Consider the following 144,179-nt stretch of genomic DNA (forward strand, 5'->3'; position numbering starts at 1 on the left):
GAACTCTAGGGTTGTTTATCTCATATTGATAGTTGCTCACAATTATCCAAAATTGATCACGTTTGAGTTGTAATATAACATCCTAATTGAGTATGATTTTTTGAATAAAATTCTTATTTTTAATCAACATTAAATTTTTTTCCAAAGCATTAGGTTTGTTTTTTTTAAGAAATCCAATTTTTTTGAATATGATAGTGAATATTTTATGAATTTTATTATATCAAAGTATTTTGTAATTCATTTTCTAAAATTTGGTGGTCTATTAGAATTATATATATATATATATATATATAAAGTTAAAATTATTATATTATATAAATATAAGTAATTACTTTTATAAATAAAATGTGTATGATGGATGGACCATGTGATTGAAATAAAAGTTATTATTGTTTTTATTATTATTATTTTATTCAAAATAATTGGAGAACCACAAATTGGAGATATTTTTTTGTATGTCTCGGTTTTAAGGCAATGCTAAGGGATAGCATACCTAATTTAAGGTTAAGAAACACAAACCTTAGCAAATTCTAACCTCTCCTTCATGGCAATGATGGAATTCATGTATAAGGGGACCCCCCCAAAGCACTAGCTATATAACTAAGGTCTTTCATTGAGTATAATTTCAATGGTACATTGCAAAGTTGCACCTACACTGTCATTCTAGCTAGATCAAAATCAAGTAGTTTTAGATTAGGCTCCCATTTCCTCAACACCAACGGTTTATGTTGGATGTGCCATGGATTATTTTCTAGAACTCAATCTTTGTTAGCTCCATTTACAAAAGAAAAAACATAGAGATTAGGTCCAGCAAGACTCACCCTAACCATCGATGATTTTTAAAGAATTTTGTTCAATAAAACTTTTCCATTTTTAATGTAAACTTTTGACATTTTTATCTTCTTTTTTAATATTGTTCTGTCTTTTTTAGGATTAAATTTGACTTTATTTTTTATTAACATTTTATTTGGTTATCTTGTTAATATACTCATGATTTGAACTCTCGGGTTGTTTATCTCATATTGATAGTTGCTCACAATCATCCAAAATTGATCACGTTTGAGTTGTAATATAGCATCCTAATTGAGTATGATTTTTTGAATAAAATTCTTATTTTTAATCAACATTAAATTATTTTCCAAAGTATTAAGTTTGTTTTTTTAAGAAATCCAATTTTTTGAATATGATAATGTATATTTTATGAATTTTATTATATCAAAGTATTTTGTAATTCATTTTCTAAAATTTGGTGGTCTATTAGAATTATATATATAAAGTTAAAATTATTATATTATATAAATATAAGTAATTACTTTTATAAATAAAATGTGTATGATGGATGGGCCATGTGATTGAAATAAAAGTTATTATTGTTTTTATTATTATTATTTTATTCAAAATAATTGGAGAACCACAAATTGGAGATATTTTTGTGTATGTCTCGGTTTTAAGGCAATGCTAAGGATAACATGCCTAATTTAAGGTTAAGAAACAATACAAAATGGGCGCAATTGAAAATGTTATAAAAGATATAATATTTTTGGTTGGACACATATTAAAATGATAACTTATTCTCAATATTTTTCGGTTCCGCATTTTCTTCGTACCATTTTTAGTTGTCAATTGAAAATGTTACATTCTTCATAACATTTTCGATTCAACCAAAAATGTTAAAAAATTAACATTCTAGGTTGTGCTCAAAAAAAATGTTATGCTTTTTATGACATTTTCTGTTGTGTTCATTCCATGTCGTTCCTTAACCTTAAATTAGGTCATCGTACAATAGAACTTCTCCAGTTTTAAAACCGAGAGTTTAAGGAAATGATAACAATATCTTTAAATCAATCCAAATCTTAAAGCAACCCGAATTAATTTATCGACCCAAACCCATACCCAACTTTATCGTTGATAGCAACCCACGACGATAGACAACATCACATGCTCTCCTCATGAATGACATGGTCTTGATCTGCAACTAAGCCATCCAAATCAAACAAAAAAAGAATAAAGAGAAAATAAAAAAGAAACCAATAATAGAATAAAGGGAACTTCGACGAGGTAAGAAGACGAGTGTTTCTCGACGATGGAGATGTCAGTTGGAAGATCCCAACGATGAATAGTTTTTCTTTGACGGTGGGAGCAACATATCTCGAAATCAGCCCCATCAAACATTCATCTCCAATTAGCGTAAGTGTTTTGCTTAGAGGAAACATAGTGATTTTTGTGTAGATTTACGACAATCTGCAACGATTCTCGTTGATTTAAACATCGAAAATAATTTAACATTAACTAAAAAAAAGAAATTTATTTATAAAAAAAACATAATCATATTCGAGTTTTTGAGATTCCGAATTTTATATGATAAGGTCAGTTATCAATGTGTGTTTTCATTATATTCATTTTTATGTTACCAGTGATAATCATCTTTAATTATTAACATTGATGTTTGTTAGTATCTTTTATATTTGTGCATTGTTCGATTGAATTTTTTTAACTCTTATCTTATATGATTTTATTTTTATTATTTAGTACACAGTTTGTGGTCTTTGATAGATTTTAAAAAATGTGACTTTTTTGTTGTTGTTGAGAATGTGATTTTAGTAGATTTTTCTTTCTTTCTTTAATAAAATCAATTATATTTTCTAGTTTAAATACTAAATACATTAATAATTTGTATTATGTAGATTTGCAAAATTTCGCTTTTTTTTTCATATTTTAATTATTCAGCTGTATCTTTGCCTACTTCATAATTCAATTTTAAATTTTATAATTTTTTATACTATTTATAATTATTTAATTAAACAATAATAGCACGAACCAACTTACTTCAGTGATTAAAGGAATTGTTGCTCTTTCTAGAGGTCATGGGTTTGAGCACCAACGATTGTAACATGTTGATTCAGAATTCATTGTCAAATAGATGAGAGTATTTTGAAAAGATACTATTTATAATCATCTTAGCTTAATAAAAAAAATTCATCAACAAATTTTTTAACAAAACCTTCAAATCTGGTAATTTATAAAGTTATTTTTATATGCAAATAAACTTTTTATAATTTTATTAATTTTATAACTTATAAAGAAAATCCAAATTCCAAAAGGCTAGAACACAAAAAATGAACTCGAGATTGACCAAAACCAGAAATTAATATTAAAAAATAAATAGTATATATAAAAAATTTAATTACAGAACTTATTCTAATAAATCATATATTTTATTTGTGTTGAAATAATAATTTTTAAGTGAGACTGCCACTATCACACTTGAACACAAAAACTCTTTGGTATTGGTACCTAATACTTCAGTTCTTAACTTTTTTGGCATTCCCTTGCTGTCGCATTTTTTTTAGTTTTTGATTCCTTTAATATAAATTTACATCTATATGCATAATCTGAAAGAGAATTTTGAGAAGATGACTTTTGAATCTTACTGCCAGAAAATTCATTCTCCTGAATGGATAGTGCATGTAAAACGAGAAGGGAAACAAACAATGATTCCCTAATTTATATTACAAACACTAAGCATGTACATGAAATCTTTTATGTGGACGGTCATCTAAGACAGGAAAGTCGGAGTATGTCTAACTAGCATGTACCATGTATAGCAGAAAATTTACTATAGACAGTCATTACACAAATATTAGCTACCCTACTCCCAGCATTTTGAGATCAGCGATTTAACACATGTATGTAAATAGAGAAATTTATGTGTACTGCATGCACATTAAAACCAGTGTTACACAATTCTGAACGTTCAGGCAAATAAAACATGGATGGACATTTTCATGGATACTAAGATACTCGGATAATATGATAAGAAAAATGTGGTTGAGGAACTTACTTGTTTCATAAGAGATTGAGACCTACTCAAAAGAGCAGCAATCGACAAATTGAGGCATTGAACTACGAATGGCTATGAATTCATGACCGCAACACCGCCAGTTGAGAAAGACACCAAAAGAGAATGATGAACTAAATGTTTTTGCCCTTAATTTCTAACAGAACTTAGATATAAGAGGCTTCAGGTAAGTCACCCTAAGGTAAGCCGTGGCCTCTTCCTGTAATCAGCATCTCTAGATCTAGAGCGATGCCCATCTTCCTGTGGTAATCGGAACTTGCTGTGTGTCCTTGACGACCGCCCCTGGTCCCTATCATCATCATGCTCTGGCTCACGGTCCCTGTACCTACGATTATCTGCATATCTGTCTCGGTCTTCCCTATATCTATCCCTCTCCCGATCACGTTCCCTATCACGATCACGGTCACGATCTCGAGATCGCTCCCTATCATGTTCTCGACCAATGTCTCTATCATCCCGGTGCCTTCTTTCAGGCCAATCATGACCATGGCCCATTTCCTTCTCCCTAGGTACGTCCCTATCATATCCTGGTTCTTTATCATCACGCTGCCTTCTTTCGGATGAACCAGACCACTCTCTTTCTGATGTTCTATCTTTTTCTTTAGCTGGATTTTTCCAAACTCCTTTGTCATGACTAACCTCACTATATTGATGATCAGACGTAGCTTCCTCCCCATAGCTTGACTCTCCAGCTCTCCCAACACCATGCTCAGCACCACCCCATCCTCCCACGCTAGGATCTGACCACATTCCCATATTAGGCCCATCTACACAACCTGAGGGCATCATCCCCATACCATTCATGGGCATACCTCTTCCAAAAAATGCAGGGTTAACATGAGGAGCCACTCCAGGAAAACCAACTCCTCCAGCAGGAGGGAATGAAGGTAAAATCCCTGAAAACGGAGGCACTGGACAACCAGGATAGCCTCCATAACTGCCCATTCTTCCCATGGGGCCACCAAAAGCAGGATCAAAACCTTGACCCATCATTGACTGCGGGTGCATGAGAGGAGGTGTCCCACCCATTCCCTGCCCGAATCCATTTCCACCATTTCCCATGATACCTCTACCACCCCTGTTCCTCATAGGACCACCTGGCCCTCTACCTCCCAATCCCTGTGCATAGCTTCTTCCCCAATTCCCTCTACCATAACCTTTATTATTATCCCCACCTTGGAAATTCCCACCAGATTGAATATTATTGACACCAGTCTTACCAGCCACATCATTAGGACCCCTCTTTGCTTGCAAGAGAGCAGACTGTGCCATCTGCTGATTCCTATTTAACTGAGCCTCTCCCATTTTCTTAACAGTAAAGGGAGATGCAAAGGCAACAACACAAGGCCTTCCGTTAAACATGTGCCCATTCATTCCCTCCTTACAAGCTGTGGCTGCGGATGGATCATAAAACTCAACCTGACAATACCCTTTCGACTTCCCACTTGCTTTCTCGTCGAAAAGCTTTACTTCCTTGATGGGCCCGTACTTGCACAACTCGGACTCTAATTCAGCATCTGTTGTCCACCAATGCAAATCTCCAACAAACAATATTGTCCCACCACCTCCACCTGCACCACCATTTGCTCCAACTCCAGGGCCAGCACCAGCAACACCCAAATTTCCACCTCCATTCGCAATTATAGGACCACCACCACTGCCACCAAGGCCATTCACACCAGCACCTCCTACTACTCCTTGTCTCACCAAATCTTCATTCTCAACACCCCCCACATTCCCTACACCATATCCCTGATGTCCCATACCACCTACACTACCTAAACCACTATTCTTATTCCCACTCTGCTCCACAGCAACCTCATTCAATTTACTCGGAGCCTGAGCTAATTCAACCCTAAGCCCACCCCCACCAATGCCCGGACTAGGTCCTTTGACATCATCAACAGCACCAACACCCCTAAACCCTTGACTCTCATAAGAAACTCTGGAATCCCCACTATCACCACCACCTGCAACCCCCGGAAGTGAAACACCAGATTCTGGAGCACCTATTGGTGATCCACTAACTTTCCCACCACTGTTAATATTAGAACTATTCTTAGTTTCTTCATTTCTAAACCCTACATTGTCGTTTCTTCTCAAAGATTGAAGAAACCCTTCACCAACATTAACATCATTGTAAAGGTCTTCAAAATCTTCGTCGTCTTCACCTAAAAAACTCACATCAGCAACAGCCGAGATTGCTTCATTCGTATGGAACTGATCCCCTTCTTTCTCTTCATCCATCTTTTCCCCTCAAAAATTCAAAAATACAAAAAGTACCCCCAAACTAATTTCAAAACTTCGAGCTTTTTCTGCTTCCTGGAAATTACAAAAAAAATACATTTAATAAAATGAAAACATATATTAATTGAAATTAGAGAACGAATTCGGGGATTAAATCTTACCAGGCAGCTTAAGTGAGATATCAAAAAGAGAAACGTGAGAGAAATACGCAAAACCCTAATCCTCAAAGACCATGGGATTCTTCTTTCTTTTTCTGGGAATTTAACGAGCACCGCCGTGAAAGAGCCTAAACCACCAAAAAATAAATTCCGAAGGTTGATTCCTAACTAAGAAAGCATTGAATTTGATTACAGAGCAAAGAATGTAAACTCACCATGAGACAAAGAGAGGGAGATAGTAAGTGATAAAACCCAAAGTTAACCCAACAACAACGAGAAAAAAAGCCACAAGCGAATCAAAACCTTTCTTTTAGGCCTTTTAGCAAGCACAAAGCAGTACTATTTTACGAATGCTCGATGTTCTGGCTGTTTGCTGGAAAACGGCGTCGAAGCTCGAAGATGATATGAGATTAATCACCAAAAGCCTATTAAATTTTCTTTCGTCTATTCCCCAAAAAAAAAATCTTTCGTAAAAGAAAACAAGGCCCTTCCACCATTTTACAGGCTTATATAAACCTAAGCAGATGCGAAAAAAAGTGCTATACTTGGGTTCTAAAGTCCATTATGGAAATACCCGCTTATGTACATGTTAATTTTTTATATATTTTAAAGGTTTAAATTTTTTTATTAATCAACATTTATACATTGAACGCTCACACCCTTTGTATCTATAATATTTGAACATGGATCCTTAAAGAATAAAATTTAAAATTATTAGAGAAAATTCTATAACGCTCGACGAGTATTACTAATGATAAGCATCATTAATTTAATTTATAAAACTTTAAAATTATAAAGTACTCAACAAGTAATCACAAATTAGTTAAAAATCTAAAAGTAAATTATTTAAAATAAAATATTAATTACAATATTTTTATAATCTTATTATAAATAATAATTAGTTCAAATATTAATCTTTAAATTAAAAATTATTTGTTTCTTTCTTTGACGCGACGGCAACGACAACGACAATGGTAATAGCAGTGACAATGGTGGAAATAGCGGCGACGGTAGCAGCAGTGGTGACGACAATAGCAACAGTGACAATGATGATGATAGCAACGATGGCGACGATAGCAGCAACGACGATGACTTCAAAGAAAAAAAAAATAAGGGTTTTTTTAATTTAGGGTTAATATTTGATCTAGTTATTGTTTAAAATAAGATTATAAAAATAATTTAATTAATATTTTATTTTAAATAATTTATGTTTAGATTTTTAATTAATTTATAATTACACGTTGAGTATTTTATAAGTTTAAAATTTTATAAATTAAATTAATGGTACTTATCGGTGCTCGTCAAGCATGATAGAATCATCCAATTATTAGTAATAAATATTATTTAAAATTATTTTAAGTTATATATATAAATATATTAATTATGTATAATTGCTTTTAAATATTATTTAACATATTTTTTTGTGAAATAAAGGTAAAAAAACTAGCACGTAGATCTCTACTTCTAAATTACAAGCAGTAGACTTCTCTTGTAGTAAATTAAAAACCTCCAGCGGTGGACTGTAGAATATTGTATGGGCATCTCGTCGTCTAGCAGCAATCCTTGCCAACTTGTCGGCTACCTTATTTGCCTCCCGATTTATATGACTCAAAGTAACATTCTATTCTCGGTTTAATAATTCAAACACTCGGTTTAGAAGAGATAAGAAAGAACCTTTCTGTAGCATCCGAATGACCTCCAAGCTATCGGCTTCTACCATGACTTGTCGTTCATCAAGGTTCCATGTAGGGGCGTAAACGAGCCGAGTCGAGCTCGAGTATTGCTAAGCTCGACTCGACTCGAAAACTCTGAAATGAAGCTCGACTCGACTTGAAAACTCGCGAGCTTAAAATTTTTAAGCTCGACTCGAACTCGAAATCCTGAACTGAAGCTCGTAAGCAGCTCGAAAAGACTCAATGAAAAAAAATCTTAAACTTAACTAGATTGAAGCCTTAAACTCGAACCTGAATCTTAAAATACATAAAAGTTTTATTGTATTTTAAAAAAAATCAACACATAAATGTTAATATTATTAATAATTTATTTTTAAAAAAAAATAAAATCTTAATATATTATATTTTCGAGCTGCTAACGAGCTTTTCGAGTCGAGTATCAAGCAGCTCGTTTCGTCTCGATAAGATTTCGAGTCGAGTTCATTCGATCCGAGTATTTATCGAGTCTTGACCGAGTCGATCTCGAGTAGCTCACGATCTGTCTCGTCTCATTTACAGCCCTAGTTTCATGCATGAGAGAGACCTTCATAAATACCCCATAGCTCCTCTTTAACGATAGAGCATATTCCTATTACCTTAGAGAAGCCAAAAATCCAATATCTATTCGAGGATCGGAGAGCACCTCACATGTAGCAAATATGTTTCCTGTTTTACGGAAACTATCTATATTAATCTTACACCAATTTGGAGGAGGCAGGGACCAAAGAACGGTCCTAGTAAACTGCCAATGGAAAGATTGGCTCCTCGACATAGAAGAATCAAGTGCATGGTTAGCTTCGAAACAAAGACGCTTGCCTTATTTCAAAACAGACTTTGTTCAATATAATCCAGATAAAAAATTCTCTTATTACGATTCTTCTATATCAGCCAAAGGATCGAACCAAATAAAAAATCTCAATCTCATTCATCGCGTTCATAAAATCCCGGAGAGACGATATTAATTTGCAACCAACTCCTTGATAGAAAATCGTGTGACTTACCACCTTTAACTAGCGAAGGCCAGATTCCCATAGCTAAAAAGTAGTGGAGAAAAAAAAGATGATCTGTCGTTTCCCCCGGCTGCCCACAACCTCCACAGTGGTTGCTTGTAGTAAATATTATTTAACATATTAGTTATAAGTTAAAGGTAAAGTTTATTAAGCTTTACATATCTCCATAACTTTTTTTATAATTGATATCTAATGGTTTTTTAAAATAAAATAAAAAATTAGATATTTTTTTAATTTATTATTCATTTAATATACATAACCTATATGAATATAACATATAATTTAACGGTTAAATTACTAACATTTTAATATTAAAAAGACTTATAAAAATTTGCAATTTTCACTTAAATTTACATAGATGAAGTATATAAATGGTCCCTGATTATATGGTTTTACTTTGTTAAGTCATTCAACTATCAAAAGTTATAAAACGGTCCTTTAACCATATGATGTTACTTTATTGGGGCCCTTGACTATTAAAAATTACAAATTTGTCGCCCAACTATTTATTATATTCCAAATTCGTTATTTTTCATTAAAAAATTGATGAAATTCTGAGCTAGATGTTAATATGTTATCTAAGATATGATAAAATCTTATCCAAAAATCTCAAATGACTATCATATCTCATACACTAGATTAACAACCAGCTCAGAACATTGTTAATTTTTTAACAGATGAATAGTTGAGTGACTATTTGCTAACTTTTAATAGTTAAGAGAGTTAAAAAACAACTTTTTATAGTCGGATGACCATTTTGTAACTTTTTATAGTCGGATGACCATTTTGTAACTTTTAATAGTAATGGACTCAACTACAATGAGTGTCGTATAATCGGGGGACAATTTTTGTACCTTACCCAGTTTACATTATATTTTTTTATTAAGGTGATTACAAAGTAGTATATGTAGGGGTGTGCAAAAAATTCGATCCGACCGATCCGATCCAATCTGGAAATTCGGATATCTGATACGCTCTTTAATTTTTAAATAATTCAGATTGAATATCCAAGAAAAAATCGAACAATCGAACCAGATACGGATCAATGAAATTTCAATTTCGGATTATTCGGGAAAAATTGAGCCTTTAGATGATTTTATTCAGGCCTAATCATTCCAGTCCCAGCCCAGCAGGCCAGTAGCCCTCAGCCCCCAGCAGGCCAACACTTCCCCCCAACCCAGCGCCTCTGCAGTCTGCTCCGGACAGTTTATTATTTTTTTATTTTCTTTTCAACTTTTAAATTATTTAAACTTTAAATTATTTATTTTTAAGCCTATAAAAGAGATTTTAAGTAGTTAGTTTAAAATTATTCAAATATATTTTAATAAATATATATTAGAAATATAAAATATAAATAAATTAGCTAACTCTTATTCTCATATGTAATGGGGTAAGGGGAGGTAGGATAGTAGCCTGCCCCCAATGTCAGGTTGAGAGCAGCTTCCGTGAGAGACCTCCAAATTATGAATTGCCCACTCGATCCCACGACCTCCAATCCGAAAATGCACACCTAAGTATATGTTTTAAATACTCTCAACTATTTGACATTAAACATTTAATCACCCTACTATAGCAACATTCAATCAACCTATTATAGCAGCTAGTGTTCGAACCAGCAATATTTAGAAACAACAATGATTCGTTTAACCATTGAGGTATATTAGTTTGTGTTACCCAATTTACGTTAGAATAAGTTACTCAAATTATATATATATATATATATATATATATATATATATATATATATATATATATATATATATATCATTTTTGTTTATTATAGTTGAACTAGTTGAAACTGAGTCAAATATTAAGTAGTTTGTTGAGAGTTTAACAATTAGATAAGTCTAATCTAGTGAAAATTGAACATCTCTATTATTCGATTTTTAAAAAAAATTATACACCTTTGATATTTATATAAAAAAATTACTATAAAATATATAATTTGATTATATATTTTTTAGTATATTAAATTATCAACGCCTCTAAATGTGGGTAACATAAACTGTTATTAAAGCAAAGATTTTGACACAACACAATTTTATGCTCCAATGGCCCAACGCAAACCTCGCGATTTGTTCTTTTATAATCTAATCTCCTTTAACCTACTCGTCTTCTTCTTCCTTTCAACCATCAATACACGATAACCCTAAAAACACCACATTAACATAGATATTACAACTTAGCACATTTATGTTCTTCCATTCTTACATGTTTCAAACCAACGACAGCCCTTTTGCATGTCCGTCTCGTTAACGATTTTCTTAAATCTTTTTGTTTGTTTCGTTTCAAATTAATTCTTTTATTGGTTTTGTTTTTATTCTCACCCTATCCCCGCCGCCGCCGCCGCCACCGTCGGAACCTTATCAAACGCCGACTTGTGGCCGTTGTTTTGAACAATGGGGGTAGATCATCATAGGCAGACAAGGGCTGTTTATGTCTCCTCCCTTTTGTTCTGTCTTCTTTTGTTGAAAGAAAGCTTTGTTTCGGCCCAATGTCTCGATGCTCCTGCGGCGGCACCGACGGCTTCTCCGATTTCTTCCCCGGGTTTGTATCAACCTTCAGATAGTTATCTCATCAACTGCGGTTCGAGCGAGGTGAAGCTGGACGACGGACGGATATTCAAATCGGATACGGAAACAAGTAGTTATTTATCGACCGATGAAGATGTTCAAACGAAAACCGATTCGATGCCGGAGAGTGCCTTCACGAATTCCACCACTTCATCCTTGATGAATCTTTATAAAGCGGCGAGGATTTTCACGTCGTATTCTAAGTATTTGTTCTCCGTTTCCGTTTCCGGAAAACATTGGGTTCGTCTCTACTTTTACTCGCTCCGCCACGAGAAATACGATCTCAAGACGGTGGTTTTCACCGTTCAAACAGACAAGTAAGTCCTCTTGCAAGATTTCTCCATGGATGATTCCAAGGTGGTTCTCAAGGAGTATCTTGTTAATGCTACTTGTAGACACACATTTTCGTACATATTTATAAATATATTTATATATAGAAAATATATCATATATATTTATAGTTTTATCGTATAGTATATATTTTTATATAGGACATATGATATTAGACTATATAGTCTAATACATATTTTATACTATAAGATATTAAAACTTTTTTCTTTTGTTCCGTCTTGTGCTAGGATCCAATTGATCAGTCCAACTCAGCTCACTCACTAGAACCTGCCTCACGGGATTGGTGCAAAACTAAGGCTAGTTTTACGTCAAACTTCGAATCAATGGCAGCCTCGAAAATTCTGGCGCAATCTCAGCTCTCTTCGCTCACCTCTCCCCCACGTATCTCAACCATTTCAAACACCCTCGAGAATTCGGCTAGAATCCCTGAATATCTGGCAGCTGCAACCTTCCAACGTCTATATCTGTGCTTATATAAATCATAAGCAAGGTTCAACAAGGGGGGGAAGCATTCGGTGAAAGCAAAAGCAAATAATAGAAGGGGTGAAAAACCATCCGAACAGGAACATTCGAACCAGCAAAAAATATATCGAAAAAGGAGAGATACACAAGATTGTTCGGGGGGAAAATTAGCGAGAAAAGGGAAATTACAGAGGAAAAACGGGGTGAGGGAGAGTTCTTCGAAACTGGAAAAGAGGATAAGAAGAAGCTGCCAGAAGACAAGAAAGAAAACCAGAAAGCAGACAACGCCTCTTTAATAAAGTCCATCGAGGGGGTCTCGGATTTGAAAGCCTACCTTGCGGCAAGATTTTCCTTGAAGTCTGGCATGAAGCCTCATGAATTTGCCTTCTAGAAGTAACTTGCTTTTAGCTTAGCTGTTTTACTTTGCTGTTCTTTGTCTTCGAGTATTAGTGGCCATACAAAATCATCTTTTGTTTTTTTATTCTAGCTTATGATATGCCAAAACCCCAAATTTCCTTTTTTATGTTTTGTGCTACTCTGATTGGAGCTTGTTCTGATTATCTTTTCAAAAGAAACCCATTAAAATTATACATATATGCATAGGATTCATGGATTTAAAATAAAATATTATATATATATGCATAGGATCAGGGGTTTAAAATAAGATATTATATATATATGCATAGGATCCATGAGTTTATAATAAAATATTATATATATGCATAGGATCCAAGTGTTTAGAAAAAAAAATCATTTATTTGATTCATGTAACCCACGTGGGTATGAGGTTATAAAGTGCTAATCCTTAGTGTGATCATTCAATCTTTGAATATCATGCATTTTGGTCCGGTTTTTTTGTGTTGTTATTGCTTTTAATTTTAATATGTTTTTTTAGTTTTTTATTTATTCTTTTCTTTTAAAAAAACATTGTTTCATATGCATATATTTTTTACATTCTTTTATTTTATTATTTTCAAGACCGAACATTTTCTACTTTTTTATTTTTTATTTTAGGTTTTCTTAACATTTTGTTGTTGTTATTTTCTCAATTTATTTATTATTTATTTTTTCTCACTCTTTGATTTATTTAAGTTTATCTTTCAATCTAACATTTTTGACTTTTTAGGATCAATTTTAATCAATCAAAGGTAAGTAACTTGAATCGAACGTTTTAAATTTCAATTTCAATTTTAATTTTTGCAATTAAGACAACTGAAAAATTAATTGGTACCGAAAGGGCGGTTCAAGGGTGCTAATCCTTCCTTGACCGTAACTGACTCCCGAACCCGACACGTTTCTGGTACAATGCAGATCAGGTAAGATGGTGTCCGACCCACCTAAATTCGTTTTAAAATGGTCGGTGGCGACTCCAATTCGTTTAATCCAAGTTGAAGCCCAATTCCGGGCCCAACCGAAAGACGGTTACGACAGCTTGGCGACTCCGCTGGGGACAGGTAAGTGAGTCAGGCCGAAATTAATTTTCGGTTGTCTTTTTATGCGAAAATGGTAAATTTAAATTTAAATTTATTTATTCGATTCTAGTTATTCACCTTTGATTATTTTTCAAATAAATAGTTGTATTAATATTTTTTTTAATGATTTCAAATTTTTTAAAGTTTTCATCTCAGGCTCTATACCCGAGCTCCGAACCCTTTTAAGTGGGGGCGAAAGCGACGCCTTCGTGTGAATTTATTCACCGTATGGGCCTAGCAAGTAACCTTCGGGATTCATATACCTTATGCCTTCGTGTGAATTTATTCTCCGTATGGGCATAAGGGAATGTTTCCTCTCGAGTTTAACTTAGTCCACACAAGCCTGTGATGGGTTTAGGACTAAGGGTCTGGCAAGCCCAAGAAGGGCACCAGCAAGGAGAACTCGAGTACCTTTTTAAAACCTAAACCGGGAGATTACAGGGAATTAGAGCCCACCCCAAAACCTCATTCCAAACCCTAGGCTGTTTTTATTTCCTACTTTATTTTCTGTTCAAAGCATGCGAACTAGACAAATATGCGGTTAAGATTTGTTTGAAATTAGCATGCGGGATAGAAATCATGTCCGGGTAGGAATATTAAGCATGTTCGGGTAGATATCATGTGGGGTAGGACTTTCATTTTTCATGATTATTTTTTATTATTTTTACCTCACTAACTCTTTTTTTCTCTTTCATTTTATTTTCATCAATTGCATCATTTAAATGAGGTATTGATCCCCCAAAAATGTGTTTGTTAAAACATGAATAATCTGTATTAATGGACAAAGGGGTTGTAATACAAAGAGATAAAAAGCTCAGAAGTCCAGTCGTGGTCAAAGAATACCCAGAGGCAAAGGTTGCAGCGGCAAGACGAGGAAAAGGTTATTGACTCGGACGCTCCTTGCGAAAACTACGAGAACAAGATGGTGAAACCCTAGCTGAGCTGAATGTCATTGCTGACGAATTCAAGAAGAAAACTTCGATAGAGGGCTCCCATGGTGTTGCTGCTAGGGAACAGACTCAGCAGAGAGTGGAAGCCAGAGGTGCAGTCCTTCAAGACTCTTTTTGGGGCAAACAACTCATCATCTGCATAAGTCGGAGCGGTTCGACAGGTTATCCAACCGGTGACAGACGAACGCAGAAGACTAGTCAACATGTCAGAAGTTGTCAGAATATTCTTGTCTCTTAAAAGATAAAACACTTTTGTCCCCAATAAGGATTATTTTTAATAACAGATACATTTTTGGATTGATTCCTCGATCATTTCATGCATCATGCACTTAGACATTTTGCATTTTGTTATTTTCTTTGCATTTTGTTATTTTCTTTGCATTCACATTAACTAACATATACATGTCTCATCAAAAAGAGTAAATACTGGATACACCGGCTCAAGCGTTGGACACACCCTATCCACATAACACTCGTTTGAAGAAGAAGAGGATGGAAGCCAGAATTATACAAATCGAGGAGAATATGTTGAAACTACAGAAAGAGCTAGAAGATAAGATAAACCAGAACAGTCGAAATACTCTGGAAACAATCACAAAGAACCAAGAGTCCTTGGTGGATCAGATCGTTGCCAAGTTAGTTGGCCTGCAACAGACCAGTGCGCTCGGGGTAGGTTCATCGGAAGGGGTAACCATGCCACTTACCCCGCAAGTGGTTGTCTCACCCAGAATCTTACCAGGACTTGAAGATAATTCGGATAATTATCGCATTCCGAAATTTGAAGAAGAGGTCAAAACAAAGAGGGTAGAAATTACCATTAACCCAGGAGGTAGAACGGGTGGAAAGCCTCCCCTGAAGAAGAAGGAAAGAGAGATCATCAACATTTCAAATTCGTTTCCAGTCGTACCCTTTTGTAGGCAAAAACCGAGGAAGGAAAAAGAGCATTTTGATCCCATTCCCATGACATATAAGGAGCTCTACCAACAACTGTTTGACGCACATGTGGTGTCACCCTATCCCGAGACACCTCTAAAGCCCCCATACCCCAGGTGGTATGACAAAAATGCGCACTGTGAATATCATGGCAGTGTTCCGGGGCATGCTATCGAAAATTGCCTCCCCTTTAAGAGGGTTATCCAAAGAATGCGCAACAGGGGTTGGATTCATTTTAATAATTCAGAATCACTCCACGTTGCACAGAACCCCCAACCAAATCATGAAGAGAATAAGGAAAGTGCAGTCACCGAGGAAAAAGGTAAAAAGGCCAAAACCAGAGTTTCCGAAGTGAAGTTACCTCTTGCTTGGGTATGGAGGCAAATGATAAATGAGGGGTTTCTTGCACCACATCTTGGCACATCATATTCCAAAAGTGACAGTTATTGTTGTTATCACAATGAAGATGGACATGATGTACAAGAATGTACAGAATTTAGAGCCTTGGTCCAACTAATGATGGACAAGAAAGAGCTGGAATTTTACGATGAAAGCAATGACACTCCTAAAGCAGAAAGAGTCATGGCAAGTGGGGCATCCTGATGAGGCCTTATTCAATTTTGAGACATGTTGTTTGAATTTGTTTTTGATTTTTTTTCCTCATGTTTGGGACTTGTTTTTGAACTTTCTTTGGATATTTGAATAAATTTATGCTACTTTAAAGATTGTAAGCAATGAATCACATTTGCAAACTCGCAATTCTTTGAATATCATCTGAATTAAGAAACTCTGTAAATGGTTCAAAGTTACAGATCTTTGACGAAGTAACATGATTTAAAAACAAGGACTTTGACCTTACCCATAATATACTCTCAAACACCATACCCTACTCTTGCAATTAACCAATATACCCTTTTCCTTTCACAAGGTGCGGACAACGTGGGGCATCATTTGCATATGACATTACTATATTTTTTATTTAAGACGTTCAATGACGATGATGATCTTTACAAATGAAAGAGTCAAGTAGGTGAATCCAGTTTAGGTCAGTTGCTTGAAAATTGAACTATAAAGATGAGATTCCTTGACTTTCAAAAACACCTAGACTATGACAGGTTCTTCTTGACAATCTTAAGAAATTAAATCCGTAAAAACTGAGCTATTCCGCTAAGGCAATTGGTTATAGAGGAAACTTGAAAGCCCTGGCCTTATGAGTAGATTACGTTCAAACCATGACATTGCTCGGACACTTGGCAATTCGGTGTTTGCTCCACTGCTCTTGTCAGGCTGAAGACTCTGTGATGAGATGAACCCTTCAGTTAACTTGATAAGAGTGATTATAATATTAAGTTGTCCCTCTAAGGCAATTGGTTAAATGCCCCGGCTTTATGGATTCAGCTAGCCAGATAATGACAAGTTAAATCAAATTTATCTAAGCAAGAAATTTTCGGTAAAATGGACTAAGGGAGTTAAGGAACACCTGTTATAGTCAACTACACACGAGCACTCAAGAATTTCATTTTTAGACCGATGTTTCTGCACTACCTTTGTTAGAGGAGCCTACAAAACTTGAACAAATGAAAGATTTCGGAGAACCGAAATAGAAGGCCTAGTAATTGATTAAGTTAGTTGCATCATTTTGTCTGCGCCTAATCGAAATGCCAAAGCATGGTTCGATATTTCAAAAAAAGACATTTTTTTTTACCAAAACCTTAGAAAGGAGGCCAGACTGAAGCCAACCCATCCATTTGAACATTTGTCAAAGAGCTGTAACTCTGAAAACGTTAAGAGAGCTATTGATTCCTTTGATATTTTTTGAACTCACGTTTATAATTTGATTCAATTGCGAATAATATTTTACAGCATTTTTATCATTTTCTCTCCTGAAACAAGAAAAATGAGAAAAACATTTTCAAACAGAACAATCTCAGATATGAAATGTCTGTAAAGCCCAAGCTCGAGAAGCAAATGGGGCACGATCGATTCCATGGACCAGATTGGCAGACAAAGCACGATACTCCATCCAAGAAATAACACATAATTTATTCAGGTTGCATGCATCTTAGACATACTTAGGTGCATCACATCCATCATTTTAGCATGCATAATTTTGCAGCTTTCAGAGTCAAGCTTCGACTTCAGGATGAAGGCTACTCGACTTGTAAGCACCTTTAAAGAACGATGGTGTAACTCAGCAGCAAGAAGCTACACCTCAACCGACTTTACATATCTACAGATCTCAGAACCAATTTCAGATGGGTTCGAGAACCAATTCAGATCAAATTCAGTTCAGCTCAACTCAACAATGAGCAACACGTTTCCAGTTTATGTCTTCAAGCCAGATTTCAATTCCACAACGGAAGATATTTGGTTGTCAGAATTCATCAACGGGCTTTCCCATAAAATGGGAGTTATCCAAAGATTGTCTTACTTGGTTCTCGCTCAGAGGAATCACCTGAAGAATCATGACCGGCTTTGACTCGTTAAGGGAAGCCATTTTTTTCAAACAAACTATTTGCAGCATAACTTAAGTCGAGAAGGGTTATCTGCCAACCAAAGACCTTCGAGTTCGACTACGCTCAGCTCCAAGGCATATCATTTGCAGCACAACTTAAGTCTAGAAGGGTTGTCTGCCAACAAAAGACCTTTGAGTTCGACTACGCTCAGCTCAACAACACATCATTTACAGTATAGCTTAAGTCGAGAAGGGCTATCTGCCAAAGACCCCCGAGTTCTGAAGATACTATTTTTTATCCATTTTATTATTATTATTATTAATATTAATATTATTATTATCATTATTAATATTATTATTATTATTATTATTATTATTAGTATTATTATTATTATTAGCATTATTATTATTATTATTATTATTATTAGTATTTATTATTATTATTAATATTATTATTATTATTATTATTTAATAAATAATTACAACTGGACCGGCCCAGTTACAAGCCAACTAGAACCGGTCCAGCCAACCAGAAACCCTAAACAATTAGTAAGGTTTCAGCTAGGGTTTCTAAACCCTAGCCACACCCAGCCGCCTCTGATGCTTCCAGATCCCAGCCGCCGCCTCACTGCCAAGTGGTCCAATGGCCCACTGCCGACGCCTCCGCCGCTGCCACGTCCCGAATGAAGGCTCCAGAAGATCAACGCCGGCCGTCCACGCCAAGGCTACGGGGTGAGTCACCACTGGTAGTCCGGTGACTCACCAAAGCCCTCTCTTCGGACCGGTCCGATGACCGCACCGGTGGTGGCTATAAAAGCCACCACCCACCTGCGAGACAGACCAGAGAGACAGAACGAGACACAGAAACAAAAAAAAAAAAGGAAGAACCGAGACAGCCAACAACAAAAAAAAAAAACAGAGGGAGAAATACAACAACAACGAATAGCAACCACAGCAGCAAACCAAAGGAAAAGAGAAGAAGAAGACTTACCCTTGAAGCCTTGGTGGCCCTCGGAAGCCAAACGTTGCCAAACCGCCGTTTAATAAGGTAGAACCTTTCGGTTTTGTTTAGATCTACTCCGATCCAGAGCTTTTTAGGGCAAACCAAGGCCAGATTCGGCTTTGGGAGGTTCGGGTCTTTATTTTAGGTCTTTAGGAAAAATCCGGCCACCGCATATGGTAGCCGGCGGTGGAGATCAACACCGTAGTACGGTGTCCGTCGACGGCCGGAAATTCTCTCGGCTAGAGAGAAGGAAGAGAGAGCTTCTTCTCTCGTTTTTGAGAGAAGAAGAAGAAGAAAGAAATGAGCTGCTGGCCCTTCGGGCCAGCTATGAATGGACTTAAATAGCCCTCCCCAAACGACGCCGTTTTGGGGAGGGATCTGTTTGTAATTTCACAAAGGTTAAATCCCGTCCGCCGTCCTCCTAATTTGTAAACATTACATTTTAGTCACTAAATCGATTTTATAATATTTTTAATTCAGTCTTCGAATTTCAATTTGATTCATTTTAGTCCTTTATATTAAAATAATATATTTAGGATAAATGACAGATTCAATCCCTTAATTTTAATAAATAATTTTTTAATCCCTAGTTCATATTTTTAATTTATTCTATTATAAAATTTGAATTTTAAATAATTTCCTTTTGGTCACTAAATTATTAAATTAGAAAATAAAATATTTAAACCCTATAATTTCAATTAATTAGTAATTAGTTTTATTTTTATAATTTAGTTATTCATTTTATATGTCTTCATTTATTTTATTGTTTTAAATATATTGTTTTAGTAATATTTTTATTTTATTATATTGTTAAACATTTTTTATATATTCATAAATATATAATAAATAATAATTTTTAAATATTTATTTTTAATATCGAAGAAAAGGACAGTCTTAATACAACTGGATGTCCTATTCTGATATTTTAAAATTAAAAAGTAAACAATATTATTTAAATTAATATTTATCAATATCAAAGAAAAGAGCTGTCTTAAGGTACCTAGAAGTTCTTTTCTGATATTTTTAAATAAATAAATATTTTTTTATAATTTTGAAATAATAGAATAATAAATTAAATATATTTTTGATTTTTTTAAATTTTAATAATAGAGACAATTTATAATTAAAAAGTACCAATTTTGGGCGTTGTAGGGGTGCTAATCCTTCCCTAAACGTAACCGACCACGAACCCCTTTTTATTATTAAAAAGAACAAATTTTTGGTTATAAAACGTAGATCAGTTCATCTTTTAAATATGGTTTTCTTAAAAACTATTTTAAAAGAAAATTTTTAGGTATTCGACCTACCTGATCCAAAAGGTCGATGGCGACTCACAAATTATTTTCAAAATTATTTATTAATATTAATTTCCCCGCCAAATTTTAATATTTTGTGCCCGGACGAAAAACGGTCACGACAGCTTGGCGACTCTGCTGGGGATGGTCAAACTTTTAAAAATCAATTATGAATTGTCTCTATAAATTAAAAATTAAAAATTCATATATTTAATTTTTAATTTTATTTTTTCAAAATTTTTATATTTACTTATTATTTTCATAATATTTATCTGTTTTATTTTATTTGTAATTATTTTATTTCATTATTTATTTTACTGTCAAAGGTTTGAGCATTTCTCCTCACACACAACACTTGCATTGCATAACATAAAGCTCTATAATTGAGTTGTCCCTTTTAAGTGGAAGTGAAAGCGACGTCTTCGTGAGAATTTATTCTCCGTGTCAGACCTAGCAAGTAACTTCCGGGGTTCATATGCTCTCTGTCTTCGTGAGAATTTATTCTCTGTGTCAGGCATAGAGAAATGTATCCCCTCGAATTGAACTCGATCCACTTTAGTCTGTGATGGACTAGGATTGAGGGTTAGCAACCCAAGGGGGCACTAACAAAGACAATTCGGGTACCTTTATTCCTAGATCTGAAACCTTGCATATAAAAAACCTTAGAAACTCTTCCGATCAGAAGTCATGCCGAAATTTTGTCCAAAATAGGTGTACACACAGGAGAAATGAATTCTGTCTTTCCTGTTAATCTATTTATTGTTTAAATTACATGTTTATTTAAATTATTTAAATTTAGAGAAGCATGTTTAAATTAAATAAATGTTATTATTGAATTTTTTATGTAAACTAATTTATTTTCTTTTTTGTGTTCTTTATTTTTCTGTTTGCATAGCATCATACAGGATAAAAGACATTGATCCTTGTGTTAATAGTCTCATTGGAAAACCTTCATCTATGGATAAAAAGTGTTCAAGTCAAGTAATTCTAAACTCAGAAGTAAGACAGTGGGCTGAAGATTTACAAAGACAAGAAGGAGACAGTCTGCAGGATGATTATGTATCTGACTTGGCCAGTTATGCTCCAGTTTCATTAAAAAGAAATGATATGCAAGATTTGCGAAGCATTTGGGAAAGTTGGGATTCAAACAAAAAATTGCAGTTTTATCAGACTTACGGAGACATTCCATATCTGCTCTATGTAGAAGTTGATGATGAATTACTCAGAGCCCTAATTCAATTCTGGAATCCAGGGTACAATTGCTTCACTTTCAATAAGGAGGACTTGGTCCCTACTATTGAAGAATATACAACTTTGTTACATCTTGAAGGTGCTTTGGAGAGTCGAATATATTCAAAGTCAATTAAAACTCAGCCCTTTCGAGTTAAATTAGCAAAGATTGCTGGGGTACGAGAAGAATGGGTAGCATCCCGTACAAAACAAAAGGCGAAAGCGAAGGCATTGCTTGGACCAACATCAGAGAGCTTATTCAGAGTCATCCAGACGCTAAAGTACGATTCGATCTATTTGCTCTGGGTATATATGGTATGGTCATCTTCCCAAAAGCATTGGGATATATTGAAGCTGCAGTAGTAGACTTGTTTGAACAACTGCCAAAGAAGATTAATCCTGTTTCTGCCATCCTAGCAGAGACCTTCAGATCATTAAATGCTTGCAGAAGGTTAGGAGGTGGACGATTCTCAGGGTGTACTCAGTTGTTATATGTTTGGATCCGTAGTCATTTCTGGAAAACGGAAAAGGTTTCATACCGACGTTTCAATACGGATTATTCACCATTAAAGGAATTTCTGGAGCAGGAATGGCCGAAAGAAATTAAGAAGGATATGTGGATTAATGCCTTTAGAAATCTGCAAAGCAATAACGTTGTTTGGCGAGCCCCGTGGCAAATACAAAGGGAGTTCCTTTACAGGTGTGGTGATTACAACTGGGTAATGCTGCTCGGATTATGGGGAGGAATTGGATATGCACCACTTCTGGTCATAAGACAGTATGAAGGTCGTCAATTTATACCTGTCACTGCTGGACTACAGTCATCTGAGTTCGCATTCCACAGCAAAAATTATAAAAGAAATATCATGGAAGCCGTTACAGCTTGGAAAACAACTTTTTGTATTCGAGCTAAAGCAGCAAAAGAAATGCTAACTCCTGATTATGAAGAATGGAGATCTGTCAGAAAAAACGAAAATATTCCTCTACCAGATCAAAATGAGGATATTCCTATGGAAGATCACATTAAGGTGGTTCCATCAGAGATTGAAATCCTGAGAGCTGAGTTTGAAGCAGAAAGAGAAGGTTGGTCGAAAGAGTTAGATCAAATGAGACAAGATAAAGCTATGTTGGGGGTTGACATTGACTTTCATTCGTCACAATGTGCAATGTTGAGAAAAGATAAAGAAAAAGGTGAGGATGAGTACAGAGCCTTACAGAAAGATTATCAGGAGTTATATAAATCCCGAAAAACATCAGGACCTAGCCAATCGACGGTACAGATGACCAGAGAATTGAACATCGAGAAAAGACGAGTTGAAGATCTGAAAGAAAAGAATAGCCGTCTACTCAAAAGCCTGGAAAAAGGAAAGCAAAAAATGGAAGATTTTGAGGTCGACAGACGAGAGCGAATTATAAAGCACAAGGCTGAGCACCGCGAGATCATGAATGAAATACAAAGAGAAAGGGATCGAGCCAAAGATTTAGAAGAGATGAAGAATGACATCTTTGATAAATTTGAAGGCGAGAAAAATATCATGTTCAAGGGATTTGAATCTGAAATGAACCAGTTGATTGCTGAACTTGAAGTCAGAGGCCAAAAGATGGAAGAATCCAATGTTGAAAAAGAAAAATGGGAGTTAGAAAGAAAAAATTTCAATACCAGACTTGAGGTAGAGCAAGAGGTGGCTAGCAATTGGATGCAAAGATGCAGAAACAAAGATGTTCAAATCCAGAAGCTTAATCAAAGAACGCAAGAAGCACGAACAAAACTTGAAGAGGATTTGGATCAGTCTAGAAATAAAAACTCAGAGTTTAATGCTTACATTTTGCAACTGGAAGAATCATTGTTTCAAGAAAAGGTTCGTCTAGGACCTAATGATCTCAAAGAAAGTAATGAGGAAAATGCTTCACTGCGAAGACGCATTAGAGATCTTGAAAAAATTCTGCACAATTGTCAAGTCAGAATCACTGAGTTAGAGCAAACTCTTGAAGGAACAACTGAACGATGGCAAAAGTCAACTGAGTTCTATGTCGAAAGAAGTGAAGAAAGAAGCAATATGGTGTTTGAGGCCATGGTTCAAATGAGCGAGGTTGCCAGATATATTGGAGAACTAGCTGTTGAAGCCGAAATAATTGAGCATCAAGTTGATCCAGTTTCTAAATATGGAAAGAAGGTGTCATGGTTAATGAAAGAAATTATAGAGCTTAATAGGAAAGCTATGCCTTATCTGTAGTTCTGAAATATTATAAAGAAACTTTTGTATGCCGATGAAAGTTGTTCTATGACAGTTAACTTTTTGGGATCAATATCTTTTTTGCATACATACATTTTGCATACATTCATCATTCATTTCATAATTTTCGCTATGAATTATTTTATTTATTAAGTTAAAATTCATTAATTAAAATTTGAAAAAATAATATAAAAGATTTTTCAATCGCAGTTACTCTGGCCAAAAGAGAAATACTACATCACTACGGTACTAGACAAGCCACTAAGAGAATTATGGAGGATAAAATACAGCGTATTGAGGAACAACATCATAAAGAACAAGAGGAAATGAGAATGAAGCTGGAAAAAATTGAAGCCAGCATTGCAAATTCACAAGATAGTATGATGAAGAAGATAGAGGATATGTTTAAAAGGCAGGCTATCAGTGGAAAAATGCAGGAAAATCCTGTATCTTTTGACCAAGAACCCATATACCCTCTAGGTTTTCCACCAGAATCAATTTATCACTCTGGTACTACCCCTATACAAATCAATGCTCGTACATCTGCGTTACAAGAAGTCAAACCACATGAGGAACAACAAGTGGATCCTGCATCTTCAAGCAAAAATCTGCTTATGTCCGATGTGAAAATAGGGGACCTTAATACTGAGCATTTGATCCCAGATTTAAATGAGCTGAATGAGAAACAAAAAGTAAATGAAGAACTGACCAGACAGATCAAGAGCTTAGAAGAGCGAATGAAATCCGTGGAAATAACTGAATCATTCTATGGATTTGATGCTAGTGAGCTGAGTTTGGTTCCAGACTTAATCCTCCCTATCAAGTTCAAAGCTCCCGAATTTGATAAATATAACGGTACTACATGCCCTTCATCCCACATTACTATGTTTTGTCGAAGAATGGCAGGATATGTGAAAGACGAGAAATTGTTAATTCACTGCTTCCAGGATAGTTTGACAGGACCGGCTTTAAAATGGTATACTCAATTGACTAAAGCCAACATTAGATCCTGGAAAGATTTGGCTAAAGCATTTTTAGAGCAGTACCGCCATGTGACAGACATGGTCCCTGATAGATGGACTCTACAGAATTTGGAGAAAAAGAATAATGAAACATTCAGACAGTATGCCCAGAGATGGCGTGACACTGCGGCCCAAGTTCAACCACCTTTGTCAGAAAAAGAGGCCACAGTGATGTTTGTTCATACATTGAAGGCTCCTTATTTAAACCATTTAATGGGGAATGCAACAAGAAATTTTGCAGATTTGGTCATTTCTGGAGAATTAATTGAAAATGTCTTAAAAAGTGGCAAGATTGAATCAAATGATGGGTCTAGTTCCAAAAGACCTACATACCGGAAAAAGGAGAATGAGGTCAACAATGCCAATTCTTACAGCAAAGATTCATCGAAAAGTGTTACAATAACCCAGCCAAGGGTTAAGAAAGAGGAAACAAACACTAATCGAGCAGAGTCCAGAGGATCTCGAAAGGAAAATGAAAGGTTGTCTTTTACACCTTTACCAGTACCATATGCAGAGATCTATGATTCGCTGTTAAAAGCAGATGTTATAAGGCCCTATCCTTTGGTTCCCATGCAACCACCATTCCCTCCTTGGTATGATACAAAGGCACACTGTGTTTACCATGAAGGAATTACAGGACATTCTATTGAAAACTGTCTAGCATTCAAAAGAGTGGTTCAAAATTTGATCAACACTGGGAAGTTGGAATTCAATACACCATCCGCATCAAGTCATCCATTGCCAAATCATGGAGATAAAAACGTGAATGCAATTCAGGAAGAGAACAGAAAGAAAGCAAAGACTGACATTTCTGAAATTAAATCTCCGTTTGTTTGGATTTTCCAACAACTTTCTTTAGCCGGTATAATTCCACAACAATTCAGGCCAGAGCAGAATGAAGGCAAGAATTATTGTAAATATCATCAGGAGAAAGGGCATAAAATTCAACTATGTCCTGAGTTTAGAAACTTGGTGCAAAAATTGATGAACACCAGAGAAATAGAATTCTTTGAAAAAGAACCCGGGAAAAAAGAAGATGATGTTTGCTCATCAGAGGATTCTAAACCAAATCAAAGAACAAATGATCCTGTGATCATTAATGTGAAATCATCCACGGTGATTCCGGCACCAATAAGGCCAAAAGTAGTTATTACCACTCCTCTACCATTTCCATACAAAGATACCCGTAGGGTACCTTGGAATTATACTACCAATGTTTCAATGGTAGGAGGACCTATTTCTTTAGAAAAAACAGAAGAGAAAATACAAAGTCTGAGTACTACATCGACATCTGAAGCAGTAAGCGAAGTCGGTTTCTTTACGAGAAGTGGGAGATGTTACTCTCCCGAAACATCTAATGCTTCAGAACAAGTGAAAGCAAAAGGAAAAGCTGTGGCAATACCTCAGAAGGTATTTGAAGATGAATCCCTTCCAGCATTCAATGAACCTGTGACAGAAAAGCAAGCTCAAGAATTTTTGAAATTCTTGAAACATAGTGAGTATAGTGTGGTTGAACAACTACACAAACAACAGGCGAGAATTTCTATTCTTGATCTTTTGATGAATTCAGAAGCGCATAGGAATGCTTTGATGAAAATTCTCAATCAGACATTTATCCCCGAAGATATATCCCTCAATAAACTTGACAGAATTGTGGGACATATAGCCGCCGACAATTACATAACCTTCACAGATGATGAAATACCAGAAGGCGGAATGGGGTCAGTAAAAGCTTTAAACATCACGACACATTGTCATGGTCATGTGTTGCCAGGAGTATTGATTGACAATGGGTCTGCCCTCAATTTGATGCCTCTAGTTACACTTCAAAGAATGCCTCTGGATCAATCACACATGAAGAGTTATCAGAATGTGGTACGAGCCTTTGATGGTACCCAAAAAGAAGTGCTTGGGAAAATGGAAATACCTTTGTTAATTGGCCCAGTCGTGTACAATATTGATTTTGTGGTGATGGACATCCACCCCACATATAATTGTCTATTAGGGAGGCCATGGATTCATTCAGCAGGAGCCGTTCCTTCTTCATTACATCAGAAATTGAAATTTGTTGTTGATGGACAACTCATATGCGTCAGTGCTGAAGAAGAAATCATTGCGTCTGTAACAAGCGATGTTCCATATATCGACACCAATGATGAGGCTCTTGAATGCTCTTTTCGAGCTCTTGAATTTGTAAATACAACCTTTGTTGCAGAAGGAAGGAAAATTCCATATCCCAGATTGTCTGATTGCACCAAGATGACGGTACAACAAACTTTAGGCATCGGAGCTAAAGCTGGGAAAGGTCTAGGAAAGAGTCTTCAAGGGATTTCAGTTCCTATCGGTATAAAGATGAAAAAAGACCGTTTTGGGCTGGGGTTTAAGCCCAATCTTCAGCAAAGGAACAAAGAGATGAAAAGAAGATGTGAAGATAGAAAGGCAAAATTGAAAGGAGGAGAAATCCTTTGGAAACACATGTCTTTCCCACAGTTGAGGACAACATTCAGATCAGGGGGAACAATTAATGTGGAACAGCAACTTGTTGAAGCCTTTAAAAAAGAAAAGTTGATGAAAGACCAAGACATAGTTGAAGAAGCTATGAATGGATTATTTATCAACATGATCGCGAATAACAACAAGACTGGCAAGTACTTGGATATGATTCGACCATGCCTTCCTGAAGAAACACTCACCAATTGGACCACTGAAGATCTTCCTATAGTTTTTAATATTAATGCAGAGTAATATTCAGAACTAATCTTTATGTTTAGCTCAAAAATATGAAAACTTTTTGTTATCTTGTAAAAGAAATTATGTTAAATATAAGGAACTTTCTTTAAAATTTTCAAGATGGCAATCATTCTTTACATTTTCTTACATCTTTACATTTATTTATTTTCATAAATTTACTATATTCTTTCGGAAATTGCTCCGACTTAAATTTGCAGGTGTCACCGTGTTAATAGCATGTTTATTCCTAGATTTAATCCAGTGATAAATTTAGAGCAGCCTATATGTCTGGAAGAAATCAATGGTTGTGAAGATGAACTAGAATGTGATGTTCCTACTGAACTATTAAGATTGGTAGAAAAAGAAGACAAACAAATTCTACCCCACAAGGAAAGAGTTGAGACTGTGAATTTGGGAACAGATGAAGAAAGAAAAGAGGTGAAAATTGGTACTACTCTGACAGTCCAGATAAAACAAGAATTGATAAATCTCCTTCAAGAGTTCAAAGATATCTTTGCATGGTCTTATCAAGATATGCCTGGTTTGAGCACAGATATAGTGATACATAAGCTTCCAATCAATCCAGAATATAAACCAATCCAACAAAAACTCAGAAGAATGAGGCCAGAAATGTTGTTGCAAATCAAAGAAGAAGTGATGAAACAGATCAATGCAGGGTTCCTACAGGCATCTAAATACCCAGAATGGGTAGCCAACATTGTTCCCGTACCAAAGAAAAATGGAAAAGTTCGAATGTGCGTGGATTACAGAGATCTCAACAAAGCTAGTCCGAAAGATAGCTTTCCATTACCCCACATAGACACACTGGTGGACAATACTGCAGGGCATGCATGGTTTTCATTTATGGATGGTTTTTCAGGATATAATCAGATAAAAATGAATCCTGAAGACATGGAAAAAACAACATTTATAACCATGTGGGGCACATTCTGTTATAAAGTGATGCCATTTGGATTGAAAAATGCAGGGGCAACATATCAAAGAGCCATGGTAACTTTGTTTCATGACATGATGCACAAAGAGATTGAAGTATATGTAGATGACATGATTGCCAAATCCAGAACGGAAGAAGAACATATTCAAAATCTGAGGAAGCTTTTCCAGAGATTGAGGAAGTATCAATTAAAGCTCAACCCCGCAAAATGCACTTTTGGGGTAAATTCCGGGAAGCTTTTGGGATTTGTAGTCAGCAAAAAAGGAATTGAGATTGATCCAGATAAAGTAAAAGCAATTCAAGATCTTCCACCACCCAACACAAAAAAAGAAGTTCGAGGCTTTTTGGGGAGATTAAATTATATATCTCGGTTCATTTCCCAATTGACTGACAAATGTGATCCAGTGTTCAAATTACTTCGAAAGAACAATCCTGAAGTCTGGAATGAAGAATGTCAGGAAACTTTGGATATTATTAAGAAATATTTATCCAATGCCCCAATTTTAGTATCACCAATGCCTGATAGACCATTAATTCTCTATTTGACGGTCTTCGAAAATTCGATGGGATGTGTACTAGGACAGCATGATGAATCAGGAAGGAAAGAAAAAGCTATTTATTATCTGAGCAAGAAATTTACCGATTGTGAAGTTCGATATCCACCAATACAAAAATTATGTTGTGCTTTGGTGTGGACTACTCGAAGACTCAGACAATATATGTTATACCATACTACTTGGTTGATATCAAAACTTGATCCTTTGAAATTCTTAATGGAATCACCAGCTTTGACAGGCAGAATGGCTAGATGGCAGATGTTATTATCTGAGTTTGATATTATCTATGTCAACCAAAAAGCGATAAAAGGAAGTGTCATAGCTGATTTTCTGGCCAGTCGTGTATCAAATGTTTATCAGCCTTTGAACTTCAATTTTCCCGATGAAGATCTGTTGTGCATATCCATGAATGAAGAAGTCAGAACAAATGATGAATTTGCAACTTGGAAGCTTTATTTTGATGGAGCATCTAATGCTTTGGGACGAGGAATCGGGGCAGTGTTAATTTCTCCTGAAAATGTTTATTATCCCTTTACAAGCAGACTAGAGTTCTTTTGCACCAATAATATGGCGGAATATGAAGCTTGTGTCATGGGGTTGAAAGCAGCTATAGAAAGAAAAATCAAATTTCTCAAGATATATGGAGATTCATCGTTAGTGGTGTATCAATTGCGAGGAGAATGGGAAACAAAAGATCCCAAATTATTGGAATACCGAAATTTTACACTCGAATTAGTGAAAGAATTTGAGAGAGTTGCCTTCAATTATCTCCCTCGAGAAGAAAATCAAATAGCAGATGCTTTGGCTACAATAGCTGCTATGTTTCAGGCAAATAAGAAAGTTGATATGATGCCAATCAAAATGCAAGTATATGAAATTCCTGCACATTGTTATAGTGTGGAAGAAGAGGTAGATGGTAAACCATGGTATCATGATATCCTGCAATATATCAAAAATCAAAGTTATCCACCAAATGCATCAGAAATTGATAAAAGAACTTTGAGAAGAATGGCTACTGGATATTTTCTTGATGGAGAGATTATGTATAGAAGAAGCAATGATCAAATGCTGTTGAGATGTTTAAATACCAGTGAAGCTCGAAACGTCATTGAAGAAGTACACAGTGGAATATGTGGAACACATGCAAATGGTCTTTCCATGGCCAGAAAAATAATGAGATATGGATATTATTGGGCTACCATGTACACAGATTGCATTGATTACGCAAGGAAATGTCATAAATGCCAAATATATGCAGACAAGATTCATGTACCTCCATCTCCTCTACATGTAATGACAGCACCCTGGCCATTTTCTATGTGGGGAATAGATGTCATTGGAGCAATCACACCAAAAGCATCGAATGGACATTGCTTCATCCTTGTGGCAATTGATTATTTTACCAAATGGGTTGAAGCTGCTTCATACACCAATATTAATAGATCCACAGTCTGCAAGTTCATAAAGAAAGAGATAGTTTGCCGGTATGGTCTACCAGAAAGGATCATTACAGATAATGCTCTGAACCTGAACAACAAAATGATGACCGAACTTTGTACACAGTTCAAGATCAAACATGCAAATTCAGTAGCATACCGTCCAAAGATGAATGGGGCAGTTGAAGCAGCAAATAAGAACATCAAGAGAATCATTACAAAGACTACTGAAACTTACAAAGATTGGCACGAGAAGTTACCTTTTGCTCTATATGCATACCGAACTACTGTTCGAACATCTACTGGGGCAACGCCTTTTTCTTTAGTCTACGGGATGGAAGCAGTCTTACCAATTGAAGTTGAGATTCCATCGCTTCGAATATTGAGAGAAACAAAATTGGATGAATCTGAATGGATCCAAGCTAGAGTTGATCAATTGAACCTTATTGAGGAGAAAAGATTGAAAGCTATTTGCCATGGACAGATGTATCAAAAACGGATGATGAAGTCTCATGACAAGAAAGTACATCCAAGAGAATTCCAAGAGGGTGATCTAGTACTAAAAAAGATCTTGCCTATACATAAAGATTTCCGTGGGAAATGGATGCCTAATTGGGAAGGGCCATACGTTGTGAAAAAGGCCTTTTCCGGAGGAGCGTTGATCTTGGCAGAAATGGATGGAAAAATTCTGAGAAATCCAATAAATTCAGATTCTGTCAAGAAATATTATGCTTGAAGAAAAAAGAAAAGAAAAAGAAAAGAAAGAAAAGAAAAAAGAAAAGAAAAAATAGAAAATGAAAAAAAAGAAGAAAAAGAAAGGGGGTCAAGGTGAAAACCCGCAAAGGGCATCTTGTAACCAAATGAAGGATTTGAGTTGAAAACCTGAAAAGGCGGCTCAAAGGCAGGTTGATATTAGGCATCCGGCAATTGAACCCTCTTAAGATTTTGGTAGTTTGGAATAAACTTCATATCTACAAGCATTTCAACAACGTTTGTGATCTTCCAGACAAAAGCTTATATCATCTCTAAATTGTGTCAACTTGATTAATTTAGAAATACTTATGCTTGTAATATGTTGAGACATTTGAATTTTTATTCTTATGCTTGCCATAACTTTGAATACAATTATATCTATTTCAAGTTCAATTTATTTGAGATTCAATTTATTTTTGGAAATTCAATTTATTCTTTTCTATTGAATTAACATAATTTTGAAATAAATTAAAGATTTCTGAATATCACTTTATGTTAATACTTTTTAAATACATGGAATACAAAATAAGCAAATCATCACCATTTTGAACAATAAGGGTGTTATGTTAGGTATTACCGACAACAAGGTCGAATCCGCCAAATCTACTCATCAATTGCTCCAATCGATCACCGTTCAGTTCTTGCACATCTGTTTTCAAAACAGTAGAAGATGATCTTTGCAGTACTGATTCCAGCAAAAAGAAACAAGACATTGATATTACTAGGAAACAGATTCCATTTTCAGCACTCATCAAGAACATACTTCTGGACACTCGAAGGTGGCTCATTGTCATAAGCTTCAAAAGCCTTACAGATCCTTTCTGTCAATTTGGCATTTCCTGTACATGTTTATAAACAGTTCAACTTTGTTCTTGGATCCCATGAAAGCCCTCATTCTTTGTCAATGAAAAAGCATCAGCACATGAATGAAGCATGATAAGAGAAACTCTGTTGGCAGATTATGAATATTATTTTTTTTAGCGTAACAGCATGGAAATGCTTCGAATCTACAAATTCTGGCTCTACATCAAATAAATGTTGTGATATCTTAGTCCAATCATTGAATTTAGAAGATGAATTTTCTCAATAACCTCTTCTGGAAGTGTTCTTTGAGTTATCTAATCTGGTTGGACAGAACATAGCATCTTCTGGAAGTGTTCTTTGAGTTATCTGATCCGGTTTAACAGAACCAATCAGTGAATTTAGAAGATGAATTTATCATAGCATCTTCTGGAAGTGTTCTTTGAGTTATCTGATCTGGTTTAACAGAACCAATCAGTGAATTTAGAAGATGAATTTATCAATAGCATCTTCTGGAAGTGTTCTTTGAGTTATCTGATCTGGTTGATCAAAACATAGCATCTTCTGGAAGTGTTCTTTGAGTTATCTAATCTGGTTGGACAGAACATAGCATCTTCTGGAAGTGTTCTTTGAGTTATCTGATCTGGTTTAACAGAACCAATCAGTGAATTTAGAAGATGAATTTATCAATAGCATCTTCTGGAAGTGTTCTTTGAGTTATCTAATCTGGTTGGACAGAACATAGCATCTTCTGGAAGTGTTCTTTGAGTTATCTGATCTGATTAGACAGAATAGCATCTTCTGGAAGTGTTCTTTGAGTTATCTGATCTGGTTTGGTAGGAACTACAGAACCAATCATTGGAATTAAAAGATGAACTGCATGATCGTCTTCATTAAGAAGTTTCTTTTCAAGCTTCTTTTGCTTATTCCTTTCCCAAAAATCATAGCACAAGTTTAGCCTTTGCTTGTAATTGGGATCATCACGTAATGGCTTCCCATCTTTTACCGGAAGAAAGCTATTTGAAGTTTCAGCCTTTGAGAATCCCATTTTGTCAAGTATAACAGTTTATTCTCCTCATCAGAATCAGAAGTCAAGATTTTTGGTATTAGAAGAACTATCGATATCTGTGAAATCATCTTGAAAAGCCATTTCATAATCAGATGAGCTGTTATCATAATCAACATGTTGCTTGAATGCAAGCTTTTCAAGAGCCTACACAATTGAGTTTTATTCTCAAGAAATTTTTTGTGACATTATATCTACCTCTACATTTGTCAAAGAGGATAGATTCTCTGATTTGAAGAAGAAAGATTTATTGGGTTTCTACAACTGAAGAAATATTCAGTTCACCAATCTGAAATCAAATAACTTAACATTCATGCATCATATTTTAGGTGTTTACAAAAATAGGTGCATTTTCATTCATTTTATTCTTGTTGAATTTTTAACAGGAATTTCAAAGATTTTAGCAAAGATTCAAATTCATCACTTGATGGATCATCATTACCAGAGAAGGTTCATAATGAGAAGAACTCATCTGAAGAAGGAAGAAGAAGTTCATAATGAGAAGAACTTGTTCAACCTTTTGCTTGAATTCATCACTTGATGGATCAACATTTCCAGAGGAAGAGTTCATAATGAGAAGAACTCGTCATCTGAAGAAGGAAGAAGAAGTTCATAATGAGAAGAATTTGTTCAACCTTTTACCTGAATCCATCATTTGGTGGATCATCTTTTCCAGAGAAAGTTCATAATGAGAAGAACTCATCTGAAGAAGGAAGAAGAAGTTCATAATGAGAAGAATTTGTTCAACCTTTTACCTGAATCCATCATTTGGTGGATCATCTTTTCCAGAGAAAGTTCATAATGAGAAGAACTCATCTGAAGAAGGAAGAAGAAGTTCATAATGAGAAGAACTTGTTCAACTTTTTGTTTAAATTCATCATTTGATGGATCAACATGGCCAAAGAAAGTTCATGAATGAGAAGAACTCATCTGAAGAAGGAAGAAGAAGTTCATAATGAGAAGAGCTTGTTCAACCTTTGTTTGATATCATCTGAAGAAAGAAGAGAAAGTTCATAATGAGAAGAACTCATCAAGAGTTTATTCAACCTTTTGAATGACTCTATCACAGAAAGGAGGTCATCATCATCCCCAGCAGAGAGTTCATAATAAGAAGAACTTATTTGGAGAGAGAGAAGAATTTACTCAATATCTCCATTATAATCAAAGTAAAGTCAAATGGATAAAAAATTTTATTATCTTTTCATCTTTGCCCTATTCTTGTTAACACAAGAATGAGCAAAGAGGGGCAGCTGAAGATACTATTTTTTATCCATTTTATTATTATTATTATTAATATTAATATTATTATTATCATTATTAATATTATTATTATTATTATTATTATTATTAGTATTATTATTATTATTAGCATTATTATTATTATTATTATTATTATTAGTATTTATTATTATTAATATTATTATTATTATTATTATTTAATAAATAATTACAACTGGACCGGCCCAGTTACAAGCCAACTAGAACCGGTCCAGCCAACCAGAAACCCTAAACAATTAGTAAGGTTTCAGCTAGGGTTTCTAAACCCTAGCCACACCCAGCCGCCTCTGATGCTTCCAGATCCCAGCCGCCGCCTCACTGCCAAGTGGTCCAATGGCCCACTGCCGACGCCTCCGCCGCTGCCACGTCCCGAATGAAGGCTCCAGAAGATCAACGCCGGCCGTCCACGCCAAGGCTACGGGGTGAGTCACCACTGGTAGTCCGGTGACTCACCAAAGCCCTCTCTTCGGACCGGTCCGATGACCGCACCGGTGGTGGCTATAAAAGCCACCACCCACCTGCGAGACAGACCAGAGAGACAGAACGAGACACAGAAACAAAAAAAAAAGGAAGAACCGAGACAGCCAACAACAAAAAAAAAACAGAGGGAGAAATACAACAACAACGAATAGCAACCACAGCAGCAAACCAAAGGAAAAGAGAAGAAGAAGACTTACCCTTGAAGCCTTGGTGGCCCTCGGAAGCCAAACGTTGCCAAACCGCCGTTTAATAAGGTAGAACCTTTCGGTTTTGTTTAGATCTACTCCGATCCAGAGCTTTTTAGGGCAAACCAAGGCCAGATTCGGCTTTGGGAGGTTCGGGTCTTTATTTTAGGTCTTTAGGAAAAATCCGGCCACCGCATATGGTAGCCGGCGGTGGAGATCAACACCGTAGTACGGTGTCCGGCGACGACCGGAAATTCTCTCGGCTAGAGAGAAGGAAGAGAGAGCTTCTTCTCTCGTTTTTGAGAGAAGAAGAAGAAGAAAGAAATGAGCTGCTGGCCCTTCGGGCCAGCTATGAATGGACTTAAATAGCCCTCCCCAAACGACGCCGTTTTGGGGAGGGATCTGTTTGTAATTTCACAAAGGTTAAATCCCGTCCGCCGTCCTCCTAATTTGTAAACATTACATTTTAGTCACTAAATCGATTTTATAATATTTTTAATTCAGTCTTCGAATTTCAATTTGATTCATTTTAGTCCTTTATATTAAAATAATATATTTAGGATAAATGACAGATTCAATCCCTTAATTTTAATAAATAATTTTTTAATCCCTAGTTCATATTTTTAATTTATTCTATTATAAAATTTGAATTTTAAATAATTTCCTTTTGGTCACTAAATTATTAAATTAGAAAATACAATATTTAAACCCTATAATTTCAATTAATTAGTAATTAGTTTTATTTTTATAATTTAGTTATTCATTTTATATGTCTTCATTTATTTTATTGTTTTAAATATATTGTTTTAGTAATATTTTTATTTTATTATATTGTTAAACATTTTTTATATATTCATAAATATATATAATAAATAATAATTTTTAAATATTTATTTTTAATATCGAAGAAAAGGACAGTCTTAATACAACTGGATGTCCTATTCTGATATTTTAAAATTAAAAAGTAAACAATATTATTTAAATTAATATTTATCAATATCAAAGAAAAGAGCTGTCTTAAGGTACCTAGAAGTTCTTTTCTGATATTTTTAAATAAATAAATATTTTTTTATAATTTTGAAATAATAGAATAATAAATTAAATATATTTTTGATTTTTTTAAATTTTAATAATAGAGACAATTTATAATTAAAAAGTACCAATTTTGGGCGTTGTAGGGGTGCTAATCCTTCCCTAAACGTAACCGACCACGAACCCCTTTTTATTATTAAAAAGAACAAATTTTTGGTTATAAAACGCAGATCAGTTCATCTTTTAAATATGGTTTTCTTAAAAACTATTTTAAAAGAAAATTTTTAGGTATTCGACCTACCTGATCCAAAAGGTCGATGGCGACTCACAAATTATTTTCAAAATTATTTATTAATATTAATTTCCCCGCCAAATTTTAATATTTTGTGCCCGGACGAAAAACGGTCACGACAAGTTCGATTACACTCAGCTTCGAGGGCACATCATTTACAGCATAACTCAAGGCTAGAAGGGTTATCTGTGACCAAAAGATCTTCGAGTTCGACTACGCTCAGCTCCAAGGCATATCATTTGCAGCACAACTTGAATCTAGGAGGGTTGTCTGCCAACCAAAGACCTTTGAGTTCGACTACGCTCAGCTCAACGGCACATCATTTACAGTATAACTTAAGTCGAGAAGGGCTATCTGCCAAAGACCCCCGAGTTCGATTACACTCAGCTTCGAGGGCACATCATTTACAGCATAACTCAAGGCTAGAAGGGTTATCTGTGACCAAAAGATCTTCGAGTTCAAATACGCTCAGCTCCAAGGCATATCATTTGCAGCACAACTTGAATCTAGGAGGGTTGTCTGCCAACCAAAGACCTTTGAGTTCGACTACGCTCAGCTCAACGACACATCATTTGCAGTATAGCTTAAGTCGAGAAGGGCTATCTGCCAAAGACCCCCGAGTTCGATTACACTCAGCTTCGAGGGCACATCATTTACAGCATAACTCAAGGCTAGAAGGGTTATCTGTGACCAAAAGACCTTCGAGTTCGACTACGCTCAGCTCTAAGGCACATCATTTGCAGCATAGCTTAAGTCGAGAAGGGCTATCTGCCAAAGACCCTCGAGTTCGACTACGTTCAGCTTCGAGGGCATATCATTTACAGCATAACTCAAGGCTAGAAGGGTTATCTGTCACCAAAGACCTTCGAGTTCGACTACGCTCAGCTCCAAGGCATATCATTTGCATCACAACTTAAGTCTAGAAGGGTTGTCTGCCAACACAAGACCTTTGAGTTCGACTACGCTCAACTCAACGGCACATCATTTGCAGTATAACTTAAGTCGAGAAGGGTTATCTGCCAACCAAAGACCTTCGAGTTCGACTACGCTCAGCTCCAAGGCACATCATTTACAGCATAACTCAAGGCTAGAAGGGTTATCTGTCACCAAAGACCTTGGAGTTCGACTACGCTCAGCTCCAAGGCATATCATTTGCAACACAACTTAAGTCGAGAAAAGCTATCTGTCAACAAAGACCTTTCGAGTTCGAGTTCGTTCAGCTCGAGGGTCTATCAACCACATGATGGAGTCAATGAACTACTTTCCAATCGAATTTCCAACCAGAGTCTTTAAATCGAGGAAAAGACCGAGGCGGACTACAACGAAAAGCCACATTCCGATTCAAATTCCGAACTATGACTTCAATTCCATGTCATTTCAAGATGGACTCAACTTCGCAGCGAATAAGCCATCCGCAACTCAAATCGACAGGGAGTTATTCTTAATTGAAATATCAGAATCAATTTTTCAACTCCACCAAACGAAAATTTGTGTTTTTTTTATCTTTGTCCTATTTTTCGCTTCGCGAAAAAGGACAAAGAGGGGCAGCTGTAGACACACATTTTCGTACATATTTATAAATATATTTATATATAGAAAATATATCATATATATTTATAGTTTTATCGTATAGTATATATTTTTTTATAGGACATATGATATTAGACTATATAGTCTAATACATATTTTATACTATAAGATATTAAAACTTTTTTCTTTTGTTCCGTCTTGTGCTAGGATCCAATTGATCAGTCCAACTCAGCTCACTCATTAGAACCTGCCTCACGGGATTGGTGCAAAACTAAGGCTAGTTTTACGTCAAACTTCGAATCAATGGCAGCCTCGAAAATTCTGGCGCAATCTCAGCTCTCTTCGCTCACATCTCCCCCACGTATCTCAACCATTTCAAACACCCTCGAGAATTCGGCTAGAATCCCTGAATATCTGGCAGCTGCAACCTTCCAACGTCTATATTTGTGCTTATATAAATCATAAGCAAGGTTCAACAAGGGGGGAAGCATTCGGTGAAAGCAAAAGCAAATAATAGAAGGGGTGAAAAACCATCCGAACAGGAACATTCGAACCAGCAAAAAATATATCGAAAAAGGAGAGATACACAAGATTGTTCGGGGGGAAAATTAGCGAGAAAAGGGAAATTACAGAGGAAAAACGGGGTGAGGGAGAGTTCTTCGAAACTGGAAAAGAGGATAAGAAGAAGCTGCCAGAAGACAAGAAAGAAAACCAGAAAGCAGACAACGCCTCTTTAATAAAGTCCATCGAGGGGGTCTCGGATTTGAAAGCCTACCTTGCGGCAAGATTTTCCTTGAAGTCTGGCATGAAGCCTCATGAATTTGCCTTCTAGAAGTAACTTGCTTTTAGCTTAGCTGTTTTACTTTGCTGTTCTTTGTCTTCGAGTATTAGTGGCCATACGAAATCATCTTTTGTTTTTTTATTCTAGCTTATGATATGCCAAAACCCCAAATTTCCTTTTTTATGTTTTGTGCTACTCTGATTGGAGCTTGTTCTGATTATCTTTTCAAAAGAAACCCATTAAAATTATACATATATGCATAGGATTCATGGATTTAAAATAAAATATTATATATATATGCATAGGATCAGGGGTTTAAAATAAGATATTATATATATGCATAGGATCCATGAGTTTATAATAAAATATTATATATATGCATAGGATCCAAGTGTTTAGAAAAAAAAATCATTTATTTGATTCATGTAACCCACGTGGGTATGAGGTTATAAAGTGCTAATCATTGGTGTGATCATTCAATCTTTGAATATCATGCATTTTGGTCCGGTTTTTTTGTGTTGTTATTGCTTTTAATTTTAATATGTTTTTTTAGTTTTTTATTTATTCTTTTCTTTTAAAAAACATTGTTTCATATGCATATATTTTTTACATTCTTTTATTTTATTATTTTCAAGACCGAACATTTTCTACTTTTTTATTTTTTATTTTAGGTTTTCTTAACATTTTGTTGTTGTTATTTTCTCAATTTATTTATTATTTATTTTTTCTCACTCTTTGATTTATTTAAGTTTATCTTTCAATCTAACATTTTTGACTTTTTAGGATCAATTTTAATCAATCAAAGGTAAGTAACTTGAATCGAACGTTTTAAATTTCAATTTCAATTTTAATTTTTGCAATTAAGACAACTGAAAAATTAATTGGTACCGAAAGGGCGGTTCAAGGGTGCTAATCCTTCCTTGACCGTAACTGACTCCCGAACCCGACACGTTTCTGGTACAACGCAGATCAGGTAAGATGGTGTCCGACCCACCTAAATTCGTTTTAAAATGGTCGGTGGCGACTCCAATTCGTTTAATCCAAGTCGAAGCCCAATTCCGGGCCCAACCGAAAGACGGTTACGACACTACTCAACATTTATCTATCGTTTTCAAGCCCAAAAGGAATTCTTTCGCATTCATTAATGCACTAGAGATCGAAGGGATTCCCGACGAACTTCTCTCTGATTCAGCCTCGTCGGTGCCACAAGGTAACACGATCAATGGTTTATCAAATATTGGTTTGCAAGTCACCTATCGGTTGAATATGGGCGGGCCGATGATCACTCCGAAAAACGATACATTGGGGAGAACATGGGCTCCGGATGTACCATACAACACGTTTCCCCAATGAACCGAGGTCGTCACGGGTAAAAACATCAAGTACCGACCGGAGAATAAGATGACTCGGTTGGTCGAGCCGAAGATGGTTTATGAGACGGCGGATCGGATGATGTCCGAACGAACTTCTCTCTGATTCAGCCTCGTCGGTGCCACAAGGTAACACGATCAATGGTTTATCAAATATTGGTTTGCAAGTCACCTATCAGTTGAATATGGGCGGGCCGATGATCACTCCGAAAAACGATACATTGGGGAGAACATGGGCTCCGGATGTACCATACAACACGTTTCCCCAATGAACCGAGGTCGTCACGGGTAAAAACATCAAGTACCGACCGGAGAATAAGATGACTCGGTTGGTCGAGCCGAAGATGGTTTATGAGACGGCGGATCGGATGATGTCCGAAGCGTATGCTCAAACCACGGTTCCTAATTTTAATCTCTCTTGGGCGATGAATGTGGACGGACCTACTCGTATCTCATCAGGATGCACTTTTGTGACATTGTAAGCAATGCCAAGAATGAACTATACTTCAGTGTGTACATAAACGGGTTAATGGGGATTTCACGTCTTGATTTAACCGAGAAAGCCGGAGATTTGGCCACCGCATACTACACCGATTTCGTGCTGAATGCATCGTTTATAATGAATGATTTGATCATGGTTCAAGTAGGTCCGATCGCCGACTCTGACAGCGGCAAACCTAACGCGATCCTCAACGGGTTGGAAGTGATGAAGATGAGCAACATAACTGATAGCTTCGATGGTTATATACGGTGGATGGTTTGTTTAAAGGGCCAGAATCGAGCAACCTTAAAATCCTAGCGATTTCGGGGCTGGCATTGGCGTTTGTGGCAATGTTCTTCCTCGGGGTCATTTGTGTTGGGTGGAAAAAACGACCCAAGATTGGCAAAAGAAGAAAAATTTCTCGTCTTGGCTATTACCAATCCACGGAAGTAAAGCTAATTACTGCTCGAGGAAATCACACATCTTTGGATCTAGAAAGAGCAAGAGTGGATTATCAAGTGTTTATTCTCATGGCCTTGGAAAGTTGTTCACTTTAAACGAGCTACAAAATGCGACACAAAATTTTAACGAGAAGACAGTCATCGGTGTCGGTGGGTTCGGGAAAGTGTTCGTCGGGACATTAGAGGACTGCACCAAAGTAGCGATAAAACGTGGCAACCATGGATCCGAACAGGGCATAAACGAATTTGAAACCGAAATCGCAATGCTCTCGAAGCTCCGACATCGGCATCTCGTGTCGTTGATTGGGTTCTGCGATGAGGATTTGGAGATGATCTTGGTTTATTAATACATGGCTAATGGTCCGTTTCGGGACCATCTTTATGGTCCCGCGCATAAACCGACATTGACATGGAAACAGCGGCTCGAAATCTGCATCGGCGCCGCTCGAGGGTTGCATTATCTTCACACCGGTGCGACGCAAGGAATCATCCACCGCGACGTCAAGACAACAAACATTCTTCTAGATGAAAACTTCGTTGCCAAAGTGTCTGATTTCGGGCTCTCAAAAGCGGCTGCCATGGACCAAGGCCATGTTAGTACCGCTGTGAAAGGTAGCTTCGGGTATCTTGACCCCGAATACTTCCGTAGACAACAACTGACAGAGAAATCTGATGTTTACTCGTTCGGTGTGGTTCTTTTCGAGGTTTTATGCGCGAGACCGGTGATTTGCTCGGGGCTGCCAAGGGATCAAGCTTGCTTGGCCGATTGGGCAATGCAATGGTATAAAAAGGGTATGGTCGACCAAATCGTTGATCCCAAAATCGCCAGGACGATCTGCCAAGGATCGTTGAAGAAGTTCACGGAAGCCGCCGAGAAATGCTTGGCCGAATACGGAGTCGATCGGCCAAGCATGGGGGATGTGTTGTGGAACTCGGAATATTCATTACAACTTCAAGAGGCTTCGTCACAAATCGATCAATCAGAAGACAAGACTAACTTTATTGGCTTGGAAACCGGAAACGAAACTGGTGAGTACAACAGCCCCGCCGGTCGGGCGGAGACGACGGCGGGGGCGGCGGACGAAAGTGATGATTCTAATGTAACACTCGGTTCTCAGGTTCCTTTCTCTGATGCAGCAAATATGCAAGGAAGGTAATAGGAAAAAATTTAAAATCAAAATCAAATGAGAGTTGAATCTAAAAGTCTGGAGAATTGGAAACCCATTTTCAGATTAGATTTTAGCTTCGATTTCATCTCCAAAATTCATCATCACTTGTTCCTTAAATTCATACTAAAATATTATTAAATTGAGTTAATTTTTTAAAAAAAATCGAATTAAGTTTAAGTAATATAAAATATAAATGGTAGAATTTATTAAGTGACTTTAGTAGTTAAAGAGTGTTATTCTTCCTAAAAGTTTTGAATTTAAACAATACTAAAAGTCGGTATAAAATCTTTGGACCAAATCTGAAAGAATGATTTAGACTCTTCCTCATAACTTTCCTCTCTTCTGCCTTCTTAGGGAGACTGAAGATTTCTTATATCAACTAATAATCATTTAATCATAGACTGCAACTCTTCGCTCAAATTAGAAGAAATAAAATAAATCATCTAAAACTGTCATGATTCATTTATTGTCATCAATAATCTCGTAATTTTCCTTCTCAAAAATATAAATTTTTATATATCAACTAATAATTATTTTATCATCAACCACAGTTCTTCGTTTAAATTAGAAAATATAAATCATGTATAGCTATCGTGATTCATTTATTCTCATCAATAATATTTAAAACTTATATTAAACGATTTCAAATAATAAATTAGAAAATATAATTTATTTATTCTAATATGAATTATGTATTTATAAAGTAATACTTTATAGGTTTATCAATTAATTTTTAAATAAAAAATATTTATTTTGTAATATGTTTTATTAAAACATTAAAAAAATATAATTATATCACCTATCTTCAAAGTAAGACTCTCATTTTTATCAAGTAATTTTCAAATACAAAATATTTGTTTTGTAATATGTTTTATGAAAGCATAAACAATGGAGTTAATTACATCACATACTCTCAAAGTATGACCATCATTTTAAATTGATCTTTAAACTTTTAATTATTTCAATTTCATTCCTAAATTATGACTATAATTCTAAATTAGTCCTCAAACTCTTAAACATTCTAATTTCATCCCTAAACTATGATCTTCATTCTAAATTAGTCCCCAAATTTTTTTGAATATTTCAATTTCATCCCAAACTATACATATATACACATCACATCCCTTGTTAATAAAAATGTTAGACGATTTATATTATTATATGTTTGAAAAAAATAGGTTAAATTATGGTCGAAAATAGAATATTCAAAAGTTTAGGGACTAATTTAGAAAGATAGTCATAGTTTAGGGATGAATTTATAATGCTTAAAAGTTTAAGGACTAATTTAAAATGAGAGTCATAATTTGAGGATAAATTATAATATTTAAAAGTTCAAAAACCAATTTAAAATAAAAATTATAATTTGAATACATATGATGCAATTAACTTTAAAAAATATCAACATCCTTTAAGTAACTTGTGATCGTAAAACTTAAAAAGAAAAAAATATAATTTTTATTCTATTGTACAAATATTTAATTTTAGTAATAATTATAATATTTTTTGAAAAACCTGATTGAGTACAGCATAGTATATGATGAAAATTCTTTGTTAGTTATTAACATGGATGAATATGGCGATGGTTTTAATTCAACTTGATTAGGTCGGATTTTTTTAAAAAAATTTGGGTTGGATCAAGTTCAGATTTAGGAGGAAAATACGAAATATCTAGCTCGACCCGAAAAAATTATAATTTTACCTCATTATTTAGAGATAGTTGCAATAACAATAAAAATATAATTTTTAAATAAATATTATATTTTGAGTTGGGTCAGATCGGTTTCGAACTTTATCTCAAAAAGACGGGTTAAGTTTGAGTCGGTTGGAATGTGTATATTTTTCGTGTCGAGTTCAGGTCAGGTAGACTGAAAATCAACCCATACCCGTTCTTAGTCATTAACAATAAATATACACCCTACAGACACATCTATTCAAATTCTAGATAGTTATATAAAATAATACTCCTTTTGATTAATGAAACATAATTAATATCTTTTAGAATAAACTACATATATAATTACACAACTATCATTTTAATTTGGTTATGATCACTCAGTTATTTTTTTAATCAAAATCATACATAACAACTAATGTTGTATTTGGACACCCACAATTAAAAATAAATAGAATTATTGAAATATTTTTATTTTTTAATGATGACGTGATATTATTTTATGGTGACACATTAATATCATCGCAAGTTTTTTTAAAGGTGAGTGACCAAAACGTAACTCTTTATGTGATCTTTGAAAATAATAATAATAATATGGTCAAAACAGAACTAAGTATTAATTGGGTGACTAAACATGTAGTTTAACTTATTTTTAATAAAAAATAATTAATTTATTCAAATGATAAAAGGAAAAAACACATGGCAACGCATAACCATGACGAGTCTACCAATTCATCAATCTGGATCATTTCTTCCCCCAATTTTCCATCATCTTCCGTCAACAATTCCATCTTTTTAGGGTTTTTAATTCTCATCAGTTTTTAATCTTCAATAAAATATTTACTGTAAAAATAACAAAGAACTGAAGCCTTAATGTCAATGGCAATTGCTATCAGCGTATCATTTAGTGAGATTTAATTATTTTTTATATAATAAGAGATTAAAGAAGAAACTTGAATCTCTTCAACCTTGGCGAATTACCCTTATGGTTCAAGATAATTTCACTCGCCAAAAGAGATATTCAACTGGCGGCGGCGGAGGTTTACCGGTAAATAACTACGGTGGCGGAAGGAACCGTGGATTTCCCGGAATACCTCGTGGGAGGCAGATGCACAAGAGGTTCAACAACATTAAGATCACAATCCTTTGCGGCTTGGTTACGATCCTCGTCTTGCGCGGCACAATCGGCGTCGGGAATTAGGGGAGAAGCGAAAGCCATCAACCAAAACCTGATCGATGAAACCAACCGAATCCTTGCTGAAATCCGCTCCCACTCCGACCCTACCGACCCGGATGAACCTGAGTTCAATCCTAACGTTTCATACACTCTCGGATCTAAAATTTCGGACTGGGATCAGCAGCGAAAGGTTTGGTTGATAGGTACGAAGAGATGATGGAGAAATATCATCCAGGATTGGGAGACGAGAGGTGGCCTTTTGTGACTCATTTCGTCGGCTGCAAGCCCTGTGGTAGTTATGGAGATACTCTGTAGACAGGTGCCTCCGCAGCATGCAAAGGGCTTTCAATTTTTCAGATAACCAGGTACTTAAGCTTTACGGGTTTAGACATAAGGGATTGTTAGGCCCCAACATTAAGAGGATCAGGGACGACACAACTTCTCCGTTGGAGATTGTTGATCAGCTCGACATCCGTCGTTCATTTATTGCAAAAAGCGAATCAAATAGCTAGTCGAAACAGGTATTAAACATGCATATAGGTAATGTAGTTCCTCAGGTGACAAGCCAACTTCAGTTGCCATACATTTCATCTTGGCTGGTATAATCATATTGAATTCAATGAAAAGTTGTTGTTTTCATGTTTTATTCGTCGAGCAGCGAAAAGAGGCGAAATAACGAAGAAGGAAGGATAAATTGCAGATAAATAGTCGTTTAGAATGTTTAGTTTGCCATTATCATTTACCCTGATCGAATCGTGTACAGTTCAGGTTCTCGAGTTCTTCCTCGGAGTGAGATTTAGTGTCTTTTATTACTACCTCACTATGTTGGGACGAACAGCGCATTCCTGGCTCTGGTGTGCATTTGTTATATTCTTTCAGTGTTCTTTTATCAGTTCATTGCTTACATATACTGAATTTGTGCCATTGTTAACTGTAATGCTAGAGCCATACAAGGTTTCATATTTCGTTTTATTTCTCGGGTTCGGTTTTCGGAAAATCGAAAGACTGCTCATTTAACTGCAAAAGTTCCTCAAATACCGAATCGAAATTGTCACATTAGAGGCCAAGAGCCACAACCTGAGGTTTCATCCATTTGTTCCTTCTGATGTATTGCAAGAGCTAAATAAAAATGAATTTGATCATATTTTAATTTTTCTCGAGTTCAAATTTTACATGCAAACCCTTGAATTCAAGGTTCTTGACATATATTTAATGATGACTTATTTTCACTTATAATAAATAGTTAAAGATACTTAAATTAATCAAAACTCGAAATACATGATTTATGTAAATAAAATATAAAAATAATATCTGCTATATGTACCTTTGGTAAATTACAATTGCATAAATTTACAGAAGTGAAAATTAATCAATCTTTGTTTATTTCTTCTTTTGGTACAAAGCTATGAGTGTGAGAGATCAATTCATACCTAAGAGTTAGACTATAACCTAAACAATGCTATTACATGTCTGTAAACAATCTGGAAATGGATTAATCTTTGCCTTTTAACTCCACTAATCCGAATGTATAACCAGCTTTTTCGCCGCCAGTCGGATGCCTGCCGTTCCCTGATAGTCGTAAGTATCCAAGCTGAAGAATGCATCCACAAAGATCCCGGCTCTGAATAAGTTACCAAGCTCTGCAGCATCAATTTTGCTGAACACAAGCTTTTGCACGGTACCGGAGCAGTCCTTCTGATGAATCTCTGCAGTGTATCGGGCGATATCATCATTGGTTACTGTGGGTATGCTGCCAGAAAGGAATCAAAGAATCGACAAAATTATTACAAGATTCAAGTGAATGTCTTAAACTGTTTAATTCTATTTTCGGAACACTACGAGAACTTACTTCAGTCTCACGGTTGGATTGTTGATGTACTGGTAATTCCTGCCCACGATAGGCTTCCAATCGGAACTGCTTCCGCAATCTTCGAAGACCGTTTTTGCAGCATTGTCACAAGCATCCAGAATCTCACATAAACTCGGAGAAGCATCGACTACGAAGCTCAAACGTGGACAGCCTCCTTGATCAAGGAACTTTCCATTGACTCCAAACCGCACTCTCAAACAAGGACAAAACAGTTGCAGAGCAGTGTTTTCATGCAACAGTCTTATTCGATGGGTGCCATGGTAATATGGGGTGAGAGATGCACTGATAGAGCTTGGAGAAACTTCATTAGGTTCTAAGAACTCTGCATTACTGCTACTACCTTCAGCAATATCTATCTCCTGAGACTCTAGCAGAGTTTTTTCTTCCATGATGACATCTGATTGGAGGGCCTCGGTTTTTATTTCGTTTCTGAGTACACCCATGTTGAAAGGATCCGGTTGAACCAGATTAGACACATCTGTATTTGCCTCTCCAGTGTGATGAGTCAGAAGAGAGATTATAGGCTGGTGTTCTCTGTTTCTTGGAGATGGATTAGGAACATTTTCAGGAGTTGAAGAAATGCTGTTCATCTTCGGGCTAGGCTGCTCGGGAGACGACTTGGTATTACTGCTACTTCTCGTCGTTATTGGCGAACAGGTTCCATTCACCATCAGTATTTCTGGGAAACTTGATTCCTGTAGATAAATATAAGATTTTGGTGCAAATTTGGATAATTAATCTTACAAAACATGCTCAATTTACCCATTTGAAGTTGAGTCGAATATGGTGATTAAATGCATCACTAGAAATAACATAAATGCTGCTGCATTTGGCGATCGGAAACTGCCATACCAGGAACAAAACTGTAGCGCAGTACTTGACAACTTCGAGGTTCATTCAAACATCGTCCAAGCTCCTGAATAATTGTATAGCAGAAAGATTGTTACCAAGATACATAAATTCCACGATCCATCCAAAGGTGAAGAAAAGAGTTTATATTCATTTGCCTGTGTGCCTGCACCCCAATCTCGAAATAGTTTGCAAGAGTTGCCATCTGCATTCAAGATTGAAGAACATAAACATGTTACCAACAAGAGATCAAACCGACTAGACCTCTGATCACCAGTTTAACTGGCCGGTCTGGTTATTATCCCTTGCTTACAATGTCTTTCTTAGAGAGTAGCACAAAGCTAGGATATCAAATAATTAAGCAATGGTCTCCATATCTTTTTTCTTCATAATATTGGTATAAGAAAGCAGAGATTTGTAATGTGAAATTAAAAAAATACCTTCATATTACCAGCTCTCCTTCCGAACCTTTGTGTCAACAACGGCAATGAATCGATAAGTCCCTTAGGCTCCGGCGCCGCCCTACCGATCTTCTCGAACGCCTCCCTTATTCTCACGCAATCAAACCTCACTATATTATGCCCCGCCCAAACCCTTCCTACAGAATTCATTTAAAACCTTACTTAAAAGAGAAGGAACAAAAAAAAAGACGGAAAAAAAGGAAATTGGAATGCGAGATGTGCACCATGAAGAAGATCGTGAACTTTGTCGGCGATTTCGGAGAAGGGAGGCGCTGAAGCGACATCGTTCCGAGTGATGCCGTTGCAGCGCACGGAGGAAGGGGAAACGGAAGAGAGGTCATCGGGTCGGACCAGGGAGGAGTAGCTCTCGAGCTCAAGGAGCCTTCTGGGGCAGACTAAAATGGCACCGAATTCGAGAATGTCGTAGCCTTGGCCACGCCGGTAAGGGATGGTGGTTTCCAAATCGAAAAAGCAGATTTCGGGTCGGACAGCGGACGTCGGGGTCGGATCCATTTCGGAAGAGAAAAACAAATTGTTCTTAAAAACTTAAAAATGAAGAAGGGGAAATTAGAGCGGTGGAGGCGGCAATTGCATGGATAAACCGACACTTTATAGGAGAAGGATTTATGGTTTTCTCAGTTACTTGGTTAGGTGGGTTTGCTGTTCGTTTAGGAAGAACATGGAAATAACCCGCCTAGGAAGTTAAACGGCAGATGTAGACAAGGTATCATTCTTTGCACATTCAATCGCCATCGCTGTTTTCATTTACTGGTTATCCAACAAAACTCTACTCGATTAAAAAAAGTAAATTATGTATTTAGTACTTAAACTATCAATTTTAATCTATTTTAGTATCTAAACTTTGAATTTCTCAGAATCATACTTAATAATTAATTTTTGTTTCGTTTTAGTACCCGCTGTTGAAACTTAACGGATAATTTACATGTTGCATATTTTTATCGGTAAATTATATCATTCATCACTCTACTATCTTTTCACTCTTATTTTGGTCACTAAAATTTAATTTTTTAATTTAATTACTTAACTTTCAAATTATTCCTAATTTTCAAAAAAAAATATTTTTAATTATATATTAAAAAAACAAGTCACAAAAAATTAAAATTAAAAATAAATTAGAGTGATTAAAATAGGAGCAATTTAAAAGATGAGTAGTTAAATTGAAAAATTTTAAGCTTTAGTATTAAAATAGGAGTGAGAATATAGTTGAGTGATGAATGATGTAATTTACCCATAAAAATGAACTGCTGTTAAGTTTTTTTATGACGAGGTACTAAAATGAAATACAAACTAAATGTTAGTTATAATTTAAAAAAATTAAAAAATCTAGGTACTAAAACATACAAAAACTTATTGTTTAGGTACTAAATAAGTAATTTACCCTAAAAATTTAAAACTTTTTATTTGACTGATACTTTTATTAGTTAAACTCAATTTGAAAAAAAATTAAGTAATAAAACAAAACTCTAACAAGTAATTAGTAAATTAATTTTTAGGTTTTAGTTGAGTCTCACAGCTTTGCATGATATATAAATTGTAACACTCTAAATCAGTATGACACATAATTAACCGATCATAATGACACACGAAACTACCATATTGGCTAACCATTTTTTTTAAATTTTCCTTTATTTAAAAATGATCATTTGTAACCACTCATGCTAAAATAAATCAACTACAATTTAAATAAAATAGTTTACATTAAGAGCTCCCAAAATAATATTTAAAACATACAGACAATAGTTTAAAATGAGTTACGATTCATACAAAAAATATACAAATCGGGGTTTACAATTATACATGTCCTCTAAACATAACTCGAGACATACTCTGCACTATCTGAGTTTAGATCACTGCTGTCAAAAAGTCCTTGGATTGCTCCTCGACTAACCTGCGTAAGGAAACAAATTCTAAACGCTGAGCTAAATAGCACAGTGTCACACTAACAACTAAGCCATATTAAAAGTGTTCATGTCATGCTCAAGCTAACTCATAACTGCAATAGTGAATATACTCGTATACTACACTCTCTACTCTATGGTATACATCATGGTGCGACTGAGGGTTCTACATCTCGGAGCTCACACACCCCTCTAATTTATCGAGGTTGGTTGCTCAGAATCTCTGCACCGATCAACCCCTCGATTAGCCTACTCCTTGAGTGTCGGACCTTGCGCCCAAGCTAGTTAGCTTTAAGTGTCTTGCGCACTACCTGTAATATCTCAAACATTGGGTTAGTGACTAAATTGTAAAATTTTAGGATTTAGTGATCAAATTAGATAAATTAAAAAATTCATGGACTTAATTGAAATATTTTTGTGAAGGACTGAATAGAAAAGAAGGATGAATGGAAGTGTATAATGGTCATTTGACAATAAAATGAATTAAAAATTGGTTATGGTTATTTATATAACCACGTGGAGCAAAAGAGAGAAAGAGAAAAAGATTTTCAGATAACTCTTCATCTTTCTTCCTCCTTAAGCTGTGAACCCCATTTGAAAAGGTGAGTTTCATATCAATTGATTAATTATTGAAATTAAGCTTGATTTATCTTCTTTAGGTAATACTTAAGCTTAAAGAAAGCTTAAGATTTCTTAAAACCAAAAGATGAGGAAGTTATGAAGGATTTAATATAAGAGGTTTTTAAGTGAAATTGTGGAAAGGAATTAATAAATGAGTTTTGAAATGAAATTTGACTTGTCATATGCTGGATTGAGAAATATAAAGTGTTAGAAATGGATTTAGAATATGTTGAATAATTGATATGATTTTTGGTTATAAGTGTTCTATGAGAGTTTTTGGATGTCAAAATGTATTAAAGTATTATAAGTAGTTATGGATAAGTATAGTTAAGTTAGATGTTGAGAAGGAGTTCAAAATGAAAGGTTTAGGTAGGTATTGGTAAATTTTCGGGTTAAAGGAGTGAAGTTTGGACAAGGGGTATCGGTATTGTTCATCTAGTACCGATACTTCAAAGAGAAAATGGACGATATTTAGGTATGGGTATCGATATTAGATGAACAGTATCGATACCATAAGCCAAAAAGTTTATAAATTATTCAAAGAGTATCGATGCTGAAGGGATAGTATCCATACTAAGAGTATCGATACCGTTATGCAAGTATCAATACCATTTTAGAAATGTAATTCCAGAACCGGAAAAGGGTATCGATACTACAACCTTGTATCGATATCACAGTAAGGGAGTATCGGAACCATACCTTGGGTACTGATACCTTTCAAAGTGAAAGTATGAATTAAGTACTTTTAGCTTAGGTTATTGATGATCGATTCATAATGTTTAGAATTCTGATATTCGTATCAAATCTACATTTGTGTAGATATCGAACATAAGCAAATTCAGGAACATTCAAAGAGTTAAGATCGATCGAGAGAGTTAAGGTCGAGCACTCTCCCATTGAGCCATGTGAGTTAGGTTCTACACCTTTTTCGAGTCATTGTTGACTGAACCACTTGGTGCGGCCACTGGCCTATGAGTCGAAGGATCGATCCCTTGCATGGCTAACTTTTTTCTTCTTGATTTCGTTATCTGTTCTTCTCCGTAGATAAGAAGCAATTGCAGACCATCTGAAAAAAAGTTGCCAACAAGAAAGTCAAGATCGATTCTCGATCCGGTTAGCATCGACGAAAAAACCCGAACCCGGAAATATATACATGTAACATAAATACATACATATATACCTATTGCCCAGGAGAGCATGAGTTGAATGATTGTCTTTTGTCCTTGTAAACTGAACCTTCCTCTCTTGATTCCAGGTCTGAGATATTTAATCATCCCAGTCTGCAACTTTTCCCGTATCTTTGAAGACCTAATTCGAATCAAAATCGAACGAAAACTTAATTAGAACTAAGAACGGCGTAAGGAATTTACAAATTCTGAAAGCTTTTTGGATGAGAAAATTGACCAGCTTTCTCCGGTAAAGTTGCCAGCTTCCATGGCCATGTTTTTTGATGTAAGCCATTAGCTTTTCGTCTTCTTCGGGTGTCCAGGGGCCTCGTTTCAAGCCATTGGCATCGATGCGGCTACGAGACCTTCCCATTTTTGAATGCAAAACCAAGGGCAACATACGATGTTATAAACTGTTTGAGCAATGTAGAGAAGCTGGGAAATTCGATCACTATTTATGGAGACGAGAAAATTTCACAGCTCTGAATTTTTCATTTCTCATTTCTCATTTCAACTTCGAATTTTTGAACTGAAATTTAATAGACATCGAAGTTATGTTACGTGTCATGTACACTTATTAACACGAACACGTGGATAAGAGACAACATCGCACGTATAAATCTTAATTTTAATCACTTAATATGAAAGTTTGAAGATTATATTTAAACGCAACGTAGAGTTTATCATTTTCCCATTGTTTTGAGTATTGATTTTACGAGAACATTCATATTTTTTAATCATATAATTAGGACGAAAATTAATACATGTTTAATTTTAACACTTATCCAGAACTTATTATATATCTCTTTTTTAACCATGTTCTTATATTTTTTTTATAAATTATATTTATCCTTCCCATGTTTTATTTTTATTATTAATTTTCTAAATAAACCCATAGTTGTATTTATCTGTTTGTTTTTCTGCACTCTTTTTACCAAATATATATATATATATATATATATATATATATATATGTGTGTGTGTATTTGTAACTGTGAGCAGATATTATAGCATCGTTTCATGCAAGAAAGAAAAGAAGGAATTACAATAGCTATTATTTAATATGAGTCCTGTTTCGTTTTTTTTAATTATTTTCCCATTTCTTACATTTCTTTTATTGTTTTATCATGGAACGTTGGTCGGGCGTAACGACATTTAGCTCGTTCAAAGAATTTGAAGTGTATATAATAATCAGATTAATATACGTGTAATATCTAAATTATCAGTTTTTGTTTGTTTTAGTATCTAAATTTACATTTTTTTTTCAAAATTGTACATAACTTTTAGTTTTTGTTTCGTTTTAGTACATCGTCGTTAAAAATATAACATTGATTTACGGGTTGCACCCTTTTTATGGATAAATTGTATCATTCATCACTCAACTATCTTCTCACTCCTATTTTTGTCATTAAAGTTTAATTTTTTTTATTTAATTACTTAACTTTCAAATTAGGAGTAATTTATTCACTCTAACTTTCAAATTTATTTTTATTTTTGATTATATATTAATAAAATAATAATAAAAAAGTCATATCATAAAAATATTAATAAAATAAATTAGTGATTAAAATAGAAGAAATTTGAAAGTTGAGTAGTTAAATTGAAAATTTTAAACTTTAATATCAAAATAGGAGTGAGAAGATAATTGAGCAATGAACGATGCAATTTACCCATAAAAAATGCAACGTCTATGTACTAAAATGAGTATGTTAACATTTATGTGTGTGATATTAATCATCATTATGTAAGTGCCGGTTCCAAAGCCCACATTGGGCTAACTATAAGGGGCGATGATGGCAAGACAAATAAAAAATTAAATTCAGGGACAGTCGTATAATTTCATATCAAGAGATTAAATTTTAAGATTTTAAAAGAAGATGAATTTATAAAAAAAAATTAAGAAATAAAAATATATTATGATTAAAAATACAATAAATTTTAAAATATATAATAATTTAAAATTTTAATAGACAACCACTCTAAATACCCTTTCTACCCATATGTGGTCAGGTTGGCATTTGTTACGTAGCTTTCCTCGAAGTGGCATTTGTTATGTGGTCAGCTAGGCCTAACTTAGCTCTAGGTTTTTTATCTACACGCCCGTATTTGAGCATCGGTAAGAGGGATACTTGCACAGGCTCTTCTTGTCCGGAGTCTAAAATTATGAAATTCATATATAATTAAAAAATAATAAAATATTTGTTTAGCCACTCATCTAATTAAACTTATACTTTTTTAATCTCACTTTTTACCTTTATAATTGAGACCCCTAATTTTTTTAATCTCATTTTTTACTCATAATTTAGGCCCATATTTATTTTAATCTCACTTTTTACCTATAAAATTAATGACCCTATTTTTTTAATATCACTTTTTATCTTTATAATTGGGGTCCCTAATTTTTTCAATCATACTTTTTACTTTTATAGTTTAAGCCCCTAATTTAATCATTTTTAAACAATTTATTAACATAATATTAAATTAATTATTCAAAGTATTAGAATATACTTTCATTTTATGAGGGTCTATCTTTTAGTTTCGCTCAGGGTCCCGAAAATGTATGAGATAACTATGTATTTATTAGATAGTTTATTAAACGTACTAAAAATAATTTACAAACAAATTTATTTATTTTTTCTTGCTCTTACAATTTAATTTTTTTCAATACTTATTATTATAGGCCTAATTTTTATATTTGCCCCGAACCACTAAAATCTCAGAAACGGACCGGATTATATATGATATTCTTCTTTTTGTTTAATCATTATATATGTTATTCATGCACGCTTCTAAATAATTATTGCTCTTTTGGGATGTAGATTCATCATATATTCATATATAGCCAAATCCATCAAATTAGCTTTTTCCTCTTTGAGATCTATGGAATATCTTCACATCTCTACACCTTTTCTTTTCTTTTTCATTGATATAGACATAATTAACAGAGTATTAAGAGTGGTTAAATTCTTTGATTTTAAAAATATTAAATATTTATATTTATATTTTAAAAAGTTTTAATATTTAATTTTATATAAACTTAAATGATAAACTACATATTTTTTTTGTAACCGGTTTTTGTTTTGGTTACCAAATTATTTTTTAAATTATATCTAAAGTTATATTTTAATCTTATTTTAGTCACTCGTTATTAAAATATGACTTAAGGGTCACCTTTGTCCTTGTAGTAGACTTAATTTATCGTTTTCACCCTATCGCATTTTCGTATCGATTTAGCCCTCAAATTTATTTAAATGTATCATTCTATGCCTTACCCCCCTGACTTAAAACCTTAAACTAAGGTTTAGGGTTTAGATGTTATGGGAACATGGTTTAAGAATTATAGTTTTAAGTTAGGGATAGGATATGATATAGAATAATACAATTGAGCAATTTTAATGGCTAAATTAATATGAAAATACGATAGGACGAAAATGATAAATCGAATCTACTACGGAAGCAAAAACTATCATTTTACCTTAAAAAATAACGACGCGGTATATTTTATTATTTTTTAATAGATGTAATGTGAGACATCACCTCACACGTGTACAAGTACTTTTTGGGCAAAAAAAAGTTGTAATAGATAGAGACCTCAAGCTTTACCATTTTCCCAATACCTCCATCTTATCCCAGCCCCAAGGTCAAATAGAGATTAAAGTGCAAAGAGGTCGTTGGAAGAATTGAAAACAAATATCAATCGTCGTCTTCATGCATTGAAAATTCTGAGTTATTTTGGTTGCTTGAAATAGACATCTTCCAGTTATCTCAGAACATTACAATTTGGACAAAATCTATTCAAGATTTAGTAAAAGTCATACTTGCTTTTCTTTGATCTCCAATTTAATAAATTAATATTATAACATAATTAACCATTATGAATTAAATATGTTTATAAATTAAATCTATGAGTATTTATGAATGGGTCATTTTGAAAAGTACATAGAGACATGCGATATATGTCAATTCATTAATTTTTAATATTTTTGTCATAGTTTGGGATGATTATAAGAGTGGTATGTATTCAGATCATTTTTTGAATCAATTGACAATGTACACCCTACAAATATAACTATTCGAATGTATATTAAATTGCCGAACATGAGAATTCTCCGATTATTTAGCTGAAAAAACACACTTGTTTTATTGTTTGACTTTGTGTAGTGGAGTGGAAAGGTTGGGAATGTGATGGAGAGGGAAATGACGAGTTAAATTCAGACAAAGCATGTTAGGTAATCACTATACTCTTATCACTTTGGCATTAAAGAGTAGGGATGGCAATAGCTTGACGTGAGTTTGATTTATTCTCGATTTGTCAAGTGAAATCGTTTAGTCCATTCGTTCCATCATCGGTAGTTGTAATATTTTATTCGTATTAAAATTTAGGGTAAAGAAATCAAATGGTCTCTCGATTATAGAATTATGTTTTATTAAGTCTCTCGAGTATTAAACGTTATAAAATGGTCATTTGACTATGGAGTGTTGCTTTGTTGAGTCACTCCACTATTCATTTTGTATTAAAAGATACAAAATGATCACCCGTCTATTCATTATATTATAGACTCATCATTTTCCGTTAAAAAATTTATGGTTGTTTAAGTTGGATGTTAACATGATAATTGAGATATGATAGTCGTTTAAAATTTTTGGATCAAATTTTCTCATATAAATATAGAATAAATCTTAGTCTTTAAAATTATGAAAGAATTCTTCTGTAGAGATATAATCCTTTTGTGGTGTCTGTAACTCTTGAACTTTACATTGCAGGGATTGGTTTTGTAGTCTATTTCATGTTAATATTACTATAATTATTTTTGGCTTACAAATTCTTAGTAAGTAGTGTCAAAGTTATGGTTCGAGCTGCGGAGTTTTAAAGAAATTTGTTGTTGTGAATTTTGTTAGTGATATTGGAGGCATACAATATAAATTTTGTTGCAATGAGTTTTCTGTTGCAGAAGAATAATTCTCAATCGATCTAACAATATTCAATATATATTATATAAGAATTGAAATTATTGAAGAGTGAAGACTTGATGACGGAGTTTTAACGGATATTGGAATTAAGTAAAAATTAAACTTGTTGTAAATTCAAAGATCAAATTTTTAATAAAATTTATGTCAAGCGGAGATTATTTGATATTAACTTAAATTTTAATTAAAAAATGAGTTAAATTTTATTATAATTTCACAAGTTTAATTAAAAAAAATTATGTAATACATATTTGTGATGATAAATTTACTTAATTAAACTGACACATTCAATTAAATTTTGGTAAAATGCACAAATAATCCTCCGACTATATGACACAAGTTTATTGGGTCCCTCAACTATTAAAAGTTACAAAATGATCCCTCAACTATAAGTTACTATTTTGTTAAGTCCCTTGACTATTAAAATATAAAGAATGGTCACATGACTATTTATATATTCCAAACTCATTATTTTCCGTTAAAAAAATTAACGACACTCTTATGTTGGATGTTAACCTGGTGATTGAGATATGCTAAAATATAATCTCAAAATATCAAACAACTAGACAACTCAAACTATTGTGGTATCAGAATTCATCATATCTTAGTTAGTAGGTTAATGTCCAACTCATATGATTATCAATTTTTTAACAGAAAATAACGATTTAAAACATATAAATAGTCGGATGACTATTTTACAACTTTTAATAATCGAGAGACTCACTAAAATAATACACTACAGTTGAAGAATAATTTTATAACTATAAATAATTAGAGGACTCAAAAACATACCTTATAATTGAGAGACCATCTATATACTTTACCCTTAATTTAACATGCAATCTTAATACTTATTCCTAAAATAAAATAATATGACAATGGAAATCAAAAATCAATAGCTAGAAGCCTAAAACGCGTCGTCTCATAAAGCGCGGGAATAGGTGAAAGAGGAGGATGGGGCCCACTTGATTACGTTCCGACCGTTAAAAAGGTCTAACTCTTCCTCTGAATATATTTACCTCATTTCTCCTTCTGTGGGTCATCCCAACCGAAACTCCGTCGGTGGGACCCTTTCTACCATCAAATTAAAATATTAGCCCTATAAAATTAAATTTTTTAAATATTATTACAAATCAAGAGAATACATGGTTAAAAGGACTATTATTACAAAAAAAATGATTATTATTTTTAGAAATATTATACATTTAAATATATTATAACTCATATACTTAGATTATCATTTTTAATAGATTGTCAACTAAAGACAGGTTGGCTCGATTTGATGAGTGTCGATGGAGTGTAGTTTGTGGTTTTGATAGGGGAATCAAGAAATCACATTTTCTCCGATTATTCTATTTTTTTAAGAGAGTGTGGATGGAGCTTATGCAGTTGTGTGATCTAAATACGAGTCATCGCATAAATTTCACCATATTTTGAATTTAATTTATATAACAATATCACCACAAAAATCAATATTTTTTATGATTATAAAATTTAAATTTGGGACACTTTAAATTAATCACAGAAAGTTTAGTCACTCATCTATAGTGTGATTTTTTTATTATATTGAACATAATATTTACTTATATAATTATTAAATTAAAAGTTTTTCCACTTATTTAATAATAAAAAATAATTAATAATTCATATATTTTTATAAAAATTATATGAAGTAATTATAAAAAAAAGATTATTTATAATATTATAAAAATATTTATTTATTTTTAAAAATCTAATTAATTATTTATTTGAAATAATATTATTTTTAAATTATATTTTTAATTTTAAATAATTAAATTCAGGGTAAATTATACGTTTACTATCCAACAATTATTTTAGTTTCGTATAATATTATTTAAAAATAATTTAAAAATAATATTATTTCAAATAAATAAATAATATGATTTTAAAAAACAATTAAATATTTTTAAATATTTTCTTAATATTATAAATAATATTTTTAGAATAATTTAATATAAAATTTTATAAATACATAAAATTAATTATTTAATTATTTTTTATTTCCAAATAAAGTGAAAAATTATTCTTTAATCTAATAATGATAAAAGTAAGTATTAAGTTTGATATAATAACAATAGATTTACATTATAGTTGAATTACTAAACTTCGATTATTAATTTAGAGTGTCACATATTCAAATTTTAAAATAATCAGAAAATATTGATTTTGCGGTGATATTATTATACAAGTTAAATGCAAAATATGATAAAATTAAGGGAAAACTATACCATTGACCACTCAACTATGTAGTCTTTTTACTTTTGTCGTCGATCTTTTAATTTCGTCAATCATACCACTTAACTATTTAAATGTGTTCAATCAAGCCACAAGTTGTTAATGGTTAATGGAAATACTGAAGTGGTAGTTAAAGAAATTGGCGTAATTATGCATTTAGTCTTTAATATTTATATTCTATCAAGTCGGTCCTAATTTAAATTTAATTTAATAAATTTAATCCTCTAATCATATTGTGACATGTGTTATAATACGAATGGAAGGTATTTTTTTAATTTAATTAAATTATTTCCACCCAACTATATGGTGACGTGTGTCACCATCGGATTGAATGAAAAATTAAAAAAGGAAGAAAATTGTAACACCCCCAAACCCGAATCAAATATTGAGAGCATTATCGAGATCAATAAGAAAGTACAAGATTAATAAACATTGAATTAGATATGCGCAACGGACATTACAATTGAAGGGCCATTTTTTTCGAATACAAGATTAAACAAATCTCAATCAATTTACTTATAAGTTAATTCGATAGACCATGAATTCTAATTTAGCTAAGGTAGTTTCATTTAATTTCAATCTATAATTCATTAGGCCGATTACTAATATAAAGCCACATGCATATCTAGGAATTTAATGAACTTAACATGATATAACATCATTTCAGGGTGTTACAAAAATCCCCAAAGTCACGGTAAGGGGAATCGAAGCTGGGCAGGCACAGAGATTAAGCTAACATCCAAACCACGAGCACTGTTTGGTTTCAAGATGCAACATATACATATCATATTGTAATGAATAAGAAAAAAAAGAAGATTTGATATTTAAGTTAAAAAATAATTTAATGATTATATATATATATATATATAAATTAGTGTTAACTTTATCAAATAGTTTAAAAATGATTATATATATAAGTTAAAAAATAAAGTTTAGGTGCTAAAACGAAATAAAAAGGATAGTGGAAAAAAAAGGAAAAATAACATTAACCATAAGAATGGATTGGTGTCTATTATCACACCAAGAAATAGCAAATAAAGCAGATATTCCATATTACCTTTCAAATTTTAATTTGTATTATTATTAACCATAAACATGGATTGGTTTTCTGGAAATTGAATTTTGGAAAATGAATTACATTTCTGGAAAACGTTTTCTGGAAAATGTTTTTCGTAAAATGAATTACATTTTTTTGAAAAACATATGGAAAACGTTTTACGATGTTTAGAAGATGTTTAAATCTTTTTTCCACTAGTTGATGAGTTTTTTTAAAATTATTTATTACAAATATTAAATACAATAAATAATATTATTTATCATAAAACTTATTATTATTATTTTTAAAATATTAAAATAATTTCTTTATTATTAAATATTATTTTTTATAATTTTATTAATAAAAATATTAATATTGGTATATTTTATTGAAATAAAAATATTATAAATTATATTAATTATTTATTAAAGTAATAGTGTTATATTATATTTTAAAAATATTAATTAGTATATTTTAAATATCTTTATTAAAATATTATTAGATTATTATATTAATATTAAATATATATAAATAATATTATTCATTATTATTAATTCAACAATATTATTTCTATGAAATTAATAAATAATATAAATTTTTTTAATAATTTATTATATATTATTAAAATAAAAATATAATATCTTATATTATATTATTATAATATTAAAAATATAATATTATATTATTAGAAATATTAATAAATATATTTTAAATATTTTCATAATTAATATTTTGATTAAAATGATATTAAAATATTTTATTAATATTAAATTTATAAAATAAAATTATTTTGAGTATTTATTCTTTGAAGTGAAAAATTCGGAAAATGACTTACGAAAAATCAGATCGTAAATCATTTTCCAGAAAACACAAAAGAAATTTTGTTGATCAGGAAAATGTTTTACGTTGACCAACCAGTTTTCTTCCAACCAAACACTTGAAAACATTTTCCGGAAAATGATTTACGTGAAACAAACACGGGAAAACATTTTCCGAAAAACGAATTACGTGAAACAAACACGAGATTTCGGACAAACAGACCCTAAGATTTATTCAAGTGAGTTTATTTTATTCAAAATCACAACACATTAGTCATACAATCCAACTATAAAAAATACAAAATTAAAAACATCAATTAGATTTGTAATATTACAGTAAAGAATTCAAGTCACAGTTAAAGACACACAAAACATTAAGAAAGCTTGTCTACTTTTATATTTAGAAGAAATTTTGTGTAAAAATTCATAAATAATAATAAATCGAGGATCATAATTTGATTAATATATTTTAGTATAGTACAAAAATTCTTTGAAAACTTCATGCTGATATAAGGTTTAATTATATTATTGCAGCCCATGATGTAAGCATTAACATCTTAGAGGCTGAAATGAGAATTTTTTAATCATAATTAAGAAAAATAAATTACCAATTAGCTACCAACTGAATATCACATGAGACAAATTCAAGATCTATGCAAATTGACATTCATGATCACAACAGTATAACACCAGTTCAATAATCTGAAATGAAAACCCAGAAACAAGAACAATTTTTAAAGTTGTTCTTGAATAATACATGATTGTTTATGCTTCGATTTGTTTCCAAGTTTTTTTTTAAGACTTGAAATGAAAATATTATACACAGACAACTCAAACCAATAATGGTAAAACTCTAGATTTTGCAGGTTTTCCTTTTCAGTATTGCCAGAAGCAATCGAAATCCCCCGGTGCAGCGGAAGGGTGCTGCTGTTGACGGTGGTGGTCCAGATTCCATACGACGGAAGAGATTTCGTTGTTGATGTCGGTGGTTAAACCGGTTTCCTGTGAGACACTAACCATCGTCTCCCTCTCCGTTTTCATGTTCGACCCGTGGTTTTCGAGTAAATCCCTGAGGATCGACTGTTCACGCACTAAAACGGAGCCCGGGAACTGAAGATTCGATGCGAAACCGACGGGTTGAGCCGGGAAGAAAGTGTTCGGAGCCGGAATTCTCGGGAGAACGTTTGTGGCGATCGTGTTCGATGGAACAGGGAGGAGTAGAGGGTTGTTGTCGGGGAAATTATCGATCGGATTGGAGAAGCAGGGCACGTAAACCGAATCGGAAACAGGGTTTTTCCTGGCATTGAAAGCCGATGAAGAATCCATTAATGGCGGAAGTCCAGAAGGACTCAAAATTTCATTTCCAAATGAACCAATGTTCAGCAGACCAGAAATATGGGGGTTTTTCCCACCAGAATTCTTTTGAAACACCCTGCAAATAACCCATTCATTCTGCCAAAAACAAGATACGTAAAACAACTCCATGGATTTATCTTTAGAACAACAGAGGAAAAAAACCCAGATTTACCTTGGCGGTTTTAGGGAGATTATGGACTGAATATTTTGCCTTCAAGCCTATACTCATGCATCACCCAATTCGATTTTTCACCTTTGGGAGCTCTACCTTTGTAGAACACAAGTGTTTTCTTCATTCCAACCAATGATTTCCCTTTATAGATCTCTTTGTCTTTGCCTGTTGCCTTCCAGTACCCCGATTCAGTTGCCCTGTTCGTCCTCAAACCAGTTGGGTATTTCCTGTCCCTCGCACAGAAAAAATACCATTCTTTCTCCCCCATTTTCGCTTTCCCTTCAACCAAACAAACCATAAGAAAATTTTGGTAACATCGCATAGTTTGACCCCAAAAAAATGAAAAAAGAAAACTCTTACAAGGCAATTCCCATGGCTCGGACTTGTTCAAATCCACATCTCCAATGGCTTTTGCCCTGAAGTTGACGTCGAGAACTTTCTTGTACAAGTAGTGAGAAATAAGCTCTTCATCCGTTGGATGAAACCTGAAACCCGGAGGCAATTCCATTTGATCGTCTTCTTCAACAATCACGCCATTGTTTGCCATTTTCAGCTGAAAATCCTTACACAAAAACACCCTTTTACAGCTGAGCAACTGAAAAATAACAAATGGAGAATGATGAAGAAAGAGAGAGAGATGGAGAGAAGTTATATAAAAGCTAAGGGAAGTTAGGGGAAAAGAACATAAAGTTAAGGAATGAGAGAAGAAAAGGGAGAAGCCATGGAAGCAAAAAAGTAAGTAAAACTGAAAGAGAAGAGGGGATGTTTAAGAGAGAAAAAGGCAGCATGAGACACAAAAGCCCCCTAAATACTGGTGCATATGGAGAGATAGAAACGTGGTTTGTAACCCAACTTGTTTGCTTGTTTTATACCATCTCGGTGATATTAGACACCGTATGAATAAAAATTGATTTAATAAGAATTCACGGAATAACGACTCGATGATAAATGAGATTATTATTCCTTCTAAAAGTCTCGGATTCATATAGTTTTATCCGTAAAGTATGTATATTGACTCATCTTAATAGATGCATTCACTCCAAATACACGGTTGAGTTGTAATAAAGTTAATCGTGAACATGTTATCATATTTTATTGTAACGTTAATTATGATAGTGCTTATTATCTACTATTGATAACGATACTTGTTGTAGGAATCAAACGACTTCGGTGATCAAGAAATTTATTATTTTCTCTTGATATTTGTTTGTATATTTTATTTACATAAATTATTTTATTATTTTGTTTAACTTTCTAAATTTATGATCCTATTTTGTAGTATTTTGTAGAATGAATGTATTACATTTAAAAAAATAACATATTAAAATACAATACAATATATTAATAAGACAAAATTAACATGAAGTGGTCTCACAATTCCATCATATTTCTCTAGATGAACTTTTGTATGTATAATAATTCATAATAATTTAACACTAATTTATCATTTATCATTTAAACTCAATAAATTTAAATACGATAACAAATAATACTTTTGATAAATGATAATGAAATATAAACTGTTTTTTTTCTTGGAAATTTGATATTTATATATTTTTATATTAACAGATAATTTTAATCATTTTAGGTATGTCATATTTGATTTTATGATAAAAGAAATTACTACTATATTGTAATATTTTATTATTATGTTAATATTGATGATATTTATAGGTTACTTATTTGTATATATTTTTATTTTTCAAACTATTTAATTGATTTTTTAAACTATGTCCTATTTTCATTATTCACCCGCATAATAAATCTGTCTAATTCTAATTAATAGTTAATAATTTATATAATTAATATGAGAAAAATACGAAATAATACATGTATAAAGTATTATAAATGTTTGTGTTTATTTAATTTAATTATTTTAAATAAATATTGTAGATACTTATTTTGTCCAGAGGTTCATTCGAGTTTCGTTTGAGTTTATATATATATATATATATATATATATATATTATATATATATATATATATATATATATATATATTAGTTATTTATATATGTTATAATATTATTAATTATATGGGTTAACTATTATTTATTATATTTAGTTATGTGCATGTTTATATATATATATATATATATATATGGTTATATTTTTACTTAGGTATATATAGGTAGTGAGCGTTTACATATTAATAATTATATATTATGTATGATACGTACTTATATATTATATTATAGGTACCTTAGCTAGTTCACAATGACTCTGTATTAAATGTGATGCCATTGGTAACCCTAAAGAAGTTGCTTGCTGACAGTATACACATATGGAGATGTCAAAGCGTCGTTAAAACATTCGATGGAACCAAAAGAAAAGTGCTATGGAAGATTGGTATCCCCCGACCATCAACCCGTCTACATGTGAGGTTGAGTTCCTTGTTATGGACATCATGCCTACCTACAATTGTCTGTTGGGAAGACCTTAGATCCATCAAGCAAGGGCAGTTCCATCCACGCTGCACCAAAAGCTAAAGTTTGTGATTGAGGGGAGGTTGATATGCATCCACGTCTGCCTTGATCATCTAACCCCATATCCAATGCATTGGTGATTTTACCTCACTTTTGTTATGATTTTTTTCCTTTTTCTCTGCAACTGCATTGATTCATGTACTTGCATGGTTTGACAGTGAGTTATGGGCTACATTTGGTTGCTCACCATCACCAAAGTTGATGACGTTCTTTTTCCTTAACCTTTAGATAATCTTCTTAAAGGCAGTACAGTTCTCTATTGAATGTCCAAGAGCCCCTGTGTGGTACTCACATTGGACATTAACATCGTGCCATTTAGGATAGGGAGGTTGTAGAGGTGACACATGGTAAGGTGACACCACATGTTTGTCATATAAGATCTGGAGCAACTCCTTGTAAGACATGGGGATCTAATGGAACTGAAGCTTCTCTCTCTTGTCTTGGTTCCCTTGCCCCCTTCCTAACAGAATTCAGTGTAGATGATCATGTGGCTTGAGGTTGAGACACAATGATGTTATTGGAGGTGCCCAACCATACCCTAATCAAATATTGGTGGCGACTCCTCGAACCATTTTTTAAACTTTAAAAAGGGAAATATCAAATTAATCGAAACAAATTTTTTTTAAATCACACTTATTAATAAATTAAATTTGTTTTTTAAAAAGAAATCGTTTCCACAAATATTATGTTGTATTTACTTAATAAAAAAATCAGTTGTTTTGAGGATTTTTCATGCAATGAGCTTTAGAAAAATCTGACACTTTACAACATAAAACCAAAAACAGGTAAGCAAGTTGTCTATTTTCAGTTGATTAAATCGTCAGAAATACACAAATTTTTGTGTGTGTTGGGGGGATCATTTGCGACCTCTCCAACGTCCAAAAGCTTCTTCATTTTCTATTTATTTATATTGTTTTTTAGAGAGAAAGTTAAGCAGTGTTTCATAACAGTTTTATTGCAAACAGTAATTAGATGAGGGAGAAAATATTTAAAGTAAATTTAATAAGGGGTAAAGAAACTTCTAGTCCATGAATTCAACATTTTTTCTTAATTTGGCCCTTCAACTTTTTTTCATATTAGACCTTAAATTTGTTTTTTTTCATTCTTAATCCTTTTTATGACGTGTGACACAAATCCACAATCTCATAGTGTTACAACATCAAAATAACAAAAAGTCATGGACCATATAGATAATATTATTAAATTGGAGGACTAAAAAGTTATTTTACACCATTTTAAACTAAGGGAGTTTAAAGTTCCATACGAGTAATAATTTAGAGTTTTTTCCGCAATCAAAATAGCTTCCTAAATGTAAAATTTAAAAAAAAAAGATAAAGTAAACAAATGGGTCCTCCGACTATAGGGTATTGTTTTATTAAGTCCATCGACTATAAAAAATTACAAAATGGTCATTCAACTAAAGAGTATTGCTTTCGGCTATTAATTATATTCCAAAATCATTATTTTTCGTGAAAAAAATGACGGTATTCTGAGCTGAACGTTAACCTGCTGACTGTAATATGATAAAATATGATCTTAGAATCTCAAACGATTATTATATCTCAACCATCATGTTAACGTCCAACTTAGACAACCATCAATTTTTGAACGGAGAATGACAAGTTAGAAACATAATAAATAGTCAGATGACCATTTTTATAATTTTTAATAGTCAATTGACTCAACAAAGCAACACTCTATAGTTGAATGACCATTTTAAAACTTTTATTAGTATTGTAAAATATACATTCTATGTACCAATATTTTAATGTATTACAAGATCGCACAATGACTCGACTACATGTTAATTTAAACAAATACGAAAATATTTTATTAATTACATTTTTAATTATATTGTGAGTGATTAGGCTATCTAATCAAAATGGGAATTGCTTATCTTTTAAAATTTATTTTGTAATTATTATAAGAATATACACATTCTATTTACGTACCATTGTTGGGTCAGCAACATTCCTTTCAATGAAGAAACCCAATAACTATAAGCCACGTGTAAAGTTTGGCCTCTTAAGGAATTTCAATTTTCAATTCTGTTCGGCACATCAAGTCAAAGGTCAATACTATCCCACGTATGCATGGTTTTCAGAACCGGATCGGTTAGCGAACCGATCATACTATCGATTCATTAGTTTAATCGATCGAACCGGTCCGACCGATCGGAAGAACCGGACGATGTCATAATTATTTAAAAAATTAAATAAAAATACCAAAAATATTTAATAAAAAATAATTTTTTATATTACAATTCATATTCGAAGCAAGTCATAACATATATAAGTTAAAAACCATAAAATCAAGTGAAACAAAATGATTCAAATTAACTACAACATAATATTTAAGGTAAAACACATTAAATAATAAATATAATTATATAACTATAATTAAAAAATAAAATTGGGGCTAAAAATCATAACAAATGATATTGTTTGATTTAATTTTTTTTTAAAACAATCTCACATGACTAAGAAACATAGAAGATCATCCCAACTAATTTATATAAATAAATAGAGATAATTTGGCATTCAAAATCATAGAGCCTTTTGGTAAGCATTGAGTAAACTATTTTTTCACTTCAATCAAGCTCGAATTTGAGGCTTCAATCGAGCTTATAATTTTTTTTAAGTTCAAGCCTTTTCAAGTTCAAGTTTCAATATTATATTTCGAGTTCGAGTTAAACTTCATAATTTTTAGCTCGTGAGTTTGAATCGAGTTGAGCTTACTTTTAAATTTTTCAAGTTCGAGTCGAGCTTAGCAATACTCGAGTTCGACTTGGTTCGTTTAACAAACTACGTCGTTTGGTTTAATTTTAAAAAAAATAAATAAATTTGACTGTTTTTTGGAATTTGACTGTCCCTGTACCAGACACTGCCACATGGCGGCTTGTTATTGATTTTTGCTAAAACAAACTTGTGCTCGTTCACTAAAGCAAAAATAGGTATATAGCGGCGTTTGTCGCGGTGTTTTCAAAGAAAACGTCATTAAATTTGTATATATCGTTGTGTTTATATCTAAAATGTCATTAAATTTTAACATTAACGGAGTTTCTACATAAACACTATTAAAACTCGTACTTTAGAGATGTTTTTAAACAAACGCCATAATAGGATACATATATCGTGGCGTTTATTAAACGTTTAATAAACGCTCAAGTAGAATTAAGATATAAATTATCATGAAAATTGATTTAATTTTTTTGTAAAGAATGTTATACATAAGTTTGAATTAACGGTGTGGGAATGATATTTGAAGGTTTAATTTTTTAGCATGCATCTAAAGTTTAAAAATTAGAGAAAAATATAGATTTTAGGTGAACTACGTATTTAATCATCCAACTATTTCTGTAGGTCTATTTTGCTCACTCAACTATTTTTTTTAAATCATCACTAAACTTACATTTATGTTTTATTTTAGTAATCAGCCGTTAAAAAATAAATAGAATCATTGATGTATTTAATCATCCAACTATTTCTGGAGGTCTAAAGTTTAATGATGATTTTTTAAAAATTGAGTAACCAAAATAGATTTGTAAAAATATTTGAGTGACTAAATATGTAGTTTATCCTTTTTAAATTTTGGATGTTAAATATGTAGTTTTGCCTTGAAATTGGAGCATATTCCATTATACATGAACCATAAATACAAGATTAAGAAAGCAATGGACCCATTATCCAGCTAATTTCGATAATTACAATTTAGTACTTTAAATAATTAAATTTTACAGTTGAACGTTTGATTCAAGGATACGTTTAAATATGTCCTTTTCAAAGAAGATTTGAATCTCTCATTTAATCAATAAAAAACCCTCAAACATTGTATTGTGATTATAATATGTTAAAAGGGACAATTTTACGAGATTTGCAAATCTACGTTCCGCAAATTCAGCAAGTATATTGATTTAAGAAAAATAATCTCAAAAGCATAAACTATAATTATAATAAATATTAGGATAAACTTTGTATTTAGTTACTCAACTATCACTTTGATTTCGTTTTGGTCATTAAACTATTATTTTTTTAAAATCGTACTTAAAGTTGCGTTTCGGTCATGTTCCGTTAAAAAATTAGCGGTGATGCTAATGTGTTATCATAAGGTAATGCTACATCATCATTGAAAAATAAAAAAAAATGCAGCGTCAGTAGTCCTGTCTATTTCTTAACGACGAGTGACCCAAATAGAACGAAAATGTAACGTTAGTTATGATTTTGGAAAAAATTATTTGAATGGCCAAAACAGAGAGTGATATTTTGGTGACTAAATATATAATTTATTCTAAAAATTATTACAAATAATATATTAATATTTATTAATACATCTTATAGCTAAAAATGGGACTATGTCATTATTGGTCCCTATACTCTATCAAATCTTTCAATAAGGTACTTATACCTTCAAAATATCTATTTTAGTTCATGAAATTTCGTATAGTCTATCCATGTGGCACCTCCCTCTAATTATGTTAATTTCTTATTCTATATATGAAGAGTTTCAGATTTCTTCAAACGTGAATCACACACTGCATAAAATTAACAACAAATAATCCTCAAGTAGTTACCCAGTTATACAAGCCAATAGCTTCCATCATCACCCAGATTAAACCCTAAAAGAAACCCTTAAAACTCATCCTCGTTCCAGCTGATCAGCAAAAGATACAATAATGGCCATTAAACCAGTCGAGTTTGGTGCGCATTTAAAGGCGTCAAGCTTCCACACCAATGTCGTCACAATATCCTCCGAGTTCTTTTTATTTGCAGCCTGTAAACAATGGAGGAACACCGTACATTCGTCACCAAAGAAAAGGCAAATGCTTCTGCAAGCCTAGAAATCGGATTAACTATATGCAGTGACAATGGCGTACATCATGGTTAGGTACGTGGGGATGAAAGTTGACTGGTGATTAGGGTTACCAGCTCATTCATATGACGCATCACCCAGCATTTATTTCCATCTCTTTCATGTATTTTATTTTTATTTTTATCTAATAATATATACATCATTTTATGAACTAGGGTTCAGCATGGACAACTTAATCTGGCTTCAGAAACAAACCTTAACTTGTTTGGTCTTTCTTCAATGATTTTCATTCAACATAGTGCTATACAGCCTTGTATTTTTTATTGATTCATTCAATTAATTGGGTCAAAAGTCCGTTACATTTTTTTATAGACCAAAGCTTAGCAGACTAACTAACTAACTCGTAATGGCCCAAGCAAATTGACTAACTAGTAACCCAACAGTCTAACTGACTTAATAGTCGGTTTTTACGGCCCAATAGGGCCAAAAATTTAATTATTTAGCCCAATGAGACACGTTGATATTTAATTTGGGATCTACGACATTTGATATAGTGAACTTGGAACTTGTCAGATGTTGGAAATAATTTTTTAATGGTTCTAGGTATGTGGGACCCATGTGGGTCAATATTTTATTATTTCTAATAGAACTCGTCACTTCGAAGTGTCGAGTTTAGTTAAAATTTATATTTTTAACCCTTATTGAATAATTTGAAAAAAAATAAAAATCTCAAACTCGTCATATCGAGGTGACGAGTTTTCTAAGATTTTTTTAATTAACTAGTTGTTTCTAAAATTTGCACAACAAGCAGCTGTGTAACAAACAAATTGCAACGGTCACAAATGAACTCGTCATGTCTAAGTAACGAGTTCGGTGGGTCTTTTTTTTAAATCACTAGTTGTTTCTGACCGTTGTGTTTGGGTTTATAAATAAGAGTTTTGAGTTTAAGTTTTTTTTTATTGTGTTTTGTTAAGGAAAAATTCGAAAACAATCAAATAAATGTTAACTCACGACGAAATGTTATGCCTCGATGATGTCTATATTCCTTCGCTTGATCTTGTACCGAATGAAGAGCGAAGCGTTTTCCAAAGAGGAATGGGACTTTGAGATCCGCATCAGTGGATTACTATATATTTGCAACAATCCAAGTTGTATCCAACAACATTTTTGCGTGGTTTTAGGAGAATCCAACATTGATTATGACTCTCATTAAACGTTGGAGGTCGAAGATGCATACTTTCCATTTTTCGAGTGGTGAAGCATCAATTAACATTGGAAGATGTCGCTTACCTGATGTTCCGGTTAACAGTGCGACGATAGTTAGACCAGTGGATTACTATATATTTGCAACAATCCAAGTTGTATCCAACAACATTTTTGCGTGGTTTTAAGGAGAATCCAACATTGATTATGACTCTCATTAAACGTTGGAGGTCGAAGATGCATACTTTCCATTTTTCGAGTGGTGAAGCATCAATTACATTGGAAGATGTCGCTTACCAACCTGATGTTCCGGTTAACAGTGCGACGATAGTTAGACACAACGATTTCAACCTATTCGGAATTGTTTACTAAGTTTTGGGAAAGTTTCCACCATCAGATGTCTTACATGGGTACAAGATATTTTACACAATTTCCAATCCACATACAAACTTTCTAATCTTTCGATTTGAGTCTCCAAAATATACCCAACTTACATATTGATCCAATACAATATACAAACATTAAAGTAAACATTTAATTGCTAAATTTCAGCATAGTCTTTCATCAATTGATCAATTACACTTGTTCTCTCATAATTCCTAAAGTGTGCAAAATGATCCTTATAAATCCACCAAGTTCCAAATTGGTCCAAAACAACCTTTCGAATCATGTAGAATCAATCTAATATTAATTCTAATCCATAGTAGAATTTTGTAAAATTTTCCCTAATTTTATTCAAGGAGGCTGAATATCCTAGGAATAAAATTCAATGCTTTCCAACTTGTTTCAAGCATGATTTCAAGCTTTCAACTTCAATTACATACAATTCCAATCAAATTTCATATCAATCAATCCAAAATGAATATTTCCATAAACCCTAGGTCATGATCAAATCCTTATTTATTCATTTTCAATCATTGTGCACACTTGAAAACAACTCTACAACACCATTAACATAAAAATCTATCCATGAATCATCAACCTCCAACTTGTTCTTCAACCACCATAAACACCAACTCAATGATCAACTCAATAAAACTATGAAATAATTATACGAAAGTATAGATAATTTAATATAGATTAATTTTCTATTTCACACTTTAGTCCAAAACTCAAAGAATTGGCTTGAAAATAAAATTGAAAAATCCTCACCTTTGCTAACGGAGTTCACGGAAGTTTGTGGAGAAGATGGCTGATTTTTTTCCATGTAGTTATCACTTAAAACACTTGGAACCGTTATAATATAATTGAATTTAAAATTCAATTAATGAGATATTCCAAAAGTGTCATTAATGATTCATGATAATTACCATTTGCCCATTGAAATATCTTCATTAAAATATCCCATAGTCAAAGATGAACCAAATTGAAGTTGAATTTATACTTTAGCCATATAATTTTCAAAAATTGTAATTTAGTCACCAAAAGTACATAATCTTTATTTAACATGGAAAACTAATTCTAATTCCAACTATCCATGTTAAATTTCAACCTTATAAATTATGAAAATAATATTTATAACCCTTCTCTATCATCCTTCAGAATTTCTCAAAATTTGTATTCTATCTGATTATCCGAACTTTTACCATACTTTACTGCTTCATAACTTTTTATACAAACTCTGAATTCAAATTCTAATTCTCACCAAAATGTTAATTCCGAAGTAAAATATTTATTTATAGGCCAAAATACATAACTTTTAAAAATTATATTTTTGGTCCCTAAAATTTTCCAAATTTATACTTTGGCCACTAAACTTTCAAAATTTACATTTTGCCACTAACCAAAATTTGGGGTATTACAATTTGTTTTCGGTTTGGGTTTTTTCGATTTGATTTGCTTTCAATCCAGCTAAAATTCATATCAATTTTGATTCGAATTGCTTCAGTTCAGGTTTTAGATCAAATTTAAGCCATTATATTTGGGTCTATATCAGGTTTCGAGTCTGGTAAATCGATTTGAATAGTTAGATTTGAGTCAAATTTACTAGGTCTAATTAAACATTGATTATAATATTTTTAACAATATTATATAAAAAGAAAAAAGAAAAAATTAGAAGAAAAAAGGAACAAAATAAAAAAGAATGGAGATGATAGAGCGTAAAGAAATGAGAGAAATTAAAGGTTGAGATTAACAATAGGAAACGAGAAGAACGCATCAAAATAAAAAGAATGGAGATGATAGATCATAAAGAAATGAGAAAAATTAAAGGCTGAGATTAATAATAGAAAATGAGAAGAACATACTAAATCATGTTTTTTGTCAATAATAAAAATATAATTAAAGAAATAAATAAAAGTAATATATGCAAATAATCAGTTCATCTAGTAGAATGAGATATTAGCTTCTTTAAGTAAGGTTAAGAATTCGTGTTTTTGTCAATAATAACAATATAAGAAATAAATAAAAGTAATTTACGCAAATAATCAGTTCGTCTTGTAAAATGATGTATTATATTCTTTAAGTAAGGTTAGGGATTCGAATCTTCGCATTTTTTGTATGGATCAAATTGAGTTTGAATGTTAGCCATAATAAGTCTATAAAATATGATTTAGATTAGTCGACAATATATCATATACTAATAATTAATTCAAAAGAAAGAATTAACGACTTGTTATTATCTTTTAATTTAAAATTTTTAATACACATCAAATAACTATTTGTGGGACATGAAAAGGGGCACGTCAAGGGTAGGAAAATAACGTTCAAGGGAGGCTGGGTGAGGGCATATAAATGAGGGAGGGGTGGACACTCGTTACCTAATTTTTTATATTTTAGATATTATATATATATAAATACTCTTAAAAACGAAATTTAAATTTATACATAAAAAATTAATATTATTAAAAAAGATAATCAAATTCGTTCATATAGATAATATTTTATTTATACTTCATCTGAATAAATTTATATAGTTAAAAATAATTCAACTATTTCTCCTTAATTAACGATTTTATTATTAAATTAAAAAATGACTAATTTTTATTTACTCCTATATTTTATGTAGAAGTCTTTTATTATTAATGTAAACTCTCTTTATTTTTTTATTTTATGTAAATTAAATTATTGACTAATAGTTGTCTCTTTTTTTCAATTTATTTTGTGACCTAAATATTTTTAAATATAAAGTAAGAATGGACTTTTTTTTCTAGCACCTCCTTACATGGTGGGAAATGATCACGTAATATATGGCTAAAAATGACTCTATCGATTTTGTTATTATTTTTTTAACAAAATCGATAAAAAATTACCGAAAACATTATTATTTCTATCGGTTTTGTTATTATTGGACACTTTACCGAAATTGTTAAAAAATATTAACGTTTTAAGTATAAATAATAATGTTTTAGGTAATTTTTTTATCGGTTTTGTTAAAAAAAAAATAATAACAAAATCAGTAACCCTTTCCTTTAACCGTATATTAAAGGTGCCGCACTGTCCCTTATATGGTAATTTATATATATTGTTAGACTTTGACCTAATATGGTAAAAGTCATGGTAGTTGAAAGCTGGACTGGTTTATTATACAATCCTTGGTAGTTGGTGGGTCTGGACGTTAGTGTGCCAATGTTTTCTACATGGCAAGCAGATGTTGGGATAAATTTGTTAATACTAATATGATATTAATGTATAAACAATTAAACTTTAAATAATATTATTGATGAAAAAGTTAGATTGAGGGATTATTTTTATTTTATTTGGTCGGAGAGTCACAAATGATAATTTTATGTATTTAAGAAGATGATACTATTTGTACTGAGAGAGATCGAGAGAGAATTGAGAATTCTTTCTCTAACCTTACACGGTAGTTTATATACATACATTTAGTGTTTATGTCGAACTTAGGGTCATTATAATTGTTCCTAGGCTGACAAAGTAAATACATGATTGTTAGATAATGGATTTGACCATGGATAAAGACAGGATCGAACTAAGAGGGGACAAGTTATTTAATTTTAAAATAAATAGGATCTAAAAAGTAATTAAACCATACAAATTAAGAAATAAGGTTCAATTTCAGTAATTTAAAAATTCAAAGGTCTTAAAGAGTAATTAAACCAGACAAATTTAGGGTCAAGTTTTAATTTGATTGAATCTAAAACAGACATTGTCCTAAAAAATAATTATACTATAAAATTTTAAGAGGTGCAAGCGCTTAATTGTAATGGTTTCAAAACTATCAATGGCTTAAAAAGTAATTATACTATCAAAGTTGGGGGATCCGTCATACAATAGGAATTGTCGAGTGTAATCTAACTTGGGTGGGTTCATTTTCAACCACTGGTGGGCTCGAATACCTTCCTACGAAATTAACTTTGAAGTATGTGGAGTCAACTCGGCTGAGCCATATGGGTTTGTTGGTTATTCTTACCCTTTCTTATTAATTCGGGTCGACTCGTGTCATACTTGGTGGACGAGTCTCTCAGCAGAATTTTTCTACATATACAAATACTCGAACCTGCTTAAGCGATATCTATTATTTATCGATAGATATGATTAGTTTAGTACGATATTATACGAAGACATAAACCTATCAAACCCAAGAAAGTAGGTTGAATTTATTACTAATTTAGGGTTTCAAATATGTGAAGTCGAAGAAGCTTTAATTTGCCCAAACTAACACGGTTTCTTCTTCATTTAATTCCATAAAACATTGACAGCAGCCCCAATTTAGGTAAACAGTTAGGATTGACATTAATGTCGTCCGGATTCTTTCTTTTCATTGAAATGTTTGTTAAACTCAGTCGTATACGTATTTAAATACGAGAGATGGAGATTTAAATGAGACAAATCGAATTTAAATATTGTTAAACTCGATTCGAACTCGAAAAATTCTAAACGATTCCTTTTTTCCATTCCCCTTGACCCTACTCATGCATGGACCACATCCATCTGCTTAAACAAAACATGGGTTCATCATCGAGTTTCGACTCGACCCGACTTTCGAAAACGCGGTTTTTATCTACTCAACGCATGATTTTGCTTCTCACTGCAGCAAAGTGAATCATACTTACAAAAGCTAATGCAATATAATATCAATGAGCTTGTGGGGGGGGGGGGGGGGGAAGAGTACATTTATCAGGGAGCTAAGCAATTTGCCTTTTCTTTATGGAAGTTGTTTGGATTCCATTGGTGAAAAGGGAAGGTTATTGGTCTTTTCTTTGAATGAAATATTCAAGCTTATCTTCAACAAAAAAGGTGGTCCTTCAAGATGAAAATTCCATTTCTTTGCTTAGCCATGATACAACTGTTTCTTCCATGGTTGTTAGCGCTTCCTCAGCTTTTCGCGGTATCTGATACGGGCGTGTTCGATTTTTTTTTAGTTTTGTTCGGTCGAATTTAGATAATCATATGTGTCATATAGATATCAAACACGAATACTTCGAAGAAAAACCGAGTTTACTTGGAGAAGATGGAAGGATGTGGAAAAAGACTTCCACTGCTTCGGTATGAAAATTTAGTTCAATAGGTGTAAAAGATAATTCTCCAGTACTGTCATGGTATTTTACATATATAGAGATATATATACATGAATACAAACTGAGCAAACCGAGTACAAATCAAACGGCATATGTTTACTGTTTATTGTAGTGTTACATGAAGAGAATTAGTTTTCCCTGAGCTTCTCATCCTACTGAGGAGAAAAAGAAAAGGCCGGTCTTCGGTCTTTCTCTCAGGCAACCATCTAACTCCTGAACTGATCTGACACGACAACGCCGGTAAGTGGTTCGAAAGTATTTAAGGCCTATATCGAGCACCTAGCTTTCAAGAGCTCTCATGGAAGTTGAGGGATCTTGACAAGGCTGCAGGGTTTGCTCTCAATACTGGTGATGCTTCAGCTACATGATTCTTTCCATCACTCTTTGAATTGAAGGCCTTGAAAAGCCCTACCCCGCTAAGTGATTCGTTCTTGATCCCGAGTGTTGCCCATATCGAACTTTTTGCCGCTTCACTCGGATCATCGATCCTTAATGTTTTCGGAACCAAAACGCTTCCGTTCTTCTGCTTAGTTGGCTTGTGTTTTTCTGAATCATCTAATTTAGCTGTTGTGTCCCCTTCCCTTGAATGTTTCCCTAACGTCGGATGATTCGAACCCGAAGTTGTTGGAGCCTTCTGGTTTGAAGCACTGGAGGATGACTGAGGAGACATCCAAGGAACGTTCCAAGTGCCGGGAATCCCGCAGTTCCAATAAGCTGCGGCAGGGTAGAACGACATGGGAAATCCGGACGGGCAAAATGCCGGAGGAGGCACCACGGAATTCCATGGATAAGGCCAAGGAACACCAGGTAAACAAGGTACGGGTGAAGGAAAGCCGTTAATGTTCACCGTCATATTTTCTTGAATGCAATTTCTACGTCCTTCCTCCATCGAGTTCGAAACCGTGATGGAAGATCCACTCGAGCAATCATCACCGTTTTCCCGTCTGTTTGCGACCGAAACCCTTTGTTCTTCAAAGCCATGAAATCCGTCTCGGGTACCATTCACAACCTTTTTCTCCCCAACGATTAAGACAGAATCCATGGAATCACAAATTGGTGCATCTAGGCCGAAGCTAAGCACCCTGCCATTGCTTTTCAGTGCAGGGTGATGTGCTGCACTAATTCGAGCAGCTTGAAGAACCTCCGACATCGAGATGTGTCGGTAGTGTGAAGCAGAGTTCTTGTTCTTACGACGACCAGCGCCCACCGGAACGTTCCTCATCGTACCGCCGGCGGTCCAGTATCTTTGACAGGCTTTGCAGAAATGACGAGGCTGATTAATGTTGTAATTATTGTAGTAGCAAAACTTTGTATCCATGCTCTTGCAGCGGGGGCATGGAAGTATCTGATCAGGCTTTTTAAGTGTTTTCTCCTGCGACTTGGTTCCATCACTTCGTTCTTTATCGGTCTTTCCGGTCTTCGATATTCCGTTTTCTTCGTTGATCGACGGAGTTTTTGGGTTTACATTAGTCTCCGGCGATGCTTCCAGATTATTTTCCGATTCACCTCTATGTGAAGCGTGGACGTCATCTTCTTCTCCAGTATCAGCAACCTTCCCTGCTAAAGAATCCTGAAATTCAAAAGGTTTCCCAATAAGAAACTTGAAACAAAGATTTCTAAACCAAAAAGATTCTCAGAGAGAATCAATAAAATCAGACAAATTTCTCGAGAAACAAACAAGTAAATATGCGAAATTTCTTGGAATTTTTAACAATTCAATTAATAAGCTAAAAACTTATCAAGATATTTAAAATTTGATTGGCTAAAAACCAATAAGGACTTCAAAAATTTCCAGTATAATAATTTCTGGTTCCCCAGAACTAATTATCTTCCAGTTCAATAATCAAACCTATGATCAGTAAAAACAGTCTGGAAGTTAAATAAAACTTTACGATTTGATTTTTTTAAAATATTATACAGTAATTCAAGCATAAAATTACAGTTTCCAAAAGAATTTCAAAGCTCCAAATAATCTTTGGGAGGGGGATAAAAATCCAAAAGGAAAAGGCTAGTCCTAGCAAAACAACTAGGAAACCAAAAATGGGGAAAATCAAGAAAAAGTAAAATTGACCCAATAATTTCAAGAAATGGGCAATCCTTAAAATCTCCAAAGGAATCAAAAGAAGCTTGATTGTTTGATCGAATTTCACCAACCTGCTCTGTTTTCTCTCCCACTTCACCATCTTCTACTACTTCATCTTGTTCATCGTCATCAAATTCATCGCCCTCTTCATCCTCCACTATCGCCTTGTCGAACTCATCAATGGAGATAGTCGAAACCTCTGCTCCACCAGCAGGAAACTGAATCTTCTTACCAAACAACGTGATCCCGGGGTCTTTATTTTCTTGCATTTTCTCAACAACCAAACAAGAAACACTAGAGAGAAATAAAAAAAGCTATAAAAATTCGTAGGAGGCGAAATTTTGTACTTGGGGGTTTGGTAAATTGGATTAAGTGTGTAGGATGGGTATAAATGAGAGGTGGATGCCACGACATCACCATGGTTTGATTCTCAGCCACAAGTTCTTGTGGCCCTGAGATTTTCTTTTTCCTTGGCTTTTTCTTTTGATTCGGTTGTAGGGTTGCATCCAGTGTTTGTGCTACCGGCCACTGTTTTTGGCCGCTGTTCTCGCGTGGAATTGTCTCATTGGTCGATCCAGGATAAAAGTGTCTCTCTTTTCATATTTGATGTTACTGCCCTCATACTATTTGTTTTTATGATTTTTCAAAAGAAAATATTAATTTTTTTTAATAAATATTATTAATTGTATTAATAATTTATCGTATATTATTAAAATAAAGTTATTATTTTTTGACCAAAATTAAAATAAAATTATCATATCATATATTATTAAATTAATCAATACAGTTATAGAAATTGTATTAGTTCAGCTTTTGATAGACGAGTTATTGACTGAGGTTATGTGGCTCTTTCCGATGATTATCAGTAAAATGAACTTTTTTTTATTTGATCAAATAAATTAATTTTTCATCTAATAATTTTTAAAAAAAATATTTATAATTTTCGAAAATTTTAAATAAAAAATATATTTTTATATATTTTTAAAATCAGACTTCTAATTGAATTGTGACCCCTTTTGTTGAGCAACCCTCGCTGCAATATTGACCCAGTCCTCTTAGATTTTTATTTTATGGTGCAGTTCTTGTGTATTATATTGACTGAAAGTCTGGAGTAAAATATAATAAAAAACTTTTTTTTTAAAAGAAAAGAAAAGAAAAGAAAAACAGTGCAATAGGCTGATTGGGTTTTAGCATTTTCTTACGTGGCATGCTCCTATTGGGGCACTATCTTTTAACACGTTGCAGTCATTCCACGTCAGCGTCACAAAATCTCAATTTTAAATTTAAAAACGCGTCGTCTAGCCACGTCAGCTGAAACAAAATTCAAAGCGGGCCCCTACCGCCCACTTAAAAAGGGTTTCCCTTTCCCCCTTTGTTTTTGACAAAGTTGAAAACAATGCAATGGGTTCTGGACACGTGTAAATCATTCATCGAGTTAACACTTGCCTGTCTATTTTTTGGCCCTTTCTCATCTCTTTTCGGATCAAGCCACGTGTCCCTTGTAGTGGGGGAATTCCCTTTTTTTAATTTTTATTTTTTATATCTGTTTTGTACTTTTTTATATTTTTTAATTAAAATTTTAAAATCGGTACACGTATACAAGAGATAAAAGGTCGCTTCTGCACCTTTTGTGTCTTTCGGTGTGAAAAGAGTAAACTGATTATTGCAGTAGTATTAATTTAACATGATATTTTAATTTATAGGGTAAACTATGTATTTAGTACCTAAATTATCACTCTGATTCTTTTTTAGTATCTAATATTTTAAGTTTTTTAAAATCATACTTAATATTTAGTTTTTATTTCATTTTAGTACCCACCGTTAAAAACTTAATATGTTTAGTACTTAAACTATCAATTTTGGTTTGTCTTAGTACCTAAACTTTCAAAATTTTTTAAAAATTTTACGTTAAATTTTGAGTGGGGGTACTGAAATGAAACAAAAATAAAAAAAAATTAACGACGAAATACTAAAATGAAATAAAAACTAAACTTTAAGTATGCTTTTGAAAAAAATTAAAGGTTTAGACTATGCTTTTGAAAAGAATTAAAGGTTTGGATACTAAAACGAGCCAAAATGATAGTTTAGGCACTAAACACATAATTTACCCTTATTTATGTTATGAGACTTCAATTTAATAATAAATATATATATATATATATTTTAAAATTTCAAGTCTAGACAATGATTTTAAGAATTTCTTTTTGCAATTTTAACTAGGAAGTTTTATAATAGATTTTAGTGATGATATAAGGTGCGAGATCATAATAATTATTTATAGATTAATAAATTAAATAAATATAACTAATCGATCATAAATTTAATCTTGACAGATTACATAAACATGCTATATATCATATCAAATAATTGTACCTTCTCAAGAGGAGTAAGGCTATTTATTTAGAATGTATTTTATTTATGATTATAATTATGATATTATCTCCAATATTTGTTTATCATATTCAATAAATAATTTAGATAAATAATGAAATGTATGATAATTTCTTTATTTTATTCGTTGGAAAATTGCATGGGCCAAGAGTAATATGTTGATTAAAGTTATATTAGAATAAATAAGTGGTCGGTGTTACGGTCTAACAAGCATGCCTTTTCAAAATAATATATATCTTTGAAATTAATTAAGATTAAATTAAGCTAAGCTTTTGATTGGGATATTTGTAGAAATAGTTTGGCTAAAGACAATACTTAAATAAATATACATTTTTTGGCTGAGCTTTAGATGTTAAAAACAACGTCGTATCGGTATTTTTACAGGGATTCGATAAATAAATTAGTGAAAATTATTTTTTGTTAAATACTTTACATTTAATTTTTATCAACATAAACAAGTTATTTATTAATTTTGTGATGTATATTTTAAATTTTTTTATTGAGTAATTGAAGATATAATTAATATTGTGATACATTTTTTGTGACACATGGCAGTGTGTTTTTATAGATAGAGAAAATAACCTCAGTGACCAAAAATCACATATAATATATGATTTTAATCAACTTTTTCCGGATTTGCCAAAATGACCAACAAAATCGCAATGCGATCGCTAATTCGCAACGCGATTTCCATTATCGCAAATTCGCGTTGCATTTCGCGTTGCGATAGTTGAAAATCGCGTTGTGATCTACAGTGTCGTTGCGATTTTCCCAATTCGCAATGCGAATAAGTAAATCGCAACGCAAATTGGGAAAATCGCAATGCGATACTGACTATCGCAATGCGATTTTGTACTATCGCAATGCGATTTTGTACTATCGCAATGCGATACTTACTATCGCAATGCGATAATACAAAATCGCAACGAGATACTGACTTTCGCAACGCGATACTGACTTTCGCAACGCGATTCTGACTTTCGCAACGTGATAATACATAATCGCAATGCGATTTTCTAAGCGCCATTAGTATCCTGGCCAAGTATTTTATTTTTAAATTCCAAACACGAATATTAATATATTGGAACACTGAACCGTCCACAGTATATCCCGTAATCGTAACTCATAACCTAAAACCTAAAATCACAACTCAGTCACATCTCCATCTCTCACTCTCTCACCCATCTCCGACGAAATCCGTCCCCATCTCCGGCGAAATCCGGTCTATCTCCATCTCTCAGAGCCACCCTCACAATCAGAAATGGAAAATCAACCAAATCAACCAACGAGGGTTAGTTTTTTAATTATTTTCTTTTTGAAATTTTTGCATTATTATTAGGTTTTTCATATTGAAATTGATGATAAGTTTACTGGTAATTTCAATAATAGATTAACCATTTCACTTAGATTGCTTATTAAATCAACCGAGAATCGCAACGCGAAATGAAAATCGCAACGCGATTTTAGTTTCGCGTTGCGATTCTCTCGTTGCGATAGTCAAATTCGCGTTGCGATAGTCATTTTCGTGTTGCGATTTTCATTTTCAGAAACTATTCTTCTTCTGCAAATTGAAACTTGAATGAATTGTATTACTTCAACCAAAAAACAAAGACAAATACGAAATTCACAGTGTTGCAAATTTAAGTTTGAAGAATAAACTACTACTCTTTATGTTTATTATTGTTTTTGGTATATCTTCACAGTGTAGTTTTTGGTATATCTAACTTAGTATGTTTATTGTTTTTGTAGAACTTTTATTCGGCTCAATTGACCTTAAGAAATAAAGTCAGCCTGGCCAAAACAATTGCGTCGAAGCTTTCACCTGCACAAAGAAAAATGTTTGAGGATACATGCTTCGGGCCATGGCTGAAAGTACAACATCCCGGTGGAGATGCGATGTTGACACACCTGTTTCTTCAAACCATGACTAGCGATCTACCAGAGACTATACAACGTCGTGATGAAGAGATATTGTTTGATTTTCCACCGGGCGTATATGTGTTTTAGGCGGGAGGAGTTTTGCTTAATCACCGGTCTACGCTTCGAACACGATGATGTAGGTCAGTACACTAGACACATTACCCGCCCATCATGGCTATCCCGGGTTTTTCCTGAGCTGGAGAGGCCGAATCTACACGTAGAAGACCTGACAAGATTGTTGAATAAGAAAGATGGTTTTACTCGGATGGATGACGTCGACGTTGTCCGAGTATGCCTTCTAATTCTTTTGCATGCCGGCTTTTTAGGCAGAGAGGCCAGACAACCTATTCCAAATGATCTAATCAAATTGGTAGAAGACCTAAATGCGTGGAACCTGTTTCCGTGGGGCTCGTATTTATGGAAAGCTACATGGAATAAGTTATCGTCTGCCTTGGATGATCGAAAAAGTTTGCATGGCGATGGTTCCAAATACACTTTGACAGGCTTTATTTGGGCCTTTAAGGTAAGAATTTTTATATAATGTTTCCAAAATTATAAGTAATTATTTAACAATTACTAATGTTTTGTTATTATATTGTTTGTAGATTTGGATATTTGAGGTCTTTCCCGCCATGAAGACATATGCAATAAAAACTTCAAATGATATTCCCAGGGCTATTTCCTGGAAGAGGAAACAGACCTTGCAATGGGAAGATTTACTACGGTATACGACAATAAATAATGTAAGTTAACATAAATACTACCATATGTTTATAAACAAGTTATTACTAGTACACATTTAACTTTGTTTGAGTTTTATATTGTTAGGAGGCCAACACTCCTCTACAGAGGCTGACACCCACGGAAGCTGAGCTTGCCACTGATTAGTGGCAAGCTAGTAAGCGTTTTTTTGATGGAATGGTTGATGAGCAGCCTCCACTTCGGGAGCCATCACCTCGCCCAGAGCTATCACCTCACCCAGAGCCATCATCTGATCGACCCGACTATACACTTCCACAATGACAGCCATCACCTATTCTGTCACATCATCGAGCCTCTTCTCCACCATCACCGCAAGATAGGCGACCGGCAAAGATGCCACGACGTTTATCTCCCTGTTCTCCACCTCCACCTCAACGGGATGAGTTAGGGGAATTACGTGATGAGGTCAATGCCTTGCGTGAGGAGGTCGGTACTTTACACAAAGGCGATGATGCATGGCGTGTTGATGTGTCTGCATTACGCGGTGAGGTAGCCGCTCTACGTGAGATGGTAGCATCGTTGCAGAATGAGGTTCATACTCTATGCAACGAGGTAAGTTTAAGATTTTTCATACTCGTAATTCATTCGGTTGCTGCCAATACTGCTAAACTGTTTTTGTTAGTATTTGTTTTTGGTTTTGTTTTTGTCTTTTGGTTGAAGTAATGCAATCCATTCAAGTTTCAATTTGCAGAAGAAGAATAGTTTACTTTCGCAACACGAAAATGACTATCGCAACGCGGAAATGGCTATCGCAATGAAAAATGAAAATCGCAACGACAAAATCGCAATGCGAAATGAAAATCGCAATGACAAAATCGCAACGCGAAATGAAAATCGCAATGCGATTTGTGTTTCGCGTTGCGATTTTGTCGTTGCGATTTCATTTCGCATTGCGATTTTGTCATTGCGATTTTCATTTCGCATTGCGATAGCCATTTCGCGTTGTGATAGTCATTTTCGCATTGCGATTTTAAGTTTCGTGTTGCGAAAGTAAACTACTCTTCTTCTGGAATATTTATATATGTTGTCCTTTTAAATGTTTATATAAGTGCTTACTTCTGGAATGTTATCTGAGCATTTTGTGAACTATGATAGAATAATGACTTGGGTGAATACAATGCTAGTTTGAAACATATTTGTCTTTGTTTAATATCATGTCTGTTTATTTACTGATTTATGTATTAATTTTTTTTAGCGGCCCGATAAGGTGGATGCTTTACGTCGGGTTTTCCTTGCACGACGGAGTTCACGCATCAGACGGCGTGGACGTGCTATTACGTCTCCGTTCACCCCAATGGTGTGAAGACTCCGCAAGAAGAACCCCGACTCACCTGTCATCCCTCAAGAGTCCCCTCCAATCGTTCAAGAGGCCCCTATCCTCCCTCAAGAGTACCCCCCACCGTTCAAGAGGCCACTGTCATCGTTGAAGAGGTCCCTCCCACCATTCCAGAGCCCGATTCACACGGGGTAATATATCGAAGTATTGAGAAACCCCCACCGGTTCCGGACATGATGGATGAGAGTTGGCTCTCGTATGAGTTACCGGCTAGTATCCTTCCGGTATCTGAAGTGGAGATGAGACAACTACCGGAAACAATTGTGGATAATACCCTTTAGGCTAAGACCGCAGTTGATTTTTATCTACATGAGCGGAGCCAAGGGTGTTACACTGACATAAGCAAACTCAACGATGAAATGTTTTTGATGCTTGATCGGTCTTGGTGGGGTGTGCTATTAGGGGTTGAAGACAGTGGCTATTTCGATGGGGAGGTAAGTCTTATATTTGTCTTATATATGATTTTGATTAATTTTTTTAAAAATTAATGTAATTCACTAATATATGTATTTTTTTGTAAAACGGCATATCGATGCGTGGGTGTCACGTCTACTAATAATAAGGAAGCTTAGGAAAAATAAAAAAAAATCGTGATATACAATAATGCCGGCGGCTTTTCACGCAATTCACTTGAAGAATCAACGAGATGAATCATTTTCGTTGGGCAATGGACAAGTTAAACTTTATCCTGCATGGTGGGAGGTCGATAAGGTTAGTGTTTATTTTTTAAATTTTTTAAAGGTGTTCATAAATAAGTGCGCAAATAAATGAATTATTACTTATGATTGCAGGTGTTTATCCCTGTTTTGGAACGTCGTCATTGGCTTCTCGTCCAACTTCAGCTCCCATCCCTGAAGATAATAGTGTATGACAGCATGATAAATTACATATAACTGTCTGATTTGAGAGATATGATCAAGGGATGGAGCTCTCATTTGGCTAAATTCTTGGATGGGATTAATTATTAGACTCATTCTGAACACAAGAAGCCAAAAAAGTTCAGTGTCACAGTTGTCAGAGACGAGACCGCGCCACAACAATCGCCTGGAGCCAGAAGGGATTGTGGTCCTCTCGTATGCTTGTGCTTGGCGCGTTTGACGACGGGAAGCACAGAGTTTCTACCTCCCACCGATAGAGATAGAGCTGTAGTAGGCTTGTGGTTTCGGCATTATATGGCTAGAGCAATATATTCGAGATGCTGCCTACCTGCATCCGCCTTATGAAAGTGTCCATTGTTAATTGGTAAGTCAAATGCAAGTTTTGTTAACATATATACTCCTTTTGGTTTGAAAATGTTTGGTTAAGTACCTAGAATTCAATAATTTGCTGTTTGTAGGTTTTAGATGTGTAGGAAGTCTTGTTTGAGCAAATGTTTGGTTTCTGCAGGTTAATCCTTAAGTGAGCTGCGTGAAATGGATGTACGGGGTCACAAAGTTGTTGATTCATTGATTCAAATATTTATGAAGAAATAAGAATTATTATTATTTTTTGATTGTTTAATTGATTTGTAAAAGATGATTTGTAAATGTTGATTTGTTTAGTTGATGTGTACATAATTCTTATTTGTGCTTGTTTAATTGATTGAAATGTAATAGTTGATTTGTTGATTTTCAATCTGCATTATGTTGAAGGCAAAACAGACTATCGCAACACGAAACTGACTATCGCAACGAGAGAATCGCAATGCGAAATGAAAATCGCAACGAGAAAATCGCAATGCGATTTTTATTTCGCATTGCAATTTTCTCGTTGCGATAGCCATTTTCGCGTTGCGATAGCCATTTTCTCGTTGCGATAGCCATTTTCGCGTTGCGATAGTCAAATGAATGTCTAACACCATGAACATTCTCTCATGACCCTCCAAAACACAAATCTATCCAAACATGATCAACATTAGATGATTTCATGGTTGTAAATTAATTTACTAAACAAACGAGCTGCGAAACTAAGACCTGTTGCCGGATGGGGAAGGATGTAGGAACGGATATAGGAACGGATGTCGCCAGAGAGAGTGAAAGATGGAGATGGAATGAGTTGCGATTTAGGGATTTAGGTTATGAGTTGTTGCTGCTGCGTAGATATATACCCAAAAAATTTGTGTTGCGAAACTAAAACCTGTTGCGAACTTTGAAAATCGCATTGCGATTCTGTATTATCTCGTTGCAAAAGTCAGAATCGCGTTGCGAAAGTCAGTATCGCGTTGCGAAAGTCAGTATCGCGTTGCGATTTTGTATTATCGCGTTGCGATAGTCAGTATCGCATTGCGATTTTCCCAATTCGCGTTGCGATTTACTTATTCGCATTGCGAATTGGGAAAATCGCGACGACACTGTAGACCATCGCAACGCGATTTCAAACTATCGCAACGCAAAATGCAACGCGAATTTGCGATAATGGAGATCGCGTTGCGAATTAGCGATCGCATTGCGATTTTGTTGGTCATTTTGGCAAATCCGGAAAAAGTTGGTTAAAATCGTATATTATAAGACATTTTTAGTCACTGAGGCGATTTTCTCTTATAGATATCATCCCTTCATTTTTATTAGACTATTTTTTTTATCATATTTTAAAGGATAAACTACACATTTAGTATCTAAATGATCAGTTTTGGTTCATTTTAGTACTTAAATTTTTAATGATTTCAAAAATCATGCCTAACATTTAGTTTTTGATTCATTTTAGTACCCATCATTAAAAACTTAACTCATTTAGTACTTGAACTATCAGTTTTGGTTTGTTTTAGTACATGAACTTTCAACTTTTTTCAAAACTTAACATTGAATTTTGAATAGAGATACCAAAATGAAAAAAAAACTAAACTTTAGGTATGGCTTTGAAAAAAACATGTTTTACTTTTTGGCCGCAGTTATTTAGGTGGTATCCCGAGATTGAAGAGATCGAATTCCTCCCGAGAACACACAAAATAAAGATATGAACTAAGTAAATAGAAATGGAAAAGAGATGTTTCTAATTCATCAAAATCATAAGCTTTTTCTGCATCCATATGATATACTGAAGTGGATCGCATTTGCCCGTATAATGAAATCAGATCTCGATCCATGAGTCCCATGAAGGTAAGAACTCAAATCGAAAGTTTAGATATTAAAACAGACTAGAATCGATAGTTTATGTACTAAATTTATAAATTATCTTATTTTAAAAATACAATAGTTTGAAGTTTGTGGGCTGGGATTATGTTTAGATTTGGGTCGTGAATTTGAGGCAAAATTTGGGGTTTGCTTCCAAGCATGACAAACGGACCTAAACATAATTATTTTTCACATGTAATACTTGTTTTCATTGATTTTGTCATGTGTTTACATATTTTAATTAATCGATAATAGAAATTATGTAAACGTAATTATTTGAACCCAATGCTTCTAAAAAGTACAACATCTTCTCTTACTATTAAAGTCATTTGATGGGTTCAATAATATCTTAAGAGACCACTTATTTTATTTATTAAAAATAAATTTAATTCGGATCAAAACTCGTTAAATCGGAATAAAATTGTCATCCATAAGTATACATGACGAAACTCTAGAAGGTTCATAAGCGTGTTATATGGATGAAGAGGAAGAAAAGTTGAGACTCCGAAATAAGAGCGGACAACATATTTCTTCATTTTTACACTAAAATGTAAAAACAGATAAAAGTTTAGTTTCCGATTCAAAAGATATTAAAATGTGTTGTACATGAGAGTATGCTCAATCAAGAGTGAATTTTTCCTTCCCTTTTGCTCTGGAGTTCCCTCCAACTTCCCTCACTACAAGAGAATCAAATGCATTGATTACTAAATGATTTTAGGAGTTAAGGAGGGTTTAAAAACACTTCTTAAGACTAGAAATATATTAAAAATGGGTTGGAACCATCTAGTTTCTTAAATCCTACTAAAACTCGTTCTTGAAAACTATGGTGAAATGGATGGTTTGAGAGCTTGAACCAAAGCTTGAGATGCAAGGGTTATGATTCTTACCTTTACCTTGTAAGGGAGGAGAAAAGCGGGAAGAAAAAGATATAAAGAAGACAAGGAATGAAGAAAATGATGAAGCTTTCTCAGACGGTGATATCACCCATTTAATGATATTCAACTTTATTTTGAGCAAGGGTAAAATTGCTTCCTTCGTCCCTCCAGTTCTGACTACAAATTAAAAACACCATTTTTATTTACTATAGGACAAAATCCAAGCCCAATTTCACTTGTGTTTGGCTCAAAGCTTCCTACAAGCTAGAGATTTAATCCAAGGCATATCCCGGGTTAACCTAAAACTTCTAACCCGAGATTCGGAGCATTACAATTTTTACTACTAAAATCACCTGATATGAGTTCTTGGTACTTACGATAGTAAACCAAGTATCATAATAATACATAGAATAATAATTCAGATATAACAATTATTAACAATATTAATCCAAACACCATAAATTCATAAGAATACATAAAATGTTAAGTCAAGTACTATTTTAGATATTTATATATATCATATCGAATATTTTATTAAAACAAATATATTATATTAAATAGCTTAAAAGGATAGATACTACGTGTAACATCCTCAATATCGGGTTAGTGACTAAATTGTATAGTCTCAGAATTTGGTGGTTAAAATAAAATGAATGAATAGTATAAAGATTTATATGTAAATTATTGTGTAGGATAGAATTGAAAGGAAGAAGGAATGGAAGAACAATAGAGTATTTGCAAGGAAAAATAATTAAAGAAAGGATAAGTATAGATATAAGGATACACGTGGGTGGAAGGGGAGAAAACACCCAAGGCTTCCAGAGTTCTCTTCTTTTTCTTTCTTCCTTGTGCGTGTGAACCAAAGCAAAGGTAAGATTTCTGATTATTGAGTTTCTTGTTAAATTTAATATTGAGTTTTGATTATTAGATGATAACTAAGCTTAAAGAAAGCTTAAGTTATCTTAACATCAAAGGATGATGGAGTTAGGAGATATTTAAGATTTGAAGTTCTTAAATGAAATCTTGGAATAGAGTTATAACTAGAATTGAAAGTTAAATTTGACTTGTCATCAATCTAGTTAAGATATACGAAGTGTTAAAAGCGGAATTCAAACATGTTGAATTATTGATGTAATTCTTGAATTACATATGAAGGATATAATTTGAAGATTTAAGATGAAATAAATGAGTATAAATTGGTTTAAGGATGTGTACTATAGTTAAGAATGAAAAAGAGGATTAAACATGAAGGATTTAATCCAAAATGAATGAATTTTTGGGTTCAAAAAGAGGATTCTGGGCAGAGTGCATCGATGCATATTTATAGTGCATTGATGCATCAAGGTTAAAACCCAGAAAGTGTTTGAAGGTGTATCGATGCACAGGTAGTGCATCGATGCACTCTTTTAAAATAAAAAGATCGAATGCAATTAGTGCATCGATGCATAAGGCATGCATCGATGTATCCCATTAATAATAAAACATCGAATGCATTTTATGCACCGATGCACAAGTAGTGCATCGATGCATACCTTCATTAAAAGAGGAAATTGACATTTATCTTAATTTAAAGAGTGAACCATTAGAGTATATTAGCTATAATACTGATATAGATACATGTGTGATTATGTAGATACTAAAAGTAAGCTTATTCCGGAACGATCAAAGGATTAGAATCGAATCAAAGCAAAGCTAAGGTGAGTGCATACTATATGTATAGTATAATGGAATAAGACTTGTGATAAGTCTAATTTCTATATTGATTTTTATAGTACAATAGTTTTGAGCATGCATACATGATAATTATTGTAATACATGCATAAGGCATATATATATTCATGTGATTGGATAAATGATGTATATATATGAATAGATTCAAATACACATGTGATATGATATGTGATATGAGAACATGACATGAGCTACATGATCACAAGAGAAATGAAATGAGTACATGAACACATAAAATATAAGAATAATGCCCATAGTATACGATATGAGAGCTATAGGTGTAACTGGCATGCCAAGAGTCGAGGGTATAATAGTCCTTCGGGACGTAGTCCTTCGAGATGTAGTGGTCCTACGGGACATAGGGGTCCTACGGGACATATATGACAGTCCTTCGAGACGAATACTGAACTAAGGTTCGGTACCCCATGAGGGAATTGATACGAGCTGTGGTGACAGCATTAGTGCACAACCTCAATGCACTCACATACCTCTATTCTCAATAATATACATGGGCAATTGAAATACAAAGTAAAGTGAAAGTGGTACAAGAAGGTAAGTTTTGTACATACATGATATGATTATATATGTTATTGTGTAATAAATACATGTATATTGAAATGTCATGAAGGAAATGGTAAGAATGCATATTCATGAAGATATTGTTGCATATTCATTTATTGCCTCACTAAGTCTATGACTTAGCGTGTAAGTGATTTACACGTAGGTACCAAGAAATAAGAAGATTCAGAATAGCAGTTACAACAACGTTACTAAGAAGTTAGATCAGAAGTAATTGACAAAGTAGGTATTTTGTTGTGTATAAAGTGTTGGTATATAATAAGTGGTTAATTACGAATGCTCTGATCGATTTTGTATTAAGTGGTATCTTTTATATAAATTAAAGTATTTTGTTTTAATGAAAGTTTTAATTTCCCGGGATTTTTCTTTAAGAATCAAAGTTTGAAAAGTCAATGTGACATCTCGGACTTGTATTCGGGTCGAATATGAGTTAGGGGTGTTACACTACGTTTATTATTTTTTAAAACTATAGGTACCAAAAGGGCATTTACTTCTAAACGAAAACTCTACTCCTCAAGTGAGAAGAAGAAAAACCCAAAATGGGCAATTTCTGTTGATAATGCATGAATCACAGGAATGCAGCATTCAGACACCAATAGACCGTATTTACAAGAGCAAGTCAAGAAACCATGAGACTCCATTGAAGCATATTTCGAACACAGCATTTTAGGAACATAAAAATAGTTGTAGATTTGTGCTAAGTTTCACACTTCAAAGGTTAAAGGACTGAACTACAACATTGTTCCACCAGACAAAACAACGAAGAGAGAACGTCCTGTAGAAAAGTAAAAAAGAAAACTTCATGGCATGCTTCACCATATAAGAAGCAACCCTTGTTCATCAGCTGCAGTCAAGGTATGCTTCCTTTAGAAAAATGATAAATAGAAATAGAATCTGAAAGTGGAAAAGAATAAATTAAGAAGCAAAAGGGACAAGAAAATTGAATCAGCATACAACAAAAGGGCATCTTATCCAGAACGGGGTCCTCCTGGTCCATGACGCTCATACGGTCCAGAACGTTCACGATTATATCTGTCACTACCAGATCCCCCTCGACTACCAGCATCTCTGCTACGCCCACTAAACCGATCTCCATTTCGATCAGGACCGTAACGACCACTGTCACTGCCACCATAACAATCCCCCTTACCACCATACTTGCCTCCCCTAGCCCCCATCACTAGGACACTCCCTAGCAAAATGTCCACGTTTCCCACACTTAAAACACTCCCCACCATTGGATCCACGACCGCCATCATAGCCTCTGTCACGATCACGGCTACGGTCATCATCATAATCTCTCCCTGACACTTGTTGAGGCTTAGCTCTATCAACAGTTATATTCCGCCCATCCAAATCCATTCCAGTCATTGCTTCAATAGCTTCTTCCATTGCTGCTTTCTCATCAAAAGTGAAAAATCCAAATCCTCGAGAACGGCCAGAAAACCTGTCAACAGCTACCTGAATCAAACAAAAGTTCTCCGTCACATAAAGTTGATGATTGACTAAAACATCTAGAAAATAACGAGAAGTGTGAGCCAAACCAAGAAGGCAAAGTATCAACAAGTGTCGAAAAAATAATAAAGTACATGGCAGTTAATGAATTATCATTTTTAAACAAATAATGCTATTATGATTACTAGTTTGTTCCATAAAACATATTACTGTCACCAAGAGTATGTAAGTCTTTCAGCTTTTGAATTGCCTTCAATCTAAATTGGAGAATAAACTGACATCCGGAGGTAGAATGAATAGTTACAAAAATGTCACATGACTATTCATTTGTTCAAAATTCGTTTTTTTTCGTTAAAAATTGATGGTTGTCTGAGTTGGACGTGAATATGTTGATTAGGATATGATAGTCGTTTGAGATTATGAGATCATACTTATCATTTTTCAGTCAGCAATTAACATCCGATGTAGACTCTCGTTAGTTTTTTAACGAAAAATGATTAGTTTGGAACATATGAATAATCAGGTGATCATTTTATAATTTTTAATAGCTGAGGATTCAACAAAGTAAGATCCTATAGTTGAGAGATCTTTTTTTTAACTTTTAATAATTAAATAAATTAACAAAATAATATTCTACAATCGATGAATAATTTGTAAAAGGGCCTAAATAATAATAATAATAATAACAATAATAATCTAATTCTAATGTTCACCTTGACCGCTTGGCCCTTGCTAGAAGAAGTTAAGAAGATTCCGTTCTCTGTCTAAACAAAAGTATGGAGAATCTTTCATTGTATTTCCTATACTACCCCCAAAATTCATCAGCCAACTGACTATAATACCATTGATTTCCAGCTGTCAGATTTTTATTGATCCATAATATATCCCAAAATATTCTCCAATGGAGAATATATAAACTACCAAAACCCTAGGATTTTGTCCTCTCGCTCCCTCACTCTTCTCCCCCGTCGATATCAGAGGAGAGGGGGAAAATAGGGTTTTAGAGAAAACAGAGGGAAATAGGCATTTGTTTTATTTTAGGATTTTGATTTTTCATTGTTTGGCTGTAAGAAAAGGAAAAATGGTGACAGACAAAGGAAAGAAGATGAAGGTAGCAGAGAAGGGAGAAGAAGAGAACTCTGAACAAATCGACGGAGACCTCGTTCTTGCCATTGAGAAGCTTCAAGAGATCCAAGACGAGCTTGAGAAGGTCCATTTTTCTAATTCGCATTTCGCTTTCAGTTATATACCCAGCCATGTTCTTCACTCTGTTTACTGTGCTTGTTTACGGTTATGAGAAGATTTGTGGAATTCTAAGGGAAAATTTTGGAGTTCCTCGTCTTGATCTGGGCTGATTTTAAGTGTCCAAGTATTGGATTTTCTGTAATTACGGGTGTCCAGTCAATGAAATTAATGTTTTTCTTTGATTGTTATTTACTGTACCTGATCAACTTTGTATGTGGTTTATATGTTTGATCAATCTGAATTATGTTGGACGAGCTTAATTGTTTCCTTCGTGTTTAAGTGTCAACTTCCTTTATTAAACATGTCTTTTGAAAGGTCCCTTTTTTCGTATAACGTCATTTTTTCGAGAAGGTGGTAATGTGGTGTGGATTGTTAATTTCTGTATCTGATCGGCTTCCCATGTCGTTTGTGTTCTGCATTTTTGTAGTAAGCTTGATTATTCTCTTCCATGTGTTAAGTGTACCTGGCTTCGTTAAACCTTTTTTTTTCTTTGGGGGGCGGGGTTTTAAGTTTTTATGTCTTATTGCAGGAAGCTGTTAAACTGGATTGTTGATTTCTATATCTTATCAGCTTCCTATGTCATTTTTATGTTCTGCATGACCGAGACCCTTAATTGTTCTCTTACCACGTGGCTTAAAGAGTCATTAAACACTTTGTTTAGCGGGGTTACTTTAAGATATCATGTCTTATTGCTGAGGTGATTTAATTTGGATATGTTTGCTTTGAGCTTATTTGTAAGTGGTAAATGATTATATCTGGTGTTTCTATATTAATTTTTTGGTGTTCATTTTTTGGTATTTTGTAGATTAATGAGGAGGCGAGTGAGAAAGTTTTGGAAGTGGAGCAGAAGTACAATGAAATACGCAAGCCAATCTATGATAAGCGGAATGAGAAGATTAAGTCGATTTCTGATTTCTGGTTAACAGCTGTAAGCTCTTCTATTATTTCCTATCAATTTAGGGATTTTTTTCCCTTAAATCTGTCTCCATGTTGAGAAGAAGGATTTGAGTTGATTTGTTCTTTTATGTACAGTTCTTGAGTCATCCTGCTCTTGGTGAACTTTTGAATGAAGAGGATCAGAAGGTTTAATAACACTTCTTTCTCAAACTGAAACTGGTTCTGCACTTATATTACTTTGCAAAATTTATTTTTAGTTCCATTTATTTATTCATTCATTTATAAGAAGTGTTATGGATTTTCCTGATCTGTAATTCTAGGTAATTTCTTTCTTATTTATTCATTCTTCTTATTTTCAACCTTTTGTTGCTTGATAGATATTTAAGTATATTAGCTCACTTGAAGTGGAAGATTTTAAAGATTTGAAATCTGGCTACTCCATTACATTTGTAAGTTTATTTATTTTCCTTTTCTTACCTTATTCTGTAGGAAATTGAAGTTGCATTTTACATTTAATCATGGTCTAATCAGTCATCACAATTTGTTGACTGACTTTTGTTATATTTTTCAGAACTTTGATCCCAATCCATACTTTGAAGATGTGAAGCTTACGAAGACCTTTACCTTCGTTGATGAAGGAACCAAGATTACTGCTACCAAAATCAAATGGAAAGAAGGCATGGTAAGGGTTTCTTCTCGTCATGTCTACTCATGTTATTTGTTTCCTTTTGGTTATCATGTTAAATTAGTTTTCTAAATGTCAAGGGCTTGCCAAATGGAGTTGACCATGAGAAGAAAGGAAACAAGCGACAGTTTGCTGAAGAAAGGTTTGCTATCATATTTGTCAATCAAATTTCTCCCCAGCCTGAGGACTTTAGTCACATAAAACCTGAGATTAATTTCTCTGTTGTGTAATGTAGTCACTTCATTTTTGTTTTCTCAATGATTTTATTGAACTTCAGCTTAGCATCTTATAAGAATCTTAGTTATTTCATGAGTCATCTTCCTTTTGTTATGTAGAGCTAAACCTTGGCAGATAGAGTTTTCCTTTTTTAGTGCAGACAAATTAAGATTACACATGCATTATGTATTATTGTGTATTGTGATTATAAATAGTATGCAATTATATGTTTCTTTTAGTTTATTAAGTTGCATTAAAACTTCTAACATGGTAGGAATTTGCTGTACTGCAAAGTTTGGGTCATTTATGCCATTGTCTTGTATTTGATTTTGCCTCTTTCACTTAACCACCATCTCTATATTATACTAAATTTATTAAACATGAATGCAGCTTCTTTACCTGGTTTTCTGATGCTCAGCAGAAAGATGACATGGATGAAATTCATGATGAGGTAAACTCTCTATGCATGTGCTGTGTGAATGTAGGTTTTCCTTTTTTTTTTCTCATTTTGTTAAGGAGCTGGCGCCTGGCCTAAGCTTTCACTTGATAAACACTACAGGTAGCAGAGATTATCAAGGAGGATTTATGGCCCAATCCCCTCACATATTTCAACAATGTAACTTCATTTCCTTTGGATTCTTCCCCTGGTTTTGTTTTATACCATTTAAGATCATCTTATGCTTCCTTTAATTTTTTTCATAACCTGATGCAGGATGCTGATGAAGAAGAATTTGAGGATGATGAAGAGGTACATCATCTTTTGCCTTCTTTTTTCTTTCAATTATGCATAATATTCCTGTACCATTTGTTCTAGCATGTTTTCTTTCAGGATAATGGCATGCTGTAGGTTTTGTGGTCTTTATTTTAACATTTTTGGTTTATTTTTCAATAAAGAGAGAGTAGATTGGTCTATTTTCATTGTAGATATGTTTGTAGGACATGCATACTAGAGTTTAGCTTGTAGTTAAAATTTGAATTCATCAATTGAGTCATAAATTGCTAATAACAAAAATGTGAATATAGAGCTTCCTTACTAGGGTTTCTCAAATGGTTGGAAAGGATGCATCCTTTTAGTTCTAAGTATATGCTCATTTTCTTTCGCTGGAGCGGTTGTGAAGGTGACATTTGTGTGAGATATACTCCTAGAGCTTGCAGCATGAATTTGGTTTGTTGTACTTGTACCTGGACCTGGACTTTAAATTTGCATGTGTGATTAAACCATTAAGGTAGTCATCGGTATAATTGGTTCTAATAATCCTATAAGCATGGAAGAAGTTGGAGTAGCAGTATCGGAATTTGTGGTGATTTCGAAGTATCTGATGTATTTTATCGTTATTTGAGTGAACACATGTATTTCGGTCACAAGCTTTCCTAAGGTTGGAATGACAAGCACGTTTAAGGGGAATAGTAGAATTGCCATTGAACCTGACTTGTGGACCCAATTTTTTTTATCATTTATCTTGTTTCCATTGACAGGGAAAAGATGACTCTGATGATGACGATGATCAAGATGATGATGAAGAAGATGATAACTGAAGTCACATCTGACCTTTAGTTATATAGTTGTTGCTTGCTTTGCGATTAAGAACTTATGTAAAGTTACTAATTAAGGTTATGGGAGGATAACCATCTTTAAGGTAGGTTTCTCTGCTGGATAAGCAACCGGCATTATTGCCGGCACAGGTCTAGCTCTTTTCTTTTTTGGTTCCGTCTCTCTTTTACCCCTTCTTTAATCAACTTGTATGTTCCCCATGGTGACATGAACCGATCTCGCATTCTAGCCGGGCTGCCCTATAACCATAGTTTGCTTTATATGTCGTGACCTTGCGTTCATCAATTCTATGGTAGTCCGTTAACTGTCACACATTGTAATCATTTGTCACGGCCTATTATCCTCTTTTCAACCTACATATCTTGATGTGATCATGTTTGGACCATCATAATCCAGAGTGTTTGAGGAATCTTGTGATCAAGAGTGATTGCTTTTTAATCAGCAAAAAGGGGCAAAGAATGGATCAAAGTTATGATGTTTTGTAAAGCCCTAAAAGCAAAGGTGGAGAACACAAGGCAAAATGAAATGATTACTTGAATGAGATTAGGGTTTAGGGGTATTTAATAAGTTGAGCATTTTGAACTCGATTTGGTTGAAACTTGCTAAAAGTTTGATTCAGGTTGACTTGACTCGAGCTCGAGTTCAACTCGAGACTTTAACGAGCAGAGTCGAGTAAAGTCCAACTCGACTCGATAAGTTCGCGAGCAATTCGTAAATTTTGTTTTATAACTTTTTACTAGTTATCTTAAATTATTTTAATAAAAATTTAGTAGATTCGACTAATAGATGATAAATGAATAATCTATTAATTTTCTAATAAATAATAAAGTACTAATTATTATTTAATAATTATTATTTTAATGTATTTGTGGATTGTTATTTCAGAGTTAGATTTTCAATTTGTTTCATACACTCTTTTGATAATTTTTTGGTTGAATTTATCAATTTATGTTTATATTAAGTTTTATATAGTTTTAATAGATTTCACCTACAGTTAAAAAAATAAGATAAAAATTTTAGTGAGCTTAACGAGCAACAAGACGAGTAACAAACTTAACGAGCATAAATCGAGAAACAAGTTTTTAATGAGCACGAGCTGATCAAAATTTTAACGAGCGACGAGTCAAATCGAACAAAATAATTTTTTAATGAGCACGAGTCGAATATTATCCAACTCGCAATGAACAAACTTTGAATTAGAAGAAAATCAAGAACTTAAACTATTCCAAAAGTTTTCACAACCACAAAATCTCAACAACCCCAACCAAATAGATTTAGTTCATGGATAGGTATAGAAAGAACATGATGAAGAAAATTCTCAACATAAATTGGAAACAAAGAAAACAAGAAAGTTTGCTAACTAGCTAAAGAATCTCTCTCCCTCTCTTGCATGCGCTCTTCTTGTGCGTCTTCTCTTTTATAGGAGATGCGTCCGTTCCTTTGATTCTTGTTAGAGGAGAGTTTTAATTCAAATAAAAGAACTATTAATTTTCTCTTATCTTTAAATTTCTTTGTGAACAAGACTTTTTATCCTCTTTAAACTCTGTGTGGAAGTCCAATCTTTTATGTTTTATCCTTTGTGCTTTACTTAGATGAGGTATATTTATCCAATCATTATTATCCTACACAAAATAACACACACCATAACATCTTTTCCACAGAAATTAGTAAAATATAATATCAACTCGGCAATGAAGGACAAATTTGTAATTGTGCATGAAATACCAATAATGCAAATAAATTGAACTTGAATTTAACAATAACTATGGGAAAAGGATAGGAAAATTAGTACTTTATACACTTAACATACCCCAAACTCGAATTATTGCTTGTCCTTAAGCAAGGCAAACTAATAACTACCTGGCAAGACTTTTTGACTATAAAAAACATGCTTCATCTTGGGAATTTTCGGATATTGTTACGGTCTTACGCACTCAATTAGCATATCCAAAAAAATTACTTTTTTCAATTTCGAACAACCATAAAATCTCCTTCCTTTGTTTCGAGACACATTTGAACTGCAAATTGGATCCCTCATTCCGCAATAACAATACTCGACCCTTAAACTATGACAAAATTTTGAAGATTCAGTCGACATCTTTCACAATTTTGAAGATAAACTATTCGTACAAATCCAAAATCCTAGTTTCAGGATAAACATACGAGTATGAGAGTGAAAGGATAGAAGAGGCAATTCAGGAAACACAGATGAGGATGAGAGTGAGAGTGGAGGAGAAGCGTTTCAGTAAAAACAGTGAAGGAGGAGATTTTAACAGAGAATGTGAGAGGAGGAGAGTTTCAACAGAATGAGTGAGAAATACAATTGGGGAGGGGAGGATCATGGTAAGTTTTATTTAGATTAATGTATTATTTATTTTCATTTTAATATATTAGAAATTTATAAAAAATAAAAAAATAAAAACAGGGACGCATGTCAAACAATGAATGGATAACGATTTTTATTTAACGGTTGTTACGTTATGAACACCTAAAATGCTAACGTTTGTTATTAGGCACCCGGATGACCCAAAAAATATAAGCACACAAAAGTGTAATTTGAATACTTATTTGGGCATTAAACCTTATTTTAAACAATAATATTATTTAATCTTAAATTATCATTCATTAGGGTGCAAAAAATACGTTTTCGAACCGTAGCTAAGGTGGAATTACATAATTCTATGTCCTGCTCAAATTCTTTCAAGTATGGGAGCTTTTCCCTTTTTCTCTCCATAGCCTATACATTTATTATATATATATATATATATATACTCCTTGAGGCTGCCAAAAATCCCAACTCTCTCTATCTTTCTTTTATCTTCAAACAGCCATGGCTGCTGCATTAGCAAGGCACTGCCTAACTCGTTTCTTCGATTCAGACACCACCAAATGCAGCAATCACACTTATTCCCTCCATAACGTAATTCTTTCTTTCTTTTCTACTACTCGTTATATCCAGTTTTCATTATATTTATGATTTCTTACTTAAAAAAACTGGTATGGAAATGGAGCAGAAATATCAGGTATGCACGCTCTCCATGAACGGATGCGAAGGAGACCCCAAGGTCCCGTTAGGCAGCATCGAGACACGCACGTTGGCGGCGGTTCCATCTCCGTCGATGGCCATGGACAGCCTTAACTCCGCCGTTAGAGAGCTGAAATGCAACCCCCCTGCTTTTACCTCCGGCATTATTCGACTCCAGGTAAACTCATTTACCTTTCTTCTCTTCTTTTCTTTGAATATATATATATATATATATCTAAGGTGTGCTGTAAGAAAAACAAAAGAAAAGCTTGGTGCTTTTGTTTCTTATCTGAAATATCATCTTGACGAGGATGGCGAAATGGGATGCTGCCACGTGGTGGGGTTTGTCTCCCAAGTTGTGGTGCTTGTTAATCATTCTCTGCCCTATACCTTATCCCTCCATTTCGTTTGTGTTTTTAGCTATAGCATGACATCTTTTTGCCTCAATTTGCAAAAGAATTTGAAAATTTCACTTTTAAGTCCTTTTAATTTTAAAATGAGGTAAACTGGTCTCTTTTGAAGAAATAACAATTCAGTCCTTTTCAATTTTGAAAGTGGGCTAATAAGAATAACTAATCACGTCTTTAATGTTTTCTATCTATTTTATATAATTTTTTATTTACATAATAAATTTAGTCGATGTATATATTATATCAATTTAATTCTAATTCTAAAAAATCAATAAATTTAACTATTTAGGATCAAAGTTGATGCATCTACGAGTTAATCAAACATCAATTCAACCAACAATATAAAAGTTAATAACTTATTATATATTATTTTTAAAATTAGTTTAATAGATTTTTATGATTAATACGTATAATATTCTTGATTTTAATATATATATATATATAATTGTAACACACCAACACATGTGGGGTAATTACAGGTGAGGAGATTAAAAAAGTGGACAAATATTCTTAAATCAATTAATTTAATAATTATTTAATGTAACCTTTTGGAATAACTTAACTAAAACTCGTATTAAAATTTAAGTAAAGTATACAATAATTCTCTAATTGGGATATTATTTTAATGAGTCCTTCTATTATAAAAGTTATAAAATTATCCTTTGGTTATAGGATGTTGTTTCATTGAGTCACTCGATTATTCGAAGTTACAAAATGGTCACCTAATTATTCAATTGTTCCAAGCTCGTCTTTTTCCATTAAAAACTTGACGATTGTCTGAGTTGAACATTAACGTACTAACTGAGATATAATAAAATTATATTTTAATGATGTATACTAGCACCATTGTTGCTATTAAGCATTAGTCCGATGACATAATATTTCAAGCACCGACTCTAGGACATAATGTGAATGAAGAGTCGATCTAAAAAATACAACTCAAATGGTTCTAAGATCATATTTTATCATATCTCAATCAAGAGGTTACGTCAAGCTCAGATGGCCACCAATTTTTAACGAAAAATTATCAGTTTAGAACATATGAATAGTCAGAGGACTCAACATAATAATGCATTATAGTCAAGGGATCATTTTGTAAGTTTTAATTGTTTTTGGACTCAAAAAAGCATCCCCTATAGTCAAGAGATCATTTGTGCACTTTACCCTAAAATTTTAAATTCTAAATCCTACCGTTAGAAAACGATTATGAAAATCCGTCGGAGGAATCATTCTTCCCGCGCAAATAACAGCTCACGACCGGGTTGAAATTGGTAAATTTGTTAATTTAAGGTACCCATACAGCAACAAATTGAAGCAATAGAGTGGCTCCATGCTCAAGACCAGATTCTTCCACGTTGCTTCTTCTCTGGTAGAAGAAGCAGAGCCCATGGAAATGGATCCAATCTCTTGATGGACATCACCAATGGAAATGGGCACTCCTCTTCTAACCGTAATCTTGTCGGTGTTGCCGGTGTCGGATCCGCCGTCTTCTTCCAACAACTTCATCCTTTCTCATATCACGATTGGAGGTCTATCAAGAGGTAAATTATTATATGTCAAATTCTGCCATTATTCTTTTATGCTAAATATAAATCATAGACAAATAGTATAATTTGATTTAATAGATTTAAGGGTTATTATTTGAGTCAAGGCTGAAATTTCGGTTTTCAGAAGTATGACTAAATTACAGTACAGACTTAATTCACAAGATACGCAGAAGAATTTGAACATTGGTAAATATATATGTAGAAACTTCATTATTACTTGTGTTTAATTTTCTGGTCAAAGCAAAATTTGGAATTTAGTTGTATTGTTCTGGTGGAATTCTGACATCTTCGTTTTCGCTGGGTTGAAGATTTTTGTCTTCAAAATGCCCTTTGATTCGTGCGTATGGAGCAATTCGTTTTGATGCAAGGGCCGAGATATCACCTGAGTGGAAGGCATTTGGTTCATTTTACTTCATGGTTCCTCAGGTAGAGAGCTTTGTTTTTGTTGACCAAGTACTTTTTTGAGGAATGATTCAGTTACCTTTATTTTCTCTCTTTAGTATTTAAACAACCTGCTGCTAGATACCAAATGACAGGTGGAGTTTGATGAGCTTGAAGGAAGTTCGATGCTCGCCGTAACGATTGCATGGGACGATGCCCTTTTGTGGACGTGGGACGAGGCCATTGATTCACTTGAAGCCACAATGCAGCAGGTGCACCAAGTTCTGAATATATTCTACTCATCATGTACAACTATAATAGCCTCTTGATTTGTTTAGTACTATACAATTAACTAAAATTTCCATTTATGAAGATTGCTTTAGTTGTTGTAAAGTTGAAGAAAGAAGCTTCCGGAGAATTCATCCTCAGAAACAATCATATTCCGAATAAGACACATTGGGATATTGCTGTAAAGAGAGCTTTGCAGAAAATAAACTCAAACAGCTCACCGCTCACTAAGGTATTTTTAATCCCTAAACCGTAGTCCACTAGTCCTACTCTTCTTCTCTATTCATCAGGCTGTCGGATAATCATTCTAACATGAAAAACTAGGTTGTGCTTGCCCGCAGCAGCAGGGTTTTAACTGCTACAAATATCGATCCTATAGCGTGGTTGGCATGTCTGCAGGTACTCTTTTCTTCCATTCTCTTCTGTAAATTGTAATAAGTTAAGATAATCATCATTGAGCTATATTCTTACTGCAGGTTGAAGGTGAAAATGCTTATCAGTTTTGTCTCCAGCCACCAAATGGACCAGCATTTGTAGGAAATACGGTAAGTGTGACAGCAGATTTTGTTGTGCAACATACAGCTCTTTTGCTACTCTACCACGGTTTTCTTTATTTCTATCACCACTTTTTCTTTTCCCCTATGAAAAAAATGTGTCCAATACCTTTCCTTCTTATATGAATTGTGCTTGGTTTTTGATTGGTATAGTCTTGAGACCATGGATGAAGTTTAAACATGGGTGAACGAAAGCTTGTAAGATGTCAAATACTTAAAATCTCTTTTCCACCTCTCCAGTGCAGTCGTTAATAGATATCATGCATAATTTTTATTAAAAATGCACATACTGTTTTCGATTTCACTTTGAAATGATACTTGTTATTCATGGTATCAGATAGACTGTTTATAGTTTATACCCTCTGCAAAGTGATAAGTGATCATAATTTACAATGTCCTCGTATTCCATGCTATTGTTTGGCACCAGTTTTGAAGTTCTTGGGCCTGGTGTTACTGCTGTTCAGAATTTTTATTCTTTGCCTTCTGTATTTGATCAGAAGTGTATTGGTGTGGAACTTTCTTGTAGACGAAGTAATGATGCAGAGAACTGGAAAATTAGGTTGTTTTGAATTGCTTCGAGCATCAAAAAATGTCTCAAGATGAAACTTTCATTAAGGTTTTTGTTCTTGCTTTGACTTATACAAACTTTTGTGAATAGCCAGAGCAACTATTTCACAGAAAATGGCTAAGCATTAGTAGCGAGGCACTGGCAGGAACCCGCGCTAGAGGTGAATCCAGAACTCTTGATCTTCAAATAGAGCATGATCTACTTTCCAGGTTCTTTTTCTTACTCTCAACTATTTACCTTAAAAATTCCGTTTGTTCAATGTTATATTACTTGAGTTCTTTTGTAATCTGTTTTTCTTATGAATCATGTAGCCGCAAGGACCACCTGGAGTTTATTATAGTACGAGACAGCATACAAAACAAACTAGAGGCAAGTTTTGTTCGGATATCTTAAATTGTCTATTTGATATTCTTGGCGAAGAAAATACTGTCATACAGTTAGGATTTGTATGTAGTCAATTTTTTCCCTAGAATCATTTAGGTTGATGCACTCTCCGAATCTTTCGTGCATCCTTTCTGCTGCATTTAAACATGTCATCAAATGTCAAAGATGAAAACATTACCACCATTTGAGTGGGGTTATGAAAGGGTATGGACTAATGATGCCATCATGGGAAGCCACCAGTTTTCTTCAACCATTATACTTACTATATGGCGATTTGAATATGTGATATTGTTGTGTCATATGCATGCAGTTCACACACTATTTTTTGATCACCAGGGATACATTCGACAATGAATGCTTCATGATATCAGATGCCTTGTCTGTCCTATAACGTTGGCTATGTTCCAATCTTTTGTGTTAAAATCTTACTTCATCTTTTCTGTATATATGTTACTGTTAAGTTTCCCAAAAAGCTCAAGTTAAATGGTTTTTCATATGTAATTTTTAAATATGTTTATAAAATATAAAGAATATCAAGTTTTAACCTCGTAGAGTTTGAATGAAAGCATCTGCTTTTTCCTGGAAAAAAAAAAGTGATCATATTACTCTTTTCTGCTTTGTAGTCTGTATGTGATAGAGTTGTCATTGAGCCAAAGAAAACTGTACGAAAGCTTCGAAGAATTCAACATTTATTCGCCCAGTTGGCTGGTAACCTGAGAAGGGAAGATGATGAGGTGATACTATTATAAATATTTCATATGTCAAATAATGAGAACTGATCTTGCTTTTCAATGGGCTGTTAACTGTAGTAGTCTCAGGATATAACTATAAATTTGTCAGATTTGGGTGGTATTTTCTCTATAGCTTTGCTTTTGAGATAAATTTTCTGTTCCTATGTTCCTTGGCAGTTTGAAATTTTGTCATTTCTCCACCCAACTCCAGCAGTGTGTGGATTTCCGACAGAAACTGCACGCCTTTTCATTTCAGAAACTGGTATCCTTATATAGTATATTATATAGTATATAGCATGTTTTTTACTTTTATTCTTCAGTTTTGTTACTTGGATGAGTGTCGGATGTGGTATGCATCCGACACAGATATACTGAATTTTTATAAGTTTTTCATATATTTGGAGGATTGTCACCTCAAATCCATGTGTCATATGTAAGTGTTGAATGCAAATACTTTAGAGAGAATGAAAAGTCCTATAGCATATGTCTCGGCATACGAGGAGGCATTGCACATAGGCTACCAGTTAACAGTATTTTAGAAAACTACAGTACCTTTATGTGGCTTCTGTACTGATTTCTTAAACTTTGCTTCCTTCAGAAATGTTTGACCGAGGGATGTATGCCGGACCGGTTGGTTGGTTCGGAGGAGGAGAAAGTGAGTTTGCAGTTGGTATAAGGTCAGCATTAGTGGAAAAGGTGAGCTAATAGTTTTAACAATAACCTCTATCAGTACATACTTCACTTTTGAGTGAACATACTATTCTTATAAGGATGGACCGAGGGGTGTTGGGATGGGATCGCACCCCTAAATTTTCAATATAACTTCCTCAAAGTTCGTATGTCCCGACATGAAATCTTACCTGATTCCACATCAAAGCTCTCCTATCCCAATGATCTCGAACAAAATTATTAGCTTATTATACTTGTAGTGACTCAGGTTAATCATTTTAAACTGTAGCAAGAAAGCACTTATACTGTTACCAAAATATTTGACTGTTTAAGTTGGTAGGATTTCGGAGCATTGATATACGCTGGAACAGGGATAGTAGAAGGCAGCAATCCCTCTTTAGAATGGGATGAAGTAGAACTCAAGACATCTCAGGTAAGTGTGTTCCCACGAATTTTATACATGCATGCATCATCGAATGCTCTCCAACATACGATTTGCATATCGAACCTGTGTTTATCATACTTTCATATTTAAATAGCGGTCTGCAACCTTGATAGTATCCGCTATATAACGGTAGCGGTACCCTCTGCGACCGTTATTGTATGACCGCAATCACCGCAATAGAGTCTTCTATATCCGCAATTGTGAGACCGAAAATGCGATCGCAACCGCGATTTGAATCCATGCTCGTATCTGAATATAGAAATGAAGAGCCGGAGTAACACAGGATTCGACCTTGTTCCATAGTCTGTGTCTTGTAGGTGTGGGAACAGGTCCTTAATGGTTTCTCTATTATGCAGTTCACCAAGTTGCTTCAACTTGAGGTTCCCTGGCAATCAAAAGTTGAGAATTTGGAAACTATCAATTAACAAGGTTAGTCTTTCTTTCTTGTTTATCAATGAACAAATTTACATGTAAACATAACCTTTGCTATTATTCAATTCGCAATCTTCATGTATTATTTTATATAGTGCTCATGAACATCATATCTAAGTCGAACGTAAGATATTATGTTAGAAAATTAACTTATAAATATTCAGTTTAGGAGGAAGAAAATAAATTATAAATACAAAATAAAAAAAAATTCTCTAAATCATATAAAAAATTTGAAATTTTTACCATCCCTGGTCATATCTAAATGCAGCTTTAACAGGGGTTGAGTTGAGAGCATGTGAGCAGCGAGGCTGATTGCAGACGTCACAGTTCCAACGCTTTTTTTATTAGATATATAATATTTATAATTTATTTGTGCATTTAATTTAACTCTGAAGTATTATATATATTTATATGTCATATTATTGATACGCAATAATGGTGTTATATCTCGTTTATTTAATTAAAATTTTCCATTAAATAATTAGAATTGTTGATTAATTCAACCACATGTGTGTTTTATAAGATTGATTTAGTTAAATTTATATCTAATATGATTTTTCATGTTATTTATAGATTTTCAATTCATTTACATATGTACATATTATGAAATCTAACAATCAATTTCTTAGAATATCAATTAGTCTCAAAGTTACAAACTTACTACTTGAATCATTATCATGTATATAATACATAATATATGTATATAATTAGTTTAAATAAATATATTTAGAATATCGATTGATTCTTAATTCAATTCATATCGTTATTGTAGTAACATATAAGAATACGCTAATTCGAATGTGTTCGAGTATGAAAAAGAAATTAGATAATTTTGGGATTTTGTATTAAAAATCATATTTCAAAATTATATGTTTTGGAACAGTTTATAGAACACATGTCTTGTTGGATGGTGCAAGAATATAATGTGTAGGAAGCTAAGGTATCAAATTCAATGAAGAAGAGCAAAGTCCAGATTTATAGGTGAAGCTAGGAATAAACACGTACAGGCTCGCAAGAAACAAGAGCTGTACGTAAGATACCAGCATACATACCTATATATGATCAATTATGAACCAAATGATCATCTTCATCCTCCTACCTATAGGGGGGGAAAAAGACCATTTATAGATCAGATCAGAATTGCAGACCTTGATTGTTTTACTAGCGTCATCAGTAAAAGAAAGCAGCAATTTGCTTAATTCTTGACATATCAAATGGCTGATGACGGTGATCAAAGACACTCCGGCAACCGTGTAGCTCAGAAGTTTGAGCCTTCCTCTGATTGGACTCATGACGACAAGGCCAGTTATCTCTTGGTTGATCTTCCTGGTACAAATCAATACTGCCAACATCTTTCCTTCATATATGTATATTGATGTTTAATTCATGTGTTGTGGTATGTTGAATAAGGTTTTAAGGAGGAGCAGCTGAGGCTTGAGCTTGCTTCATCCGGTCATATAATCATCAGTGGAGAAAGAATAGTTGATGACAACAAATCCTTGTATTTCGAGCAAAGCTTTCCTTTGCCTGATAATTCGGATACCGATAAGATCAACGGTAAATTCGATAGCGATTTTCTCCACATTATGGTGCCGAAGCTATCGGTTGCGGAAGAAGAAGACAAGGAGCAGAAGATAAGCGATGAACACCACGCTGGTGACATGAACCAAGGTGATCGAAATCAAAGCAAACACGAAGATCATGAGCAGCGGTACAGTGGCGAAGAGGTCGATGAAGCCACCAAAGGAGAGACGACCGGAAAGGAGGCTAGCCGAGTTGCAAGCTTTCCCAAAGAGATGGTGAAGAGATGGGAAGGAGGTGAAGGTCCATTAGAGATGGCAATCAACTTCCTTATGAAAAATAAAGGGGCCGTTGTTTCTGTTGTTATTGCATTTTCTGTTGGGGTTTTCATTTGTCGAACTTTTGATTGAACCGAGTGGACAGAAATGATTTGACAGAAAGTTGTATTAATATCATAAATATGTATATGAAGCATAAAATAAACCTGAATTTCCCCATGAATAAGATTGGTTCCTGGAAATTTCTTCATATGCATGGATCTCTTGTTTCTTTGTCACTACTTTGGAAGCTTCCCTGTTGGTACATTCTTCTTATTCTCAATATGTTTTCCTGGAACATTTATAGGTGTATATATATAGATATATATATATATATATAAAACCATGTTGAGCACCATGAATCCTGGTTTATACTATGCCATAGGCAGAAAAGCTAGAGGTTAAGGCCATAACATTGTTGAATGCAGATTCAGAATTGTTTGATGTTGTTCATTCATACTTAGCATTCTGAATCTTTTTGTTAGATGTTCTGTACAAGGATTATGGTCAAGCTCAACAACCCCAACCACTACAGGGTCGCTACCAGATTTATGATTGGAGTTTCAATTTCTCTTGTCAAAGTAATTTTCCTCACTCTTTCGTGTATTATGTTTGTTTTCCAGAATTTTGATCTTCATTGAGTCTCGGATTTTTATTGGTTTTTCAGTTGAAGATATTTTGCCTGGACTGAACACAGTTTTTAGCGTTATTGTTCCAGATTCTGGCAAGGTATGTACTCGATATCTTTCGAGATTACATGCCGTCTGAAACTTAAACGATGTGATGCATGATAAACGTCAATAAAACTGTCGAAATGGTGATTGTACTAACAGGCAGAACTGCAATACTTGCGTGATTATGTGGGGTTCAGTGCTGGTTTAGGGCTGAAGGCAAACACTCAGAACCGATTCGATCGGATTGCAAACATCTCGGGTGTAATAGGAAGCACTTTCGTGTCTCTGGGAGCTGATGTGGGCATCGACATAACAACAAGGGCACTCGACCAATTCAGTGCCGGTTTCAGCTTGGATTGCGCCTTCCTTGTTGCTTCCTTGACCGTGTGAGCATTTAGTATGAAATCTAGAGGAGAGAATAGAACTTATACTGTTCAACAATATATGTATTTGAAAACCATAGCATTTGTGGACAATGCAGGAGTGATGGTTTCGACAGCGTAAAAGCATCGCTGTACCATCCGCTGAATCCCCGAACGAGGACGGCAATCGCAGCCGAGTTGAAGCATAGGATGTCAGAGGCGGCAAGCACACTTACGCTCGGAGCGCAGCATGCGGTGTTGCCGTTCACATTGGTGAAGGCCAGAATGAATACCGATGGCAAAGTCGGTGGCGTTCTTCAGCAGGAAATTTGGCGAAAGCTCTATGTCTCCATTTCAGGGGAGGTGGATTTAAGGGACCATAATAGTATTCCTAGAATTGGAGTATCAATGGCAGTCAAGCACTAGAATTTATGAAATAAAGCCGCCTTATTTTTGTTTGATGTTCCACGTTTCTGCTTACACTCTTTGTGTCTACGTTGCCAGTTAAACTGGGTGCCTTCATTTCTCGGCTCTTTGGTAGTTCTTTTTCTCTTCTTTATTCACCTTGCAAATTGCAACTCGTGATGTGTTTGTTTCTGTGTATGTCAGAATTGGGTAGGCACATGCAAGTGTTTAATGTTTCAATCAATGACCAACTGTTTAGTTTCCCAGAATGCAAGGAAAAACGATTTGAAATTAACCAGTGAAGTACATGAAATTGCAGAACCACAAACCATATTTATTACTCTTATTTGACTGCAACACTTCATTCATTCCAAGACTTTCTGAAATATACTCAATACAGCTTCTTCACATCAATTAAACAGGGTATAACAGGCGATTTTCCTTCTGATTTTAACGGGGAATTACAATAGATAGTTCAGTGTGGAATTACATATGGTCAAAATCATTTGGCTTAGAATTTGAAGAGTGTGAGAGAAAGTTCAAGAAGTCCCTTTTTCAGTTTTCGTTGATTAGTCGAGGGATTTTATAGTAACCCTTAGCTTTAGATTATTATTACTATTTGTAGGTTGACAGAATTAAATAGATATAGTCATTTTATAGTAAATTTTGTCGCAAATCACATAGATCTGCTAGAGGTCTTGTTCAGAGGTCTCCTCTTATTCCGGAAGCTTCGATTATCAGAGGAATTGTTTATGAAAGAGGTCCGAGAGGGTAAAACAATTTCTATGTTTTAATTATATGAAAATTAGCAATTTGCTCGATGATAGTCAAATGTAAATATGTGTTTGACATGAATATACTTAAATCTATTCCTTTCAACATAGCTTACTTTTCGTTTGGAGGAAAGTATTTTATGATTAAGATGCTTTCTTGGATGATGTTGCTCTTGTACTTTGAGTAAGCAAGATATGTGTAGACATTAATTTTGTAAACACTAATTTTTCATTTTACTTAAATTATTATTTTAAAATTACTATTATTATTATTACTAAATATTAGTATTATTATAATTATTATATTATTAATTATAAATAATTACAAAGCCCAAACAGTAAACCGAGGCCCATTTACAAACCCGATCCAATTACACCAGACCCGAATGGCCCAAATAGAAGCCAACTGGCCCAGCTAAACCCTAAACCCAATTTAGGATTTGTATCATCTCAGTCAGCCGCCAGCTCTTTTCAGCCGTTGGATCTGGCCTTGATCCAACGGTCCACAGGAGGTTCCAGATGGAACCCTAGGGTATCATCACCCTAGGGCCACGACGCCGCTCCAAGCTTCAGCCGCCACATCTCTGCCAGGTGGTCCAACGCCCCACTGCCGACGCCTCCGCTGCCACACCGACGTTCCAGCTTCTGCCACGCCCTATCAAAGACTCCAGAAGACCCTTATCACTGCCCTATGGTGAGTCACCACCATAGTCCGGTGACTCACCTAGGGTCACCATTTGGGATCGGTCAGAAGAAGACACCGGTGAAGGCTATTAAGCCATTACCAAACCTGCGAGAAAAAGAAGGGGAGGAGACAGAGAGCAGAAAAATCGAGAGGAGACGGAGAGCAACCCAAAAATAGAAAACGACAACCAAGAAACCAACAACAAACATCAACAATCGAAAATAAAAACAGAGAAGAGAAGAACTTACCCCCGAGATACCAAACGTCACTGGAAACTTTTGTAAACCAAGGTAAACCGAGGTAAACCTTTGGTTTTTGTTTAGATCCACGTCTATTGAAAGAGTTTTAGGAGAAAAAGAAACTAGATTTGGGTTTAGGGGAAATAGAAGATCGATTTAGGCTATTTTTCCAAACTCCAGCCACAGTTCACGGTGGCCGACGGCGGGGATCGGAGCCGGAGCATGGTGGTCGGCCAGTGGCCTGATCCCTCCGGCGAGGGAATTTGTAGAGAGAAGGCAGAGCTTCAGAACAAGGAAATGAGGGAGACCGGCCATTTTAGGCCGATTTTTGGGCTTAAATACCCCTCCCCGAATGACGTCGTTTTGGGGGAGGGGTCTGTGTGTAATTTTATAAAGTGTAAAACCCTTTCCGTAGCCCTTCTAAGTTTATAATGTTCTTAATTTAGTCACTGAAATAAGTTTTAATACAGTCTTCTAACTTTATTAATTTATAATTTAGTCCCTGCCAGTATTTATATATTTTAGGATAAATAATAGATTTAGTCCTTGTAATTTTTAATAAATTTAATTTTAATCCCAAAATAATTAATTAAGGCTAAATTCGAATTAGGTCTTTAAATTTTATTATTTTACATTTAAATTTTATTATTTAAATTATGTTTATTTTAGTCACTAAATTAATAATAAGGTAAAATAGCATGTTTAGCCCCTATAATTTTAAATTATTAATTACTAATTAGGGTATTTAAGTTTTATATGTTATAATTTAATCACTACTTTCATTTTAAACCAGTTTTATTACTGTTTATATTTCAATATTATAGTTTTAATTTCATTTATTATTTAAATATATTTTAATATGTTTTCAATATATTTAATTATTATTATTATTATTATTTAGTCATATTTATTTATTTATTTATTTATTTTTCTATTAAAATTCTATTTATAAATCTAATTTTATAAATTACTTTTAAATAAAAATAATATTATTTTAATATGTTTATTTATTTTCAATATTAAGAAAGGACAATATTAAAGCAACTGGATGTCCATTTTCTGATATTTTTAAATAAATAAATATTTTACTTTTTTAAATTATATATATTAATCTATTTTTAATTATTTTTAGATAAATGTTTTAATATTTATTTATTTTTTAATATCAAAGAAAAGATCTGTCTTAAAGCACCTAGAAGCCCTTTTCTGATATTTCTAAATAAATATCTTATTTATATGTATATATAAATTAATAAAATTTCTTAAAATTATAGTAATAAATTTGAAATAACAGGATTATGAATTAAATATATTTCCAATAATAGAGACAATTTATAATTAATAAAGTACTAATTTTGGGCGTTGTGGGGGTGAAATCCTTCACCAGACGTAATCGACCACGAATCCTTTTTAATTATTAAAAAGAACGAATTTTTGGTTAAAACGCAGACCAATTTATCTTTTAACTGGTGTTTTTTTTAAAAAACTCTTTTAAAGGATAATTTTTAGGTATTCGACCTACCTGACCCAAAAGGCCGATGGCGACTCCCAAAACATTTTAAAAAAACCATTTATTCACATTATTTTTCCCGCCAAGTAAAATTTCGTGCCCGGACGAAAACCGGTTACAACAGCTTGGCGACTCTGCTGGGGACCCTGGTCAAGCTTTTAAAATCAATTATAAATTGTCTCTATTAATTAAGAATTAAAAATTCATATATTTAATTTATAATTATTTCTTTTAAAATTTTTTATATATACTTATTATTTTCATAATATTTATATGTATATTATTTTTTTTATATTTTTTATTGTTATTTTCAAGTATTAAATTTCATTATTTATTTGTTTATCAAAGGTTTGAACATTTCTCCTCACACACATCACTTGCATTGCATAAACACAATCTCTATAACTGAGATTTGTCCCTTTTAAGTGGGAGTGAAAGCGACGTCTTTGTGAGAATTTATTCTCCGTGTCAGACCTAACAAGTAGCTTTCAGGGTTCATATGCTCTATGTCTTCGTGAGAATTTATTCTCCGTGTCAGGCATAGGGAAATGTGTCCCCTCGAATTGAACTCGATCTGCTGAAGTCTGTAGTGGACTAGGATCGAGGGTTGGCAGCCCAAGGGGGCACTAACAAGGATAATTCGAGTACCTTTACTCCTAGAACTGAAACCTTGCATATAATAAACCCTAGAAATTCTCCTGATCTAAGATAATACTGAACCTCTGTCCATAGGTATACACAAATGAGAAATAAGCTATAGCTTTTAATTTATTTCCTTTTCTTTTCTTTTTCCTGAATAAATGCATGCGAACTAGAAATCATGCAGTTAGGTTAATTTTTCCAAACAAAGCATGGAACTAGAAAGCATGAGGTTAGGATTTATACCTTGATAGATAGAATTTTTTTTCTTTCCATTAGTTGGTACTAACCATTTTATTTTTTCTCATGCATGTTATTTTGCTCTAACTTGTTTATATTGATTTCTTTTATTTGCATTGCATGATCATGACATAACCAAAAGGTGTTGACTTGAAAGACTGTTCATCAAATTGGAAAGAAATCATAAATGGACAAAAAGTTTTATGATCAAACAAAATATGATGCGGCCAAGGAAAGACATCTTGAGGGAACTCCGAGGATAGAGGAGAGCTATGCGCCCAAAGATCGTATGCCCATGGAAGAGCAAAAGGAGATACGAGAAAAAAGAGAGCAGATGTCTAAGATGATGGGAAGAATATATGTTTTGGCTAAAGGAAAAGAGATTCCTGCACAAAAAGAGAGAGAGATCAATGAACATAATCTTGCAATTTCATATATGCAAGGGACTTTTGATCCTAATCAATTGGAGAAGTTACAGACAGTCATCATTCGTATTCACAAATCGTCCGGAAATACCAAAGAAATGGTGACAACTGTAGAAGCTCCTAGAGATAAGAAGAAATCATGTAATCTGAAATCATCAAAGTTTAGTTTGATCCCGAAGTCGAAAACTCAGGTTCAATCCAAGACAAAAAGCGGTTCTCATGTTGATGCTATACCTATATCCCTATATCATATAAAGAGTTGTATGAAAAGCTACTTGAAGCACGAGAAGTGGCTCCATATTACATAAAACCATTTCAACCTCCGTATCCAAATTGGTATGACATCAACGTTCATTGTGAATATCATGTCGGAGCTCAAGGGCATACCATCGAGAATTGTCTTGCCTTCAAACGTCGAGTCCAAAGTCTTTTGGATCAGGGAATCTTACAATTTATGATAAATGATCGACTTAATTTGGTAACTGAAGTTCCTGCTAGATTGATACCAAAAGTTAGGGGCGTCCAGAAAGAAGAAGTTTTGCTGAGGTTCGAAGCTCAAATACGTCATTTGAAGGATCAAAATGATAAATTGAGCACCAAAATGGAAACCATGCATGAAGATTTCCAAAAGGTCAGTCAAGCCTTTCAAAATGCTGGCATAGGAAACACCCCAGAAGAGTGGATAACAGGGGGTCACCAAACTGAAAAAGAACTGTAATATACATGAAGGTCGAAACAAGAAGTTTTCTCATGATTTACGAGTTGCAGAGGAAAGACGCAATACAACTGTCATTGAATTGGGAAAATGTCAAGCCAAAAATCAAATGTTGAATAATGCTATGGCCAACATGGAAGCATTATATCAGATTCATCAGCTTGTGATTGATACTGAATTAAAAGCCACTAGAGCTAAGAACAATACATTGAAGAAATGTTTAGATGATTATGGGAATCTTGTACGAGAGCTTCTTGAACATAAAGATTCCCTCACAAGAAAAAATGAGCAACATTGTTCACAACTCCGAGAATTGACACGAAAGATGAAGGAAAATGACAATATCATGAATGAAGCTGCTGTTCAAGCAAACAATGTGGCTCATAAGCTGGTGGACATAGCTGGCTTCGTGAGAGAATTAAAGCAGATTGATAACTCCACACCTGAGCATGAGTGGAAGTTAATTTGGCTTTTAAGGGAAATAAAGAAATTAGGAGTGAAATCTATTCCCTACATGTAAAGTTTTGTTTGATGTACCGAAACTTTTGTGTTCAATGAAATTTGTTCTAAGATGATCACTCTTGAGTAACACCTTTTCATACATGCATTTGCATTTTGGACATTTGCATTTTTATGTTTGTATTTATATTTACATTTTTGCATTAAAACATATTTAATTAAATAATAATGTTTATTTATTTTCAATATCAAAGAAAATGACAGTCTTAATATAATTGGATGTCATATTCTGATATTTTAAATAATTTACATTTACATTTTTTTTCTTTGCATTTGTATTTTTATGTTTACTTTTGTATTGCACAATTTGCATTTTTATTTTCGCATCGTTGTATTTGCATTTGCATCTTTGCATAGTTACATCTATAGTTTCAAACTTACATCATGCATTAAACTATTCATCCATTAAAATAAGTATTTCAACCAAAGTGATCTTGGTTCTTCCTTGTAGCAAGAAAGCTTATCACAACACAAGAAAAATGTCTAAAGAAATGGAGGATAGGTTAGCCAAATTTGAGATAGAACAAAAAGAAAGGCAATAAGAATTGAGGAGCAAGTGGGTACAAGTTGAAACTAATATCACAAATTCTCAGATCAATCTATTGAACAAGATAAAAGAAATGATTGAGAAACATTTGACTACTGAAAAGAGTCCTGCTGAAAATCCCACAATTCCTCTGAGTGTTATACCTGTTCACATTCCTGAGAACACTTCTGTACATCAAGAAATCCAATCACCAGTTCACTTTGCTGTTAAGAACTCACAATATCAGGCTGGAGCATCATTCCCCACTGATTTTCCTATTGCTTCTGGATTGAAGCCAAATGAATTTTGTACAGATAATGAGATCTCTGACCTAAATGAATTAGTTGAGAAGAAAAAACTCATCCAACGACTGAAAAACGTAGAAGAGGTGATAAAATCTAGAGAGACAGTTGAGTCATTTTATGGGTTTGACGCCAAAGAGCTAAGTTTGGTTCCCGACCTAGTTCTCCCACCAAAGTTCAAGGTTCCAGATTTCGAGAAGTATAATGGGACCACATGTCCTTCATCTCATATCACCATGTATTGTCGTCGCATGATTGGATATGTGAAAAATGAAAAGTTGTTGATCTACTGTTTTCAAGACAATTTATTTGGATCTGCTTCCAAATGGAATAATCAGCTAAAACGTACTTAAATACGTTCTTGGAAAGACTTAGCTCAAGCTTTTTTGGGTCAATACAAGCACATGACTGATATGGCCCCAATGTTACAAAACATGAATATGAAGTGCAACGAGAACTTTCGACAATATTCACAACGATGGAGGGACGTTGCTTCTCAAGTGCATCCACCATTGACTGAAAGTGAATTCACTACTTTGTTCATCAATACATTAAAATCTCTCTATATTAATCACATGATAGGGGCTGCCACTAATAATTTCATTGACATCATCATGATTGGAGAAATAATCGAAATAGCTATCAAGAATGGCAAGATAAGAGGCTTTGATAGTACTAACGTCGAGAGAAAAGTTGAGATCAATACATTAAGGTCTTATTCAACTAATCATGAAACCAAATCTTATAGAATGCCCCGAGAGAAGGCTCATATTGATGAAATTCCAATGACATATGAAGAACTGCTCCCATTACTAGTTCAGCAGGATCTCGTGACTCCAGTTCAGTCTAAACCAAAAGAACCCCCATTTCCTAAAAGGTATGAAGTTAATGCAATATGTATCTACCACAAGGGAAGAACAGGGCATACTACTGAGAATTGTGGGGCATTAAAGCGCAAGGTTCAGAATTTAATTGAATCAGGAGCATGGATATTCGAGGAATGATATAGCAAATTAAATAAACAAGTGGAAGTGTTATCTACCACTGTAGTACCTTTCTACTTTCAACATCTTGTTTGGACATGTTTTTTTTTTCCTTTCTCCGCTGTTTGTGCAATAAATAAACATATGTTGCTATGAGCATTGAGTCAATTTTGCAATCTTGCAGTTCTTTGAATATCAACTGGATTAAAAAAACTCTTTAAATGATTAGAGTTATAATCTTTGACAAAATATCGGGATTGAAAACCAGAAAAACAAGGACCTTTGACCCTTACCTCAGATGAAATATACCCAAACACTATCCTATTACAAATATGAGATAGCCTTCTCCTATTGAAAGGAATTACAAAAAGGCTTGGTATTTATATATATGAGCGTACAACATGGGGCATCATTGGTATATTACATTACAAAACTGACTAGAGTATTTTTCTATTGATGACATTAGATGATGAACATAATTTTTACAATTAGGTAAATCTAGTTTAAGTCAGTTGCTTGGGAATTGAACTCTAACGAAGAGATTTTCTGAATTCCACTTAAACACCTAGACTATAACATGTTCTTCTTAACAAGCTTAAGAAATTGGATTTGGATACCCATGTTATATTATTATATATACAATAAAGCTTGAGTTATCCTCCTAAATCAATTGGTTAATTGCCCCGGCTTTATGGATAATATTCAGCTAGTTTGTTATGCTTAGAGCAAATGGTTAACAGCCCCGGCTTTATGGATGATATTCAGCTAATCTGTTATACTATTATATGCAATAAAACTGTCCCTCTTGAGCAATTGGTTAATCGCCCCGGCTTTATGGATAAGTTTCAATTAACCTGATAAAGGTGATTATATTATTGTAAACACCATTTTTCAACACCAACACCTACCACCCCATTTTTTCAACACCAACACCCACCACCCCATTTTTTTCAACACCAACACCCACCATCACATTTTTTTCAACACCAACCTCATCATCCCTTGTTCCCTGCGAGAATCAAGGCATAACCAACTGAAAATCATTGTAAATTTGGCTATAAAAGCCAAACACATGTAATCAAAGGGAGAAGAAAAAAGGAAACGAAATGTACGAGGGTTTTTTTTTTCAGATTCAAAGAAAAGAATACAAACATACTAAAAGTGTTTCTTCTTCCTCCATTTGATTTTTCCAGCAATTTTTTTATTTTATTTATTAAAGCAGTAAACGAATATATGAAAAAGGGGAGAAGATGATTGTTCTTTCCTTCTGTTTAGTTTAGGTTTTAGATTAATAATTAGATTATATATTATAGTTTAGGGATTAATTCATAAGTAGTCCTTTTATTATTTCCTTGTTTTTACATTATAATCACTAGGGGTTTATTTTGGTCCTTCGTTTATGATTTTAATACCATGTTTGCATTCATTTTAATACCATGTTTATTTGTAATTGGCTACTGTTTTTATTTTGTTTCAATCTAGCCCCATTTTAATTTTAGATTTATTCCATTTAATCTTTTATAATTTTTATTTATTCGATTCTTTTCTTCCTAATATTATATACGTTACCTTTTCAATGATTATTGACTTTTACATTAATATTTTGTATTAAATGCATACACGCCATATATATAAGAATATTATGTTCACATATATTATTCCCTTTAATTTAGCATATCATTTATTATATAGTTTGAATATATTACAGTTCATGTTTATGCGATTGTATATTTAATGTACATTCAAATTATTAGAATTTATTTCATCTTCTAAGTATTAGATTTTGTATGATATTGTTTGGTTATAGGCGTAAATTTAAATACATTTCACATATATTATGGAAATTTCATGGTTTTATAATTTTTATAACCCATTTTTCTATGTTTTTTTATGACTAGCCTTTATTGTCTTTTGCTTTATGATTTAGTTTTAGAACAAGTTTTTTAGATTAAACTTTTAGATTTAGCTTTCCTTTAATTTAGTCCACATTTAATAAATTAGATTTTTTAATGTTAGCCCATAGATTCAGGTCTTTTCACACTTTAGTCCTCAAAATTTTTATATTTATTTGACATAATCAATTAAGTTAAATAGAGCCTCCATTTTAGGTTAGATTTCAAACTAGTCTTTAATTTAGGGGATAATTCGAGTTGGCCCTCGCGTAAACGCTCGAGGGACCATCTCGGTTATTCGATTCAATAATTATTTAAAATCAAGTAGGATTAATACTAGAGCCTAAATTTTTAGATTTGAGCCGCTAGGTTCTTTAATTTTCATAATTTGACACTTTAAGTTAGAAAAAGCCTTAATTTACATTTAGTTTAATTAGGACTTGTTTGATTGCATTATTTTTATAAATTTTGTTTACTTATTAAAGAATTAATAGTATATCTCCTGCGATCGTGCTCAGGGGGTGACTACTGGTAATTCCCTAAATAAGTCAACATCCTTTTCAAAACTACATCATGTTTTTCTAAAAACGAGGCAATGTTCGGTTATTATGCACAATAGTTGATCTCCCGCCTTTACGCTCGTGAGCGAATGCTATTGGTCTCAATAAACGAATATCATTTTCAAACTTTGCATCCTTAATGATTTTTAAATTAAATAAAGATTGAACTCAAAGTGTCTGATTTTAAATATAGGGTAATCAACTAGGTACCAATTTTTGGGCGCTTGTGGGGGTGCTAATCCTTCCCCACGCGTAACTGACTCCCGAACCTGATTTCTGGATTTTTGCAGACCCCATAAGTAGGTATTTTATTAAAATAAAATGTTTTATTAAAATCATCCGATTTTTATGGTGTTCCAATCTCACCTTAAATGATTGGTGGCGACTCCTCACATTTTGAAAATATTTTCAAAGAGAAAACCCCCGAGTGGGTATCGGTCTTTCCCCGCCCGGGCGAAAAACGGTGTCGACAATTATTATATACAATAAAGCTGAATTCAGCTAGCGAAAATGGAAAATGTGTTAGCAAATGGACTAAGGGAGTTACGAAACACCTGTAATAGTCAACTTCACACAAGCACTTAGAAATTTCATTTTTAGACCGATATTTTCGCACTACTTTGATTAGATAAGTCTAAATGAAAAATTCCAGAGAATTGAAATGGAAGGACTCCAGAAGGTCTAGTGATTGGCAATCCTAGTTGCGTCATTTTGTACGCATCCGGTTAAAATACCAAGTCCTTAAAGTGAGACATGTGACAAAGTTCACAAAGAGAGAGAGGAGTGACATCTTAAATAGATGTAACCATAGAAAATAGGAAGGTCATCCTGAAACAAACCCAAATTTTGATACTTGTCAAAGAGCTATAATTTTTAAATTTTAAAGAGTTGTTAATTCTTTTGATATTCTTTGAATTCATGCTTATGATTTGATTCTATTGTGAACCTGTGATAGGTAACATTTTACAAAATTCTTTCATTCTTCGATAAAGAAAGAAGGAAAAACATTTTTCAAACAAGACAGTCTCAAATGAGGAAGGTCCTTGAAGCAAGTTGATGCTTATTCTACCTCTATTAAAGAAAAAGAATGAGCCAGTCCAGAATGATGAAACATTCTTGAAAGCAAGTGATCCAAGAAGACAGAAAGCCTGGAGAATTGAACTTGTAGCGCTTTATTGTGACATTATCAGCAATTCATCAAGAATGATTACCTTGTTCAACTAATTTGGGAAGAGTGGGATATATTGGAGCAGCAGAAGAGACAGTCGTTGTAGCAGTCATTGCAAGAAAATGCACCAACAAAAATCTTCTAGTTTATCCCGATGATGTTTATTTCTTTCAGTAATGTTACATTGGATGCTACCGACAACAAGGTCAAATTCGCCAAATCTACTCATCAATTGCTCCAACTGATCACTATTCAGTTCTTGCGCATCTGTTTTCAAAGGTATAACAAGACAGTAGAAGGCAACCTCTGCATCACTGATCTCAGAGAAAAGAGACATGCCATAGAAACCTAGAAGCATTCAAGTGGAACAACTTTATTCCTTCCAACCCATACCATATTCCATTTCGGCACTCATCAAGAACATACTTTTGGACACTCAAAGGAAAGTCATCATTTTGTTATCAATGAAAAAGCATCATGTATGGTGCGTGGAGGAAGTGAAATAAGAGGAAATATGTTCTCAATTTGCAGATTATGAACATAGCCCCTTTTCAGTACAGCAGCATGAAAATACTTCGAATCTACAAATTCTGACTCTACATCATATAAGTACCATGACATTTCGGTCCAAACACCAACTGAAGCAGTACTACGTTCTCATAGTAGAAATAAGGAGGCCCAATAGCATCTTCTGGAATTGTTCTTTGAGTTATCTAATCTGTTTGGGGTCATTGCATAATGGCTTCTTATCTTCTACCGGAAGAAGTGCGTCAGCAGCCTTAGCCATTTGAGTAGTACATATAAAATTTGTCAACTCAGCAAGACATTAAAACCTCAGCCTTTGAGTACCTCATTTTCTTCAAGTATAACAGTTTATTCTCCTTAGAAGAACTATCAATATCTGTGAAATCATCATGAAAGATTGCTTCATAATCAAATAAGTAGTTATCAGAATCAACATGTTACATGGATGCAAATTTTTGAAGAGCCTGTACCACTGTATATGTAGTCTTGCTATTGCATCAGATTACTGTTCACACAAATTGGTTTCTCTCACAGAAAAGTATATTTCAGAAATAACCTTCACTGAAAGATGATAAGCCACTGTGTCGGCCTGGAATGGATTATCAAGCGATTTATACAGCTCTGTCCGACTAGACTCTTCCATATCCAGAAGATGATCACATCATTCAGAAAAGACACATATCAGACATTTATGTCAAAAAGATTGGACACTTCATAAGTTTGTGACAACATGAAGATAATTCCTCCAGTTACTTGGCAACTACTATTTAGTGATACCAGAATGAGAGTATTCAAGTTAAACAGACGTTGAGAATGAACCATAAATAGAATATTGGGGCATTTTGAAGGTTCCTTCAGACAGATCCATGTGGGGCATTTTGAAGGCTCAGATTAACAAGAAGTAGATGTTGGAGCATGCTGAAAGCCTTTTTTATCAGAATCAGGAATGTTGACGCATTTTGAACGCTTGTATTAGAAAATATTGGGGCATGCTGAAGGCCCATATCAATCATGTGTCAAGATCATTGATTTTAGCAAATATTTCCAATGAGACAAAAAGATATGAAGAATGAAAATGGTGAAACAGTGGCAGTCGAGCTGACTATACATAATTGCTTCGTTCATCAGGCAGTTACATTATGATCATGTTGTTGAACAAATATCTACTCAGCAAGTATGTTTTCAAGTACCCAATCTTCTTAAACATGTGTCACATTACAGAGTGTTCTTTGTTAAGCTATATCATGGTTGCATGGATAAAGATGGTCCCCAGGTAGACAATTCGATCCAAGGTTCAGTTCTACAAAATCTCGGCTTTGAATTTTGCATTCTTTGTGTCGATGACAATTGAAAATATTTCTTTGAGATTCATGGCAGTTAGTTTCAACCATACTGTTGAGGTTACGAAGCTGTTTTTCACATCAGATTTTGTTTACTTGATGACATTGAATAAAAAGAATCGGCTTACGTATATTATTCTTTCCTGATGTTACTGGGGTTATCATTGCCAGCCGGGGTGAACTGAGTTTTCATCTATTTTGGTTTTATCATGTGCATTTTATCCCCAACAGCAATAATTCCATGAACTCCCTTCCGTACATGGCTCCTACAGTTGATGTGTTTTTACTTTCTACAACGCTCAGTTATAGAAGAAAACATGATCGGTATCACACTTGCCCTTACTCGAGATGATATCAAGATCAGTTGGTATCTCCTATTCAATTCGACACTAGCATATTTTGTGAATTTGACCAATTTTTTTGGTCATGAAACACACCAACATCTCACTTGTATTCCCACTGAGTTTTGTTCTCAAGTGATCTTGTGACATCATACAAAAGCTTGAAACAAATATGCAAAGAGTTTCATGGATGAGAAATCTGTACAGAAGTCATATGAAAGGATGAATGTTTGTCAAATACTTTACAAACATCTGAGCAGAAACCACATGAGATGATGAATGTGTTGTCAAATGTTTTACGAACCAGTTATTCTGGTACTGAACCAATGTTGCAATCATATGGTATTTCCATTTATGGATCCAAGATGAAGTTTGTCTTCTTCAACCCCAAGGTTAGAAGTGAGATATGATGAAGATTTCTTTCCACAGAAGGAGAGCTGAAATTTTAACAACAAGAAACTAGTGGAGCCAACTAAGGTTAAACGACAGGTTGCTGTTAAGCATCTCGACATGAGATATGGTCCAAGTTGCCTTATTCGAGATCTGATTATATGTGGAGACATGAAAGGAATTAGAATAAATCTTCCTTGTGATATATTTCAAGAGTCAAATCAAAATAGACACTGATCTCCTAATTAATTTCTATTGAGTTTAGCATATCTACATCTATACTCTTCAAAGATGATAGATTCTCTTCAAAGATGATAGATTCTCTCTTCAAAGATGAAAGCTTTATTGGATTTCTACACAAGTCCGGATGAAGAAAGTCGATGTTATCAAGACAAAATGGGGCATCAAAGTCATAGTTCTGATTACAACAAGATTTCCATAAAAGAAACATTTCTTCTGAGACTTTCATGAAGCTAAGAAGACACGAAGATACAAGTTGATCAAATGGTTCTTCAGAAATGAAAGCTTGATAGAATAATTTGCTACACTCTAGAGGTAACCCTGGAAATAAATGATGAAGTGAAGGAAGACCAAGTTCACCATTTTGAAGTCAAATGAAGATTGCATCAACCTTCATGCATTCATAAGAACATCATTTGCATAATAGACAATGAATTACATTGATACATTTGATTGCATTCAAACATAAGGTTTTTTCAGATTTTCGTATGAAAAAGAAGATTCATGATGAAAAGCACCTTACAAGAAGAAGGTATAATTCAAAACCTCAAATACAGAAATCATGCAAACATCTGGAGAATGGATGGGCGCAATCCACAAGAATGAGCATTATCTTGAGATTGGGGCATGTTACCCAATCAACAAGTTATTTTGAAAAATAATGAGAAAACGATTTCCATAGTTTCTCATTCAATCTTTACTAAAAATGAAATTGTTGAATAGTAAGAAAACGATTTTCATAGTTTCTTACTTAGTAAGCTATTTCCCACATCCATAAGACCTGCAGTGCCGGATGTTCTCGAAACAGAACTTTATCTCACTTGAGATTGTTTTTCTTAAAACAAAATTTGTCTCGCTTGAGACAGTTTCACTCGAAACAGAACTTTATCTCACTTGAGATTGTTTTTCTTAAAACAAGATTCATCTCGCTTGAGACAGTTTCACTAGAAACAAAAATTTCCATCACTCGATGGATCAACATTTCCATCCTACTCAAAAGAAGTCAAATGAAAAATTATTGTTTTTTTCGTCTTTGCTCTATTCTTGTTAACACAAAAATGAGGAAAGAGTGGCAGCTGTAAACACTAATTTTTCATTTTACTTAAATTATTATTTTAAAATTATTATTATTATTATTATTACTAAATATTAGTATTATTATAATAATTATTATTATATTATTAATTATAAATAATTACAAAGCCCAAACAGTAAACCGAGGCCCATTTACAAACCCGATCCAATTACATCAGACCTGGATGGCCCAAACAGAAGCCAACTGGCCTAGCTAAACCCTAAACCCAATTTAGGGTTTGTATCATCTCAGTCAGCCACCAGCTCTTTTCAGCCGTTGGATCTAGCCTTGATCCAACGGTCTACATGAGGTTCCAGATGGAACCCTAGGGTATCATCACCCTAGGGCCACGACGCCGCTCCAAGCTTCAACCGCCACATCTCTGCCAGGTGGTCCGACGCCCCACTGTCGACGCCTCCGCTGCCACACCGACGTTCCAGCTTCTGCCACGCCCTATCAAAGACTCCAGAAGAGCCTCATCACTGCCCTATGGTGAGTCACCACCATAGTCCGGTGACTCACCTAGGGTCACCATTTGGGACCGGTCCGAAGAAGACACCGGTGAAGGCTATAAAGCCATCACCAAACCTACGAGAAAATGAAGGGGAGGAGACAGAGATCAAAAAAACTGAGAGGAGACGGAGAGCAACCCAAAAATAGAAAACGGCAACCAAGAAACCAACAGCAAACATCAACAATCGAAAATAAAAATAGAGAAGAGAAGAACTTACCCCCGAGATACCAAACATCACTGGAAACTTTTGTAAACCGAGGTAAACCTTCGGTTTTTGTTTAGATCTACGTCTATTGAAAGAGTTTTAGGAGAAAAAGAAACTAGATTTGGGTTTAAGGGAAATAGAGGATCGATTTAGGATATTTTTCCAAACTCCGACCACCGTGAACAGTGGCTGGCGGCGGGGATCAAAGCAGGAGCATGGTGGCCGGCCGGTGGCCTAATCCCTCCGGCGAGGGAATTTGTAGAGAGAAGGCAGAGCTTCCATCTCTTTAGAGAGAGAAGCGGAACAAGGAAATGAGGGAGATCGGCCATTTTAGGTCAGTTTTTGGGCTTAAATACCCCTCCCCGAATGACTTCGTTTTGGGGTAGGGGTCTGTGTGTAATTTGATAAAGTGTAAAACCCTATCCGCAGCCCTTCTAAGTTTATAATGTTCTCAATTTAGTCACTGAAATCAATTTTAATAAGTTTTAATACGGCCTTATAACTTTATTAATATATAATTTAGTCTCTGCCAGTATTTATATATTTTAGGATAAATAATAGATTTAGTCCTTGTAATTTTTAATAAATTTTATTTTAATCCCAAAATAATTAATTAAGGCTAAATTTGAATTAGGTCTTTAAATTTTATTATTTTACATTTAAATTATATTATTTCAATTATGTTTATTTTAGTCACTAAATTAATAATAAGGTAAAATAGCATGTTTAGCCCCTATAATTTTAAATGATTAATTACTAATTAGGGTATTTAAGTTTTATATGTTATAATTTAATCACTACATTCATTTTAAACCAGTTTTATTACTGTTTATATTTCAATATTATAGTTTTAATTTCATTTATTATTTAAATATATTTAAATATGTTTTCAATATATTTAATTATTGTTATTATTATTTAGTCATATTTATTTATTTATTTTATTTATTTTTCTATTAAAATTTTATTTATAAATCTAATTTTATAAATTACTTTTAAATAAAAATAATATTATTTTAATATGTTTATTTATTTTCAATATTAAGAAAGGACAGTCTTAAAGCAACTGGATGTCCATTTTCTGATATTTTTAAATAAATAAATATATTACTTTTTTAAATTATACATATTAATCTATTTTTAATTATTTTTAGATAAATGTTTTAATATTTATTTATTTTTTAATATCAAAGAAAAGAGTTGTCTTAAAGCACCTAGAAGCCATTTTCTGATATTTCTAAATAAATATCTTATTTATATGTATATATAAATTAATAAAATTTCTTAAAATTATAGTAATAAATTTGAAATAACAGGATTTTGAGTTAAATATATTTCCAATAATAGTGACAATTTATAATTAATAAAGTACCAATTTTGGGAGTTGTGGGGGTGCTAATCCTTCCCCAGACGTAATCGATCACGAATCCCTTTTTATTATTAAAAAGAACGAATTTTTGGTTAAAACGCAGACCAGTTTATCTTTTAACTGGTGTTTTTTTTTAACTCTTTTAAAGGATATTTTTTAGGTATTCGACCTACCTGACCCAAAAGGCCGATGGCGACTCCCAAAATATTTTAAAAAAACCATTTATTCACATTATTTTTCCTGCCAAGTAAAATTTCGTGCTCGGGCAAAAACCGGTTACGAAAAAAAATTTCATCTTTTTATTAATAATATTATTGTTGTTATTATTATTATTATAAATATTATTATTATTATTGTTAAATAAAATATATTACAAATTAATCAAACCCAGAAGGCCCAGATACAAATCCCGGAGCCCAAAACCGTTGCAGACCCGATCCAATAGGTCCAGACCTAAGTGGAGACCCAACCCGGATACAGAGGAAACCCTAGGGTTTCACACTTCTCAGCTCCAGCCCCCTCAGCTTACAGCCGTTGGATCTGGCCTTGATCCAACGGCCCAGATGGTTTCAACTTGAAACCCTAGGGTATCATAACCCTAGTGACCACGCGGTGCCGCCTTTGCCAGATGCCTCATCCAGTCGTTGCCGACACTCCGACTCTGCCACGCCCAACTCTTGCCGAAGACTCCAGAAGCAGCCCCACGTCGAAGCCTTATGGTAAGTCGCCACCATAGCTTGGTGACTCACCGAAAGTCCCCATTGGAACTGGTCCAAAGGGTGTACCTCCATGGCTATAAAAGCCATCGCACCTACAAAATGCAAAGAGAAAAAAGAGAGGAACAAGAGCAAATAACGAAAAAAAAGAGGTAACCAACAGCAAACACGAACCCACAACCAGCAGTAAACCAAAACAGAAAGAAAAGAAAGGAGAGAGAGCTTACCGAGGAGACCACGCGGTGACCAGAAACGCTACGAGCCGCCAAAACCTTCGAAATACCGAAGGTATTATTGTAAATATACTCCGATTAGGAGCTTTTTAGGAAAAACTAAGGTCAGATTTGGCCTTAGAAGGTTCAGGGTTTCATTTTGGGTATATTTGTAATTTTTCGGCCACGCAACGACGATCGACGCCGAAAACAGTGGCCAACGGTGGCCGACCTTCTTCCGAAGGCTTAATATCCAGAGCTTAAGCAAAATAGAGAAAAAGAAAAAATGGCCCAAAAGGGCCGGTTTTAGGCATTATATACCTCTCCCCGAACGACGTCGTTTTGAGGGAGGGGTGCGTTCGTAATTTTGTATATTGGTAAATCCTCTTTGTGGCCATTCATATTTTATAAACTTCCATTTTAGTCAATAAGTTGATTTTTTATACGTTTTAATTTTGTATTCTTATTTTGTTTTATTTATAATCTAGTCATTAATCTTAGTTATATAATATTTAGGATAAATACTCATTTTAGTATTCTATAATTTCAATAATTTATATTTTAGTTACTAAATTAATATATAATTGGTAAAATAATATGATTAGTCCTTTATAATTTTTATAATTTATATTTTAACCCAAATTAATTAAATAAGGCTAAATTACATTATTAGCAGTTAGATTTTTTTTATTCGAGTTAGAGCCTTTAATTTTAACAATTATTATTTTAATCACTGATTAATAATTAAGGAATAATTAAAATATTAGTAATTATATTTTTATAATAATTCGAATTATGTTCATTAATTTTGATAATTTACATTTTAATCTTGTTGTTTAATTTTATTTAATTACTATTTATTTGCATTTTATTTTTGTTATTGTCTTTTATTTTTTCAATATATTTAAATTATTACTTTAATTATTATTTTCTTATTATTTTCTTATTAGTCATATAAATATATATATTTGTTTAAACAATAAATTATTTATTTTTAATACCAAGAAAAGATCAATCTTAAAGCAACTAGATGTCATATTCTGGTATTTTAAAAATAAATAAATATCCTACTTATAAAAACAAAAAAAATACATATTGTTTTATTTAAATTATTTTCTTAGGAAAAATTATTATTTTTTAATATTTATTTATTTTTCAAATATTAAGAAAATGCAGTTTTAAAACAACTAGATGCCCTTTTCTGATGTTTTAAATAAATAAATATTTTATTTATAATTTATAAAAATTATTTAATATCTTTTTCTTCCTTAGAAATATCATATTGAATTGAAATAACACGATTGTAAATTAAATTCATATTTGAATTCTTAAATTCTATTATTAAAGACAATTTATAGTCAACATGTACCAATTTTGGGCGTTGTAGGGGTGCTAATCATTCCCCAAATGTAACCGACCACGAATCCCTTTTTATTTCTAAAAAGAATGAATTTTTGGTTAAACGCATACCAGATTATCTTTTAACTAATATTTTCTTAAAAACTCTTTTAAAATATGATTTTTAGGTATTCGACCTACATAACCCAAAAAGGTTGATGGTGACTCTCAAAACATTTTTAAAATCAAAATCATTTTTTATCCACATCATTTTTCCCGCCAAGTAAAATTTCGTGTCCGGGTGAAAACCGGTAACGACAGCTTGGCGGCTCACCTAAGTCAATTATATATTGTCTCTATAATTAGAAATTGAGAATCCAATTTTATTTAATTTATGATTCTTTTTACTTCTTTCAAAAAAAATTTATATACTCTTGTATATTAAATTACTTCTTAGATATTAATCTTTGTGTGAACATTTCTCCTCACACACAACACTTGCATTTGCATAAACATAAGCTCTATACTCGAGCTCTGTCCCTTTTAAGTGGGAGTGAAAGCGACGTCTTCGTGAGAATTTATTCTCCGTGTCAGACCTATCAAGTAACTTTCGGGGTTCATATACTCTATATCTTTGTGAGAATTTATTCTCCGTTTGAGAATTTATTCTCCGTGTCAGGCATAGAGAAATGTATCCCCTCAAATTGAACTCGGTCCGCTTAAGTCTGTAATAGACTAGGGTTGAGGGTTTGGCAACCCAAGGGGGCACCAACAAGGACAGTTCGAGTACCTTTACTCGTAGAACCGTAACCTTGCATATAATAAACCTTAGAAATTCTCCTGATCTAAGATAATGTCAAAACCCTGTTTATAGGCATACACAAAGGAGAAATAATCTCTAGCTTTTAATTTAATTAATTTATTATTTTTCTCTCTGAATAAATGCCTGCAAACTAGTAATCATGCGGTTATATTTATTTTTCCAAGCAAAGCATGGAACTAGAAAGCATGAGGTTAGGATTTATACCTTGGTAGATAGAATTATTTCTTTCCATTAGTAGTACTAACCATTTTTATTTTTCATACATTTTGTTTTGCTCTAACTTGTTTATATTGATTTCTTTTGTTTGCATTGCATGATCATGGCATAACCAAAAGGTGTTGACTTGAAAGATTGTTCATCAAATTGGAAAGTTTTCATAAATAGACAAAAAGTTTTATGATCGAACAAAATATGACGCAGCCAAGAAAAGACATCCTGAGGAAACTCCAAGGATAGAAGTGAGATATGCACACAAAGATCCTGTTATATTAATACCAAAAGTATTCCACAAAGATCTTGTTAGATTGATACCAAAAGCATTCTACGGCAAGAGTATCAGTCAGGGCATTCAGAATAAAGGAGGGTTTTATGAAGCTCAAGTATGTTATTTGAAGGATCAAAACAAGAAATTGAACACAGAAATGGAAACCATGCATGAAGATTTCCAGAAGATCAGTCAAGCCTTTCAAAATGTTGGCATAGGAAATACCCCAAAAGAGTGGATAACAGGGGTCACCAAGCTGAAAAAGAACTGCAACATATACGAAGATCTTGTCCAAGAACTTCTTGAACACAAAGGTTCTCTTAAAAGGGAAAATGAGCAACTCCGAGAATTGACACAGAAGATGAAGGAAAAAGAGAATGACATGGAAGAAGTCGCAGTCCCAACAAGCAATATGGCCTATAAGTTGATAGACTTAACTAATTTTACAAAGAATTGAAGCAGACTGATAACTCAACTTTTGAGCATGAATGGAAACTAACTTGACTTTAGAGAAGTTAGGAGGGAAAATTATCCCCTATATGTAAAGTTTTGTTGAAGTTAGCACTGAAAGTTGCCCCCTACATGTAAAAGTTTTGTTTGATGCACGGAAACTTTTGTGTTCAATGAAATCTGTTCTAAGATGATCACTCTTGATTAACACCTTTTCATACATGTATTTGCATTCTGTATCTTTGCATTTTCATTTTGCATTTATACTTTTATGTTTGCTTTTGTATTGCACAATTTGCATTTTTATTGTTACATTCACATATTTACATTTGCATTTGCATTTTTTATTTTTGCATTTTTACGTTTGTATTTACATTTTCATTTTTGCATTTGCATCTTTGCATAATTACATTTTATTTCAAACTATTTTACATGCATTTAATCATGACAACTTGGAATAATTCGTGGAGAATTCCTTGACAGAATTTCCGAAATCAAATTGGGGCTAACTCGGTCTTTCTAAAGAATGATAAGAGCCATGAAAGAGATTTTAGCAAGAGTTGGTATAATCGAGAAACTGCAAGAGCAACTTATCAATACTCAACAAGAAATGACTGATCATGCAAAAAAAAAATTCTAGGTTGATTCAAAAGAACAAATGACCATGTTAATGGACATGATGAATGATGTGATCCATGGAGGGAAACCCTTAGAGGATCCCGCTGTGAAGGCTATGAATGAGGTTCTGAATGATAATGAGTTCGACGTGATAATGTCTGATGATCAAGAACCTATTAGTGAGTATTGTAATTCAAGACAGCTTCAAGATTTGGTCCCAATAGGCACTGGAGAATTAATGGTGAATGAAGAATCAATGAAAGAAAAAAGTTCTGTTATAAAAAATAAGCTTTACCCAAAGAAAAGGGGCATAGAAAAGGGTAAAAGGCTGATCAAGAAGAAAAAGAATGTGCAGGGTTTCAATTTCTTCCCTTCCACTTTTCAGGTGAAAAATTGCATTCAAAAATGCTCTCAGCCAGATTAACTACTCCACAACTTGTTCAGCCACAGTGGCCTCCAAATGAGAATTGGACCTATAAAGAGGTTCCTTGGATAAACCAGACTGGAATTCCAAATTGTTCAGCTAAGGTTCATGGTAACCTTAAGGGAAATTTCCAAGATCCTTTAGAGCAAGCAATTCAAAAATGCAAGGTAAAAGAGGGGGTTAAGGTTCAATGCTCAGAAATCGCTGCCTCAACAGAGACTAATGTGACCAAATCCTGCGAAGAATATCAGGTGCAAGAAAATGAGAAAGGAAATCAAAGCAAAAGGGCTTCCATGAATATAATCTGAGATTGGCCCACAGGTCTAAAAATAAAATGGGAAGATGCAACCATGAAAACATCTCAAACACCCATATCATACTTCCTGAGGACAGATGAAACTTTGGGCAGTTTAGAGAACATGACGAATACTACGCCAATCACAACTGCAATATGTGTTCAGAACTGGGACAAAGCTATTGTCACCAATAAGAATTGTTTTGAGCCCAATTTCCAATTGATAAATAAGAAGATGAGATCTGACCACAAAACTGCTAAGAAAAAAGTATAGGTTGGTACGTCTGAGGAATCATCCAAACGAGCCCTAATAAGAGAAATGATCAAGAAATGAGGGGCAACTGAGGACAAGGACCCTGATCCTATTACACACCCAACATTAGAGGAGTAATGATGCATAAACAAGTGAAAGTGTTATCTACCACTGTAGTACTTTCTATTTTCAGCATCTTGTTTGAATTTGTTTTTGTTCCTTTCTACGCTTTTTGTGCAATAAATAAATTTTTGTTGCTTTTATGGTTATGAGCAATGAATTAAATTTTAATCTTGAAATTTTTGAGTATCAAGTAGATTAAATATTCTTTTTCAAGAATTATAGATCTTTGGAAAGTGGTAAAATTATACATTCCATATCCCATCCAACGCCAATTACTTGATCCTTACAAAAACTAAATCCGGACATACATTTATCTGAGACTATGAAGTCATGTCTCTACTTGTTTTTGAGATACCAAATCCAGATGTTTACCTTCTTGGGTAGAGTTGATTGGTTTATAACATTACACCATACACCTGACTTCAAAAGTCATACCTTTTTCCTTCCAAATACAAAACCATCATAAACTAAAAGACCTCAAAAAATGCCAAACTTTCAAATTATCCGTGAATCTTCCTGCAAGAAGAGATGAAATGAGGCATCATGGATCAACTTATCGAAGCTAATTTCGAGTGATTGGGGCATACTCAAAGCAAGAAGGACAAAAAAAAGAGATTGAATAATTATATCATGCATTAATTACATTGTTTTCATGTAAATAAAGATTAATCTTGAATATTCATTCCCCTGGGAATACCTCTTTTTACAAAGGCTTTTGTGTATGAGATGACGAATGGCATTGTTTCATTTATCCTTTCAAATATATGTATATATATATATATATATATCCCTTGTTGTCCCCTTTTGAGCCTATAATATTTTTCTTCATATTCAACCCTAACCAAGGATCACCCTCCATATTAGGGGGTAAGGTGAAGGATATCTGCTCAAAAGAATAAAGATTGTCAATTATGAAGGCAAATATTCATAAAATAAAGAGAGTTTTAGACTACGAGGTAGGTCAAATACAAAGTGCTTGAAGATCAATCCATTCAAGAATAACAGAAAATTTTTCGAAATACAAGAGGAAAAGGAGGTTCTCAAAGCAATTGAAGTCTTATACTCATTCATAAAAATAAAAAAATAAAAAAAAAGGGAAAAGAAAAAAAGAAAAAATTGAATCAAGATGGGTGACTCATTGAGCCTTAAGTTACATGGTTGATCAAGTGCAATAAGTTCAAAGATTCATATTCAACAAGAAGCACAAGAAATGCTGGAGATGAATGAATCTTATGGAAAAACCCCCAACAAAGCAGATCCAAGTCAAGCAAGGCAAGATTGAAGGCATCAGAATGAATTGATCCTTGGTTCAATTACCCTTAAACACTTGTTTGGGCCTTTTTATCCCTTTCTTTCATAACCTTGAGCCTTGGCCTACGTTACGTACCTGAAAAGTCCATTCTAATCATACATTGATTTTTTATGTGAAAGAGACTATCTTCAGATTTCATTCCGCCTCTCAAGATTGATTTTTATTTACAAAAAATGTTTTTTTTTAAATCTTTAATGCATGATATGAAAAATGATAAAAGGGGGGTTCAAGATGTAAATTTTTAAATAACATCTTGGAACAAATGGAGGATTCAAGTCGAAAACCTAAAAAGGCGGCTCGAATATTGAATGGTACAACAACGACATAAGAGACGATCTTAAGCTCTTGATGAAGCACCGCATATCCCAAAGATGTTCCTGAGATTCTGGAACTAAGAAATATCTCTAAGAGATGAGCATAACAACCTTTCCTTCAAGATAGTGGAAGCTCAAAGAAGACATATATGCTGGATCAACCTGACAGACCTACATATATGCTGGATCAACCTGACAGACCTTACTTTACCAGAATCAACCTAAGCCCCAAATCAGTCAATAATTTTGACACTTGCCATAGCCCTAAATCATGCTTATGATTTGATTCTATTGTGAATATGTGATAAGCAATACTTTACAAAATTCTTTCATTCTTCGATAAAGAAAAGAGAAAAAACATTTTCAAATAGGACAGTCTCAAATAAGGAAGGTCTTTGAAGCAAGTTGTTGCCTATTCTACCTCTATTGTAGAAAAAGAATGAGCAAGACCAGAATGATGAAACATTTTACTCTCTTGAAAATAAGTGGTCCAAGAAGCCATAAAGTTTGGAGAATTGAACTTATGACGCTCTCTTGTGACATCATTAGAAATCCATCAAGAAAGATTATCACTTATCTCATACTGAGGGCGTTAAGCATCACCAGACAAATTAGTTTCCCCAACCACTAATCCATGTTCCCTAGAAGATTACATCACAGAGCTATAAGTCCCATTAAGGTGTATTATGGTAATGAACAAGTCATCACTTGTACTCTGATTATACCATGATACTGGCTCAAGTCTTGATACATCATTGCTACTTCTTCCATGTCGATCATTTTCCTTATCAGGATTATATCCATTATATCCTTCAGAAGATTGATGAACTTGAAATTGAGAACTTATAGGCACAAAATAAGACATTGGAACAGATTCTACATTTGTAGGCCTTTCATATTGGGTAACATTGGAACAGATTCTACATTGGAACAGCATTCCATAAATAAAGATAACCAATTTTACTATCAACTAAACCTTTCCATGGTTCGGGAAGAGTGGGATATGTAGGCGTGTATCTTGATGCAACAGAAGAGGTTTTCATTGTACCAGTCATTGGAAGAAAATGCACCAAAAAAAATCTTCTAGTTAATCCTGATGATGTTTATTTCTTCCGGTAAGGTTGTTATACTGGATGCCACCAACACCAAGGTCGAATTCACCAAATCTACTCATTTATTGCTCCAACCGATCATCATTCAGTTCTTGCACATCTGTTTTCAAATGTATGCCAAGACAGTAGAAGGCAACTTCTGCATCACTGATCCCAGAGAAAAGAAACAGGATATTGATACCACCATGGAACATGCCTTTAGCATATCCTCCTCCTCGTGTATGGTTTTTAGGGAAACCTAGAAGCATTTCCACCTCATCAGGTTCAAGTGGAACAACTTTATTCCTTCCAACCCATACCGGATTTTATTTTCGGCACTCATCAAGAACAAACTTCTGGACACTCGAAGATGGCTCATCGTCATAAGCTTCAAGAGCCTCACGGATCTTTTCTATCAATTTGGCACTTCCTGTATGTTTATAAACAGTTCAACTTTGTTCTTGGATCCCAGGAAGGCTACCATTTTTTTAATGGAAAATCATCATGTATAGTGTGTGGAGGAAGCATAATAAGAGGAAATTTGTTCTTAATTGGAAGATTATGAATATAGCCCCTTTTTCGTGCAGCAGCACAAAAATACTTCGAATCTACAAATTGTGGCTCTATATCATATAAGTACCGTGACATTTTGGTCCAAGCACCAACTGGAGCAAGTGCCACGTTCTCGTAGTAGAAATAAGGAGGCTCAATAACATCTTCTGGAAGTGTTCTTTAGTTATCTTATCTGGTTCGGTAAGAACCCCAAAACCAATCATTGGATTTGAAAGATGAGCTGCATGATCATCTTCATTAAGAAACTTCTTTTCAAGCTTCATCTGCTTCTTCCTTTTCCAAAAATCATAGCCCGAGTTTTGCCTTTTCTTGTAATTGGGGTTATTGCATAATGGCTTCTTATCTTCTACTGAAAAAAGTGTGTCAGCAACCTTAGCCATTTGAGTAGCACATATAAAATCTGTCAACTCTGCAATTGATGAATCCGGACCACATCTCTCCATGGCTATTGAAGCCTCAGCCTCTGAGTACCCCATTTTCGTCAAGTATAACAGTTTATTCTCCTCATCAGAATCAGAATTCAGGATTTCCTCGGTATATCAAAAGAACTATCAATATCTGTGAAATCATCCTGAATGATCGCTTCATAATCAGATGAGTAGTTATCAGAATCAACATGTTGCATGGGTGCTGACTTTTCAAGAGACTGTACCACTGTATATGTAGTCTTGCTATTGCATCAAAATAAGATTACTGTTCACATAAATTGGTTTCTCTCCCACATAAAAGTATATTCCAAAAATAACCTTCACAAAAAACAAGGTTCACTGTGTCAGCCTGGAATGAATTACCAAGCGATTTATACCACTCTGTCCGACTAGATCCCTCCAGATCCAAAAAATGGGCACCTCATTCAGAAAATGCACATATCTCATACATTTCTGTCAGAATGATTGAGAACTTCTTAAATTTGTGACAATATAAATAAAATTCCTCAAGTTACTTGACAACTGCTGTTTAGTGACACCATAATGAGAGTATTCAAGATAAACAGATTTGGGGCACGGATAAAGCCACAAGTACCCACAACAGTACATTGTCAAAATTGAACCTCGTGGGGATCATGATATTGAAATCAAACAAACATTAAAAGTAAGCCTTATAATTTAGAAGGTTTGGGGCATTTTGAAGGCCCAATTCAGACATATCCATGCGGGACATCTTGAAAGCCTATTTCAACCAGAAATAGAATGGTGGGGCATTTTGAAGGCTCACAGTAATATGAATATTTGGGCATTCTTGGAGTCTCATCTCAGCAAGAAGTAATGTTGAGCACACTTTTAACATCTGTATCAACAAATGTTGGGGCATTTTAAAGGTTACTTCATACAGGTACATGTGGAGCATTTTGAAGGCTCAGATTAATAAGAAGCAAATGATGGAGCATGCTAAAAGCCCATTTTAATCATAATCAGGAATATTGACACATTTTGAACGTTTGTATTATCCAATGTTGGGGCATGCTGAAGATCCATATCATCTTATGGAAAGATCGTTAACTTGAGTAAATATTTCCAATGAGACATAAATGTATGAAGAATGAAAATAGAGAAGCAGTGGCAGTCGAACTGACTATACATAATTGTTTCGTTCATCAAACAGTTACATTAGGGTCCTGATGTTGAACAAATATTTACTCAACAAGTATGGTTTCAAATACCCAATCTTCTTAACCATGTGTCACATAACAACATGTTCTTTATTAAGCTACATCACGGTTGCATGAATAAAGATGGTCCCCAGGCAGACCATTCGATCTAGGGTTCAGTTCCTCAAAATATCAGTTTTGAATTTTGTATTCCGTGTGTCGGTGATGATTGGAAATATTTCTTTGAGATTCCTGGCAGTTAGTTTCAACCATACTGTTGAGGTTACTAAGCTATTTTCACATTAGTTTTTGTTTACTTGATGACATTGAATAAAGAGGCTCAGCTTACATATATTGCCCTTTCCCGTTGTTACTGGGGTTATCATTACCAGTCAGGATGAACTAAGTTTTTATCTATATGGTTTATCATGTGCGTTTCATCTACAGCAGCAAGAATTCCATGGACCTCCTTCTGTACATGGATCCTATAGATGATGTGTTTCTACTTCCTACAACACTCATTACAGAAGAAAACGTGATCGGCATCACACTTGCTCAAGATGATATCAAGATCAGTTGGTATCTCCTTTTTAATTCAGTACAAGCATATTTTGTGAATTTGACCAACATTTTGGTCATGAAACACACCAACATCTCACATCTATTCCCACTGAGTTTTGTTCTCAAGTGGTCTTGTGCAAAGAGCTTCATTGATCAGAAATCACAGAAAAGAATGAATGTGTTGTCAAATGCTTTACGAACATCTGGCCAGAAGCCACAAGAAAGGATGAATGTGTTATCAAACGCTTTACGAAAATCTGTGTAGAAGCCACGAGATAGAATGAATGTATTGTCACATGTTTTACGAACCAGTGATTATGGTGCTGAACCAATGTTGCTATCATATGGTGTTTTCATTTATTGATCTGAAATAAAGTTCGACTTCTTCAACCCCAAGGTCAGAAGTGAGATATGATGAAGATTTCTTTCCACATAAGGGAAGCAGAAATTTTAACAACAAGAAACAAGTGGAGCCAACTAATGTTGAACGACAGGTTGTTGTTAAGCATCTTGACATGATATGGTCCAAGTTGCCTTGTTCGAGATCCAATTAGATGTGGAGACATGAAAGGAATTAGGATAAATCCTCCTTATGATGTGTTTCAAAAGTCAAATCAGAACAGACGTTGATCTCCTAATTAATCTCTGATGAGTCAGGCATATCTACATCTACATTCTTTAAAGATGATAGATTTTCTCTTCAAAGATGATAGATTCTCTTTTCAAAGATAAGCTTTATTGGATTTCTACACAAGTCCAGATGAAGAAAGCCGATGTTATCAAGACAAAAATGGGGCATCAAGGTCATAATTCTGATTACGGCAAGAGTTCCATAAATGAAACATTTCTTCTGATACTTTCATGAGACAAAGAAGACACAAAGATACAAGTTGATCAAATGGTTCTTCAGCTTTATGGCATAGGTTGCTACACTGATATCCAGAGGTAACCCTGGAAATAAATGATCAAGTGAAGAAAGACCGAGTTCACCACTTTGAAGTCAAATAAAGATAGCATCAACATTCATTCATTCATTCATTCATTCATTCATAAGAACGTCATTTGCACTATAGAAAATGCATTACATTTATACATTTGATTGCAGTCAAACATAAGGTTTTTCTAGATTTTCATATAAAAAAGAAGATTCATGATGAAAAATACCTTACAAGAAGAAGGTAGAATTCAAAACCTCAAATGCAGGAATCACGCAAACATCTAAAAAAGAGATGGACGCAATCCACAAGAATGAGCATTATCTTGAGATTGGGGCATGTTACCCAATCAACATGTTATTTTAAAAAATAACGAGAAAACGCTTTCCAAAGTTTCTCATTTAATCTTTTCTGAAAATGAAATTGTTGAATAGTAAGAAAACAATTTCCAAAGTCTCTTACTTAGTAAACTATTTCCCACATCTGTAAGACCTTCAGTGCATGATGTTTTCAAAACCTTCGGGTCATCTGTAAGTCCTACAGTGCAGGATGTTTTCAAAAAGCCTTCGGGATCTTTTTGATATTTTCAAAACCTTCGGGTCATCTGTAAGCCCTTCAGTGCATGATGTTTACAAAGCCTTCAGGTCATCTGTAAACCCTTCAGTGCATGATGTTTTCAAAGCCTTCAGGTCATCTGTAAGCCTTTCAGTGCATGATGTTTTCAAAACCTTCGGGTCATCTGTAATCCATTCAGTACATGATGTTTTCAAAACCTTCGGGTCATCTGTAAGCCCTTCATTGCATGATGTTTTCAAAGCCTTCGGGTCATCTGTAAGCCCTTCAGTGCATGATGTTTTCAAAACCTTCGGGACATCTGTAAGTCCTACAGTGTATGATGTTTTCAAAAAGCCTTCGGGAGCTTTTTGATATTTTCAAAGCCTTCGGGGCATCTGTAAGCCCTTCAGTGCATGATGTTTTCAAAACCTTCGGGTCATATGTAAGCTCTTCAGTGCATGATGTTATCAAAACCTTCTGGTCATCCATAAGACCTACAGTGCAGGATATTTTCAAAAAGCCTTCGGGAGATTTTTTATGTTATCAAAACCTTCGGGTCATATGTAAGCACTTCAGTGCATGATGTTATCAAAACCTTCAGGTCATCTGTAAGCCCTTCAGTGCATGATGTTATCAAAACCTTCGGGTCATCTGTAAGCCCTTCAGTGCAGATGTTTTCAAAACCTTCGGGTCATCTGTAAGCCCTTCAGTGCATGATGTTTTCAAAACCTTCAGGTCATCCGTAAGCCTTTCAGTGCATGATGATTTTTAAAGCCTTCGGGTCATCTGTAAGACCTACAGTGCAGGATGTTTTTAAATGAGATTTTAAGAAACTGGTTTTCAAAGGTTTCTTGATCTTAAGACCTCAGGGCGATTCATAAGACCTCTGGGCAGAATGTTTTCAACATTTTCATCCTACTCAAAAGAAGCCAAATGAAAATTTTATTGTCTTTTTTGTCTTTGCTTTATTCTTGTTAACACAAGAATGAGCAAAGAGGGGCAGTTGTCGACATTAATTTTTTCATCTTTTTATTAATATTATTATTGTTATTATTATTATTATTATAAATATTATTATTATTATTATTATTAAATAAAATATATTACAAATTAATCAGACCCAGATACAAATCCCGGAGCCCAAAACCGTTGCAGACCCGATCCAAGAGGTCCAGGCCCAAGTGCAGACCCAACCCGGATACAGAGGAAACCCTAGGGTTTCACACTTCTCAGCTCCAGCCGCCTCAGCTTACAACCGTTGGATCTGGCCTTGATCCAACGGCCCAGATGGTTCCAGCTTGAAACCCTAGGGTATCATAACCCTAGGGACCACGCGACGCCGCCTCTGCCAGATGCCTCATCCAGCCGTTGCCAACACTCCTACTCTGCCACGCTCAACCCTTGCCAAAGACTCCAAAAGAAACCCCACGTCGAAGCCTTATGGTGAGTCACCACCATAGCTTGGTGACTCACAGAAAGTCCCCACTGAAACTGGTCCGAATAGCATACCGCCATGGCTATAAAATCCATCGCACCTGCAAAATGCAAAGAGAAAAAAGAGAGGAATAAGAGCAACCAATGAAAAAAAATGAGGTAACCAATAGCAAACACGAACCAACAACCAGCAGTAAACCAAAACATAAAGAAAAGAAAGGAGAGAGATCTTACCGAGGAGACCACGCGGTGACCGGAGATGCTACGAGCCGCCAAAACCTTTGAAATACTGAAGGTATTATTGTAGATCTACTCCGATTATGAGCTTTTTAGGAAAAACTAAGGTCGGATTCGGTCTTAGAAGGTTCAGAGCTTCATTTTGGGTATATTTGTAATTTTTCAGCCACGCGACAGCGATCGGCGTCGGAAACAGTGGCCGACCTTCTTCTGAAGGCTTAATATCCAGAGCTTCTCTCTCTAATGAGAGAGAAGCAAAATAGAGAAAAAGAAAAAATGGCCCAAAAGAGCCGGTTTTAGGCATTATATACCCCTCCCCGAACGACGTTGTTTTGGAGGAGAGGTGTGTTCGTAATTTCGTATATTGGTAAATCTTCTCTATGGCCATTCATATTTTATAAACTTCCATTTTAGTCACTAAGTTGATTTTTTATACGTTTTAATTTTGTATTCTAATTTTGTTTTATTTATAATCTAGTCATTAATCTCAATTATGTAATATTTAGGATAAATACTCATTTTAGTATTCTATAATTTCAATGATTTATATTTTAGTTACTAAATTAATATATACTTGGTAAAATAATATGATTAGTCCCTTATAATTTTTATAATTTATATTTTAACCCAAATTAATTAAATAAGGCTAAATTACATTATTAGCACTTAGATTTTTTTATTCGAGTTAGAGCCTTTAATTTTAACAATTATTATTTTAATCACCGGTTAATAATTAAGGAATAATTACAGTATTAGTAATTATATTTTTATAATAATTCGAATTATGTTCATTAATTTTGATAATTTACATTTTAATCTTGTTGTTTAATTTTATTTAATAACTATTTATTTGCATTTTATTTTTATTATTGTCTTTTATTTTTTAATATATTTAAATTATTACTTTAATTATTATTTTATTATTATTTTTGTATTAGTCATATAAATATATATATTTGTTTAAACAATAAATTATTTATTTTTAATACCAAGAAAAGAGCAGTCTTAAAGCAACTAAATGTCCTATTCTGGTATTTTAAAAATAAATAAATATCCTACTTATAAAAACAAAAAAATACATATTGTTTTATTTAAATTATTTTCTTAGGAAAATTATTATTATTTTAATATTTATTTATTTTTCAAATATTAAGAAAGGACAATCTTAAAGCAATTAGATGTCATTTTCTGATGTTTTAAATAAATAAATATTTTATTTATAATTTATAAAAATTATTTAATATATTTTTTCCTTAGAAATATCATATTGAATTGAAATAACACTATTGTAAATTAAATTCATATTCAAATTCTTATATTCTATTATTAGAGACAATTTATAATCAACATGTATCAATTTTGGGCATTGTGAGATGCTAATCTTTCCCCAAACGTAACCGACCACGAATCTCTTTTTATTTCTAAAAAGAATGAATTTTTGGTTAAACGCATACCAGTTTACCTTTTAACTGATGTTTTCTTAAAAACTCTTTTAAAAGATGATTTTTAGGTATTCGACCTACATAACCCAAAAAAATTGATGGCAACTCTCAAAACATTTTTAAAATCAAAATCATTTTTTATCCACATTTTTTCCCACCAAGTAAAATTTCGTACCCGTGCGAAAACCGATTACCACAATATGGGCGAAAACCGGTTACCACAATATGTATGATGACAAATTATTTACTCGTTTATTAGCTCGTTAATATGTACGTAACTTCCATGTCCGTCTAATGGCCATATGAAATGGATTCTGCAGCTGATGAATTTGGTTGACTAAAACTAGTAATCCCCTAGACATTTTCAAAGTTGGAATCTTTGATCAATCGGCTTAGCTTCATGTTCTGTACTTGTAACGGTTTGCCCAGAAGAGATAATGGAAGAAATTTAGGGCACTGAGTACGCACATCAACCAGTAGAACCTCTCTTGGAGGTAGTGATTCAAGTTGCCACCGGAAAGCCACGGTGTGTGTCGAAAGATGCCTTTAATATTGTTGACGATCGATGTAAGACTGAACTGAAATAGTATCCCATGGAAAGTGAAGCCCAAGAGAGTGAAGTGGCCAATGATCTCATGCTTGTTGGTGCCTCCGTGAAGAAGAATTCCATCATTCCGGCTAAGGTGAAAAGATCAGCCGATCTGAGAAACAAGTAATGGAGAGCTATCCAAAGGAATGTGATCGGTAGAGGCTCAGCGGAATCGAGTAGCCCCGACTCGACTGCAACATTTTTTCTCTTTATTTCCACTAGAGCTGCCATTGCCATTGCAATGATGGATAGAATCAGCCCTGTTCCAATTTTCTGGGGATGAGTGATCCCCATTTCAGTCTTGGTTACTTTCCTGGCGAATGGAACGGTGACATGATTATATGTCAGTGCGATGATCATCACGAAGACGACGGGGAAGATGGCTAGAGAAGCCGGTGGAACTTTTAAGGAACCGATCTTGGTGTTCATGGTAGCTGCTTGTTGGACGCAAAAGTTAGAGAGCTGAG

General features: G+C 33.9%; 7 protein-coding genes and 5 pseudogenes across 14 annotated transcripts; 5 read left to right on the plus strand and 7 right to left on the minus strand.

Moving 5' to 3' along the window:
• Positions 1–3,544: 3,544 nt before the first annotated feature.
• On the minus strand, positions 3,545–6,702 carry LOC120215964 (cleavage and polyadenylation specificity factor subunit 6-like). 2 transcript variants are annotated; one of them, XM_039213493.1, is made up of 3 exons: positions 6,480–6,702; positions 6,268–6,392; positions 3,545–6,181 (listed from the first exon to the last, which is right to left on the minus strand). In XM_039213493.1, exon 3 carries the CDS (start codon positions 6,104–6,106, stop codon positions 4,031–4,033), a length of 2,076 nt encoding a protein of 691 aa, XP_039069424.1. In that variant the 5' UTR covers positions 6,107–6,181; positions 6,268–6,392; positions 6,480–6,702; the 3' UTR covers positions 3,545–4,030. The 2 variants fall into 2 exon arrangements, with proteins under 2 accessions (XP_039069424.1, XP_039069425.1); XM_039213494.1 differs by having other exon boundaries at positions 6,268–6,702.
• Positions 6,703–11,385: 4,683 nt separating this feature from the next.
• LOC120215775 lies at positions 11,386–45,684 on the plus strand (annotated as a pseudogene).
• Positions 45,685–46,482: 798 nt separating this feature from the next.
• LOC120215965 lies at positions 46,483–49,018 on the minus strand (annotated as a pseudogene).
• Positions 49,019–51,809: 2,791 nt separating this feature from the next.
• LOC120215776 (transcription factor MYB16-like) lies at positions 51,810–52,431 on the minus strand. Its single transcript, XM_039213348.1, has 3 exons — positions 52,319–52,431; positions 52,073–52,200; positions 51,810–51,958 (listed from the first exon to the last, which is right to left on the minus strand). Exons 1-3 carry the CDS (start codon positions 52,429–52,431, stop codon positions 51,810–51,812), a joined length of 390 nt encoding a protein of 129 aa, XP_039069279.1.
• A 9,469-nt stretch (positions 52,432–61,900) lies between these two features.
• On the minus strand, positions 61,901–63,527 carry LOC120215966 (annotated as a pseudogene).
• Positions 63,528–76,719: 13,192 nt separating this feature from the next.
• Positions 76,720–79,087, minus strand: LOC120215967 (cyclic dof factor 3-like). The gene is made up of 2 exons (XM_039213495.1): positions 78,796–79,087; positions 76,720–78,211 (listed from the first exon to the last, which is right to left on the minus strand). Exons 1-2 carry the CDS (start codon positions 78,991–78,993, stop codon positions 76,928–76,930), a joined length of 1,482 nt encoding a protein of 493 aa, XP_039069426.1. The 5' UTR covers positions 78,994–79,087; the 3' UTR covers positions 76,720–76,927.
• A 12,939-nt stretch (positions 79,088–92,026) lies between these two features.
• On the minus strand, positions 92,027–93,189 carry LOC120215777 (annotated as a pseudogene).
• Positions 93,190–93,822: 633 nt separating this feature from the next.
• Positions 93,823–97,611, plus strand: LOC120215968 (NAP1-related protein 2-like). Its single transcript, XM_039213496.1, has 10 exons — positions 93,823–94,072; positions 94,913–95,035; positions 95,140–95,190; positions 95,382–95,453; positions 95,576–95,686; positions 95,770–95,831; positions 96,296–96,356; positions 96,465–96,521; positions 96,618–96,653; positions 97,382–97,611. Exons 1-10 carry the CDS (start codon positions 93,944–93,946, stop codon positions 97,439–97,441), a joined length of 762 nt encoding a protein of 253 aa, XP_039069427.1. The 5' UTR covers positions 93,823–93,943; the 3' UTR covers positions 97,442–97,611.
• A 2,594-nt stretch (positions 97,612–100,205) lies between these two features.
• Positions 100,206–106,928, plus strand: LOC120215969 (isochorismate synthase 2, chloroplastic-like). Of its 7 annotated transcripts, none has more exons than XR_005525008.1 (15): positions 100,206–100,377; positions 100,472–100,660; positions 102,183–102,433; positions 102,748–102,865; positions 102,976–103,092; positions 103,194–103,340; positions 103,433–103,507; positions 103,585–103,653; positions 104,321–104,439; positions 104,542–104,599; positions 105,238–105,348; positions 105,557–105,607; positions 105,944–106,041; positions 106,355–106,447; positions 106,816–106,864. XR_005525008.1 is itself a non-coding variant. In XM_039213498.1 (15 exons), the coding sequence occupies exons 1-14, from the start codon at positions 100,288–100,290 to the stop codon at positions 106,423–106,425; spliced, it is 1,611 nt and encodes a 536-aa protein (XP_039069429.1). In that variant the 5' UTR covers positions 100,206–100,287; the 3' UTR covers positions 106,426–106,447; positions 106,816–106,928. The 7 variants fall into 7 exon arrangements, 3 of the variants coding, with proteins under 3 accessions (XP_039069429.1, XP_039069428.1, XP_039069430.1); XR_005525010.1 differs by having other exon boundaries at positions 105,560–105,607; XR_005525009.1 differs by having other exon boundaries at positions 105,944–106,104; positions 106,209–106,447; positions 106,816–106,859.
• A 1,081-nt stretch (positions 106,929–108,009) lies between these two features.
• Positions 108,010–108,834, plus strand: LOC120215886 (16.9 kDa class I heat shock protein 1-like). The gene is made up of 2 exons (XM_039213413.1): positions 108,010–108,220; positions 108,302–108,834. The coding sequence occupies exons 1-2, from the start codon at positions 108,106–108,108 to the stop codon at positions 108,820–108,822; spliced, it is 636 nt and encodes a 211-aa protein (XP_039069344.1). The 5' UTR covers positions 108,010–108,105; the 3' UTR covers positions 108,823–108,834.
• Positions 108,835–109,083: 249 nt separating this feature from the next.
• Positions 109,084–110,191, plus strand: LOC120215869 (mitochondrial outer membrane protein porin 1-like). The gene is made up of 5 exons (XM_039213400.1): positions 109,084–109,129; positions 109,215–109,310; positions 109,397–109,458; positions 109,563–109,789; positions 109,885–110,191. The coding sequence occupies exons 1-5, from the start codon at positions 109,087–109,089 to the stop codon at positions 110,189–110,191; spliced, it is 735 nt and encodes a 244-aa protein (XP_039069331.1). The 5' UTR covers positions 109,084–109,086.
• Positions 110,192–143,368: 33,177 nt separating this feature from the next.
• The window catches only part of LOC120215727, a 5,214-nt pseudogene continuing 4,403 nt past the window's right edge, over positions 143,369–144,179 (minus strand).

The sequence above is a fragment of the Hibiscus syriacus genome, unplaced genomic scaffold, assembly GCF_006381635.1.
Source record: "Hibiscus syriacus cultivar Baekdansim isolate YM2019G1 unplaced genomic scaffold, ASM638163v2 tig00110156_pilon, whole genome shotgun sequence".
Lineage (NCBI taxonomy): Eukaryota > Viridiplantae > Streptophyta > Magnoliopsida > Malvales > Malvaceae > Hibiscus > Hibiscus syriacus.

Bases quoted from the DNA above. Each gene is read 5' to 3' on its own strand.
- LOC120215969 (XM_039213497.1), top strand. From the start codon at position 100,288: ATGGCTGCTGCATTAGCAAGGCACTGCCTAACTCGTTTCTTCGATTCA. The intron at 103,654-104,320 runs GTAAGTGTGACA...TTTTGTGAATAG, and splicing joins CAGCATTTGTAGGAAATACG to CCAGAGCAACTATTTCACAG. The intron at 106,042-106,354 runs GTGAGCTAATAG...TTAAGTTGGTAG, and splicing joins GGTCAGCATTAGTGGAAAAG to GATTTCGGAGCATTGATATA.
- LOC120215776 (XM_039213348.1), bottom strand. From the start codon at position 52,431: ATGGGAAGGTCTCGTAGCCGCATCGATGCCAATGGCTTGAAACGAGGC. The intron at 52,201-52,318 runs GCAACTTTACCG...GATTCGAATTAG, and splicing joins AAACATGGCCATGGAAGCTG to GTCTTCAAAGATACGGGAAA. The intron at 51,959-52,072 runs GTATATATGTAT...ACTTTTTTTCAG, and splicing joins CATGCTCTCCTGGGCAATAG to ATGGTCTGCAATTGCTTCTT.
- LOC120215968 (XM_039213496.1), top strand. From the start codon at position 93,944: ATGGTGACAGACAAAGGAAAGAAGATGAAGGTAGCAGAGAAGGGAGAA. The intron at 96,522-96,617 runs GTAACTTCATTT...AACCTGATGCAG, and splicing joins CCCTCACATATTTCAACAAT to GATGCTGATGAAGAAGAATT. The intron at 96,654-97,381 runs GTACATCATCTT...TTCCATTGACAG, and splicing joins AATTTGAGGATGATGAAGAG to GGAAAAGATGACTCTGATGA.
- LOC120215886 (XM_039213413.1), top strand. From the start codon at position 108,106: ATGGCTGATGACGGTGATCAAAGACACTCCGGCAACCGTGTAGCTCAG. The intron at 108,221-108,301 runs GTACAAATCAAT...ATGTTGAATAAG, and splicing joins TCTCTTGGTTGATCTTCCTG to GTTTTAAGGAGGAGCAGCTG.
- LOC120215964 (XM_039213493.1), bottom strand. From the start codon at position 6,106: ATGGATGAAGAGAAAGAAGGGGATCAGTTCCATACGAATGAAGCAATC.
- LOC120215967 (XM_039213495.1), bottom strand. From the start codon at position 78,993: ATGCAAGAAAATAAAGACCCCGGGATCACGTTGTTTGGTAAGAAGATT. The intron at 78,212-78,795 runs GTTGGTGAAATT...TTTGAATTTCAG, and splicing joins TGGGAGAGAAAACAGAGCAG to GATTCTTTAGCAGGGAAGGT.
- LOC120215869 (XM_039213400.1), top strand. From the start codon at position 109,087: ATGAATCCTGGTTTATACTATGCCATAGGCAGAAAAGCTAGAG. The intron at 109,311-109,396 runs GTAATTTTCCTC...TTGGTTTTTCAG, and splicing joins TTTCAATTTCTCTTGTCAAA to TTGAAGATATTTTGCCTGGA. The intron at 109,459-109,562 runs GTATGTACTCGA...TTGTACTAACAG, and splicing joins TTGTTCCAGATTCTGGCAAG to GCAGAACTGCAATACTTGCG.